The sequence below is a fragment of the Coffea eugenioides genome, chromosome 2, assembly GCF_003713205.1.
Source record: "Coffea eugenioides isolate CCC68of chromosome 2, Ceug_1.0, whole genome shotgun sequence".
Taxonomy (NCBI): Eukaryota; Viridiplantae; Streptophyta; class Magnoliopsida; order Gentianales; family Rubiaceae; genus Coffea; species Coffea eugenioides.
Window position 1 is genome coordinate 75,531,739 of NC_040036.1, and position 133,950 is coordinate 75,665,688.

General features: G+C 36.0%; 11 protein-coding genes across 27 annotated transcripts; 5 read left to right on the top strand and 6 right to left on the bottom strand.

The window, feature by feature from the left end:
• Positions 1 to 12,054: 12,054 nt before the first annotated feature.
• LOC113762615 (PX domain-containing protein kinase-like protein) lies at positions 12,055 to 12,931 on the bottom strand. The gene is made up of 2 exons (XM_027306148.1): positions 12,774 to 12,931; positions 12,055 to 12,647 (listed from the first exon to the last, which is right to left on the bottom strand). The coding sequence occupies exon 2, from the start codon at positions 12,644 to 12,646 to the stop codon at positions 12,209 to 12,211; it is 438 nt and encodes a 145-aa protein (XP_027161949.1). The 5' UTR covers position 12,647; positions 12,774 to 12,931; the 3' UTR covers positions 12,055 to 12,208.
• A 1,005-nt stretch (positions 12,932 to 13,936) lies between these two features.
• LOC113764183 (inactive glucose-6-phosphate 1-dehydrogenase 4, chloroplastic) lies at positions 13,937 to 21,493 on the bottom strand. Of its 2 annotated transcripts, none has more exons than XM_027308266.1 (12): positions 21,314 to 21,493; positions 19,894 to 19,966; positions 18,971 to 19,329; positions 18,094 to 18,188; positions 17,073 to 17,187; positions 16,756 to 16,961; positions 16,566 to 16,674; positions 16,440 to 16,480; positions 16,169 to 16,289; positions 15,565 to 15,764; positions 14,672 to 14,872; positions 13,937 to 14,550 (listed from the first exon to the last, which is right to left on the bottom strand). In XM_027308266.1, exons 1-12 carry the CDS (start codon positions 21,437 to 21,439, stop codon positions 14,313 to 14,315), a joined length of 1,884 nt encoding a protein of 627 aa, XP_027164067.1. In that variant the 5' UTR covers positions 21,440 to 21,493; the 3' UTR covers positions 13,937 to 14,312. The 2 variants fall into 2 exon arrangements, with proteins under 2 accessions (XP_027164067.1, XP_027164068.1); XM_027308267.1 differs by having other exon boundaries at positions 18,971 to 19,336.
• A 3,940-nt stretch (positions 21,494 to 25,433) lies between these two features.
• Positions 25,434 to 31,124, top strand: LOC113760759 (pyrrolidone-carboxylate peptidase). Of its 5 annotated transcripts, none has more exons than XM_027303469.1 (6): positions 25,434 to 25,536; positions 26,308 to 26,647; positions 27,794 to 27,898; positions 27,985 to 28,032; positions 29,291 to 29,509; positions 30,787 to 31,124. In XM_027303469.1, the coding sequence occupies exons 2-6, from the start codon at positions 26,381 to 26,383 to the stop codon at positions 30,877 to 30,879; spliced, it is 732 nt and encodes a 243-aa protein (XP_027159270.1). In that variant the 5' UTR covers positions 25,434 to 25,536; positions 26,308 to 26,380; the 3' UTR covers positions 30,880 to 31,124. The 5 variants fall into 5 exon arrangements, with proteins under 5 accessions (XP_027159270.1, XP_027159275.1, XP_027159273.1 ...); XM_027303474.1 differs by lacking the exon at positions 30,787 to 31,124 and adding an exon at positions 29,704 to 29,967; XM_027303471.1 differs by lacking the exon at positions 25,434 to 25,536 and adding an exon at positions 25,574 to 25,661.
• A 7,113-nt stretch (positions 31,125 to 38,237) lies between these two features.
• LOC113763363 (polygalacturonase At1g48100-like) lies at positions 38,238 to 41,063 on the bottom strand. Its single transcript, XM_027307136.1, has 6 exons — positions 40,300 to 41,063; positions 40,040 to 40,207; positions 39,911 to 39,955; positions 39,583 to 39,790; positions 39,389 to 39,470; positions 38,238 to 38,938 (listed from the first exon to the last, which is right to left on the bottom strand). Exons 1-6 carry the CDS (start codon positions 40,678 to 40,680, stop codon positions 38,434 to 38,436), a joined length of 1,389 nt encoding a protein of 462 aa, XP_027162937.1. The 5' UTR covers positions 40,681 to 41,063; the 3' UTR covers positions 38,238 to 38,433.
• Positions 40,822 to 51,424, top strand: LOC113760282 (ABC transporter G family member 40-like). The gene is made up of 11 exons (XM_027302834.1): positions 40,822 to 40,884; positions 45,623 to 46,159; positions 47,452 to 47,659; positions 47,758 to 47,911; positions 48,194 to 48,682; positions 48,811 to 49,091; positions 49,246 to 49,478; positions 49,627 to 49,767; positions 49,931 to 50,059; positions 50,278 to 50,452; positions 50,766 to 51,424. The coding sequence occupies exons 1-11, from the start codon at positions 40,822 to 40,824 to the stop codon at positions 51,422 to 51,424; spliced, it is 3,069 nt and encodes a 1,022-aa protein (XP_027158635.1).
• LOC113758819 (zinc finger CCCH domain-containing protein 3) lies at positions 45,391 to 57,288 on the bottom strand. Of its 9 annotated transcripts, none has more exons than XM_027301568.1 (5): positions 57,159 to 57,288; positions 56,956 to 57,026; positions 56,629 to 56,701; positions 55,152 to 55,256; positions 45,391 to 45,929 (listed from the first exon to the last, which is right to left on the bottom strand). In XM_027301568.1, the coding sequence occupies exons 1-4, from the start codon at positions 57,286 to 57,288 to the stop codon at positions 55,162 to 55,164; spliced, it is 369 nt and encodes a 122-aa protein (XP_027157369.1). In that variant the 3' UTR covers positions 45,391 to 45,929; positions 55,152 to 55,161. The 9 variants fall into 9 exon arrangements, with proteins under 9 accessions (XP_027157369.1, XP_027157354.1, XP_027157365.1 ...); XM_027301553.1 differs by having other exon boundaries at positions 55,152 to 55,261; XM_027301564.1 differs by lacking the exon at positions 45,391 to 45,929 and adding an exon at positions 53,676 to 53,931 and having other exon boundaries at positions 55,152 to 55,261; positions 56,956 to 57,023.
• LOC113760284 (ABC transporter G family member 37-like) lies at positions 51,618 to 53,390 on the top strand. Its single transcript, XM_027302840.1, has one exon. It carries the CDS (start codon positions 51,618 to 51,620, stop codon positions 53,388 to 53,390), a length of 1,773 nt encoding a protein of 590 aa, XP_027158641.1.
• Positions 57,289 to 59,308: 2,020 nt separating the features above from the next.
• LOC113760285 (F-box protein At3g07870-like) lies at positions 59,309 to 60,628 on the bottom strand. Its single transcript, XM_027302841.1, has one exon. It carries the CDS (start codon positions 60,626 to 60,628, stop codon positions 59,309 to 59,311), a length of 1,320 nt encoding a protein of 439 aa, XP_027158642.1.
• A 4,616-nt stretch (positions 60,629 to 65,244) lies between these two features.
• LOC113761099 (FACT complex subunit SPT16-like) lies at positions 65,245 to 69,765 on the bottom strand. The gene is made up of 3 exons (XM_027303937.1): positions 69,584 to 69,765; positions 69,441 to 69,490; positions 65,245 to 68,838 (listed from the first exon to the last, which is right to left on the bottom strand). Exon 3 carries the CDS (start codon positions 68,766 to 68,768, stop codon positions 65,544 to 65,546), a length of 3,225 nt encoding a protein of 1,074 aa, XP_027159738.1. The 5' UTR covers positions 68,769 to 68,838; positions 69,441 to 69,490; positions 69,584 to 69,765; the 3' UTR covers positions 65,245 to 65,543.
• A 12,911-nt stretch (positions 69,766 to 82,676) lies between these two features.
• Positions 82,677 to 88,842, top strand: LOC113763840 (putative RNA polymerase II subunit B1 CTD phosphatase RPAP2 homolog). Of its 3 annotated transcripts, XR_003467404.1 has the most exons (8): positions 82,677 to 82,861; positions 83,314 to 83,942; positions 84,104 to 85,060; positions 85,168 to 85,361; positions 85,467 to 85,730; positions 87,253 to 87,411; positions 88,112 to 88,349; positions 88,507 to 88,842. XR_003467404.1 is itself a non-coding variant. In XM_027307800.1 (7 exons), the coding sequence occupies exons 2-7, from the start codon at positions 83,351 to 83,353 to the stop codon at positions 88,214 to 88,216; spliced, it is 2,271 nt and encodes a 756-aa protein (XP_027163601.1). In that variant the 5' UTR covers positions 82,677 to 82,861; positions 83,314 to 83,350; the 3' UTR covers positions 88,217 to 88,842. The 3 variants fall into 3 exon arrangements, 2 of the variants coding, with proteins under 2 accessions (XP_027163601.1, XP_027163602.1); XM_027307800.1 differs by having other exon boundaries at positions 88,112 to 88,842; XM_027307801.1 differs by lacking the exons at positions 88,112 to 88,349; positions 88,507 to 88,842 and having other exon boundaries at positions 87,248 to 87,404.
• A 3,642-nt stretch (positions 88,843 to 92,484) lies between these two features.
• On the top strand, positions 92,485 to 99,117 carry LOC113763838 (shaggy-related protein kinase alpha). 2 transcript variants are annotated; one of them, XM_027307797.1, is made up of 13 exons: positions 92,485 to 92,698; positions 94,007 to 94,160; positions 94,287 to 94,379; positions 94,977 to 95,036; positions 95,160 to 95,432; positions 96,698 to 96,772; positions 97,493 to 97,549; positions 97,651 to 97,791; positions 97,888 to 97,938; positions 98,142 to 98,237; positions 98,318 to 98,401; positions 98,512 to 98,614; positions 98,702 to 99,117. In XM_027307797.1, exons 2-13 carry the CDS (start codon positions 94,047 to 94,049, stop codon positions 98,782 to 98,784), a joined length of 1,230 nt encoding a protein of 409 aa, XP_027163598.1. In that variant the 5' UTR covers positions 92,485 to 92,698; positions 94,007 to 94,046; the 3' UTR covers positions 98,785 to 99,117. The 2 variants fall into 2 exon arrangements, with proteins under 2 accessions (XP_027163598.1, XP_027163599.1); XM_027307798.1 differs by having other exon boundaries at positions 94,029 to 94,160.
• The last annotated feature ends 34,833 nt before the right edge of the window (positions 99,118 to 133,950 follow it).

The following is a 133,950-nucleotide window of genomic DNA, read 5'->3' on the forward strand; positions in this document are numbered from 1 at the left end:
ATTACCTTGAAATTTAATATAATGTATTAAGTGAGACGATGTTAGAACTTTTGGATAAAGAAATATTTACAAAAAGCGATTTTCCTTTTTTTTTTTTACACCCACTTGTCACTTAGAAGTTATAGAGTTGTCAAGGCTATCATAGTCTTTTCATAACACCAAAAGAGGTAAGTGTAAATTTTCAAAAACTTCAATAGAGATTTATGAAATTTTCCCTTGTTAATATCATGCATATTTTCAGTTTTTGAAAATCACAAAATAAGAGTCATTCTTTAAAAGTCAATGCAATATTTCATTAATTTTTTCACTTTGTCATTTAAAAAAAAATAGCCTTTTCCATCTACTTATATATTTCTCACACTTTTAAATTATAAATATAAGGATAATAATGTAAAACTATCCAAATCCAACTCATCCAAATATAATAATCAATAAGTATATGTTCCCTTAAAAAATTATTTTCCTAAAAAACGACTCAATTTATGAGATGGAGGGCAAAAAGTATAATAAGCACACCATTTTAGAATAAAGAGTGAGCAAGGAGGCCGACTCTAATTGTGGATGTCAGCGATTAATTCTAAAGTTCCAAGATGAGAAATTCTATTCAGGTACGGAAGTACCTTTTCCTAGTTCAAACCTTGCTAGCAGGGAATGTTTTTGGGACGTAACTAACTACTGAGACGGACGACACAATGTCCAAAAAGCTGGCTCTTTAGTTAGTGGAATTTCGATCCTGCCGTGTGATTTATGAAAAATAAAAAAGTGATTAAAAAGAAAAAAAGTATATTAAAAAATATATTTGTAATATAAACAAATAATTTCTATTCAAATGCAACGGTCAAATATTTTCGTCTACTTTTCCTTCAAGAAGTTGATTAAAGATGAGCAGCAATTAGTGCTCAATGAATCCACAGTTGCTAAGGTCACAAATTTTTTTTTGTTCATAAAAATTTGGCGCATTGATCTGATTACTCAATCAAGACTTCTTGCTTAACCAACTTGATCTTTGGGTGCAGCTCTTCACTAAAGGAAACAAAGCAGAAAACTAAAGTGAAGCCCTGATGCAAGGAGCAGAAACTTACGGGTTTTTGAGTTTTTAACCCCTAACCATTTAGTTGATTGGTTGATCAAGTCGAAGGATCAACTATGAAGGTTTACCAACCTGAAGAAGGGGTTTGGTGGGGGGGGGGGGAGGGAGGGTGGGATCTACTATGAAGGCTTACCAACCTGAAGAAGGATATTCTTGCTTTCTCCTGTTTGGATTATTTTGAAAATAAAATTGATTAATAAATAGGTTTCTTTTTTTTTTTTGTCAAAATGATAACATTTGTATTGATTTAAACTTGATAATACAAGAGCACTTTACAAAAGGAGCTCATTGCTCTCATAATCTATTCTTGCTAGATCTTTAATCCAGCCAGGGAAACATGATTCCCAATATACATCATTAACTAGCTTCAAGGCAAACTTTGCTAGCCTATGACACACTTCATTCCCTTCCCTATGTATAAAAGAGAAGTTGCATTGCTCAAAAAACTCCCTCAGTTGTTGTATGTCCTCCAGTATCACAGCACAGTTGCTGTTGTTGCATGAGACGGTTAAGATACAGTCTATCACATTCTTGCAGTCTGATTGTACTTCGATTCTTCTCCAGCCTACTGCCTTTCCCAATTGCATTGCAGCTCTAATTGCTGCAGCTTCCTCAATTTCTGGTTCCCCCAACTTCTCCTCCATTATGGCCCAAGCTTTCAGCACCTCTCCTTTCCAGTTTCTAGCCACTATTCCTTTACCAGTTCTGATCGATTGTGTTGAGATTGCAGCATCAGTATTAATCTTGTTCACACCTTCCATTGGAGGTTTCCATCGTCTATCATACTGATTTGGAGTTGCTTCAACAATGCCAGCTCTACTTTCTAGTTCCACAGCTTCCTTGAATTCTATCCACTCTTGTTGAGCTTTCCTTACCACTGAAATTTCCTCCCCTTTTGCGTTGTTGAAGACAATCTGGTTCCTTGCCTTCCATATTTGCCAGAGGAGATTAATTGTTAATTCTATATGCTCCTTGCCATTGACTCTTTGAGAAGCTTCTAAGATTCCTTCCCACCATCTCCAAAAGCAAGCCTGCAGATCTATTAATCCATCCCAGTTGATTGGACTGATTTTCCAGATTCTCTTTGCATATTCACAATCAAAGAACAGATGCTCTATAGTTTCAATTCCCTCCCCACAGCTTTTGCAAATGTTGTTCCCCATCCCTGTTCTGCCGTGCACCAAGTCATTGACTGGAAGACAGTTGTGTAGACATTTCCACATAAAATGTTTCAGTTTGTGTTTGACATTTGTTCCCCACAACTTCTTCCACATACTTTCCTTCCTGTTATGGCTACTTGTCTTCTCCTTGAGCTGCATTGTTTTAGTTGCCTGTGCCTCCATTTCCTTTGCTAAAGTATACCCTGACCTCACTGTATATTCCCCATTCTTTGAGTAATGCCAGATGATCCTGTCTCTCCTTTGGTACATACTGAGTGGTATCCTTACAATCATTTGGGCCGTCTCTCTGCTGAAAACTTGATTTATTAGCTCCTTATCCCATTGCCCTTGTTTAATCAGGTCTTTGACATATTGGATGCTTCCCAATGCTGGTCTATCATGTTCCATTCTACCATCTCTTGAAACAGGTATCCATCTGTCTTGCCACACCTTGATTGTACTTCCATCCCCAACTTGTTTTCTTATTCCATTTTTCAAAAGGAATCTGGCGCTCAGAAGACTCTTCCATAGGTATGATGCTGAAGTAGGGGCATGCTTCATCCAGTCAGATTCTCTTTTCATATATTTAGCTCTCATAACTCTACTAACAAACCTGTTAGGCATAACAATGATTCTCCAGAGTTGTTTTGCTAGCAAAGCTGTGTTGAAAATTTCCAGATCTCGAAAGCCTAGACCACCCTTTCCTTTAACCTCAGTAAGTGCCTTCCAATTCGTCCAGTGTATTTTTCTTTGATGCTCGTCTGCCCCCCACCAAAACCGTGCCATTTGTTTACTAATGTCTCTACACATTCCTTTTGGAATTCTAAAGCATGACATTGTGTAATTTGGGAGTGCCATTATCACTGATTTCAGCAATACTTCCTTTCCAGCAAGACTCAGTAGATTTCTTTTCCAGCTTTGTATTCTCTGTGTTACACTTGCTTTTACTTCCCCAAAAACCTGATTCTTTGACCTCCCTATCACCATAGGAAGACCAAGATACTTCCCACTGAATGCTTCTCTTAGATTTCCAAGTATACTGCATACATCCTGTCGGGTATCCAAATCAGTGTTCCTACTGTAGTAGATAGCAGACTTGTCCAAGTTGATTAGCTGTCCAGACGCTCTTGCATATTTGTTCAGTAGCTCTTGAACCTTCCAAGCTTCCTGGTTTGTGGCTTTGCAGCAGAGCAAGGCATCATCTGCAAAAAAGAGATGTGTAATGGGGGGGCACTTTCTTCCCACTTGGATTCCTGTCCACATTTTACTTGCTGCAGCTTTGTTTATCAAGTTTGAGAGTGCCTCCGCCACAAATAAAAAAAGGTAGGGGGATAATGGGTCTCCCTGTCTTAAGCCCCGCTTAGGTTGGACATATCCTACTTTTTCTCCATTAAGATTAAAAGAATAGGAGACAGTAGAGAGGCAATTCATAATCCATCTAACCCAAATGGGGCAGAATCCCATTTTTAGCATTATTCTTCCCAAAAATTGCCATTCCACTCTGTCATAAGCTTTAGACATGTCAAGCTTGATAGCCATAAAGCCTATTCTACCTGTTCTTTTATGTTTTAGGAAATGCATAACCTCGTGAGCTAGGAAAACATTATCTAGGATCTGTCTGCCTGGCACAAAGGCAGATTGAGATTCAGAAATGCACTTAGACAGGATCTTTTTCAGCCTATTTGCCAGGATTTTGGAAACAATTTTAAAAAGGACATTGCAAAGACTGATTGGCCTGTAGTGATTAATATTAGTAGGAGCAGACACTTTTGGGATCAGAGTAATCAGGGTTTCATTGACTGCCTTCAGCATATACCCACTGTGAAAAAAACTCTTAATAGCACTTACTACATCCAAATTTATGATATGCCAATATTTCTGGAAAAAAAGAGGTGACATACCATCAGGACCTGGCGCTTTATTTGGATGCATAGAAAATACAGCAGCTTTGACTTCCTTTTCCTCCACAGGTTTGATCAAATTTTCATTCATCTGCTGAGAAATTGTATGGGGGACACCATCGAGAACCTCTTCAATGTTAACCGGTTGTGATGTATTGAAGATGTTGCTGTAATGATTACCAATCTCATCCACCAGTTCTTCCTTTGTTTCACACCAGCTTCCATTCTCTTTTTGCAAGGATGAAATCCTATTCTGTCTCCTTCGTATCCCCACAGAGGCGTGAAAAAAGGCAGTGTTTTTATCTCCAGCTCTACTTTCTAGTTCCACAGCTTCCTTGAATTCTATCCACTCTTGTTGAGCTTTCCTTACCACTGAAATTTCCTCCCCTTTTGCGTTGTTGAAGACAATCTGGTTCCTTGCCTTCCATATTTGCCAGAGGAGATTAATTGTTAATTCTATATGCTCCTTGCCATTGACTCTTTGAGAAGCTTCTAAGATTCCTTCCCACCATCTCCAAAAGCAAGCCTGCAGATCTATTAATCCATCCCAGTTGATTGGACTGATTTTCCAGATTCTCTTTGCATATTCACAATCAAAGAACAGATGCTCTATAGTTTCAATTCCCTCCCCACAGCTTTTGCAAATGTTGTTCCCCATCCCTGTTCTGCCGTGCACCAAGTCATTGACTGGAAGACAGTTGTGTAGACATTTCCACATAAAATGTTTCAGTTTGTGTTTGACATTTGTTCCCCACAACTTCTTCCACATACTTTCCTTCCTGTTATGGCTACTTGTCTTCTCCTTGAGCTGCATTGTTTTAGTTGCCTGTGCCTCCATTTCCTTTGCTAAAGTATACCCTGACCTCACTGTATATTCCCCATTCTTTGAGTAATGCCAGATGATCCTGTCTCTCCTTTGGTACATACTGAGTGGTATCCTTACAATCATTTGGGCCGTCTCTCTGCTGAAAACTTGATTTATTAGCTCCTTATCCCATTGCCCTTGTTTAATCAGGTCTTTGACATATTGGATGCTTCCCAATGCTGGTCTATCATGTTCCATTCTACCATCTCTTGAAACAGGTATCCATCTGTCTTGCCACACCTTGATTGTACTTCCATCCCCAACTTGTTTTCTTATTCCATTTTTCAAAAGGAATCTGGCGCTCAGAAGACTCTTCCATAGGTATGATGCTGAAGTAGGGGCATGCTTCATCCAGTCAGATTCTCTTTTCATATATTTAGCTCTCATAACTCTACTAACAAACCTGTTAGGCATAACAATGATTCTCCAGAGTTGTTTTGCTAGCAAAGCTGTGTTGAAAATTTCCAGATCTCGAAAGCCTAGACCACCCTTTCCTTTAACCTCAGTAAGTGCCTTCCAATTCGTCCAGTGTATTTTTCTTTGATGCTCGTCTGCCCCCCACCAAAACCGTGCCATTTGTTTACTAATGTCTCTACACATTCCTTTTGGAATTCTAAAGCATGACATTGTGTAATTTGGGAGTGCCATTATCACTGATTTCAGCAATACTTCCTTTCCAGCAAGACTCAGTAGATTTCTTTTCCAGCTTTGTATTCTCTGTGTTACACTTGCTTTTACTTCCCCAAAAACCTGATTCTTTGACCTCCCTATCACCATAGGAAGACCAAGATACTTCCCACTGAATGCTTCTCTTAGATTTCCAAGTATACTGCATACATCCTGTCGGGTATCCAAATCAGTGTTCCTACTGTAGTAGATAGCAGACTTGTCCAAGTTGATTAGCTGTCCAGACGCTCTTGCATATTTGTTCAGTAGCTCTTGAACCTTCCAAGCTTCCTGGTTTGTGGCTTTGCAGCAGAGCAAGGCATCATCTGCAAAAAAGAGATGTGTAATGGGGGGGCACTTTCTTCCCACTTGGATTCCTGTCCACATTTTACTTGCTGCAGCTTTGTTTATCAAGTTTGAGAGTGCCTCCGCCACAAATAAAAAAAGGTAGGGGGATAATGGGTCTCCCTGTCTTAAGCCCCGCTTAGGTTGGACATATCCTACTTTTTCTCCATTAAGATTAAAAGAATAGGAGACAGTAGAGAGGCAATTCATAATCCATCTAACCCAAATGGGGCAGAATCCCATTTTTAGCATTATTCTTCCCAAAAATTGCCATTCCACTCTGTCATAAGCTTTAGACATGTCAAGCTTGATAGCCATAAAGCCTATTCTACCTGTTCTTTTATGTTTTAGGAAATGCATAACCTCGTGAGCTAGGAAAACATTATCTAGGATCTGTCTGCCTGGCACAAAGGCAGATTGAGATTCAGAAATGCACTTAGACAGGATCTTTTTCAGCCTATTTGCCAGGATTTTGGAAACAATTTTAAAAAGGACATTGCAAAGACTGATTGGCCTGTAGTGATTAATATTAGTAGGAGCAGACACTTTTGGGATCAGAGTAATCAGGGTTTCATTGACTGCCTTCAGCATATACCCACTGTGAAAAAAACTCTTAATAGCACTTACTACATCCAAATTTATGATATGCCAATATTTCTGGAAAAAAAGAGGTGACATACCATCAGGACCTGGCGCTTTATTTGGATGCATAGAAAATACAGCAGCTTTGACTTCCTTTTCCTCCACAGGTTTGATCAAATTTTCATTCATCTGCTGAGAAATTGTATGGGGGACACCATCGAGAACCTCTTCAATGTTAACCGGTTGTGATGTATTGAAGATGTTGCTGTAATGATTACCAATCTCATCCACCAGTTCTTCCTTTGTTTCACACCAGCTTCCATTCTCTTTTTGCAAGGATGAAATCCTATTCTGTCTCCTTCGTATCCCCACAGAGGCGTGAAAAAAGGCAGTGTTTTTATCTCCAGCTCTACTTTCTAGTTCCACAGCTTCCTTGAATTCTATCCACTCTTGTTGAGCTTTCCTTACCACTGAAATTTCCTCCCCTTTTGCGTTGTTGAAGACAATCTGGTTCCTTGCCTTCCATATTTGCCAGAGGAGATTAATTGTTAATTCTATATGCTCCTTGCCATTGACTCTTTGAGAAGCTTCTAAGATTCCTTCCCACCATCTCCAAAAGCAAGCCTGCAGATCTATTAATCCATCCCAGTTGATTGGACTGATTTTCCAGATTCTCTTTGCATATTCACAATCAAAGAACAGATGCTCTATAGTTTCAATTCCCTCCCCACAGCTTTTGCAAATGTTGTTCCCCATCCCTGTTCTGCCGTGCACCAAGTCATTGACTGGAAGACAGTTGTGTAGACATTTCCACATAAAATGTTTCAGTTTGTGTTTGACATTTGTTCCCCACAACTTCTTCCACATACTTTCCTTCCTGTTATGGCTACTTGTCTTCTCCTTGAGCTGCATTGTTTTAGTTGCCTGTGCCTCCATTTCCTTTGCTAAAGTATACCCTGACCTCACTGTATATTCCCCATTCTTTGAGTAATGCCAGATGATCCTGTCTCTCCTTTGGTACATACTGAGTGGTATCCTTACAATCATTTGGGCCGTCTCTCTGCTGAAAACTTGATTTATTAGCTCCTTATCCCATTGCCCTTGTTTAATCAGGTCTTTGACATATTGGATGCTTCCCAATGCTGGTCTATCATGTTCCATTCTACCATCTCTTGAAACAGGTATCCATCTGTCTTGCCACACCTTGATTGTACTTCCATCCCCAACTTGTTTTCTTATTCCATTTTTCAAAAGGAATCTGGCGCTCAGAAGACTCTTCCATAGGTATGATGCTGAAGTAGGGGCATGCTTCATCCAGTCAGATTCTCTTTTCATATATTTAGCTCTCATAACTCTACTAACAAACCTGTTAGGCATAACAATGATTCTCCAGAGTTGTTTTGCTAGCAAAGCTGTGTTGAAAATTTCCAGATCTCGAAAGCCTAGACCACCCTTTCCTTTAACCTCAGTAAGTGCCTTCCAATTCGTCCAGTGTATTTTTCTTTGATGCTCGTCTGCCCCCCACCAAAACCGTGCCATTTGTTTACTAATGTCTCTACACATTCCTTTTGGAATTCTAAAGCATGACATTGTGTAATTTGGGAGTGCCATTATCACTGATTTCAGCAATACTTCCTTTCCAGCAAGACTCAGTAGATTTCTTTTCCAGCTTTGTATTCTCTGTGTTACACTTGCTTTTACTTCCCCAAAAACCTGATTCTTTGACCTCCCTATCACCATAGGAAGACCAAGATACTTCCCACTGAATGCTTCTCTTAGATTTCCAAGTATACTGCATACATCCTGTCGGGTATCCAAATCAGTGTTCCTACTGTAGTAGATAGCAGACTTGTCCAAGTTGATTAGCTGTCCAGACGCTCTTGCATATTTGTTCAGTAGCTCTTGAACCTTCCAAGCTTCCTGGTTTGTGGCTTTGCAGCAGAGCAAGGCATCATCTGCAAAAAAGAGATGTGTAATGGGGGGGCACTTTCTTCCCACTTGGATTCCTGTCCACATTTTACTTGCTGCAGCTTTGTTTATCAAGTTTGAGAGTGCCTCCGCCACAAATAAAAAAAGGTAGGGGGATAATGGGTCTCCCTGTCTTAAGCCCCGCTTAGGTTGGACATATCCTACTTTTTCTCCATTAAGATTAAAAGAATAGGAGACAGTAGAGAGGCAATTCATAATCCATCTAACCCAAATGGGGCAGAATCCCATTTTTAGCATTATTCTTCCCAAAAATTGCCATTCCACTCTGTCATAAGCTTTAGACATGTCAAGCTTGATAGCCATAAAGCCTATTCTACCTGTTCTTTTATGTTTTAGGAAATGCATAACCTCGTGAGCTAGGAAAACATTATCTAGGATCTGTCTGCCTGGCACAAAGGCAGATTGAGATTCAGAAATGCACTTAGACAGGATCTTTTTCAGCCTATTTGCCAGGATTTTGGAAACAATTTTAAAAAGGACATTGCAAAGACTGATTGGCCTGTAGTGATTAATATTAGTAGGAGCAGACACTTTTGGGATCAGAGTAATCAGGGTTTCATTGACTGCCTTCAGCATATACCCACTGTGAAAAAAACTCTTAATAGCACTTACTACATCCAAATTTATGATATGCCAATATTTCTGGAAAAAAAGAGGTGACATACCATCAGGACCTGGCGCTTTATTTGGATGCATAGAAAATACAGCAGCTTTGACTTCCTTTTCCTCCACAGGTTTGATCAAATTTTCATTCATCTGCTGAGAAATTGTATGGGGGACACCATCGAGAACCTCTTCAATGTTAACCGGTTGTGATGTATTGAAGATGTTGCTGTAATGATTACCAATCTCATCCACCAGTTCTTCCTTTGTTTCACACCAGCTTCCATTCTCTTTTTGCAAGGATGAAATCCTATTCTGTCTCCTTCGTATCCCCACAGAGGCGTGAAAAAAGGCAGTGTTTTTATCTCCATGCTTTAACCATTTGTTTCTTGCCTTTTGAGCCCAGTAGATTTCCTCATCCCTATATGCTTTGCCCAACTTGCATTTCAGTTCATCTATAGTGTCCCTTCTTTGACCAACTTCCATCTGCTTGGCTTCCTCAATTTGTTTTTTCAGCCTTTGTATTACCTCTCCTGAGTTGTTCCTTTTCTTCCTACTCCATTCCATCAATGCCAATCTGCATGCTTTGATCTTTCTTGTCACTTTAAAAAACCTGGATCCTTGTTGTTGTTCCTTCCAAGCAGTCGAAATCACAGTATTAGTTTCCTCCTCAAAGGTCCATCTCTGGTCAAAGTAAAATCTCCTCTTGTAATTCTTCTCAACAGGTTCAGTATCCATTAGAACAATACAGTGATCAGATGCTTCCTTATGCAAATGTGTACATTTTGCATTCTTGAAATGTTGGATCCATCCTTGGTTTGCTAGGCATCGATCAAGTCTTTGCTTGACCAGCCCACCTCCCTCCCATTGATTAGACCAAGTCCATGGCACACCTTCAAACCCAAGGTCTATCAGTGCATTGCTATCTATAAACTCTCTAAAATCTTTGAAACTGCTCTCAGGTCTACTTCTCCCACCCCATTTCTCCTCATTTGACAGAATATCATTTAAATCACCAGCCATCATCCATTGCTCTCCCCACTTTCCTTTTTCTTGGTTGATAATTCTCCACTGTTCCCTCCTTATTCTGTCATCAGTGCTTGCATACACACCAATGAACCACCAACTGAACTGTTTGTCCTTTTCCTCAATCTTAGCTTCAATGTAAAAACCCCCACTATTGACATACACCACATCCAACTCACTATTCCACATTAACGTTAGACCCCCGGCCTTGCCCAAAGCATCAACAACAAAGCACTTCTCATAGTTTATTCTTTTCCTAACCTTTTCCATGACCTTTTTTTGGTTTTTGGTTTCACAGAGAAAAATTAAATTAGGAGAGTGGAGATTGATTATCTCCTTCAGCTGGGGAACTGCCAAGGGGCCTCCTGCACCTCGGCAGTTCCACACCGCCACCTTCATTTAGACTGTGGAGGCAATAAGGGAATAGCCTCCAATTTCCCCGTCTGGTCACAGGTGTGCAGTTCTATCTTAATTAGGTTTCTTAATTATCCTTTTTTTAACTATTTTCTTTTGCGATTAACTTTTATACATTTTCAGTGTATAGATTTTTTTTTTTTTTTTTGCACAAGCAAGCGTAGATAAAAGACATATTATGACTGTTCAAATTTTAAATTCACTTTTTGTTCATGTGTCATATATCTATACTTGTTTAATGTAAACAAATATTTGCACTGATAGCGTATAAAATATTAATCAATTTTTTTTAAAAATTTTTTACATATATCACATAATTATTCTTAAAAAATTTCAAATAATCTTCACTCCAAACAAAATGATTTGCTTTTCAAGCAGGCCCCAGCTCTACACCTACTATTCTATATCGTTTTCAAGCCGGCCCACTTCTTACTGAAGCAAGAGTCACCAGCTGAAACTAGTAGTAGTTGAACTTATTCGGTGAACATACCGAAAAAGAAGTTGAATGGACCCAACTTCGTTAAACAATAGCAACCCCTCAATTGGTGCACCATGGCCTCCTAAAGGCCACAAAAGAAAGATCAAGGAGGTTTTTCCAATGGGGGATTTTTTTTTTTTTTGGGTGGTTTCTACACATTTCTACACAAGTCTGTGAATTAACACACCAAATATTTAGCCAATAACATTTGTAGATAATAGTACAACAATACATAAAACTATGTATGGTGTACCAGTGTGTGCATTTTTTTAAGTTATTGGTGTGTTTGGATCATGAGTTCTTAACATGTTACATTATAGAAAAATGCTACGTTCTTTTTTGGTACGGTATTCAAGATTTTAATCCATTTACATCTTATCACATCATTTTATTGATTCAAAATCTTAAAATAATTTAAAAGTTGATAATTTTTATTTTATATCAAACAGCAGTGAATTTGATTTCATCGGCGGCAGAGTACCCCTAACGGAACTATAGAACTCTCCTATATTATAAGCACTCCAAAAAAAGGAAAGCATATTGACTATTAATGTTTTAAATTTACTAGTCATATTTCAAATAACCCGTGTTCTAAAATTACCACTCATAATGTATTCGAAGAAGAAATTTATCCTTTCACATTAAAAAAAAAAAACTTAATCCACTTCTTATTCAGTGCCCTAGGCCTAGGGAAACTAAATAGACAAGCCTTTTACACATCACTTTAATACGTAAATGCTTTCAGAACTGAATCCATGCTAAGGTGCAAGAAGCATTAAACAAGTCATGGCAAGTGTCTCAAAGGTCAGTAGCATGTCCTGTCAGTTTCGGGTGAGAATTAATGCACATTTATTCATTCACGAAGCTTCTGATGACTTCTTAATTCACACAACTCAAAAAGAAAGGAAGAAAAAAAAATCGATGGAGCTAAAGTATGCATGAATTCTCTATCCATGTTAATATGAAAACCTAAGTGTAGTATTAAAATTTGTTCTACACCTCAAAAACTTCTAACTAATGCCATAGGTACTGTACCTACTGCACATTAATCAAAATTATTTCCTACTATTACCATTTAATCAAAATGTGCTACAAAGAAAGATTGAGGTCCAAGTCATGATGGTGTTCACCTCCAGCTTTATGATCATCTTGATCTTGAGCTACATCAGCTTCTTTCCTTGAATTTGAAGGGCCTGCTTCTTCTTGGTTTATAATCATACCAGGAGGCGGAGGAGGAGGCGGAGGAGGAGGAGGAGTGCATAACTCCTTCTGAGCTGGTTGATCTTCCATGAAATCTCCGGGCTGGAATGTGGGGTTCCAAACTGCACTGGGCTTGTTCTGATCATGATTAGCCCTTTTCTTCTGATCTTCCTCTAACCTTAACCTATCTGCATTGCTCATAACCATCCTTTCCCTGATATCTCGAGTACTTCTGATTAAAGCAAAGAACGTCTCCATCTTCTCTTCTTCATTATCTTCTTCTGCTTCTGCATCATCCATCTTTCTCTTCTTCCTCTCCCCATCCATACTGCAAAATAACAAGGCTGGAGATAATAAGGGCCTGGCTAGCAGCTTGTTTGGGAATTGAGAATGATGGATAGTGGCCTGAATAGCACTAGTAAAGATAGATATGATTTGGGTGATTGACTTCAACCTGGTCTGTCCAAGTGACCTGCTATGATTTGTATTGCTTTGGTCTTCGCATAGTTATAAAGAAATCAATTGTCTCTATAACTTTAACACCACAAAACCAACAATTTATTTTGAGATGGGGCACCAGTTCATCTTGGTCAAAAAATATCACGATGTCTCTTGTCAGTACTTTAATTTGTAGGTCATGATCAGAGCCACTTCCACTGATTTATAGCATCTGCACTGAAGAACAAAAATCTGATTCTTATCACATTTCACTTCTAAGGTGTCGTCGTGATGAGTGACATATTGCAGATAAGCGTCATTTCTTACGTCAGATGGTGAACGTAATGCTTTGGCCCAACCATTATTCAGTAGCATGATCAATGATGGCCACCCATAATGGTGACGTTAGATATTCTGATATCGGTGATGATGCCCAATTGCTGGCGGCTTCTTTGTACGATTTTTTTTTGTTGGGGTGGAATGTTTCTAGGTAAGCGCGTTCCCTACTCCACAATGTCACCCTCTATATTTTCCACACGGTTTTTGCCCGTACCTCCTCTGAAAGTTTGAATGTGGTTCAATCCACCCACCCTCTGAAAAAGGATGCCCACCACTTCAAGAAATCTACTCAGATTTGATTCCCATCCCATCCCTTCCCTCGAACTGGAAAACTTTCGATAAAAATCCTATGTCGATTTGGAGCAAGTATTAAGCATGTCCAGTAGTTATTTCAAAACAAATAAAAAAGTATCACGTGAGTATATAAAAACCCTCCTCAGTAATTCACATGTCAAGTGGAGTCTACTACTGGATATGCTAAATTGAATCAAGTATAACCCTTGTATATTTACGTACGACTCTTTTATTGATCTCGGAACAACTATTAGACCTGTCAAGTAGTTGCTCTTACCAACATAAAATTTTTATCCCTTCTTTCTACGACGATGGAATGGGAGAAATGGAAGAAACCTGCAATAACTATCGAGCAACCTGCCTTGGACCTTTGTAATCGTTTGGAGAAATTCTAGTCAAGCCCTCCCATAAGCAGTCTTTTATCAAATAGTTAGGAGTCCAATATTGTGCCCCCTGCGGTTCTAAGATGTCCTTGGTGCATTCTTTCATCCGTAGAGAATGATGGCTTTTGGAATGGTTTAACAAAATTTTACGCAAAAATTAATGAGCTAAGAATAGGGTTGTAAATAGAAGAAACGCTACATCAAATTGGCCCTCACCAAGCTGATTATGAGGCTGCAGATGGGGCAAATGTTACATCAGACTGGCCCTTAACGAGCAAAATACAAGTTTGAGATGCAACAAATCTGCTGCTAAATGCTCAAACCTTTGTAGTAACCACAACACGCGGACTTAATCACCAAAACATGACCAGAGGTTTAAAACCCTTATTCTTTTACCAGGCCCACAGATGTGGAAGTAAGGTCAATGACTAATGTACTCGTAAAGGAGGCCACACGCTCATAGAAATAGATCTGTCAAGGGCAAACACTGGCAGGCAGGACCATTTCCAAGATGGACCCTTTGCCGTGTGAAGACTTTATTAGTCATCTACCCACTGAACCCTATGTTTTGCCCAAAGATAGATTGTTTTATCTGGACCCCTACTACCCATCTCGTACAGCTCCAATGGAATATTATTCTTGCCCATCTCCTGCAATACTGGGGATAAAATGTTCCATGCAGCTGAAACCTCATCGCTTCTCATGAATAGATGGTTGTCTCCATCTATGACATCGTGGAGAAGCTGCTCATATGAATCAGGCACCTCAACATTATACCTGACATTTCAAGAAAATGTCAGGTATTATGAAGCATTAGGAAGAAGGTAATCTTCAGCATCATAGCACAAGATTGCACACGAAAACAAAAAGGCTACTGGAAGGAAAGTAAATGGCATACTTGTCCTTGTAAAGCAAATTCAGCTCTGAGGCATCCAATTCCATGCCCAATCCTGGGACCTTATTGTTGACTCTGACTAGGATTGCCTCATCAGGAGCATCACGTAAAATTAGCTCGTTTGTGGCAAGATCATTATTCCGTGCAGTATTCTTGAGGTAAAGATTTCCTGGGACATGACGGAAGTGTATGCGTATTTCGACCCTGCACCGCAGAAATAAGAGAAGAAGTTCTCCAAGTCAATAACATGTCTAAGCCAAAGTCGAGATACGAAGGAAAGAAGTATGGTCAAATAGAGACACAAAATTTTAGAATGAGAGCATGAGGAAGGTGATGCCAGTCCTGCACAATAACCAGAACTAGAATCTATGCTACCATTGAAGCTCGATAATCCAAAATACAACCAGAAAAGGTGAAAGTTGAAACAGATGGAGCTTTATGAACTTCTGAAAAGATGCGTAAATGCACCATTCAATTCAACTACCCTCCACCGCTATCAAATATGCAAGTGTATTGCTGGCCGATGTATGGATTACAATGCAGCATTCTTCTTCCTGTAAATGCTTCATTCTTTAACAGAGCATCGAGAATGTGCATCAGGTTGAACATTGGTCAAAAGCAGGTTTCACAAAAATGTCCATGTCCAGTGTACCCTTGTAATTGGTCATTGAGACACAAATTAAAGTTTGAAGAAATTGAAACCAGTACAGAAGCTGAGAGAAGTAGCTCATTTCTAATCAAAGCAGTTCTAAACACCAAGTAAAATCCAGATTCCAGGTTAGAGGGAAATTCTCCTGAATTTTTATTAAAAATCACCATATTTCTCACTTATGCAATTAAATTGTTGAACAACTTCATGAAATTAAAACCTCAATGATGAAAGAAAAGTACACCACCTATTTTTTCCAAGACCCCTGCCAGCTTTAATCAGAAAAGGAACCCCATCCCAACGTGCATTGTCAATGTACAGAGCAGCAGCGAAGTATGTAGGAGCCAGATTTAGACTGTCAGCAGAATTGCCTACAGAAACAGATTTGCACCGTCCAATAATAACGTCACTAGGTTCCAGTTTCTTGATTGATCTCAAAACCTTGACCTACAAAAAGCAAAAATTTGGACTTTGAGGAGATGCACACTTTCACTCAATGTACAAAGTTTAACCTCATTGCTCATATCCATCCAAAAACTAATCTAAGTTCTAAACCACACTTGACAAAATTGAAAGGTACTGATCCATTGTGCTGTCTTTCAATTCAAAATCATAATAGTAGCTCCCAGTAGATACATCAAAAAGCAGATTCAAACTATTTGTCTCAAAGAAACAGCAAAAACAAAAACTAAATCAGTACCCTGAAACCATTTAAACGATTCAAAAAACTTCACTGTAATATGTTTAAAATTTTAGCGGAAGTAAGGTGTTACCCTCAGATAGATTAGTAATTTTTGCACAGGAAAAAGGTATCACAAATATATATATATATATATATAAAAGTCACATGCCTTCTCATTGCGAACATCTTCACCATCAAGGGTTATAGGTGGTTCCATAGCAAGCAAAGCAATTGTCTGGAGTATGTGACTATGTACTACATCACCTATAATCCCATTCTCGTCCAAATATCTGATAGAAAAAGTCAAAAGTTAAAGGTACTTTCAAGAATTATAAATTAGGTAATAAACACCAGTCATAAGACAATGAAATACGTTCAGCTGCTTATATATACATATATATATATATGTATATATGTATGTATGTATGTATGTAGTCGACCTTGATTGTGCATGTGTAGCCAAGTCATCCGACCAAACAACCTACAAAACTTAGTTAACAGAAGTGAAGACGGGAATAATACTTAAAGCCACATTTTCAACTCAATGAATTAGCTAGTAATATTACCTGAATGTTGTCAATGTAATTTCGGTTCCATAGTGGCATAAAAACTAGATTAGAAAACCTTAACACTGCTAGATTTTCAATGGTATTCCTTCCCAAAAGATGATCAATCCTGAAAATATGGGAACAGATCAATGGTAAATACTTGATAAATAAATATGAATCTGATCTTATGCAATTTTAACAGTTGCACCTGTATAATTGCTTTTCCTCAAATTTTGAATGAATGGACTGAGTGAACTGATCAGAAGACAGCAGATCCAAACCAAAGGGTTTTTCAATTATAATACGGCTCCATCCTTTTTGTGTTTGAGCATGTTCAGAGAGAGAAAATGCAACATCAAGGAGTGCTTCTTGGGGGACTGACAGGTAAAACATTCTGTTTGCTTCAAATTGTCCCTGAGGTAGGCCAGCTGTTAGCGAATTAGAAATCAACAAAATCCAAAATAATTTCAAGCGAAAGGATGTCAATCCTACACATAACAGTTCCAATAGATTGACACTATTTACCTCAACTTGTTCCATTCGAGCTGTGAGCTTCAACATTCCTTCTCTATTGTCATATCCTCCATCAACAAAGTATGTTCGTCTAAGGAAAGCATCTATTTTGTCTTCACAACCTTGTCTGCAGATGTTATTCAACTCGGTGATATACACGTGTATATTCTATACATGAATACATATTCATCATCTGTTTAGTAAATTAAGGAGTGACAAAACTCTACAACTTCCACAAAGTAATTTATCATTTGAAAGTTCAACTCATTTAGAGCTTTTGGACTTCTGCATAGAAAGACAGATGTGAGAGAGAACTGAATCAATTCCAAGTTTTAATTGGCAGTCTAACTCAAGGTGAAGCTAAGGTGATCAACATATTTTGAGGATGCAGAAGTCCTTTTTCCTTCATTGCACTGTCTCTGTGTCACAAACTAAAAGAAACACATTTTGCGCATTTATTGTATAAATGAAAGTCAAGTTCATTTCACATCACTTGGCCAGTTTTCTGCGGAAGTGAGGCTTTCAGTTTTAATGGAACCATATACTACATTGCTAATCCAAGGTCAATTCTACGAGACATTATACCAGGGAATCCAACACACAAGTAGAAACCTAAAAAGTTTTCACTTACTCATAATTGCCCCTTTTTTGGATGTTAGTAGTGTCAAATTCCATGCCATGAAGAAAGTTGAAGGACATTGAAATTCCATGTTCTCAAGGTACAGGGGTGAATTGTGTCAAGAAGATGAGAAGACAGGATAAAGCAAGGATACTATCTTGCGAAATGGTCAATATCATTATGAACTCTATTATAGTTTGAGATAGAGTCGTCTTCTTATGAAAAGAGTTTTCCATGAAACCAAGAATAGAAGTTTTTCTGTGTTATTAATTGCTCATAAGTTACAAAAGTAAAAGGGAATCTAGACTTTGCAGCTACTGAATTCCCAAAAATGGTTATCTCAAAAAGATACTGAAGTTAGAAAGAAAAGGCCAAAATGTCTTTTCTAATTAATAAGGAAACTGAGGAGCATACTGATGATCGATGCGACAAGCTAAAGTTGATGCTATTATGGATCTCAGATCCTCATCTGTTAAAGTTTTCCTTGAATACCCAAATACAGCAACATTCTGCAACCATAAGAAGGCGAGTCAGACTAGATAATTCTGCTGAAAAAGAATATTAAAAAAAAATTCACAATCAGGGATACTATTGGGAAGATGCTCATATTTCATCTTGCCAAAAAACAAAAACATGTTGCCTCGAATCTTTCCCTCCAAAGATCTTGCATGCATTTAATCCATGAAATTTGAAATTTCTTGTGATTTCTAATTTTGATTCTTATTCTTAACAAGTGGGGAGGGAAGCATAAGATGGTAGGAGCACTCTCTACAAAGGGAGTGAGTAGTTGTCATCATACAATTCAAATTATAGATATCTAAAGCTATCAAATGGTTATGTAGTGTTTTCTCTCCAACTACCCTATAAAATGCCTCTGAACACTATTCAAACTAACAGCACCCGATATGCAGTTGACTCACGTGTTTGGGTTGACTTCAGGGTATCAAACAAAAACACAAATACCACCAAAGTTAACCCAAGTACAAGGCAAAAAGAGAGAGTCAAAATAATAAGACGACGAATGGAATGGAAGCCCCCCTTCCCCTTCCTCCATCCCCAAAAAATGAAAAAAAAACTGTTTCTTTTATATGTATTTGGATTACAATAGCCAATAGGTGCAAGTGATGATCCACGAAGCACCCAACTCTTTCATACATTTAGTGAAAAGACCAGCAAAAGCATTTTACAGAAAAGGTTTAAAGAATAAAAAAAATAATACTAATAATAATTCATGAACTAAAAGACTAAGCTACAGTAATCCAAAACAAAGCAGAAGTCGTCTGTGCCATACCTCTGGAAGGTTACCACTGTAATAAAGAGCAAATAATGCGGGAAATATTTTTCTCCTCGCCAGTTCACCAGTAGCACCAATGACAGCAATGCTAAGAAATGGTGACCGACCAACTTCAGGGGTATAGCTCTGCAGCAAAGATGCTGGCGATTTCGTAGCATTTAATGTTTTTAATGAAATATTGAAATGAGAAGTTGGTTCAGAACTTTCTTCCTCTTGCGAACTTGCTTTTGCCTTGGCACCAGTGGAAGATAAAGATTCTGAGGAAGCATTCATTCCAGATCTAAATGGAAGCGCAAAATTTGATACTGGAACTGCTTCAGGACACAGACTTGTTCTCCCCAAACCTTCCTTAGAATCTGTGTGCTTCATCAATTGAAGCTATTATTTGTGAGGCCTAAATTATTATAAAAATAGCTCCTACATAGCTCGAGAAGAAATTAAACTTTTCTATTTGTTCTTTTCTTCTTTTATTATTATTTTTTTTTTTGTTGTTGATGGGGGGGTGGGGAAGAGGGGGGATGGGGTAAAAATTGGAGTGGTTGGATACAAACAAATAGATAGTTAACCAGGAAAAAAGATCCACGATATCTACAAATAACCTTACTGTGCCAATATGTACAATTTGGACTTCTTTTCTAGGTAGAGTTAGCAAACTTTTCAATATTCATTTGTATTTTAGATTCTAAATCTGAAAATTTAGTTAGTCAAATGCATAAAATTTATGTGACAAATGCCAACCAGATGGTAAGGCACTGCAGTGAAATCTTGGCCTGTAAACAATGAATCTGTATCTGAATAGTCATTAGATTGATCTTTGCCTTGCAACTGTAGAATTTTCAACACATTCTGCTGTTCACAGTTTCTGTCGGTTCGAAAATTGAAAATTTCAAGTATTCAAAGCTTCAAGTGACAAAACTTACTGCAGAACTTTTTAGCCCTTCCATGAGCCATCAGACGGCTGGATGCTGTAAGGGATACATGATTAGCTCCAACCTAAAAATAATACACATGTATTGCGTTAGTTCTTCACAAGTTTAATGTTCATCAGATCATTGATCGATTGAATTTTAACACGTATATGCTCTACTGGAGCGGTTCCAACCAAATACAGTACTCCCTTGCATGCTATGACAAAAGGCCAACAACTGACTCGTACATGAAAATAGACAATCACCTAAAGTAGTCAAAGTATTTGTCAAAGCTGGCTTTGATTAAGCCTTATTATTCTCCAGCAGGTGCAAACTTATAATTTTACATCAAATAGTTGTCGCTACCCTCAGCCATCAAAATTTCAAATCATGCCGACAAACAAACAAAAATTACAATAAAAAGCAAAGACAGTCCCTTCTTGAGCTGAATACCTTCATTAGCAATGTCAAAATAAGAAACCCCAAAATCTTCAGTGATATATTTCATGGTATTTCATAAAATAAATGGGACAACTGAAACTACAGAACATCAAAAGAAGCATCACAAAACCACATGGTGGATGGGATTAACATAAGATATCATAAATCTGAAAAATACTAGACTAACTTAGCATATCACGTTCACCTTCATACAGACTTTCCAAGATAAAATCCACCCAAGAATATTCAAATATTGCAGACGGGAGCCACATGTATCTCACCGCCACAGATGCCAAGCCTTTGCTCGTACAAGGACAATGAACATGATCCCAACAGAAAGGCAGACACTGTACTCTATCCCATTCTAAGCCAGGCAATCTATTGCTAGTTCCTCCTCATGCAATGTACAAAATTGAACCATGAAGTAATCCCAATTCCATTTACTATGTAAAGCTTAGTTTCTCTTCTTGTTCTTGTTCTTTCTTGATCCCTAGGGAGGAAGGCGGAGGACTTCCACTAGTCGAACTCCTTAGCTCCAGCAATATTGAGCAGGCATCCAACCATAGCGCTACCAGCACGATACAATTCACGTCTGGTATTTCAAATGTAAAGATTGCTACTTTATTCAAAATTATTACATTCATGCAAACTCTGCTGAGTAAAACATCCAGTATACAGTTCAAGTTTGACGAATCAGCTCAGAAATTTTCAAAAAAAAAAAAAACCTCCACTGACTCATCAGGAGAAACCAAGAAAAGCAACATAATTTATGGACCATAATAGAATTTACTTCCGATAAAAAAAAATTTAAAAAAAAAGTACACTGAGAACTATAAAATGATTCAGTACCCAGGTGTTGAATAATTAAATAAGCTAACTCAGGAAAATGATCAGAAGAATAGATAAAAGCCCATTTTATCAAACGTAAATTAAAAGAGCTCTGATGGGTCAGCAAGAAATATAACGTAAACAAAATTTGACGGCACTTAACAGAGAAGGAAGAACTCCGAAATGGGGTGGCCGAAGAAACAGCCATCTTCCGATGAATGTGCCGGCCGCCGGAGGTCTCCAGAGAAGGCAGTGATAGTTTCTGGGATGAAAGTGATGCCATCGACATTTTTTTCACTATGATTGGATTCCTCAAACTTTGAGAGCTTCAGTTCTTCGATACATTCGAAGAATCAAACAAGAAAGTGAATAAACCCCTGAGACTGACAACGCACGAGGTTTATGCCCTTCGAATGAAAAATTTGCGATCCGGTCCTTATACTTTTCTTTTCATGCTCGGTGTTGAAGTTTATTTTGGTGTCAAAGTTTGGCCCTTGACATTTCAAAATATTGGAAATTAGGATTCCGTTTCAATGCACTGACACTATAATGATTTTTTTACACTAACATTTATGAATATATATCGCATGTGCATGATTTAAATTCATATTATATAACATAATCTAAATTTATTAATATAAAAAAAATTACATATTGACGTTGAAAGTGTGTAAAAAATTTACTTTTTTGTTTTTTGATGCGTTTTGATCTAAGCAGAAACCATGGAAAGGTTTATGCATTCAATTTTTGTGATGCAAACATTGCTTAATCCGTTAGATAGTAGACAGATTAATTTATGAAATTTATCAAGTGTGTTAATGAAACATGTTAACAAGATGAACAAAGTAGTAGCTTAAGATTTTTTTTTTTTTTTTTGTTTCACTAAAGTAAGACCAAAATCATCTTTCTTGTCAAACATAATTGCATCTATATAATGAGCACCACTATTGATTATACTAATTCTATTCCCTTGCTATAAAAGATTATAATAGTTCTATCATTCCCTTCCTTTTTTGCTTCTTTTTTTCTCCTTTGGACTTTTTGTCTTCTTGGCTCGATGCCTCCCCACCACCGCTAACTTTACCTGACCACCACCAATCAAAACTTCTTCTTTTGTGCTTCGTTTTGCAATTATCAATCAAAAATCCATGTCTGCAATAAAAGATTTGGCACATGGTGTCTTTTTATTTTTCGTTGTTCTGAAATTGGCAAATGGAACTTTAATTAAACAATCCAAAAACAAATCCCAAAATGAAATGGTGAATTCCATCCCAATCCTTTGAAATCTGTTTGCAAGCACAACTCCAATCCACCTATGGCCACCAGCATTCTTGCCATTAAACATCAGTTTTGCTTTTCACAAGGAGAAGAGGGAGGTTGGGTTGCCTGCTGAGAGGGACGATTTGATAGTGAAAGAGGAATTTAGCGGAGGAGGAGGAGGAGGGGGCTTGGGAGCTTTGATCTCGGCGAGGTAGACGGACCCGATGTCGCCGGAGCCAAGGCAGTGAAGGAAGCAGAGGTCGGAGAGGGAGAGGGTGGAGGAAGGGGAAGTGAGTTGGAAGCGAGTTATTCACTGTTGGAAATGAGCTGAGGGTTTTGAGTGATTCCTCCCAATTTAGTCAGGAATCATGAATTGGGCATGATTCTAATATTTCAATTGCCATTAGTTCCCCTCAAACCAAGCGGCCCCTTAGTTCCCAGGTCAAGTATCACTGCCTCGAGTCCAAGTGTCGAGCGTCTTTAAACCATAATTATTAAATCCGACCCGGTCCGACGGTTCAACCGGTCAAACCTCAAACCTCAAGCATAAAACCTAAGCACACTCACCGCTAGCCCAATAGCTCACTTGGTGCTTATTCACTCCTTCTATATTATATATTAGATTTTTATTCTTATTTTATTTCTTCAAAACAAAATTTGTTTGGAATCTTTTAATAAAATTTTATTATTCCCTAAATTCTATAAATTATGAAATGGATTTAAAAAATAACATATTACACAATTCATTTTAAAAACAAATATTATTCTTAATAACCTTTTGCACTTAAAATTCGTAAATAAAGTAGATAATTACTCTTAGATAAATTTTTATACTTGAAGTTTGGTAGATTACTAATTAAATTTAGGTTTTGTTAATTCTTATAAGAATTAATGATTCTATAATAAATTGGACTAATTGAGTATTTACTATAACATAGTTTATTATAGTTTTAACCATATCAAAAATTATAAAACATAATATTTAAATATATGTAGTGACCCACCGGTTGGACCACTTACCCATTGGTTGAACCAGTAACCTGTTGACCCACCTCTTTCACCGGGTTCCTCCCCGGGTCGGGTTTAATAACTATGCTTTAAACCTTCTAACGTTTTTAGGGGTAATTTTTTTTGGGTCAATTCCAAAATCCCCCTTCCAAACTTTCAATTTCATCACTCTGCTCCCTAAATGTTCAATTGCATCATTATCTATCTGTGGTGTTTTAATTTTCCCAATCGAGTGTAATCAACAAATAAGTTTCAATTCCTCTCTCATTTGGTCACATGACATGCATATTTTATCGACAGATATTTCATGCTTAAATTTGATCCAAAAAATACATTGCATAAAAACTTTTTATGCGCACAACTCTTATATATAAAGTGAGACACGTGAAAGTTCTATGTACATTGAGAGGTTTTGACCTAGTGGTTAAATTTGAGACCCCAAGATTTAAAGTTCTTGGATTCAAATCCTCCTTTTCCCTTCTCGTTTTTTAATTTCATCCCTGTTTTGTTAAAAAAAATTAAAAAAAAGAGAATTCTATGTGCTAAAGTCAATTATAAATTTGTATTTTTAGAACAAAATAAAATTTTTAAGGATTATTTAGTCTTTTCATTGATGACATGCACACTAATCAACTAATGTCATATAAATGAAAAGATGGATTATAAGAACTAATATGCTGATTCTATTTGACTGAGAAATTTTAATGCCACCAGGAAAATTGATCAATTGAACATTTAGAGGGTAAAGTGATGAAATTGTATGGGGTTTTCTTGTATTAACATCTTTGTTTTTTCTATATTGGGATGTGTGGGGAATTATTTGCTAGGATTGGGGTAGGGTGGGGTAGGCAGTGGATAGCCTTTGTTTTGTTGGGACTAAAAAATCAAAAAGACATTATTGAAAAGTCCATCATATCATTTCTTATAGGCTAAAGCACAATAATTACGTACAAATACTTAATTGCAGGGATAATTTCAGAAACCTCTCTTAAAGTGTCTAACAATTTCACAAGTCTTCCTGAGATTTGTAAAAGTATACAAACCTCCCCTGAGATTAAGATTTTGGTAACAAAATTAGTCCAAATCATAAAAAAGAATAATATTAAAAATACTTTAAAAAGAGAGATGAAACTCTTATTGCATAAATATCCCTTATGCATGTATATAAGTTGTATTAGTAAAAGAATGAAAATAATTAAAAATTAAAAATAATTAATACACACATTTCACCATTCAAAAAGTTTACATTTAATATATTAGACAATACAAATATATAATAAAACTACATTAATGATCACAAGATTCAGCAAAACAAACCAATCATATCTCTTAACATGAGATTTGTATAATTCTTGTGATTTTGAACAGAAAAAAGTTTCGAATTTTGTCTTTTTTTCCCCTCATTTTTTTTTTACTTTCACGAAATTAGTTTACAAGTATCATGGTTTTAAAAGTTTCAAATTTTTTTTTTCATGAACAACTTTCTTTGCTCCTGTATTTTTTCCTTCTACCAAAACCTCTCTTCTTACACTGCATACAATTGATTTTTGATCATTGTCAAGTTCTATCAATCACAAAATAACATAATTTGATATATCCATTGGTATTATTTTGTAATTGCAAGTCACCATTCATCATTAAAGAAATTTTCAACAGTTACTTCCATTAGTTAGTTACTAATATTTAATTAGTATTCTAATTATTCAACCGTTAGATATTACTTTCTAATAAGACATAATGTACTAGCGTATATGAGTAATTTTTCTCCATGTAATATGAGTAACTAGGCCCACAATTCTGTCAAGGGAGGTAAGTATAATTTTACAAACCTTAGGAGAGGCTAATGAGATTATTAGAAACCTCAGGGGAGGTTTCTAGAATTATCCCTTAATTGTATTGTATGTATTCTCCATGTTGTGTTATTTTTCTATGATGAAAACGACCTGCCACTACTACGTTCTTAATGTATGTTTTTATTTAATCTAATCAATCAAATAATTAAAAGGTGTCAAACACTTTAGTCTTACAGCCATTATTACTACTGACTACTTAATAGCTTTGTGTAGATAAGAGTGGTGGTTGAGCCATTTCTTCTTTTGGCTCCCTTGATTCCCTCAGGTGAGCATAAAGCTCTCATCTTTATACTATTTGCTTTGTTCCTTTTCTTGATTGCTGCATACTATCAAGTCCTTTATCTTCTTCTTTCTTTCTGGTGAAATTTCTGGGTCTTGATGATCCGTGTGGTATGTGATGATCAATTGCTTTATCTTCTATGTTTGAGTTGAATTTCGTCTGGGTTTGTGTGTTACCGTTGATTCTTGGTAAGCTCGACTCATTCAGTCATGAACTTTAGTATCTGTATGGTGAACTAGTCATAATTGGACTTTTGGAGGGGTTTTAGCTTTCTTGATGGGGTTTTGTTAGATTTTGGATCAATATTTGGGCTTTATTTGATCTTATCATGAATTCTGAAAAGTAGGATTTTCCATACTCATTCCGAACTTATCAGCTTTGTAATTTTCAAGTATGCATCTTTTATGGGACTGATTCATATGCTTCTGATTTTGGTGTTTTAATTCGTTTTGGAGCTTTATCGGTTTATTCAACCGACAATTGTCAGCATAGTTGTCATTTGGAAAAGCTCGATTTTGGATGTAGTATCATGATTATGTCAACGGGTCACTGATGGCTTGGCCCTTATGATTTAAATCCTTTATCATGTTCATTTAGATGACACTTTTTTTTATCAATAAAACATATTTAATGGATACATTGATATGAGAAGTGGAGGATTAAATTTCAAATTCAATTTATAAAAGAACAATTGTAGATAAAGAAGATGTTTTCTTTGTAATTATAAATTGATTGCTTCCTTTGTGTTTGATGCAGGGATCTAGATATCTGTTTTTATCGTTGGATGCTTTAACAGTGTAAAGCTTCATACCGTAAGGCTTGTTGATTGATGGGGTCTGAAGGGCCTCCTGCTGTAACCATCCATGTGACTGGTTTTAAAAAATTTCATGGAGTTGCGGAGAATCCTACTGAGACAATTGTCAGTAATCTAAAAGAGTATGTGAAAAAAAGGGGTTTGCCCAAAGGGGTAATCCTTGGCAGTTGCAGTATTCTTGAGACTGCAGGACAGGGAGCAGTTGTTCCTTTATATCAGACACTGCAATCTGTTATCAGCACAGCTGAGAACGAGTCATCCACTCCTGGTAGAGTTATTTGGGTATGTTTGTTGCATTTGTTTTTCTCTTCATCTGCTTCTTTTCGTGCTACCATTAATGAAGAAAGCAAAGTATTGATTGATTGCTCACTTATACATGTATTAGCCAAACTTTGACATCTAATGACTCTCTTAAGGCCAGTATTTTTGACATTCTAAATTATTCCCTTGTTGAGTAAGACATTGGGAAAATGTGAATTTGGACTTTTGCTGGATTGCATGTTGAGTATGGCATTGACTGGTAACTGGTCTGTCATATTTGATACAAGTGTGCGCGCTTGTAATTCCTGATAAGTACTGGTTTTTCAAAATGTACCTTTCCTCTCAGTTTAGAAAGGCTCCTTTCAGTAGATATCAGGATCAAAATAAACTTCAGCATTGGTATTTGACTCTTTAAGTACCTTGACTAAGACATTCTAAAATTATGTGATGGATGCCTTCACGGCATTTATTAATTTGCATTTTTTGCTAGAAAAATCGAGCCTTTAACTGCAGTTACTAGTGACTAGTTGAATGTTAATTAAATGAGAGTTGATTGTTGAAAGTCCACAGAAGCATGTGCATCAGGCTGAAATCAGAGTTCTCAATTGGACATGATTCACTTAACTGCTGGTTGGACTTGTTGAAACATCCTTCAGGCATTTCAGCTTTAACTCTTGGTTGGGTATTACAAAGATGACTGTGAATGTGATCAAAAATTGAATAGTGGACTTACTTTCTGACACCTATCTATACTCTTTTATGAACAAGTGCTCAGACTGTCCACCTATAATATTAAACTATGGTTATTGGATGGCAAAGTATTTAACTTTAAACCAAAGTAATGCCTTTTTTCTGCTTCCGTGCTTCCAGTGTTAGATGTACAACCTGTATTGCAAAGAAGCCAACCTTCTATTATGTTTTAAAAGAAAATTACTAATAAGGAACTTTGCATGGTGAGTGGTCATTGGAAAGTGCAACGCGATCAGAACACAAATAAAATTCTAGAATTATCAGAGAGTGATTGTTATTAACTTGTTATGGTTGTGATTTGAATGTCTGCACCATGACTCTAGTGTAATCACATAGGATTGTTTAATGGGTTTAAACAGTTAAATTTCCTGAATTCATATAGTAACTTTTCCAATTATCTTGATTCTGAGTCCTTAGGTCCATTTCGGAGTTAATAGTGGTGCAACAAAGTTTGCAATAGAGAATCAAGCAGTCAATGAAGCTACATTTCGCTGCCCTGATGAGATGGGGTGGAAGCCTCAGGTCTGTTGTTGCGTTGATCACTTTCTCATTTTAAGTATCTATTTCCATTTCTGACTTAGTTAGTGCTTTAACATCTGTCATTTCAGAAAGTCCCTATTATCCCAGCAGATGGTGGAATTTCAAGAGCACGAGAGGTATAGTGGTTTTATGGCTTCCTTTCGCAGCTCCAGAAGAAACTTCTGTATCTTGCTTCAAGTTTTTTGTTCAGATAAGTTGACAACATGTGGTGGTGTGAAAAAATGAATAGAGGTGCCACTAAGCTGACTATAATTCTTAACAGTGAACGGTGGCCTATCTAGAACATGTTATAATTTCATCTACTCTTGCATCCTCGGCATGCTCTTTCACCTGCTTGTTGGATCACTCTTTTCCTTGGATGTTATCCCTGTATTTCTTTTTCATCTCATTTCTGTTACCTCCATTTTGCATGGTTCATTTTGTTCCTTTTTGGATCTCTCTTTTAACTGGAAAGGCTTTTCAAGTATAGAGTTAATGGGTATGAAAATTGCTGAAGTTTCTGATATAGGTTTCTTTAGAACTGTATTTGGTTTGCCAACTGTATTATGAAAAGGGTGAAACTGAGATGATTAACTTCTGCACTTACAAATCATGGTTTTTGTTTGTGGGCATGATTCTGGATTCAAAGACACAAGTTTGTTGATTTAACTCAATATGTTTTGTTCCTGGAGTCTGTGGGGGAGGGTTTGGGGGAAGGAGAAGACTTGGGCTGTTTAGTAAGATGGAAATCGAGCAGGATTATAATGCACAACCTTTTTATGTCATGCAATTAAATTGATTTTTAGTCCTTTTCTTTTCTTCTTGTGTACATTTTTACCCAAAAATACCTAATTCCAGAGAAATCAGTAACTACATTAAAGGTTGAAATCGGTGGTTGACCTTCAGATTCTAACTGCTATGTTTTTAGATGCCATATATCCTATGCAAATGAAAGAACTGACCAAAGGAACATGCACTTCCTGGCCGCCTAATACTAGAATAAGAGATTAACACTGTGCAGTTGAAACTTACATCAGGATAAACCTTTCCTTTGTCAACCTTGATGAAGCTGTGTCACCTATAGTCTGTTTACCGTCTCAATTTAAGTGAATACGTAATTTTAGAAGAAATCAATGCCTTTCTATAGATTTTCCCAGAGTAAAGGGAGACACTACTATTTCAAACAGATGTATCTATATTTCGGTAGCTCTTCAGAACTCTCTAATTTTTTAAATCTTATCTCTGTAGTTACTCTTAGTATTCCTTAGCCTAGCTTCTGTTTTTCTCAGTACTTTTATTTGTTATGTTGTAGCATAATTCATTGCATCTTCTGGAGCTTGTATGATGAACTGGGGAACTGATTATTGGTATATGTTTGATTTTTTGTGCATCTAGACTTCTCTTCCTGTTGAAGAGATCACAAAGGCATTGGCAAAGATGGGCTATGAAGTGATGACCTCTGATGATGCTGGCCGATTTGTGTGCAACTATGTATACTATCATTCCTTGCGTTTCGCAGAGCAGAATGGAATCAAATCTCTATTTGTACATGTGCCTCTCTTCTTTACTATAGATGAGGAGACACAAATGCAATTTGCTGCTTCCTTATTGGAGGTACTTGCCTCTTTATCTTAGACTATCACATTCTTGTCTCTCTTTTCATCTCGATCTGGTGGCATATTTGCCTCGTCGTGGTGGTCGTGCATGTGACGATGGATGCAGATATCTCTGTGTCAAGCTTCAATAAACTTTTGATTGTATGTGGAATGGAAATGCGATTTTTGCTGATGAATGATATCATATATCAGGGGTTGTGTTACGATATTTGAGAAGCACAATGGCTTTTGAATATTGAAGCAATGGTTCATGTTGATTTGGTGTATCTGATTGCAGCTTTTCAAGTTTCCTTTACTGAACGCCACAAATTTTCTCCTCCTGCTCATAAAATTTCTTTGCAGATGGAGACAAGACTCTTTAATTCAGGTTTTACTATTACTGTGTTTCTAAATGCTGTATTTGTTTGATCCAATTTCCAGTAAAATCCAGGTTTGAAGTTTACACATTTCTTAGTTTGTGATAAGTGGTACACCATTTCCCTACTTTCCTCTCTTTCATTAAACTTGAGACGGAGGCCTTCATCCGTTCTCCATTAGGAGCGTTTTTTGGGTAAGTAAGAATTTATTAGTACCCAAGAATCAAAATAACATAGTACGAGATATGTTTCAAGTCAACAGCTTTAACTTGCACAACTCACATTTGACGCTAATCTCACAACAGTTTGAGATGCTTTGTGTATCGACTACAAATGTAGCAGCAGCAACTAACGATCAAACACTTTGCAGCCATCTATTAGTATCCGTCTTCTTGACTTTCTTGAAGGAGAACAATCTGCATCTGATCACCTCAAAGATCTCTTCTTGAATAACTTTTGTATCCTTGCATTGATTCCTGAATTGCCTTGCATTCCTTTCTTTTTTCCAAATGCAGTAAACAACAGATGCTAGCAAAACTCTTCCTCGGGTTTTGGCATGAGATTTGCCTTTGAAGTTAATTCCAACCCATTCAATCAAATTGCTCCAATTGGTTTGAGGCCATTGGACAGCACATTTGGATTTGACGAAACTCCAAATACTATTAGTCACAGAGCAATCAAAAAACAAATGACTGTAGTGTCGTATGCACCCAGAGGCAGGAAACCCCATCACCTCCAAATTTTTGCTACTAGACATATATGTATATATATATAACCACATTAATTAGTTTTTGGATGACTATAGGAAATCTCAACTGAATAATTAAATGAATGCACAAATTTTTGTCACTCGATGATATGTATTATTATACAGTACCATAAACAAATTAAAGAGAATTGGTGTTTCAACTTGTTCCAGGTTGCAGGACGGCCATTTTTTGGTCAACGGCATCTTTCATGCCCCCTCCCCTGGTGGGTGTCACCAAATGGTCGCTGCTTCAATAGCATATGACGGACGCATTTGTGTTAGTTTGGACTCGTTGGCCAAGAGCTAGCCAATAACCACAAATTGGAATGTTGTGAGATGCTTCACCTTTTTTTTCTGATTGCACTCCTATGTCTAGTCAATAAATGAGGCAGGAAACCCCATCACCTCCAAGATTTGGAACAAGAAACTCCACTTTACAGTGTCATATGCTTTATGCAAATCGACTTTAATGGTACACCGTGGACTCGTTGTATCCTTGTGGTAGTTTCTCAGTAGTTCTTGTGCAAGTAATACATTGCCAACAATTTTCCTCCCTGGAACAAAAGCAGATTGTGAGGGACTAACTAGTTGAGGCAAAATCTCTTTGATTCTATTTGCAATAATCTTTGTAATACACTTATACGAAGTGTTACAACAAGAGATCGACCTATAGTTAGATAAAAAGGAAGGGTTCTGGACCTGAGGACCCAAAGTCATGATTGTAGAGTTAATTTCCTTCAAGAGTTTACAATCTCTAAAGAAAGAGATCATAGTTTTTGTTACCTCTTCGCCAATAATAGGCCAAACCTGCTTGAAAAACTTAGCATTGAAACCATCAGCCTTCCTATTAGCAATAGAGAACAAATTATGCAGAATTTCTTCAGCAGCAACCTCCCGCATCAAGTAGCTTTGTTGGTCTTGGTTGGGGACTTTAGCAACAAAAGGAGAAAAATCAACAGGAGCTTCATCAATATGTGATTGTGGTGGGTCGAGCAATTGCCGAAAGTGGGATATGACTTCCCTTTTCAACTCATCATAATCTTCTACTCGTGTCCCATCTTTCCTGGTAATTGACATTATTCTATTACACCGATTTCTTTGGTTAACCATTTTGAAGAAAAAACTCATATTTTGATCTCCAAGATTCAGCCATGAAGCTCGAGATTTTTGCTTGTAGAAGTTCTCTTCATCTTGACCGAGGTCTCTATACTTCTTTACCAACAAATTTTCTTTGGAAAGCAATTCTTCGTCCCTGAGATGGTTATCAATTTGACTTTGAATGGCCTTCAGATCATTTTTTGCCTCTAACACTTTCATAGATAAGTCCCATATTCCTTTTTGTTGAATTTCTTCTACTCCTGCTTCGTCATTTTCAATTTCTGACAGATACTAAACATGGGAGTCCCTCGAACATCAATATTCCATGTTCTTGCTACTAAAGGCATAAACTTCTCATTTTCAGTCCAAAAATCAAGAGAATTTAAAGGGTTTCTTGACTCTTCGCATTTTTGGAAGGATTTTCACAAGAATTTTAGCATGATCAGAGATACCTTTAGGTAAAAAACTAGCATTAGAGAAGGGAAAAATGCCTGAACCAACTCTCATTAACTAATACTCTATCAATTTACCTGTAAATAATATTCTCATCTTGCCAGTTATTACACCATGTGAACTGCATCCCTGTGTAGTTCAAATCCTCTAACTCAGCGTCAATACAACAGTCATTAAAATCATTCATGTACTGTGGCCAATCATTGGAGCCCCCGCATCCTTCATATCCAAACCTGATAGCATTGAAATCTCCAGCTATTATCCATCGAGTGGAGTGCATCAGGCTAGCAAAGTCTACTAGGTCCTTCCAAAACTCTTTCCTGTTTGTGGAGTCATTGTCTCCATGGACAAAAGATATAATGTACCTGAAGTCTAATATTATTCATTGAGTTAATCTTACAATGCATGACTTGGTCCGAGGAGCCAATACAAAAGACATTCAAAAAGTTTGGGTTCCAACACACCCAAATTCTACCAAGAGAAGACCAGTTGTAGTTATAAAGAAATCTCCAAGAGGGAGCAATTGCAGTTGAGATTTTATCTTTTTTCACAGCTTTCACTTTTGTTTCCAAAACAGCTCCCAACTTAATATTATTATCTACCAAAGAAGACCTGACTTCCTTTTGCATGATAGATTTGTTCAATCCTCTAACATTCCAGCATCCAGTATACAGAGACAAAAAGTTGGGATAAGATTTAATATTGATTACCCTTTGCAGGGGATGTCCCCTGCACCATCTTCTGACAAATGCTTGTTCTTCTTCTTCTTTTTCTTTCCATTTCTCTTCTTGAAGTTAGCTATGATCTCATTCAAAATTAGCACAAGAAGTTTCAAGTTCCTCGATAACTTCCGCATCAACAGCATTTAACTCCACAAAGGAATTGTAATGTGAAGAATCCTTGGGCTGGTTTTGTTGTGGTGCAAGTGCAACCATTCAAAATTCCATCTTGAACAATCTAGATGTTTGTTTCATCAACTCAAACAAACATGGGAATTAAGGGCAAGGGGTGCCATTTGTGAGCCCTCTTGACTTCTCAGCGTGTGTCCTAATGGTAATACACCATTAATCAGGCCAACTAAGCAAAGATTGGTTCTAGCAGTGAAGGAGTGTGTCGGGGCAAGACCAACACTAACCATAATCTCCACATCGACCATATGTCTATCAATAAAAAGCACAGAAAATAAGTTATCCAAGTCCTAACTCATCAAAGATTTGTGGATCCCTCGTCCAAAATACGAACATTTTTTAAAATCTTTTAGTTCATGTATTTTCACTTTTTGCTTCACACCTAATTTGATGTAATAATATACACTGTCAGCGTGTGAAAAATTAATCCTAACAACATAATCAGCCTTATGTCTGTTAATTTGCAAACCGGAAGGTTGATAAGTATTGCCAGTATTGGTAACGTGATGATACTATTCTTCTTCTTTTTCTTTTATCCAAGAAAAAAAATTAGTTTAAATTCATAAGCTCAGAATATCATCTCCTTCATAAAATCACATTTTGATGTTCCTATCGGCTAAACTGAGTCTTGGAGACAGATATGAGAATTTTTTTTCAAAAAAAAAATAAAATCTTGTGAGGTATTTTACGCAAGTGCAAGATTGACTTGCGCTGGAAAGCTTGAAAACCCAATCCTATTGCCGTTTGAAATTTGAGCCCATCTTGAGGACTGATCTGGGCTTTATTTGGAGCGGGAGTTCTGTTGAGTTTGGAAAAGGAACCATAGACCATATCCGTTATGGAAAATAACGTCTAATTACCTAGATGCTGCCCACTGCAGCCTGATTTGTACACCAACATATTTTTAGTTTCTTATACACTATCACTGTACAGATTTTTTGTTTTATACTAGCAGGTTTAGATCATTACTACATGATATGAATTTAAATTTTAAATTCAAATCATGCACATGTGGTATGTATCTGTAGCTACAAGTATAAAAAAAAAGGTTATTATCTTTTAGTCACTTTACCCACTTAACGTTATCTTTTAGTTGAAATGCTTAACTGCTAATCATTATGACAATCTTGTCTCTTCGACTTTCTAATCATTATGCTAATCCTTTCTTAACATATTCAATGCATAAAATGCAGTCAAGTTTTTCATAAATTTTCTTTTTCCATGTGACGTAAAAACCACTAATGTGCTAATCAACAACTAGTAACAAAGTACGTATAAAGGCTTGATACCACATTTGCAGGTTGATTAAAATTGATTGTCTCTAGGCAGTAGAATAATTAGGATAAATTTTGCATATATATACACGATTACATTTACCACAGCTCATATTATAATGTAATTAATTATTGGAGAAACAACAAAATATAAATTAGATTGTCACCCGTGTAGATTATAGTAGCTACTAATTGTCGTGTAACACCTGTCTTAACATTGCAAATGGTATGCTAAATAAAAAGAAGCAGCTTTATCTCAAGACTGCAAGTCATATTTGGGCTCTCATTGTTGTGCTATTCCAATCATGCAAGCCCCTTTCTCCTAATAGCAACAAAATGTTGTACTCCAAAAAGCCTAAAACATATTACAACAAATAAATAATATTTTTGACACTGACAGTGTATTTATAGTATAAACTACTTAAAATTATATATATATAACACATACATTAACGAGTATAGACGCATGTCACATGCATAAAATATGAATTTCAGAACAAAATTAAAACTACATGATATATATATCTATCTAAATATGCTAGTATATATAATGTTGGTGTGAGAAATACCCATCTTTCAGCTAAGCACAAAATAGAGTTATGGTGCATATCTCTTTAAGAACTTGATGCAAAATTCCTCGTTCTCACATCTCTTATTACTTCCCTGCAATGTTGTCGTGCTCCTCCATAGAAGGGCACAAATCCAACCGCTTTAAATCATCTGTCCCAGATTTTGTCTCTGTTCCATCTTTGTTTAAATGACATGTGTATTATACTATTGGACTTATCCCCAATAAAATTTAAGAGTTATTATTGCTGAACTTATTCACAATAGAATTTTAAAACTTATTAATCAATACACGTAGCAGTTGAACAAAGACGGAACCAACGGGATAAAGATGAAATTCGAGACAGTCGATTTCAAAACGCAAATCCAACAATCTTGTTGGAATACCAGCACATAGTAGTGTTGTGATTTGTCCATGAAATTCAACTGCATGGGAGTGCGTGCGAATGGTGGAGATCTGGGCATGGATATGTGCTTGTGCTCGTGCACCGGCCGTCAACTTTGGAGAGCATGCTTCCTCCTCCTCCATTGCCCTTTTGAACTTCGGAATGTTGTGCTAATCATACAACACTAGGAGAAAACAGCCGCCCCTCCACTTGCAGTTTCTACTATGAAATATATGGACTTAATCTGTATTTTTTTTTGTTTTTATTCCACGATTCTTTTCATTTTTTGGTCAATTTTAGAACATGTTGAAGAAATTTTATTCTCTTCTCCCACAATTTTTCTTTAGTTTCTTTGGAATACAATAATTCCAGATGTTAAATGGATTTAATCTATCATTAGGGCTGTAGGTGTCAACGCAAAATTGAAATAATTACATAGCAGGACCACCATTAGCTAATACGTGTATGGGGATGGTCAGTTGATGAGAAGTCAAATACGCAGAGAGAAATCTCTATTATAGTGTTTTAGGGATGAAAATCAAGTAAATAGGGTGTGAAAAAAAAAGTTAATAGGGTTTGTTCTAGGAGCTTTTTTTTTTTTAAACGAAGCTAATAGTTAAGAATATTAGAAGAAGCCCCGAAAAATGCAAACCAATTTGTGTCTGTTTATTTGAGCACCTTAAGTACAATAGATTAGGTACGTACTATTTGAGATTTGTGGTCAAGGAAACAATTTATGCTAACTTAATTAACGACTACTTTGTCCTGTCTGTTAATAAAACACAGGTGATTAACCCCTTGATTATCTTTGTAACAGGAAATTTTTTAGTCAACTCCAAGAAAAGAAAAATAAGCCGTAGTCTGATTTCAGGGGGAAAAAATTTGGAGGAAATAACCAAAAACAAAATGAAAGAAAAGTTGGACCCAAATAGGCAGCATTCTTAGCAAATAGCAGTAACTAGGTATTGAGTTGTTCCACTTGATTTACTCATTATTGGGTGAAGATCCTCTCCTTTCTATTGGATTTCTCTCCGTTGATCTTTTTTTTTTTTTTTTTTGACGACTGGGGGTATCCTGGTCAATTGACCAGATTAATCCCCCCAGGCTGGAAGAGCCCGCCCCAAGGATTCCAGCGCGGTACGGAGAGAGAGTCGAACACGGGACCTTACTCCTGAAGAGGAGGCTACTGGACCGGTCGCACTAACCCGGGGGTGGATTTCTCTCCATTGATCTATCCATTCATTTATATCTAAATCATTGTCGTTTTGTAAATCAGCCAATTGTGCCATTATTATTATTATTATTTTGATCTCTAGATCAACATACTAAAAAATGATATAATTTTTTGAGAACATTTCAACATTCAACTTAGACGAAACATTTAAAAGGTGAAAATGGATCAAAATTGTAAATAATATTCGTAATGATTAATCAGAGAGTAAAACCTAATCAATTTAATACAAAATTTGATGTATAACTAGCATAAGTGATGAAATAGACTATGAACGATATTGATCTTTGAAAATAATTTTTAAATTAACTTTATTCGAGCGTAATGATGAGAAATTCTCTCCAACTCAATAGAGAGGAGCCTAGTCCTAACATTGTGCAGATCCTTTTTGCCCATCTGCATGCGTAAAGAGAGGAGAATATATATGCAGTTTTTGCTCTTAAGAAATTTGCAATTGCTTAGTCTATTTTTGGCAAACCTTTTGATGCAATTATGATTTGCTTGGCCAAAAGTAAAAGCCAATGGCTACCTTGTATTCGAAGTCAGAAGAGTTACTACAGCATCAACAAAACCCATCATGACGCTTCCACTACAACAAGAACAATTCAATTGTAGAGATGTCTGAATCATGATGTATATACCTATCTAGTTTTATTTCTTGGAGAATGCCAATGGTTCAACTTGACTTTTGTCTCTCAAATTTTAGCTATTTCTAGCGTAATTGAGTCCAGCAAGGTTCAGTTTTTCTTCTTTTGTTCTTTATTTTCTTTCCATTTTATGGAATTTCAAATTAGTCAGCTCTATCTTGAATCATGCAGCAGAAACCTGACAGAGACCTAGAAGAAACCTTCGATGCTTTGTTAAAAATATTCTGTAACTTCTTTCTTCTTGAAACTCTTATAAAGCTGCTTTAACCAGTCATCTATATCTTGGATGTCAATGATGCTACCTTTGTTTTTAATTTTTAAAGGCAAAATGATCTTCTTTATTTCAACACAAATTCAGCAGCTATAAAACAAGAGAAGTAGAAAGTTTCTGTATTATATATTCTAAAAACATCCTGTTAACAAAACCTCAGGAGTTTAATATTAATTATAATTGACGTGCCAATTTTATTCTTTTCCAACTATGGCTTATGTGAAAACCCTTTCCTCTTTTTTGGGTTTGATGAATATCTATGCAATACTTAAAACTGACAGCTAACTGTTGTCTATCTTAAACATTCTTCTACCTTTTCTACTTCAATTTTTTTTAAACCAATACGTACTACCTATCTGGTTTACAAATTGGGTAGACCACGCAGATCAATCCATATTTTCATATCATTTGGCAGAGTAAATGTAAATTAGTTTTGAATATAAATTGTAATTATACTGTCTACAATTCAGTAGAACCTTAAACATAAGTAGCCATGTCTAGAAAGTTGTGGGACTAAAGTAAACACATACTATTTTTATAAGGCCATGTATGCAAGAATATTCTTTTTATCCATTGGTGTTGAAGTTTGGAAGCAGCATTATGCCATTATCTATTCTCTATAGAGGCAACAAAATGAATAACTGATCCATACCGTGAATTCAGTTTATATATTCTTTGAAATGAAAATTGGTTTGGAATCCTCATGATTCTTATCTTTGTTTGTAATTAAAAGCTAAGTCTACGATTATCATTGCCAAATACAAAACCAAGTTGGCGGAAGTTTGACTTACAGACAAAGTTTGTATACTTTTGTATTTCGAACTTTCTTCTTCTTCTTCTTTTTTCAGGGATAAATCAGAAGATTCAGAATTCATTTAAGTTCTAAAAGTCTATAGACTATAACTCCAGTGATACGTAAATCTATGCATGCTTATTTGACATGCACTAATGACTAGAACTATACATTGATTATTGATTAATGATCAGCACACAAGTACATCATTTGGTGGCATGGAGTCAGGAGGGTATCCTTCCAACAAGCAGAAAACTGGTGGAATTGTAAGAGTTTTAAGGCATCCATAAGCATTCCAGCAATAGGGATCCAATATATTCTGTCCCTGAGCAGGAAACAATTCAACATCTGAAAGCGTGAGATTTGTACATGGCACAGAATCACTGCAGGCTAATCGCATTGGTGGGCTTCTCACATCATAAGTCCCTTTAATGTTTGTGTACAATATGTCAGAAACGTATACTGCTGAAGTCTGATTCTGGCAGCCCTTTGTCTCGCAGTAGTATTGGTCTATGATGATGGGATTTCGAACTGTGTCCATAACAATGTTGTTGAAAGTCACCTTTGATACTGATCCAAATCCACCTTGCCATGTTTTGATTCTCACACCATTAGCTGAGTGCTTGATCAATGAGTCTGTCACTGTTATATTTGACACACATGCTTTGGTGTTCTGTTTGCCAAGGCTGCCAATGCTGTAACAAGATAAAACATGAGGTTGAGGATATCTTAAAGAAAAGGCTAAACTCCTTTTTTTTTTCCTTTTAAGGGGCGATGGGGGATAATGGGTAGCTTTAGTGCTCCATTTTCCATCAGCATTCTTGAAAATGGAGAGCCTTTGATATTTGTTATACATCTTTTAGTGTCACGACAGCAGTCCAAATCTCAACTCGATTGCTAGTTGCTGGAATGAGCCCGGTAAGCGGGCATGACTTGTTTTGACTAGATTTCAATTCGTTAGCTGGGCAATTATGCTTATGCTTAATGGCCACTTCCAAGGAATCTTGCAATTTTAGGGTCTCGCACTTTTGGTGGTTGTGGTGATAGTTTCACACTTAATTTGGAGGTTTTGGAAATGGAAATAAACTTTGTTTCTGCCTTAGTTTAGTACAAAAGAAGAGACACAGAGATTGCAGGGCAGATACCTTATTCCATGACTGGGACCACATGTTATGTTCCTTATGTCTACATTATGACAACCAGCTCCAATTGATACACAGTCATCACCTATGCAAAAAGGCAAAACTATAAAGAGTGATGCAATAGACTTGAAACCTTAAAAGGAGCCTATGAAGAAAGAAAGAAAGGAGCTTTTGAGAGGCTAAAATATTACTAGTACCGTTGTAAATTATTGTGTTATGTATCCTGACATCACTTGTGTTCTCTATGTGAATACCATCAGTGTTGGGACTAAGAGAAGGCGATTTTATGTAGAGTGAATAAACATTGACATCTTGGCAGCCATCAAAACGGAAATGGAATTGAGGGCTGTCTCTAACTCTTAGCCCTTGTACTGTCAAATTGGAGCTCATAAAAAACCTTATAGCCTGCAGCAAGTACAGCAATTCATCAGGATTACTTCAGAAGGAATTATATATATAAATATATATATAGAACTGCAACAACAAAATATAGTAGTCATGTTGTGCATAGGATTTAGGACTTACAACCGGGCTGTCACAAGGACCATGTGAAGTGGTTCCATTTACTCCCTGTGACATTAGTACAATAAGGTTTAAGTCCTAACAAAAGGGTAAAAGGGCTTTAACAATAATACTACAACAAAAAAGATATACTTTGTGAGGTTTGCAGGGAAGATTCCACCAGTTTTCTCCTCTCCCATCTATTAGTCCACCACCTTGCATTGTCATTCCGCTGACTCTGTAGAAGACTAGCCATTGTCGCTTACTGTAATTCTTTGGCCATGAATCAGGTCCATCTGGTGGCATAATAGTTCCTTCAATCTGTATACAGTTAGACATGAAAAGAAATCATCAACGTGTGTTCAATCATTAGTTCAACACATATATACCCCTTCTAGTGAATGCAACGTTACCTGGAAAACTAGTCCACTTTTGCAAGGACCTGTGAAGATGGTAGACTGTATCATGAAGGAATAGCGACTGGGAACTAAAAGAATGCCCGAGTCAGTATGGCAAGCATCATCCCAGGCCATTTTGAACGCTTGTGTGTCATCAGTGACACCGTCACCTACTGCCCCATAAGATAAAACATTGAAAATTGCTGCAGAATCTGCAGGACTCGGGGAATGAGCCTCAGGTGCAGGAGAAGGAGGTAGTGAAATTTGAGACAGAACACGAAAATGTGGTTCTTGTGGCTCTTGGAAGAAGTTACTAAGAAGCCTGCTCTCAGCTTGGAAAGCTGAAAAACAGAAGAAAATACAGAAAAACAGCAGGAAAACCTTATTAAATTCCATAATAAGTGTAGCTTGTATCCAAAAACAGAGGATTCTTTTTATACAAAAACGACACAGTGGTACACAAAAAGAATTTGACTACTTGCAGCTTAGCATGCACTCGGCACTCCCTGGTAGCTACAGAAATGTCTCTATTGAGTAATGGGTAGGTTGTGGAGATGGAGCATGCTTTTGATATTCAGAGAATGGAACTCAAGATCAGAGGTAGTTTTGTCACTATCAATAGCTCAAGATCATAGGTTCCCAGGGTGAAGGCTCCCACGTTTTCAGGAAGTCTAAAGAAGCCACCAACAGAACTAAGTTGTTTCCGTGACCACTGCCCACTAAGGCCACTATTGCTTCAACTTGGCTGATCTCTTCAGTTTTTACAAGTAAACTGTATATGTTAGCTAAGAATGTTGCAGAATCCATCAGCTGAATGAAATCAGATTTATACTACATTGGAACTGTAACAAACTGTTAGTGGAAGCTACCTTTTTTCAGGGTCGGTATATGCAGTTATGCACCTCTCATTTTTTTAATCTTAGCAAAACCGACCAATTCCATCTAGAGAATGGCATTTCAGTTGAGGATATGTGGAGAGTGCATTGGTGGATTCTGAAGAAGAAAAAAAGGGTGTGTGCTGCATTTGTTGGTTTATCAGAAAGTAATCATTGTTGTATAAAATCTATTAAGATATCCTCATCAACTGCTGAATGCATGCCCTCCCATTGCTTCCACTTTCCCTGGTCCCCAAAGTATTCATCTTTTTAAGGGTGGCCTGGCATTCTATTAAAAAAAGATGGTACCTCTATAACTGCACTGCACTTTCATTTCAGAAGATTACTGGCTTGGGTTTTTGGTTAGTTGATTAGATAACTTGGTATTTCCTCGTGCGAAGAGTACTTTCAGAGCAAAATCTGACTTGTGCCTTTAGCATTTTAAGAAGTTTTAATTGAAAACTATGAACTAATGTTGAAAATACATCATTAACATGTCACGGAAATAATAGATACATCAGATCAAGGAAAATTACAAATATTAGGTTCTTTGCACTGGTGACTGTGATTTTCGAGTATTGCATCCTACGCATGTAGATAATTAACTCGACATTTCATTTCTATTTAAGTTGTAACTAATTAATTACGATCGAAAGAAAAATTACATCAAACTATACAGAGAATTGCCCTTTTCAATCGAATCTTAATCTCGTCCTGATGCAAATCCAACTAATCAAGAGTTACTGGATTAACCAAATCTTAAATCGAAGTTTTTTTTTATCTTTTTATTTTATTTTATACATATTGGGTTAATTAGAAGCTAATTTATGACTTTGAGGATAAAAGCTACAGATGGAGGATTTATCACACATCTGTCAGAAGATTACTTGTTTAATATTGCAACGTCATCCAATCTCAGCCGATTGTCTAATTCTTGATGCATTGATTACCCGATTAAATAACAGTTACCACAACTAAACAGATGATATTAATTCTAAACTAGAAAGTAGAAAAAGAACCAAAAGTATAAATTCTCACGTCCAATATAAAAATCTTGCAAAGGACCAAAATAAAGTATAAACCATGTAAACTGGACTATTCTTCATTCATTTTTTCTTTCTTTTAATTTTTCATATCTTGTATCCTCCAATCACACCTTGACATCGGAAATGGAGTCTTTACCAATATCATCCAGAAGCAAAATTTTTGTTCTTCCTATTTGGCTTGTTCTGCTTGCAGACAAGCAGTTGTTGTTGTTGTTGTTTTATTACACTTGGTACCATGTAACCGGGGCAGGGAATTGATTAAAGGTGGAGATGAAATTGTTTTTTCATAGATGGAGAATGGATTGCTATATCTTAATCTCTTGTTTAGGCTTCTTTAATGGAATCTTTTTTGGCTTGGCTGAGGAAGTGCTTCTACTTTGGCCTGTAGTGGCACTTGCTTCCAAGCCAGCAAATATTCCTAGACATTCTTAATTAGCTGTAACAATAGAATAAAATAATCTATCAGTTGAAGTGAAATAATTGTTTATTTTATTGAGTTGGTCTTCAGTAGGATTGCAAATGAGTCGAGTTACGTCGAATTTTGGTCTAATCGCGTCGAGTCTGGACTCAATTTTACTGAGTTCAAACTCGACTCAATTTTTTTTGCTTTTTCGATTTTAGGTTGGCAGATAAAATTTAATGTAAACAATTTAGTGACTTGCATATGCGAATATATAGATGAAAATAGCAAAGTTTGGTTCAATTCCTTTCTTCTTCTTCTTCAACCTTTTTTTGGACGACAAAACTGCAGAACGGCCAAGTGACTAGACAATTTCCGGTTACATCCCTTTTAAGCTTGGCTAGACCAGGATTTTCTGTCATTTGACTGACTCGCCAAAGACAAAGATTACGAGTTTTTAAGTTATAACTAACCAATTACATCAGTAAGGCCTAACCAAAAAATGACGAATACAAAGGGTCAAGCATCCTGCAGAAAAGTAATAATTTAAATTTAATATGTTAATTAGTAATTGTATCAAACTTCAATCATTTCATTAAAATCATACAAAATCTTTAAAAAAAAAAAAAAAAAAACTACTATTCAGCTTGACTCAGATCTTTCATATCTAATAAATGTCAATATTTCGCGAGAAAGTATTTTCTGTCAGAAAGTTAAAGCATAGTCTGCAGCCCTGCTTAGAAAATAGAACAACTTGAGTTAAAAATAGTATGTAATTGTGACAAAATAAACAACAAACCCAAGACTAAGCAGTTTGATTAAATTCTACAATCACTGTCACTATAGGTATTTTGATTACAATCCGTAGAGCGGTTAATAACTTTACACCAATGGGTTTTAGTAATAAAGATTAGTGAAACCCTACTCTTAGTAGTTAATCATAAAACTCATAGAAAGGATGTATCTATAAAACTCATTAATCGACTATGATTGACCTTAAACATGTTAGAACATTTTCAAACATTGAAAATTTGGACAGAATCCTAAAAGCAGCTTTCTGCGTTTCGTTTGCAACATTTTAGGTTTCAACAGAGATACAACTCCAAACATATTTCTAACGATTATTAGCTGTTCAGAAGACGTGAAACCTTATTTATATGGATCAATTTGGGGTCTTTTGGCTGCAAACTCTAGAAAATTATTGCTCATTCTCTTCTTTGTTCTTGGAAGTAGTAACAAAGATTTGCAACCAAGCTTCATCTTATTCTAGAGGATATTCGTCCTTGATTTTTTCACTTTATAGTGGACAAATAAAGGTTTAAGGAAATTGATCTGTAATCACGATTTGAAACATTTTTCTTAGTTAGTCTTGTTGTAGTTGTAGCCATTTTATAGTATTCTCTTTGTTGTTCTAACAAAACAAACATCTCAAAAAAAAAACTTATTCCTTGCTTTGAAACTCACTTACTAAACGCTGGAGAGAAGAGACTTAACCCAAAAAAAAAAAAAACTCACTTTCTAAACACCTCCTAAATAGCACTGTGGCTTCTAATATATTGATAAATTAGTAGACTTTATTGGTTTAATGCTAAACTTTTACTGCAATGACATGGTCATCGCCGGCCTTATTTTATGATGCATGTTCAGTGATCCATTTTTGGGTCAATATAGCAAGGAAGGATATACCACAAGGATGAGGAAACAAAACAAAGATCATGCATGCATGTTAGTGATGATATCCATCACCTCACCAAAAGCAGGCCACCGTTTATTAGTAACAAGCAGCAAAGAATTGTGACTTGTGAGGACTTGATTTGTCCACAACTTATCAGTAGCAATTAGCAATTAGTACTATAAAAGAAACGAGATTAGTAAATGCAAGAGCAATTGTATTGTTCAGTTGACGATCCAATTGTGTTTAATTTTAATGTCGACGGAAGGGATTGATAGTAGGATATCCTTCATTGATGAACGACAAAATTTGCAAAGGACTAATTTAATTTTGCACTCTCGAACCTTATCACTTTTTTTCACTTGACACTCGCACTGCGCGAACTTTGTCACTTTTTTCACTTCGCACTCCAAACTTCAATTTGGACCACTTTGCATTCTAAACTCTAAATTTTTAACATTTTACATCCTAAACTCTCAAGATGTCTGATTTAAATCCAATCAATGACAATGTTACCAAAATTAACGAGATACACGGCGATGCAGATTAATAATACTGTATCGATGTGTTGTAACTATGAACTCTTAGTTTCTTTCGACTATTTTAACACATTGCCATTAATTTTTATGATCCGAATCACTAACATTGTTAGTCCAAATTAACGAGATAAAAAACATTATACCATATAATTCAAACTAGAAATCGCAGAAGTCCCGGATCCCACGATAATGATGGCAAAAACAGGGTAGAACCACTATTACAACTTTAAAACTATCATTCACCCCTAAAATTCTTATGTTATTGAAAAAAAAAAAAAACACTAAATAGGAGAGCCCTTTGACGCAATAAATTACCATTCTTGCACAAGTTTGTTTCACTTCCTAAACTAACCCCTACAAGTACCAAAGAGAGTTTATTTTAATTAAGCAAAATAACAAAAACTGGTTTTAGAAAGTTGAGGGCATGGGGGTCACTGTAATTTCACTAACCAAAGTAGAAAATCTCTTGGACGGTTCATGATCCTAAGATTAAAACCACTTAAGTTAACTAATTAACATGACATGAGTAAACACATAATTTAATTAGACAAAGACTTGTCATCTTATCAATAAATAAATAAACACAGACTTGTATCTCTTTATCATTAAACCTCTTGTATCCATTTGGCAATTATCCCGCAACTTACAATACCATCTGCCGAATCAAATTGCTCATCAGCTGAATGCTCCTAACCGAGACAATTTCTTTATGTCCCAAGTCCAAAAGATTAAAAAAAGGAAATGAAGTAACCATTCTTCACTACCTTTAAATGCAACTTGTTACTCACTTTCTTGTATCAACATAGGCCAATGCTGCAACATTTCTAAAAACTGAAGTTCTTGATCGTATTCTTTCCAACAAAAGAATGCCTCAGAACTCACCAAATTCTTCTCCAAAATCTAGATGGTCTCCAATAGGTGACACATCAATTGAAGAAACATACTCTTCAAGACCATCTTCAGTTTGCAGAACTTCAGTTGTAAGTGACAAAACAATAAACTTCACAAGTGAGTATAACTTTGAGACACCAAGAACCATCTTACAAACGCCAATCTACCCTGGAAACTCCACACCGGATATAAGGCAAACGATACAGAATGCATCTCCTGGAACTGCAAAAAGTATCGCGTTTAACATGTATCAGAGCTTGAAGCAGCATGGATTGAGAGATGAAATTGGTAGAGCATTCACGAGAGACAGGTCAGAGAATGAAGAGATCAGGTCAGCTGAGGAAGACAGCAGGAGGGGTGAAGAGCTCTTGGGGATGGAATACATATTGAGAGATGGATTTGTCAGTTATCTTCGAGATGTGGCGAAGATTACTCCTCCCATTCCTCAAGAGGTAACTTAATTAAACTATGCTTTTTCATCAGTAAGTTTTACCAACGGTCATTGCTTTTAATGCAGATATGAGGCTGGTTTTAGATGTTGATGATACCTCCTAAGATTCTTCATCAAATAAAATTAAACACAGAAAATGCTTGTCCACAATGCATGCAGTATATTTTGATTATTAGTGCAAGGAGGTAACAGAAATTTACTGTAAAAGGATATCCAAACTGCATGAAAAATGCCGCAATTGCAGGAAGATAAGTGCACAGAAAGGACCAAGGGTTACTTTCCACCATTAGCGACTGGATTTATCTTTTGTACGCTATCATTGTAAAAACTTATTTACACAAGGAGTTCTAGATTAGTTGCGTGCTAAAATTTCAGGACACTTACTAGATAAAATTTCCTATACATGATACTCCAGGATTATTTCTATTCTCAGTGTAAGAAGGATTGTTAAATCCAAAGAGACTATTTTTAGTTCTTGCTAACATATCTAGGATAAAAAGAAAAAAAATAGAAATGCAAAAAACCATCCTTGGCAAAGAATTGTAAGTGTTCGGACCCAGTATTTCCTTTCTCATGATGTTGGGATTTGTTAAGTACGTAAAGGGGATGTAATAATGCAAAACTCATACAAAATTTTAAAAAACCCTTGGGAATCTCTGTTCTGGCTAGGCCGGAGTACTGCAATTTGTCTCTTTATATTTCTGACTTTTGAGTCTTGACTGTGATAGCTTATATCCAGACAGTAAAAGTCCGAATTGGGATGGTCAATTTTCTAGATCAATTTAAAATTGAATGCCTGCATCAAGAAATCATAGTAATTATATGAAATGCATACGTCGTTAGTAATTTTATAAAGTAGTATAATATTTATATTAAATCAAATGTCTGCATCAAGTATCCAATAAAGATGCATGTTGAAAGCCTCTGCTTTTGTTCGAAAATCAGAAATACTTCCATATGATTTCAGGACATAACAATGACTTCAGATGTCTAAGTCATCATTCAAGATATCGAACACTCAACAAATTTCCAATTCTTGATTGCTTATGGGCCAAAGGTAAACTCGTTAGCATAAAATGATTTTGAAAAACCAATACAGGATTCGTTGTCCTTTTGTCACGATGATATCAATCTATGCATTTAGGAAGCCTGCAACTAGCTGGAAACCGTTTGTCTATCCTAATCAAGGATCTATGTACACTATCTTGTCGTGGAAGAGAGAGAGAACCAAAGTATTACTTCCTATATTCACCTGAATTTCTAATGGTAAGAGTGGAAGAATTCACATTGCAGGTAATCAGATTTTCCGGCATAAGCTATGCAAAGAAGTTTGAGATACCCAGCAACAAATACGAAACATTTGGAAATAAAGTGGTGGGATGGTTTACAGGGCCCTTTAAGAAAATATTCCAGTGTAAGAATTCTACCTGGATTGATATTTTGAAGGGGGTAGATGGTTATATCATGCCTGGTTCAATGACCCTTCTACTTGGGCCTCCAGGTATGAACAGTATCCATCTGCACAATTTTCGGAAAGGTGACAACCATCAAATCTGCAATTTTCTGCACGAGTATTGAACCATGATTCCAATGCTGCAGGTTGTGGCAAGAGCACTCTTTTAGAAATACTTGCTGGAAGAGCTAAAGGAGACAAGAATTCTCACCTGCAAGGAGTGGTTATGTACAACGATAAATATGCATCTGAGGTTCATCTAAGCAGACTTGTTGCCTATGTCAGTGGCCAGCTCAACAAGTATGCAGCTTCCCTACTTACCAGCATGACAATTTCTAGCCAAACAAAGAAAGCTTTCACTAGAATATATTTGAAACTCATGGAACCCTATTTGTTATTAGTTCATGAACTTTGAAAAGTTTTATTTCCAGAAGAAGGATTCAATTCTGCAGGTTATCTAATATTTGCTGATATCAAGGACTAAAAGAAGCCAATCACTTTTTTTCTGTGTTGCAGTCACCTTTCATAAGTTTCATAAACCTTCTTTTGATATTTACCGCTTTTTCTGCCCTAAATCTGCAGACATATTCCATTTTTATCTGTTCGAGAGACACTAGAGTTTGCAAGGGATTGCAGCCAAACACTTCGTCCAGAGAACTTCACTCCTCAAATGAGAAAATTCTTTGCCCATGCACTTGTAGAGGGACAAGATCCATTCTTAGAGTACATATTGGAGATTCTGAACTTGAAGAACATTGAACACAAACTTACTGGAGAAGCAATTTCAGATACTGATCGCCAGAAGCTCACAACAGCGGAATTAGCATTGGGGACTTATGCTGTCATGCTTTATGACCAGCCACTTTCAGGGTCTGATCTTGCAGCCACTTATGACCTGGCGGACACAATAAGAACAGTATGCAGAATTCAACAATCTTCTGCGATCATGTCACTAACGCACTTATCACAAGAAATATTTGATCTCTTCGACAGAATCATACTTCTAGGCGATGGTCATGTGGTGTTCCAAGGACCTCGACAAGATGCAGTTCCCTATTTCAATAAACTTGGGTCAGTAATAATAAAAATGCATAATTCCAAAAAGTCCTAAACTATCTTAAGAGTGTGGTACTTTTGATTTCTGGAGGTGCAATCCTAGTGATATAACTCAATATGAGCTATTTTGGTGGAATGTGCAGATATGAGAAGCCATTGCATGTGGAATCAGCTGAGTTCCTGGAAGATATAGTGGCAGGATATGGTTCCCGATATATAGCACCAGAAGCGACTCCTTTGTCAATAGATCAGTTGGTTGGGAACTATAGGAATTCGGATCACTACAAAGACATTATAAGAATTGTCACCAAGGACAAAGTGAAGCACACTTACTGGATCGAGACTGAGCCCGGGCTTGGCCTGTCTCTGAAAACACCATCCACGTACAGTTCCTTGGTTGATGCCAAGCCAAGAAAGTTGACAGGTACGTCTGCCCATCAAACCTCATAGTAATGCTCCAATACACAGGATTCTATGCACCATCTCCACTGATTACAAACTTCGAAATTATAGAATAAGAAAAAAATTGTGCTTTAGCTATTAATAGTCAACGTAAGCAAAACCATGCTTGGCTGCAGAATTGGTAGTTAGCAAGATTTCTAGCAAAGTTGGTCAGTCAGGAGGAATTGAGAGCACAGGCAGAGTTCAAATTGGAGATATCGTTACAGCATTGTCTGTAAACGGTGAAGAATCGACATATCTGGCATTGGGGCCACAAAGACACCAGCATGAGCATGCCTCTCATGCATATTCTACATTGAAGAAGGCTGTGGGGCATATACGTATTCAAGTGGAACGTTATGAGACAAAGGTACAGATTCTCTTCGAAAAAAAAAAACTAACTAGAAAAAGGAGACTACAAGGACTTTCGTTTAATATTGTGACAAGCAAGCACCTTCAATAGAGCTAAAAAGAAGATGCTAGTTCCAAAATAACTGAAATAACTTTTGCTGGTATAGGAGGAAAGTTATCAACCCCAATGGGAGAAATCCCAAACGCCATTTACACAAACATGGTTGAAATCTACAAAAACACTCATCGGCAGGCAAATTAAGATCACCAAACGCCTCCAAATTTTACTCATGTTAAGGCTATTCCAGGTAAGTATCAAATCTTGGTATTAATCCTAATTAAATATATTGGAAATAGCTGAACAATGTCACAGTCAATTTTTTGTAATACCCTCTTGGATACAAATAATGTCGATTCTGTTCATCTGAAGTTTATGCCAACTCTACCTAACAAAGACTGCTGCTATTGCAGGCAATGATACTTGGCTTGTTTACTGGGACTCTGTTCTACAAGCTCGGAGGGCAATATGACCAACAGAAAATGAACTCTGTGAGGGCCTTGGGGTTTGTGTCGACAATGAGCATAATGCTCATAAACTTGGTACAGCTCCCACTTTATTTGCTCCAACGGCCTATCTTTTATAAGCATCAAGCACAGAAATTCTTTCGAGCTTCCTCATATGTTGTGGCCCATTCCATAGTCAACATCCCGCAAACTCTAATAGAAGTAAACAACTAAATGACTTCCTTTTGCAGAAATATAATAAGAGAAATCTGTAGTGCGAGACTGATAGATCTTATGACTACTGTATTTTGCAGGCAGCATCTTATACATTCTCCATGTATTTTCTGGTCGGGCTATCATTTTCAGGGAAGGGAACAGCTTTGGTTGAATATCTGCTTCTCTTATTCCTGGTGGCATACTTTGGTTCATCAGTTTTTTTCTTTCTAAGTGCCGTATCTTCAATTCCAGAGACTGGGAATGCTTTAGCAGGTACAGAAACTCCTTGCAAAAGCACTTAAAATCACTTTTTCTCCCACATATCATGTCATGATTCATCTTGGGCATGACAAGATTAGTGACAGGGTAAAAGACAATATAGTTAGTAAAAGTTTAGTTAAAAATAATTTATCTACCCAACACATGACAGTCCTAAAATCCTACATTTTCCATGTGTAGTCACAATCACTTGATTAACAAGTTACAGGTCAAATTATAGGTTTGTCCTCCAAAGACGGAAAGTTTTTCTCCCCACCTCTCTCTATCTCTCTGCTACAAATAACATTCATCATTTAATATCTTGCAGGTCTTCTGGTCTCAATCTTCATCTTATTCAGTGGCTTTGTAATCTACCCATCCAATATTCCTACCTACTGGAAATGGCTAACATATATAAATCCAATCCGCTGGGCCAATATTTCATATTGCCGATCCCAGTTCCAGTATTATGATGATCCATGCTCCAACTATAAAGGTCAATTTCCTTTCTGTGATCAATTCCCATCAAATACAGTTGGGAAGGCCTATTTGCTTTATTATGAGCTTTTAAATGACAACTTTGGACCATGGTTTCCATATGCTGTCCTAATAGGATGGACAGCAGTTATGACCATATTAGCATTATGTGGTTTGAAAACCCTAGAGTTCAAAGGATTAAACCAGTCGCTGCCACATCTCAAGAGGAGTTCTGTGGTAAGCAACTTTAGGAAAGACAAAGCGAGAGAATTGTCATCAAGTGGCAGTGCAAGTGACCAAGACTTATATCCCACCATGGACACCAGACCAAATATACTGCCACCTGGTGTTAAAGTGACAGATGACCGTGGAGTTGAGAGATGGATTGAGGATATTGCCATTGATATGGAGAGAAGAGAATTGGGAATTCCAGTAGAGCCTGTGTCCTTCATGTTTGAAGATCTATCTTTCACAAGGTATCTTAACAAACTAAACTTCTGGCTAGCATGACGATGATTCCTAACTACTCAAAAATGATATACATTGCTTTGTAAGGGAATAAGAATCAGTTTAAATTAAATAAGGCTTGGTCCAGCCATAGCATCTTTCATTTATGTATTTATTTTTCACAGTGCTGATACTCATTTAACCGTCCAAACATACTTGTGGGAAAAAAAAATCATATACCAGGTTTGACATAGAAATGAAGAAAAAGATATTGGTTTTCAACCGCATCACAGGCTATGCGAATCCTCAAAACATGCTAGCTCTATTAGGTGGTTCACAAGAAAGCAAGTCCACACTCCTGAAATGCTTGGCAGGGAGGATACCTTCAAGTCCCTACCTCCAAGGTGACCTGCGGGCAAATGATGTCATACCTGGAGAAACTTTCTTCAGACTAATAGGCTATGTTGAGATGGTTGACGCACACCAGCCGTATCTCTCTGTCCGTGAATCTCTTCAATTCAGTGCAGCACTTAGACTAAACAGAGAAATAGACACCAGAAGCCGTCATATCCATGTTGAGTTAGTTCTGGATCAACTTGGTTTATTGCCTTACTCTAACCAACTTGTTGGTTCACTTCGTGATGCTACAGGGAGAACATTTGAGATAGCCAAGAAGATGACAATTGGAGTAGAGCTTGCCGCAAACCCAAGTATTCTTTTCCTGGAGGAGCCAATATATGGACTAGATAGTGCAGGGATCTCGAGTATCCTCGCCATTCTTTCGGGATTGTCAGCTTCTGGTCTGAATATAATTGCAACCCTCACACACGCAACTGTTCGATCACTTTCTTTCTTTGATCAAGCTCTAATTCTAACAAGAGAAGGAGAACAAGCCTATTTTGGCCCAATCGGACCAAACTGTGAGGATTTGCTAAATTATTTTTCACCGATCCCAAGCTCCCCCAGAAAGCTAACTGGAGAAAGTCCCATTAGCTTGGTAATGGGATATTTAGGACAAGGCATTAAAAGTAGGGGAACTCCATCCATAAACTTTGCAGACAAGTATAGAGCTAGCTCCCTGCATAAGCAGGTGAATGAAGAGATTGCCGCAATAAAGAATCTACGCAAAGTTAGAGTACCCAAAAAGACTGCCCCAGCCTACCCAGCTCCATATTCACGCCAAGCAGGTCAGGTGCTCTTGAGAACACAAAGGTTCTTATGGAGAAACGTGCAATACACATATGGCAGGCTTACGGGGTGCATCATGATAGGTTTCTTAATGGGCTCCCTATACTATCAGATCAAATACTCGGACCTATATGGTGTGACATCAAGATCACTCTACATATACATGCAAGTTATCCTAATTGGAGTAATCGCCGCAAACAACGTAATCCCACAGATTGGTACGGACAGACTCGTTTATTTGAGGGAGAAAAGGGCAGGAATGTATCTGCCAATATTCTATCCGTTATCGTGGGCAGTGGGTGAGATTCCATACTTGTTCATCGTAACGCTTGCAATGGTAGGTATTGGAAATGGCTTGGCAGGAATTGGAACAAGATCAGTACCAGAATTCCTAGAATATTGGCTTGTGCTCTGTGTATTCACTTTGTGTGTCACGTACTTTGGTATGATGGTGACTTTCCTAGCCCCACTGCCGATATTTGCAGCATTTCTGGTTTCAATCCTAACTTCACTCTGGGTGTCAGCTTCTGGAGTAGTTGTCGTGCTGTCGAACATTAAGTTCTACCGTTGGATGTACTGGACCAACCCTTTTCAATATGCAATGAATGCATTGACTTCAATCAGTTTTTACTGCAACCCGAAGACGTGTGCATCAGATTGCAGCTGCAAAAGGCTCCCAGATGGCTCCTATGTGTGGGATCGGTTGGCAAACTCGCGAGCGCTAAGCCACACAAGGATAAATACGGACATACTCATCTTATCAGCCATGGGCGTTCTGTTTGCCAGCCTAGCCTTGCTCTTCTTTTCCATGTTGAGACACAACAAAAATCCTTCTGAATAGAGTTACATTTCAAACCCCATTCATCTCAGAAGGCATTGAGCTGGTTCACTAAAATCCCAAAGAGACTTGATATGCAATTAATCGAGTTAATCATAAGCTTAGTAGGACTTAATTGTTGGTGGTGTCAATTGTTAAGCTTGGCAGTCGAGTCAAGTTTGAGCTGTCATAAGGATCTTTAGTCCACGAATCATGAGCAGGCAAGAATGAGAAACTTGTCTGCAGGTGTTTTGGTAATAGTTGTAGAACACATTTATTGCGTTAAAGCAAAAATAAACGAACCTTTGGTGCCGTACATCTATCTACGGTTTTCATTTGCAGATATCATAATCACTTCTTATTGCACCTTGATTCTCTCCAACGAGTCAGTCAGACATTGATTTGAAATAAGTGTATCCTTCATTTAAAAAAAAAAAAAAAAAAAAGTGTATCCTAATACACATATACAGGTTCTCTTGCAAAATTTTTTCTTCCTTCGTCTGTCCTCCGTTCTCAGCCCCCTCTTTATCATGTATGTAAGCGGTGGCAGCTATGAGTCTTGAACCTGAGTATAACAGCATGACGAAGTATCCTACACTTGCAAATACTTTAAAAATAATAATAATAACAAAATACCGACCAAGTATGTTTTGATTGGGTATCTTATAAGCTTTGATATTTACAAATCATGGAGTACTATCTTGCAGAGTTTAGTGATAGGCTCCAGAAATACAAATCAAGACCTGACTGTATTCTTTTCCGGTGCTATTGTAGTTAGGAAAAACATTTGCAGGCGGTAAAGAAGAACTCTCTTTTATCCTAAACCAGATTACAAAATATGAGTGACCCATTTTTCAGTACTATAATAAGATAAGTTGTAACATCAACTGAGTGAAATAATATGAAGAAACTGATTTGTGGTGTGCAATTCCTAACATGCAAGACTTGAAAGTGAAGGAATTTTAAATCTCTAAGCTATGCATAGGCGGCTCCTAGCCGTCATCGAAAGTTAGGATCAGTGTTTTCAACAAAGCCTACTATCAATAACTTCCAAACCAATAAAGCTTGTTAACATCTCAAGAACATCCCATGTCATAAGATTGTGTACATGTTAAAATTGTGTGAATTGTTACTAAAAAGGTTACTAACTTATCTTTGAAAGTCAAAGATCGAACAACTACAGATTTCAATTTGGCACTTGAGGTGCTTAATTAGCCTCAGGTACACGTACAAATAAAGAAAACAACAGATCCTCACCTGTATCCATGCTTCAAGCAAAGATATGTAATCATTTTCTGGATCCAGACCCACTGAAATCAGATATTTTTACTCCAATCTATTATATAAGTTGTTGATCTTGAAGTTCCCTAAGTTAATGATTAAAAAGGGAAAAATTTGTTCCACTCCATATGCAACCCATTTATAGTCTATATCAAAAGCCCACAAATGATGCTACAACAACGCCTAGGAAATATTAAAGCCATATATTTTTAGCCCTCAATAAGAAAAACATCGTAGAATTATTAATGCCGCCACATATTCATAGAAAAATGACAAATTAGAGCTCAAATGAGTCTTGGTGAAAATTCCAGAATGAAATAACATGTGGAAAGGTTAACTCAAAGCAATTCTTCATCATTCAAGAGCTATGAGGTGCTAGAACTAAAACATTAAGGAAATGTGCAACCCTTGTCCTTTGATCCATATAACCACAAAAACATATCCAAATAAAAGCTAATAGCAAAAAAGACATGGAAACTGATGCATAAAGTATGAGGTAAATACCTATCCCCAATCAATAAAGGGTAAAGGAGGATATCCAGCTTCTGGAGGAGGCATCAAGGATGGAGGTAGGTTGCCCCATGAAATATGCACATTCTGACTGGATATCTGACCTATTTCAACCACGAAGATAACAAGATTAGATGGAAACAAGTTAAGAAAGAATATGTTTAATATTCCTTCTAATACGGAGAGTAGGGCAAAAAGGGGAAAAGAGGAACTGGTCAATGTGCCTTTAAAAGGATTTGATGGAATTATTTCCAAGATTATTTTGTAATCAACCATTATCAATGAAATTTATTGCTAAATGTAAAACCAATGGGGGAAAAAGCAGTATCAGATATTCTTCAACCACAAGTTTGTGAAGTCTATCGGTAGGAATAACTATTCATAATCACCCCTTCTCCCTCCTCTTCCCCCAATAGACTCTCCTTTAATTAACAAAAAAGAAAAACTTTGAATACTACAGTAAAACAATGAGTTTGATTAAGTAGCTCTATATGGTTCCGCCTTTAAAAGGCATGTAGACCAGCGGACAGAGTACCTCCCCATGGACCCCTCTTGCCAACAAGCAAAATGGCCTAGCAAACTAAAGCCTTTCCTGCATCATGATGGACTACACCTAAAATGGTGGCTATCCAAGTTGTGTCATCTTTGTTCTCTGTGCTCAAATTATGAAAATAAGCTGTAGTATGGTAGTAATTGTAGTTATAAGGAGGTGATACAGAGAACATAGGATCGATGGCATAGGCATCTTCAGTTTCAGCTATAACTATAAATCTACCAAAAACCTGATTTCAGTTTCAGCTATTGCTATAAATCTACCAAAAACCTGATTAGTAACTTCATAAAACACATGTTAGAAGAGGTAAAACCTAATGTTACCCTTCATTTTTTTTAATAAAAAAAAAAAGCATCATCTATGCGGATTGGTCCTCAGAGTTTGGATGGGCTGTTTCAAGTCTGGTCTTAGGATTCCATACAAGCAAAGTCTCAAGCCTTTTGACAAGATTTCTGATGACTAACGGTTAAATGAATGGACAAGATCCCAATTCATGCCTCCTAAATCTCATAGCTGCTATCTTTGAAACAGTTATCATCTCCTTGTATTCACAAACATACTGTTAAACTGGGCTCATATTGAAGCTTTCTAATGACTGATGTATTAGTATAGCACATAAATTGACAAATGACTTCATAGTTTACATCCATCATAGGACTTGTATCCCTCTACCCCAATTGACCAGAGTGCTTTCAAAACGAGTTCTGCTACCCCTCTTTGGTTATTGCTAATCCATTTGATCAGGTGTATATTTGCTTTAAGGTATCTAGTACGTGTTTGGTCCAATTATTGCCTTAAGGTTGAGTCTGCACAGAAGAAAATATCCCGATCCAACAATAGAAGGAAAGTAAGCAAGAAAGACTGCATGCAAGATTAAAATATAATAACACAACCAGATCATTGAGACAAAAGAGGCACCTGGCAGCACTTGATCATTCGGATTTTGTTTCGGATGATAGTACTTACAAGAATCCCCATATTGGCATGAGCCCTGAGAACATCAAAAGTTTAGAATATTAATCAAATATAATTCTCCAACAATTCAACAGATGTCATGCCATACAAATACAAATTCCTACAATTTAGTCGCTATCAATAAAAAGCAAACAAGAAATTCAAATCATTTAACTCAAAAAAAAAAAAAGTACATGAGGAGTGCATTTCCCTTGTTTGTTAATTGACAAGTAAAAGTGCTATAGGCTAAATGTCCAGTAATAAAGTTGTTCAAGTAAAATTTGTCTTTACCGTTCGGACGAATCGATTGCAAACACCTTGTTTTCCCAAGGCCCCTGGAGCAGGAATCTGATTTGCATCTGCTAACAGAAATAATAACATTTGCAAAACAATAAAAATACAAACAATTATAGAATCAACTTAGGGATTAAAGCAAGCTGAAAAAATAAAGAAAGGAAATGTAAATAAGTAGGGAAGGAAGAAAGGGAACTAACAGCGCAAGGAGTCGTACCAGAGAGCCTTGGCCCTCTGGTGATGGACGCCTTGGAGGTGGCGCTTCCGGGCTGCGGCGGTGTCTTGGAATTCTTTGTCGCAGTAATCGCAGTAATACTTCCCCAACGGCATTTTTTAACTGAGTGTGTTTGACTGTTTGACACTTTTATCTACTATCTTGTAAGATTTGGGACGATACAACTGTTCATGTTTTTTCATTGTTAATTAATGACTACTTAAAATGATTCACCCCCATAATTTCTTCACACAAATGGCAGTTAAGGTGTAGTTAATTATTGAGGTCATCAAAGTCATGGGGTGGAATGTGTTATAATTATGGGTGTCAACGGGTTGGATTCGGACCGGAATTAAAAATTTCGAATTCAAATCCAACTCATATATCCGACGGATCTTGATTTTAGAGTTCTGGAACTGGATCCAACAGGTCTAGGTCGGAAAGGTTCAAATTTAATTATTTTAAAATTAAATTTAAAACCAATCACAAATCCAATTTTCAAACTTAAACAAATCAAATTACAAAATTAAATCACAAATAACTCGCAATAATTAATTCAAAACTAATTACGAATCAATTTACAAAGTCATTACTAAATTGTTAATTTGATAAAAGAATGTATTTAAAAATATTTATATTTTATAATTATTAATATATTGTTCGGATTTAGGTCGGATACGGGTCGAAATCCTATATTCCATATCCGACCCCTTTTTTGTTAGAGTAAATGAGTCCGAATTCGAATTCGGGTATCGAAATTATTTTTCAACCTAAATTCAAAAAAATTTATCGGATCCGAGTCAGGTCCGAGTCCAAACCCGACTCGCTGACACCCCTAGTTATAATACATTACATATTTGGAGATTATTGTCGTAATTGCTTGAAGCAGAAAAAAGGAAAAGTTGATGATGGTTATGGACTCATCATGGTCTCTGCTTTTTATTTTGAAAGATCTTCTTCATCAAATATCAGAGGCGCACGTAAAAGAAAGACCACAAAAATTGTGTTGTAAAGGGCACAAGGAGTTTGAGAATACAAGAAGGCTTTTGCTTGTTTCAAATTTAGTTATTTTATTCTCGACCAAATACAAATAGGGTGAACATATTTTTCCAAGTGTTCAGTTTCACCGTATTTTTTGTATTTGTATGCACTTGCACATTTCATGAGGCGAATAGATTTATCTTATTTGTAGTATCAAGAACTCCCAAGCGCGATGCGCACAGATCCTAAGCCGATCATTGACTATGACACCAAAATGTTTTTACTTGTTTTCCTACAGTACCATACTACTACTACATCTACATATAAACCATCGAGCTCTGGTTGAATGAGCACCAAAAAGGGGACTAAATTCCTCTTTCGATCGTAGATCGGAGGTTAGAAACTCATCTGTAATAAAAAAAAAATTCAAAAAAAGTGTCAGAATATTCCTTTAATCAAGTCGAATTTGTATGCCTACTAACCCCGAATTCAGTCTTTTTAAACCCCCCCTTCTCTTCTTATAGAATAAAACAGATTAAATTATAGATCCTATAGGATAAGATGGATTAAATTATAGAAATGTTATCCTTGTAGAATAAGATAGATTAAATTATAAAAATGTTATCCCTTTTTATAGAAGGAGATAGATTAAGTTATAGAACCTATAAAATAAAATAGATTAAGTTGTAGAAATGTTATCCCTATAGAATAAAATATATTAAGTTATAAAAATGTTATCCCTGTAACCAGAAAAAAAAAAAAAAAAAAAACTAAGACTACATGTACTACTATTATCATTATAAACTTTCCCTTCGGTAGAATAAGCTAAATTAGATTATAAAAATGATAGTTGGAGAAAAAAACTAAAATTACATATACTACTATTATCATTATAAACTTTCCCTCCCCTCTTTCTGTAAAATAAAATAAATTAAGTTATAAAAATATCATCGTAGCCGGAAAAAAATACTAAAACTACATATACTACTATTATCATCATAAACTTCTAGCATTTTATAAACCAATGTCTGGGCGGCCTCACGTTTTGCGTGAGACCCCATTCGGCCATTCAACTAGCACAAGTATAAATTAATACTACCAAACTGGAAGATATAGAAAACTCTTAAAAGAAGGATCCAATAAGCGAATGAGTAATCAATCCTGCGGGAGAGCAGCTCGATGTAGGGGCACCAGGCTTTTCGTATAATGAATGCAACGATGCTCATAAGAAGTGGGTGGTCTTCCAAGTTTCTTAAAGGTATTCTGGTCAAGATGATAAAGAACCAAGCCTCTTTCACCACAATCCAGCCACAATTCTCCATTCTGAAAGTGCACAACCTCTAATCTCCGGCTGAAGCTGTAACATTCCGATTCCAGAGGTCGAGGACCACCATATAGGTTTGGCCGAAGACACCATTTTCTAACCCAAGCCCAGCTCGCGTAGTCCTCGAGCAACCATATATCAATGACGGTATAACCCCGATACACATTACAGAAGGATAGATGTTCATCCACCACTAAAAGCCGCATATTTCTGTGATTCACTCTGGAGTTGCACTCGCCACCAGGATGAGGCAAGGTAGAGAAATCCTCGGTATCCATCCCAAAAATTGTTATTCCACTGGTGCAAGGTGGGATATCTTCCTCAGCGTCAGCAATACGGCCGCAACTTGTGATCCAATGAAGAGCTCCATTGCAGATTGCAGGTGGGGTATCATACTGAGGGGGAGAACCTGAAGGTGGGCTTTTTATCTTTCTCCAACTCCTTCCTCCGAGGCTGTAGATAAAGAACTGGAAACCAATACACAGGTAAAGAATCTTAAGTTCGTTTGCCGATGGATCGTAAAAGAAGGCACAGGAAGCACCTTCATTAGGACCATCTAGAACCAGTAGTTCTTGTGTTAAAGGGTTGAATACATAATAACGCCAGCGAGCAAAGGCATCCCTGAACAAAAGCAGTCCATGACATGAATCAAGAACTTCGGTGTCACCTTGACTCATCTTTATTTCAGGCCTAAGCCGCAATTTTTTTATTTTGTTCCTGCGGTTGCTTGCTTGATCCAAAATGTAGAAAGCCAATTTTCCAGTTCCCCTCCAATCCGTTAGATCCGTGGCTTGCACAAAAATGAGTGGAGCAGACCTATCCAGGTGCAATATGATAAAATAATCTGAGGAAGTCAATGATCTCCAGCGCCTGCACACCCTTCGACAGTCTGCGACGCGATCTGCAGGAAGTCTAAGCAGGATGTCTATCACGACATCGTCAGGAAGCTGTGCAACAACGTTATCACTGCCACGAAACGATAATGCGCTAATTATCCTTCTCAAAACAAGGGCAATGCATGCGAAGCACCACCGACCACCGGAGAACCACGTTTGAGGCGGCCAACCAATCAACAATGTCCAGTCCTTAAAAAAATACTCGAGTATAAATAATAGCAAGAAGAAATTAATATCGACATGCCGGAACAACATGGAGATAATACGACGGGGAGGGGATTGAGATGAACATTGTAGTCTAAAATCAAGATTCCAGAGACCCAAAAAAAAAAAAAAGTGGAGGAATTCAACCTGGTAGTTGAATTTGCACAAATTATCCCACTCAAGGAGTCGGATCGGAGTCTGAGTTTGAGCATGAGGAGAGAACCTAACCTCAGATGCCAATAACTTTACTGAATTAGCCTCGATGCAGGATAGATTTAGTTCTATTTAATAACTCTCCAACTTCCATTTGTGCTCAATCTTAAATAATGCTACATTCGGGTTAAAGCAAAGCAAGTTCGCTCTAAAATTGGTTTAATTGACTTAAAAATCACAATATCTTCTTGACTTCTCATGCTAGAATATGAGATGACCAACATTGAGGAGAAGTAAGTGAACGCATATCCTAATAAGTGACTTGGAATGAAATACACAAGAGTGAGCCAATCAATTTACTTCAACATTCATTCCTCTGGACTCGTAATCGAAACCTTTACCAGTATTCGACATAACATGGTAGCATGCATCGATATTCGACAAAACATCGTTATTTGGCCTTGAAATCCTTCCCCTCACCTAGGCGAGCCGGTCGTGTACGCCATCGGCCAAACAGCCAACCTATATGACTATACCCACATCATAAATACATTCTGTAACTAATTTTTTTATAAGTTTCCGACCACTTATAGTAGTAACACACACATACACAAAAAAGCTATATATATTTTCTATCCAAACATGCGACAAAGTGTTTTTTCAAAACAATGTTTCAAATAATTTTCTATCCAAACACACTCACTTGAAGTTTATTTTTGTTTAAATTCGTACAGAATAAATGCAGTTAACGTGATTTTTTTGATAGAATAACGCTCCAAATTGACAAAGACTTTGCATTATATGCACATACGCTCTTTTTTCCACCAAGAAAACTCCAAAGACTTTGCTACATCCTGAAACAGATTTGATCTATGAAAAGAAAAAGGCTGAGGTAAATGACATAACACAGAAAGCCATGGTAGAAGATTTTTGGAGATCAAAACAAGTTATATTTCGTTTACCTTCATCCCAAGCAACAATCAGCACGTTCCAAATATGGCGTTTACATGTGCAGAAGATATTTTTCAATCCAAAACAAGTTCTTTTTTTCTGATCGGAGGGAGTCGTACGGGCCATCCGTGCTGGGTTTAAGGGATGCTGAAAAGAGTAGGAAAATAAAAGGGTTATTGGAGAGAGAGGAAACGAAAAAGCGAGGAATCGGCTTTATTTATTTATATTTTTTGTGGGTGAGAAGAAATTTGTTGTAGAGGAAACTCCTAGTCCTCGAAGGACTGGATTGCTTTGTGACTTTAAGAGGAAATAGTATGGCAAAAGAATACCTTTTGGAGTTAACTTGGAAGTGGTTTTCAGACCACAGTTAGGATTAGGATTATGCTTCGTTTTCAAGGTACTTGGGTCTTGTTGAAGATATGTAGAAAGATTTGATAATATAAATATTAGGAAAGATTTGATTATAGTATCATATATTAATTAGGTATTATATGATTATAGTGTCATATATTAATTAGGTAATAGTATGATTATAGTATCATATGATTATAGTATCCACTTGTGTATATATATATTTGTATATTGTGTAGTCCAAAGTGAGATGAAGAAAAGTATTTTTTCTCTCCATTTTTCTTAGTTTACAGGTCTGATTTCCTAGAAAATTTTACAGAGGCTGTGTTTGATAATTTGATTCAGCACTAAAACTTAATGAATTGAGACTTTAATATGTTCAAATATGTTTGATAATAAAAAATAGAATATCTTAATTAATTAATCAACTTTGCATTATGTAGATAAAATTTATTTAAAACAACAACTGATAAACGATTCACTTATTACTTAATGCAGAATATGCTTAAATATTCAAATTTTAGTACGTAACAATTTAATTAAATTAATGGATTCGTATTTCAAATTTCGGCTTTCAATTTTATCAAACACACGTACAGTTATGTTATATATATATATATATATATATGAACTAGATTTTAGTGCTTGATGGTCTGTATTTTCTTTTTTAAATACATTCAGCAAGAATTTTACACAATGCTTACTTTATCACTGGTAGCTGTGCTTGGGACCCTTGGTAACTGATTCAGCTATTAACAGTTGTAGGGATGCTGCTATATCAAATTCAATATCGTTGTCCATTGAAGACTTTGATGATTTACTTGCTGCATTAACTATGGTGAACTTGATTTCAGGATTTTCATGATTTACCTGCCACATTCACTTCACGATATGTTTTCCGGTGGTTTAATTCGAAGCATGATCATGATGACACAATCTATCATTTACCATTCTCTTGCAGGGATTTTGCTTTTGTTAGGCGAAAAACAAAAAAAATAGAAACAACAATAGTTGCTTATTTGATGTGTCCAGATGGGAGCTAGTTTCATATTGGATAATGGAATCCAAAACCCTCCTTAATTAAAGCTTCATCATTCAATCATAAACCATGAAAAGGAGGCCGATGGTGACAAGCAAGTTCCGTGAAGAATTCATGATCATCACACAAGAAGCTTCATAATCCAGCTCCGTGTTCCTTCTACCAACAATTTTTCAGCCTTCCCACATACTATAGCAGTCTTGAGAGACGGATAAGGGGCCGGTACAATTTGGCCTCTTGTGCAATCGAAAAGGTTATTGTACTTTTTTCAGAAGGTGTTATATGTTTAAAATCATTGTTGTATTAAATTATTGAGTTGATCTACAAGAACAAAAATTATATGTACAACAAAGATATGTAAGCATACGCCAAATCAAGTGAAATGTACAATAACTGCACCATTGTACGAAAATCCCAATTGTATTGGTTTCTTCTCCCTTGAAAGACATATATGGTCGTACCCAAAAAGTGGGAGTGGCACAGTCCCCTTCGTGCAACCGTTGGACTTTGGTCCAATGGTTGAGAAGAGTCTCTTGAAGCGCTCCCGAGGTTCAAATCCCGCCTAATGCATTGCAAGGAAGCACAAAGGAAGAGTCCAGTAATGCACTTATCTAATTTGGTGGTTCACACCCCAACCCCTTTCAAAGCCTAGTTGGACTTCCCCCTCCCCCATGGTATAGAAGTAGTGTAGATTGTTACCGATAGACCACAAAAAAATTCAGTCCCCTTCATACCCTGGAATAACTTTGAGAAATTGCACATTCACAGGCAGGATTATTAAAGCTACATATCACCCCCGTGACAATTGCACATTGAGGAAACAGATAAATTTGCATGTTTGACCAGAAAGTTGCAGCAGTAGGCTAGCTTCACATGTTCAGCTTGAAAACTCATTTCCTCTAGGCTGTTGCCGAAGATTCCTGCAGAATAAGCTCAACATATGTGCAATAAAATGATAACCATGTAGTGTGGTTCCAAGTGAAGGTACATGGATATCTGATTATGAAGTCAAATCCACTGAATAAAGCAAATTGGTGCTCCTGAAAGATCTTCAAGCACATGGATTGATGTTTGCCAACTATAAATTCTATCTACAGTACCTTTAGCTCTGCCACTTACATGATAACCAAATTAACCAAAATCAATTAACTGTCCAACATACTACAAATTTCTCCATAGATTTCATCCACTACTTTGCACCCCGTCTGAAAGAAAAATAAAAAACAAAAACAACATCCACCAACTGCATCACTTTGGAGCAAATTAACTAGGATAAAGCATCAGCAGAAGATAAATGTATCAAATTCCCTTCTCATAGAAGAGTTAATTCGGCACACCTAAAGCGAAAGACAGTTCACTAACAAATTAGTGAGGCAACACTGTTCAACAAGTAAAAGAGCAGAATTCCCTAGTTAAATATGGACTTCAAACCTAACAATTTTGCTACCCTAAAGAACAAAATCTTCAGAATATTCAAGTTTCAATGTACCTGTGTGAAGCTTCAGCACATGCAAAACTATTCTATAAGGATCTTCTTCAGGAATACAAAATCATTAAATAGGTGACTTGAACAAGAGAATTCGGCATCTCAATTATTCTAGCATATACAAGGAACAAAGCAAATCATTGCTTGAAGAAGCAATTTATGAACCAGCAAATGTCTCATTGTGCATGCCAATTAATTGTTCTGTTCCCACATGGGCCAGTGTACACTGTAACTGTTTTTTTGCACATCAATGTGCTTAGTCATTCTCTCCTTGCACTTAAAAGATGATTCCTTGATGTAGAAAATTAATGCGTTTACAGCCATCTTACTTGTTAGATTAACCAATTCGCTTTTCCTTTTTGCTCTCTCTCTCTCTCTCTCTCTCTCTCTAAGCTACACTAGCCTACTTTTTTCACTATACATTATTCTCAACATCAATAAACACAAGCAATATCACATATGTATAAAAATTGAAGCATAAGCATTGTGCTAATTTTCTGTACACAGTTATATTTAAATCCTAGCCATTTACAAATTTATTGTGCTCCAGCCAAGAAATAGTAAATTTCTCCTTACGAAAATCTTTACAGGTCATTTGATAGGGTCAGTCAATTTCACATATTATTGCAGATGAAGCACGAGTTTAAACTAAAAACTCACTAGCAAAACCTGCCAGCCGGAGCAAAATGAAAAAAGAAAACCCAGAGAATAAAGTCAGATAACAACTGCCAAAGTTAACTAGTTAGACAGTGCTATTGATCCGGAAGCTCCCCATTCCAATTAAACAACTATCCTCTTAAACGGTAAACTTGACTGTGTCAACAAACAAGACAGAGAAAGAAATCCACCACCTATTTTACATATGTTCGTAAAATTGCTTGGACTACATCCAGTAAACAGATATGTTTTATGTTACCTTCTGGGTTTGACAATCTAACTTGAAGCAAAATAAAAAAGAAAAAACCTTAGGCAATTCATATTATTCTTTACCTAAACCTGGCCCGCTTGGTAAGGCTGCCGCCAGAATTTCTTCTCTCAGGTGCCCGGGCTTTTCCAAAAGCCTTCATTTTTCTTCTCTTTCTGTCCTCCTCGCTATCCGATTCATGTCCTTTCTCCCTATCTGCATTGCTTGCTTCCCTTTCCAACTCTTCCCAAGTTTTTCCCTCATCTTCTTCAGAATCTTCATCAGAATCATCTTCTTCATCGTCCTCAGATTCCACAAGTGACTCGCTGTCATCACCCTCCTCTTCTGAAACTGAGTCAGACTGTGCATCTGAAGGGACATATCCTTGATCCGATTCCTCTGAGTTCTCAGAGTCTGAATCACTAGCCTCCATGTTCAGAAATTCCCATCCACCATCCTCGATAAACTTTTCAGGGTCATCTGTAATTGTCTTCAATATTGGGCGCCAGTTCAGATTTAGCCTGCTCTCATAGTACTTAAGATCTGTGGTATCAAGCCATTCCTTTATACCATCAAGTGCCGTAGAAGGAATAGAATCAATCCGCATAACATCTTTCTTGAAATCCTTGAATACAATAGTCATATCAAAATTCTTCTGTCCAAGACCAACTCTCTCCAAATTAACTATCTCAATCTCGCTGAGAGTAACTACCACAAAGGGTGTCTCTATGAGCTCAACCAGACAGCTTGAAGTGGGAACAATAAAAGCAGATGCTTTGTGGGGTACCCCATGGAAGCCAAGCTCTCGCAAGGGCTGATCAAACTCCAAATCAAGGGCTTTAAATTGAGACTGCCCCCAGAGGTCATTTACTCTATTTACAAAGTTCTGGAAATCCAAGTTAATCTTGTTCCTCCTATCCCTCTCCCGTTGTTCTTCCTCAATTTCATCAGGGTCATATGCAGATCTCTTCCCACCTCCAATCGTCTGCACCACATCCATTACTTCAACATAGAATTGGACATCTTTTGTCTTCTTATTTCCCACCATTATGTGATTGTGCAGATGAAAGTGCAGGAGGGTGATCATTTCCTTCTCTGCTGGTTGGAAGAATGCGTGCTTGATGTTTGCATACATAATATCAACTCTCTCGTCGGGCCTTGAAGTTGAATACCGAAGTCCATTTGTATGTGCTTCAAGTGTCCCAGTTAGCTTTCTTCCACGACCGCCAAATACTGGACGAATCCACAGGTCAGTCAACTTCATGGGCTTAAATTTGGATCCAGCAAGTTGAAGTTTCTCTTGAGTGACTAAAGTTGCTCTCTCAGCTTTTTCTGATTCGCGGGACGCAACCTGCCTGCGAAGGGTTTTAATTTGTTGCACTACTTCACTAATGTGCCTTGGATCCTTGGAGCGAAATGAAACTTCCTTAACATATATAGAACCTTGAAACTTCATTGTGTTTGAATCATGAGGGTTGAAAGGAGTTCCAGGTACATTAAAGATTATGCGAATGTAGCAGGAACGATTTGTATCTTGCTGGCTAGACACACTCTTCACATGACCAACATGGAAAGGAACCACGGTTCCATGAATAGGCAAGAGGATGGCCTCATTCCTCTGGTCAACCTGGATCATAAAATCTTTAGGAGGAGGCAGATCATTGACATTCTTATATGCAATCAATTCACTAGAAGGCTTTCCAGAGCCACGGTTATCTGCAACTCCAGATCCAGTACCAGCAAGCCTCCTAGCAGTCTCCTCATTCTTTTGACGGGCCAGTTCAGCTTGGTGTTGCCTCCTTAGTTCCTCCTTTGACATCTCGTGGTTCACCGACCTCAGTGTTGCCTTAGATGGGAGTACCTCAGCATTGCCAGTTTTAGCCTTCATCTTTGGCTGCTCTTCTTGTTCATCTTCATCTTCATCCTCATTGAATGAGTATGCCACATCATTCACAGCTTTAGAACTCAGTGAAGTAAGCACCTCTGGGGCATTTTGACTGACAATAACCGTGTCAGAAAGCAAAAGAGAGAATTTTTGAGTTTTTGGGTTTTTCGTCTCTGTTTGTAGATTCTGAAAACCAAGAGATACATTAAAAACCATGCCTGCTTTCAAAATTTTCTCATTCTTGCCATTAAGATTATGACCTGACTCGCGAAATTCAAGGCCAATTCCAGTTCCTGCAGATTTTGTCAGGCTTGGAGCTAATTCTGCTGCCTCCTTTTCAACTACTGCAACAGCTACTTGGTATGCATCACCAGCCTTGCTTCCAGGTTTCAAAGCAGCGATTGCCGCACCCTGTGCCTTAACAAGGACTGCATAAGCTTTTTTCTGAACTGGATTAGCATCAATTAAAAAAGTCCGAGCAACATTTGAGCAGTAGCTGTTATAACGAGCACCAATGGCACAAATGATTACACTGGTAGAATCATAGTAAAGATTACTATCATTGCTAGCTGCACTTGGCTTAAGATCAAACTCTCCCCCACTCTGAAATATAGGCGGGTAACAGATATCAACATTTTCAGCTTTAAGCTTTACCTTAATCTTTGCAGGTTCCAATATAACCTTTTCTGTGTCATCCATCAATGAGGAATGAGAAACTTTCTTTTCTTCATCAATTACTTTTTCCAACCTTGGGACCACAAAATGCTTCATAACTGATGAAGTCAGGTAAGCAGCTTTTTTCACATTTGTGATCTCAGCTTCATCTTTAATTGCAAATAGGTCTGAGAAGCCATTAGTTATATCACAAAGCTGAAAATTTGCACTCTTCAATTTCTGATCCCAGGTTTCCAATAGATTTCCTTCAGGGGCCTCTCTCGCAATGTGCCCAACCACAGGAGTATCACCACCATCCAATCTTGATTGGGCATGCACAGCACGAAATATCTTATCCATCAATGCAGTCCCATCATCATTTTTGGCCTTCACATGGATCACAACTTCTACCCCCATAACATCCTTAGCAGATCTTTTCACAACTTCCAGCAAAGACGCCTTCTTCTGGCTACACAAGAAATGGATCTGCTTCTTCATAAACACCATGATTGTATCTGGAAACTCATATCCGACTAACCAAACATTCAGGGCTGATGATTTCAGGTACCTCAGATCCTCTGAAGGTGGAGGAGTCGCTATAGCAAGAACTTCAGAAGCACCCCATAAATCATTGTTATATTCAGTCCAATGAGAGTACAGCATCTTTAACCGCTTACTGAAATTCTCCAGATTAATTGCATATGAAGTGGACCCTCCAGGAGCCTTGCTATTATTGCTTTTAGCATTGCCATTACGACGATCCGCCATTAAAAGGGTTTTAACTTATAAGCCTCAGGTCCTCAAACAACAAAACAAGTTATTCAACAATTCGGATCACCTGTAACCATTAAAAACAGGAAAACCATTACTCTGTAATCTGCTCACCCCTCTTTTTCTACATTTTCATTTAAACTTTGCCAAAGCAAAAGAGAGAGCACCAAGAAGTAGCCACATCAGCTTTTTCCTTTCTATCAATTATATCGATGAACAATTAATCTCTCCCACAATAACATTGTAGAAAATGTTTTAAACAAGCACATTTAAATTCAAGCAGTAACCTCCATTCAAATTTTAAGTCTAGTCTCCTCATTTCCAGCAGAGGCATGCATCTAAACTTGCTCGTGTGAAGATTTGTTTACACCGTCTCTGTGGCGTAGCAAAAGTTAAACCTTGCAACCATATGTACAAGTACAAAAGTTTCAGATTTAGCTCAAATTGAGAAACTGAAAGAGAACTGGACCGATCATTTTCAGCTTTAAAATCATCAAGAATTGCTATTGACTTAAGCGCTGCCTATAAGTTAATTTAGCTTTCATTTTAAAAACAATCACCAATTGAGCTGGTTTCCATTCATTTCTTTTCCTCCCATAATTCATCAGAACACCATAAAATCGAGGAGCTCAATTAAGGAAACAAAAGGTAGAGTCTGATTAAACTCACACTGGGATTGGTCTGATATGAGAAATGAAGATTGCCGATCCTTGATTCACCTATTAGAAGAACTCAGAAAGTTTTAGCTGATCAAATAACTCCAAAATCGAAGAAACAAAGAAAAGAACCAGTATAATTTCAGAAAAGCTTACCGATTGAGGCTTTTACCCGATGATGGATCCATTATCTTTGCCAAGATCAGAACAGATAACCCACATCGTGATGTTGAAGTATGTTAATTTGGGTAGGTAACATAGTAGGATTGATTTATTAAAGACTAACCAAGGGAAGTCAATGGATGATTCAATGATTTTTTTTTTTTTTTGGGTATTGATTGAAATGAAGAAACGTTGTATATAAGTGTTTTAAAAGAAAAGGAGGAGGAGGGGAGGGGGGGGAGGGGGGGAAGAAAGAGAAGGATGGGAGGACTGGGAGATAGATTATTTGCGGCATATGGGATATTTATGGGTATTTTGTAAGCCAAGCCCAGTGGGTGGTAAAGAAATCGGGTTTATGTAGCCAAACCACGAACCAAACTATTTAATTCTCAGTCTATATTGTTCTTGAGGCAATTTCAGTTTCAGAAATCATCATTATAGATTCGTTCTTTATTATGATTTTAAATCTCAATATTGTAGTAATTAGGATGAATTCATGTCATTTGCATTGTATATTTGGTAAGTAAAAGATTATTTCTACATTAAATTTCAAGTATTATTCAAATCAATTTCATCGCAGCTGTAAATCTCGGATTGAATCCTACTGTAAATCAAATGAACAAGAAAAAAATTATCAAGTAAATTAATATTTGAGTCACAAATTAAAAAAAAAGGTATGTGTGTGTGTGATGATGATGTTTTAAGATATTCTTCCTCTACTATTAATATAATTTACTAGAAATAAAATATACACAGAAGAATGTTGATTTTCATGAAGACACAATGGACCAATTGATATCTACTAACTTTGAATATAACAAATATGAGCAAAGACTCATCCGTTCTATATTTTAAAAAAAAAAGTATACTAAAAATTAATCTATTCCTTATCATGGATTATGTACAAAGTATAAGAACTAATCTTGGGCCTGTTTGGAACCTGAGTTTTTTGAGAGTTTATCTAAAACTTTACTGTAGTGCATTGTAGAAGTTTTTGAAAATTTTTTATAGAAGTTTCTGTAAGGTGAAAATTTTTTTTTTCCTTTTCTCTTTTTCTTTCTTTTTCTCTTTCTCTTTCTTTTTCTTTTTCTTTCTTTCCTTTTTCTTTTCTTTCCTCTCTTCTTCTTCTTCTTCTTCCTTCCCCCTCCCCTTCCCCATTACCTCTGCCTCCCATCTCCAGTACCTCCGCCAGCACACCTCTCTCTTTTTTTTTTTTCTTTTCTCCTCTCCCCCTCCCTCTCCCTCCCCCGCTACCCCTTTCCTCCCCTCTCCCCGCCACCCTCCCACTCCCTTCCCCGTTTCTCCCTCCTTGGGCCGCCACCCCTCCCACTCCCTCCCTCGCCCACCATCTCTTTCCTACCCTCTGCCCTTCCCTCTCTCCACCGCCACCCTCTCTGCCCCTTCCCGCTTCTCACCTTCCCTCTGCCCCTTTCTTTTTTTCACATTTTCCCTCTCCCTCTCCTTCCGTCTCATCTCCTTGCTCTTGTCGGCAGATGAAGCAGCGAAATGAAATTTTTTTTTTTGGGCAATTTTCCTTCTCCCCCCTCCTCCCCTTCCCCCGCCACCCTCACCCTCTCCCGTGCGATCTGGTCTAGCGACCAGATTGGCTAGAGGGGAAGGGGAAGGGTGGTGGGGGAGGAGTGGGAGAGACGCAGAGAGAAAAAAAAAGACAGAGGGGAGGATGGCAGGGGAGGAAGAGGGGGAGAGGGAAAAAGGGCAAAAAAAAAAATCGGCACCGGAAGAGGTGATCGGCGCCGGAACCGGCGGCAGAGGTGGTGCCCGGCGACGAAGATGGTTGTGGGTTGGGGTGGGGGAGGAAGAAGAAGAAGAAAAGGGAAAGGGAATTTTTTTTTTTTTGTGTTTTGGATATTTTAAGTGTGTAGGTAAAAAATTTTGAGAAGTTTTTTGGGGTTCCTGTAGTAAAAGTTGTTAAAAAACTAGTAAGTAAAAAACTTATCCAAAAACCTGGCTTCCAAACAGGCCCCTTATGAATTACATGATTATAATCGTTACTTACTAAATAACAAAAATAGCAGCACATACGAAACAACAATCGTAGCTAAGTGATCAAGGACTCAGGTACATTTTGCTTAGAACATGGTCCACAATTCCATATTAATTGGAATACCGTTGAAACAAAATTATATATTAATTCTTATAACTAAGGTGCAGTTTGTGAGAAGTTAATTATATTCGTGGGCTTAACCGGTCTCTAAAATTTGGTCTTAGACTAACTTAAGTTTTCCGGGCTCTCTAGTCCATCAAACCTAAAACCAATTGTGAGCCATGGTATAGTACTAAAATCTAAAACCACTATATATATATATATATATATATCTGTAATCAAAATTTCTCTCGTCTTCAATTCAAATTTGGCCACGAAAACTACTGGATATTGTCTCCTCTGCGTCGGAGCTATCTTCTTCTTCCCCGAGGCATCACCATTTTTTGGTTCTTGACCAATCATTAGTCATCAAGCATAATCAGAAGTTCAGAATTCCGCCGAACTACTTTCTTCTCTTCCACTAGCCGGTACAATGTACAATTTGGTGGCTTTGAGTGTGCGTGCGCGTGCTCATCGTCGTTTAATAGTTTAAAATTTTAGGAGCTCTTCAGAAGGCTTAGTATGTAAGGTCACATTTTGATTTCATAGTAGATGACCACGTCAAACCATTTGTTATATGAATTTTCACTTGTAAACCCTAGCTCCTTTAGAAGGATTAAATTTTTTTTAATGAACGCTAGAAAAAGGCCTAATTTTGGGGATTCTTTATGTTTTTGCCTTTATAATAGAAGCATGCATTTAAGTTGGATATATGATTCTCGTGGCTGGTTTAATCTTCGTTTATCAGTACTTAAAAGAACATTTAAGTTGTCTGGTCAATGATTTTATGCAAATACTTTTGAAATTTCGATTTTTTGACATGAGAATTTGATTTTTGCATGCAAATGTTGGATACACTGAGCATAATTTGTTGCCATTAATTCACAGGTGCATAGGTTTACAGTTTCTCTAAGAGCTACTAGTTATGGCATAGGATCATGTAGTTGCAGTGAAAGATGCCATTAATGAATCATCTCAATTTGTTTTGTCAGTGACATTTTGGCCAAAAAGAAGAAAAATAAGAAGAACAAGAAAACATAAGAAGAAATAGAAGAAGGATACAATTCAAAAGGATGAAGTTGAGCAGCTTGGTACAACTGATAAGCAACCTAGGCCTGCCCAAGGATCATATGACAATTCTGGTCATGTTGTGATTCAAATGTATCATGTTTAGGGAGATCTTCTGCCATTATTGGATGACCTTGAAGATAGATGCAAAGACCTTTTTGAGCAGCTTGGTATGACTAATGAGCAACCTAGGCCTGCCTAAGGATCAGATGGCAATTCTGGTCATCTTGTGGTTCAAATGTACCATGTTCAGAGAGATCTTCTCCACTATTGGATGACCATGAAAATAGATGCAAAGATCTTTTTGATAAGGATGAAAAGTTATAGAAACCTAAGGCCTGTTTGGAAGTGAGTTTTTTGGCCAAGTTTTTTAGCTACAAATTTTTTAACAACTTTAGCTACAGGAACCCAAAAAAACTTATCAAATTTTTTAACCTACACATTTCAAAATATCTAATACACAAAAAACTTCTATCTTTCTTCTTCTTTCTCCCCCACCCCATCCACCATACCTTCATCGCCGGCCACCATCTCCGGCGCCGTTTCCGGCGCCGGCTTTCCCAAATTTTTTTTTCCTTCCTTTCTCCCTCCCTCTCTCCTTCCCTCCCCTCTCCCCCTTTCCTCCCTGGCCAAACTCCCCCGACCTATGCAGTAGCAGCAGTTACTTACCTCCTACTCTGATTTTTCTTTCTCCCTCCAGTCACGCCAACGCTACGACTGACGGGAGAACAGGGGAACAGGAAGGGGGTGGCGGGAAACGGGAAACGGGAAGGGGAACAGGGGAGAGGGTGGCGGGGCAGAGGAGGTGGCAGGGGGAGAAGGTGACAGGGCAGCGGGGGAAGGCGAAGGGGCAGGACAGAGGGGCTAGCGGGGCAGCGGGGGAAGGGCTGGCGGGGAGGCGGGAGAGGAGGAGGGAGTGGCGGGGCAGAGGGAGTGGCGTGCAGAGGGGAGGGGGAAGGGCAGAGAGGCTGGCGGGGGGAGGGAGTGGCGGGGCAGAGGGAGTGGCGTGCAGAGGGAGGGGAAAGGCAGAGAGGCTGGCGGGGGAAATGCAGAGGAGACGACAAGGGGAAAGGGAGGGTGGCGGGAGGGGGAAGAAGAAGAAGAATAAGAAGAAGAAAGAGAGGAAAGAAAATAAAAAGGAAAAAAAGAAAAAAAAAAGAAAAGGAAAAAAAAATTCACCTTACAAAAACATTTACAAAATTTTTTATCTTACAAAAACTTCTACAAAAAAGTTTTTCACCTTACAAAAACTTCTAAATTTTTTCAAAAACTTCTACAGTGCACTACAGTAAAGTTTTAGACAAAATCCAAAAAACTCAAGTTCCAAACAGGCCCCTAGTTTATGTGACCAAACCACGTACCAAACTATTTAATTCTCGAGTCTATATTGTTCTTAAGGCAATTTCAATTTTAGAAATCATTATTATAGATTCATTCTTTATTATGATTTTAAATCTCAATATAGTAGTAGTTAGGATGAATTCATGTCATTTGCATTGTATATTTGGAAAGTAAAAGATCATTTCCACATTAAATTTCAAGTGTTATTCAAGTCAATTCCATCGCAGCTGTAAATCTCGGATTGAATCCTACTGTAAATTAAAAGAACAAGAAAAAAATTATCGAGTAAATAGATATTTGAGTCACAAATTAAAAAATAAAGGTATGTGTGTGTGTAATGATGATGTTTTAAGATATTCTTCATCTGCTATTAATATATTTTACTAGAAATAAAATATACATAGAAGAATGTTGATTTTCATGAAGACACAATGAACCAATTGATACCACTTGTCACGGGTTGCTTGTTTTTCTATAATCCAACATACCGTGTTGCACTAGCAAACGTTCAAAATTTAAGTTATGAAAGGTTGGCTAGTTCAGCCTGAATGCTAAACGTGCGGAAGCGTAAAAGTTATAGACAAAAGTAGAAAGTAATGGAGGTAAAGGAAAGTTTCTTTATTGCACCTGAGAACTTTGGTACAAAGGTTGTCATAAATGGAAAGAGCTTGCCCTATTTATAGGCAAATCAAGAAACTATACACAACTCTAAAGAATTTTACAAAACGTACACCTAAGATTGGTCTATAAAAGTCTCTACACTAATCTACTATTATCTACAAGGCTCTAGGCCATTCTACAAGACTCTTAAATAGCCTAGAACGTTTCGTAAGCTTCTAACATATACTATATGCTTCCAGCATCATATTGTGTAGTTTCCATGCCTTAGTCAAACCAACAAGGGTTGACACTTAGAAGGGGAAATAAGGTGTGGGTCTACTACCAGTATTAGTTTTTCTGTCAGGACTACTATGTACAGTGTGCATGGTTTGGCCAACCGGGCATGGTCGCATGCGGTTGCGCGCGGACAATGTGCGATCCATGCCATCCTTCCCCATTCGAACAAGGCATCGACCCTATGTCTTAACTAGCCTCATATGCTCATATGAGGTCTTCAAATTGTCACAATTTTTTGGTCGATTCCCAACTAATCTCCGCATCGGGTAGCTCATGTCAATGCACCAAGTACTCCTTTGATGGTACGCAATTTCTGTGTCCAATGGTACGGTCGGCCATGATCTTCTCCACAATCTTGTCGTGCTCATCCCTCATACCTGCAGGTGCTCTTGCTGACACGTTCATTGACGGATCGTGCGGATTTTGATAAAACTGTGAGGATCCGAATTTTTTCTTGCTTTTAATTCTATTTTTTGGCTTATTTAATTATTTATTCACCCGTTTTCTCCGAATAATTTATTTCAACCATTTTAAAATCATTTACATGGAATACTGTCCCACTTATATTTTAAAACGTCCCGTTAGTAAATTTAATTTTTCGGAGGCTCGTTTATTAAGAAATAGTGAATACATGTTTTTCGAGACAATATTTGAATCGAGAGTGCAATAATTCTAGCGAATTAAGAATGAGTAATAATAGACTAAGAAAAGTTAATTGATGGATTAGAGGTGAGTGAGTTAAAAATTTAAACTTATACCGCGAATGCGTTGAAAGATTCCCGAAAGTCGCGCCTGTACAAACTAATTGGAGATTTGAGAAATTAATATTTGTGAGGACTCAAATTTTTATTTCAAAAATAGTTATTTTTAGGATTATTTACCCTAGTATTAGTGAGTTATATTATCGTTACAAGAATTTCTTTTGAGTTTCGTTTTATCGCGCGCGAATCGGAAGTTCGCTTATTTCGCGTCAAAACGGTTAAGTGGAGATTTAAGAAACTAATACTAGACTACTAAGAGTGAATAATTATAATGTTAAAGGAAGTACATTAGAGGTTTAATGCACAAGTGAAACAAACCCGAGAGAAAATGGATACGAAACGAGCGCGCGTAAGTACTATTCATAGTTGACTTTTGCACAAAATTTTAACCACAAAACACTTAAACTTCCAAGGGAAGCTTTATTCATCAGCCACACTCTCTCTCCTCACCTCCATACCCGACCAAACCAGCCAAGGAAGAAGAAGAGAAAGCTCTTCATCATTCTTGCTTCATTCTTGCACAATTTCACTCCAAAATCTTCACTCAACTTCCTTATCACCTAGAGATTAACTTAAGCTTGGTGGAAGACTTCATCTTGGCGGTTTTCTTGAAGCTTTTGTGATCAAAATTTCTGATTCTTCAAGGGTTCAAGAGGTATACACCTCAACTCATCCAATCTTTCATTTCTTGGCTTTAATGAGTTTCATTCTTGGTTTGAAGCTTGTAGCTTCCTTGTTGTTGTTATTATTTGGATTGAATTGGTTGAAGTGGGCTCTATAAACTTCCACCTTGGTTATATAAGGACTGCCATGACGTTAAAATGGGTGTTAGTGTGTTTGTGATGAGTGTTAAGGTTAGAAATTGAAAGAAAGATCGAAGGAAATTGTGTAGGAATGCTGGCCGAATCTGTCCTATTTTTGCCGTGCCTTTATTTCAAATTTTTGATACTCAAATTACTGTGAAACTGATGTATATATGTTGTATATGGTGTGTAGAAAGTTTCTACCAAAAATCATTTGAATTGGTTGAGCAAAATTTGAAGTTTCGAAATGTAAAGAAATCTGGAAATGTGTTCTGGCAGCTTGAACAGTGTCTCTTTGATCGAACATATCTCTTTGAACAGATGTCGAAATCGAGTGCCGTTTGTGGCATTTGAAACTAGACAATTGTAGCTTTTCAACGGTATAAAATTCACCTTCTAATTCGAAATGAGTGAGCTGTAGTGATTCGGCAAAATTGCTGTCTTGTTCTGGTAGTCTATCCTAGAGAAAGGTAGAAGCTACACTTTGTGGTTCTATTTGCCCTCACTTATGAACTGATTTTGAAAATGACTTGTTCTGATAAAATGTAGAGTTTTGAGTCTATTTTCTAACGCCACTAACTATTCTCAATTCCAAGTTGTATAGAGCAACATATGATTCAATTTCCAAACTGCAACAAAACTGAAAAATCCTTCTTTTTGCTGGCCGACTAGTTTAGTTGTTTGTGAAATGTTTTATTTTGAAATTTTGATGTTAACCAACTATAAATTGCTTATGAAATTTTTCTTGGACCTTGGTTTCACAAATGAACCAAAATGGGACTGATTTCATGGTGCAAAGTGTTTGAAAAGGAAAAGAAAGCAAGAAGACATATTTGCTTTGGGAATTTCTTGGACTTTGGTAGTTTTGTTAACTACCTTCCCGTACGAGTTTTTACGTGAAATTTGATAGAGGAGTAGTCTTCCTATGGAAGTCGAATTGTACCGAATTTGGTGATATTCTAAGACCATTTCGATACCCAAATGATGTGCCAAAGTTGTTCTTCAAATCTGAAAAATTTACTGAACTGTCTTAAATTTTGGCCAACTTGAGCTGCTATATTTTGGCACTCAAAACTCCGAATTTAGTTTCGTTTGTTGTGTTTGAAACCTTGATTGAAATTCTCATTGTGTTACAAATTTCAGAAACTAGTTCACTTTTTGTGAATTTTGCCGAATTTCCAAAGTTTGCCGAAAAACAAGACTAAAATTGTCTTGTATGCTTATATCAGCCACTTTGAGCTGAAATTTGAATGTCTTTCGTTTAGGATCTTGTAAAAGTGTCTTCTAGAAACTTTTAGTACTTTGAACTAAGATTTTAACGGTATAAATTTTTCCAATTTTGGACCTATTGAGTGCAAGTTCTGATTTTTCTAAGTTGACGTGCAAAAACTGAAATTTTCCGATTCGATGGGAAATGAGTTTTTGGAAACTCTTTCCTATCCTTTGATATTGATTGACTGTTTTAAAGTTGATTTCATGAAGGAAATCAGTTTTTCTTGTGTTATTATACCCCACTTTTAAGTCTTGATTTACGAGTAATTAAGACTCTTTTTCATGATATTTTCTTAGTATTGTACAAGTATACAATCTTCCTTGTTAACAAGGAGTTTATAAGTGATAGTGTGTGATAATAAATTATTATTTGCTCCGCCGCTCAAGAGGACCTTCAAAAGGAACTCGAAGCGGACACCGAAAAGTTGTTTGAGGACTTACTCTCTATTTTGATTGGTGAGTGTCAAGTGCATGACTTGTTGCAATAATGTGAATTGCACCTTATGGTTTGAATGATTGATAATTGTTGAGTCGAGTGTGTACTTTATCGCACTCGTACTCCTTTAACTGATTGAAATAATGAATTGTTCATGACTGAACTGTAATTGATTGACTGAACTGAAATTGATTGACTGAATGTCGTTGGAGTGAATCTCCTCGACCCATAACTGAATTGAATTAAACTGTGGGGACGCCCAAATCTCAATTGGCCGACCTTGCGACTCGAGCCAGCAAGGGCTTGGTCGAGGAGTTTGGTGAACCATGAGATAACTGTAAGATTGATCTATTGAGAGATCTTACTTGGCCTACTCGCGTAGTAGTGTCTTTTATTGAAGTGTGGGCCCGGTGCGGTATATGGTGGACAGAACTGTGACGTAAATGGAGTTCTACGGACGTAAATGCCGATCCAATTGACGGAGTGTTATCGCGGGAAGGTATTCGATCGAGATTTGACGAAGCAAGTGGAATTTAGCTCCTGAGAGCTCCTGTATCCTCATTGAATGTGTTTAATTGAAAGTCGTGAACTGCCTGAATGTTACAGCTTTAATTCTTGTTTAAATGCCCTTGCTACTTGAACTATATGTTTTGCATGTTTTCTTGGCCTCACGAGCATCCACTCACCCCGTTAGATTTGTTTTTCTTAACAGGAGCTGAACTGGAAGGGATTATGGAAAAACCTATTTGATGGCTCTTTTGCCTAAAATTTTGGAATGTATTTGTTTAGACATCCTTTTAGGAAGTTGTATATTTTGGAAAGTGAATGTATTTTGAACTTGTGGTGTAAGATTGGATATTTATATATAGAAGCGACTCCTCTTTCTTACTTCGTCTTGTCTTATTAGTTAGGGTAAAATACACTAAACCCCTTTGTAGTTTGAGTTATTGTCATAAAAACTGCTCATTGTTTAAAAACACACATTGAACCTCCTTACACTATGGACTAATCTGGAATTTGGATGAAAAAGATCCAAATTAACGGAGAGTAAGTCACACTCGCCTAATACGTGAGTAAAATTGATCACGTTGATTTTTCTGCATAAAAACTGATTTCTTCTTCCAATTATACCCTCCTTCTTTTCTTTCTTTTTTTCACTTTCTTTTGCTTTCCTTCTCCCAAAATCAAAAGGTTGCTTTTTATTCTTTTTCCTTTTCTTTCGTTTCATCTCATTCCTTCTCCCGCAATCAAAACAGAGACAGCAGATGCACAAAAACACCAACCCCCTCACAACCACGACCACTGTGACCATTCTTTCTCCTTCTTATATTTATCTTCTGTTGCAGCATCAGGGGATTCTTAAGAAAGTTCATGTCAAACTTTGGCTTCTTCTCCAATAGAAATCTCCTTACAGCAACACCTTTAATCTCTTAAGTAATTACCCTTAACCCATTCTTTGGTAACAAGATTTGATGCCATCACCATTGCCATCGTAGTCACCAATTGATACATAAGGCGGGCAGAAATCCAGATGGATTTGAGATATGAATCAAGGCAGCCTCACAATTTTTCTTTTAATCCATGCAAATATCTGACTTTTTGTGTGTAATTGGTGTCATATAACCATTTTACTGGTTCAAAGGACTGCTTTTATATAGTAATTTGTTGGTTTTGCTTTGTTTTTTGACTGAAATTTATAGTTTTGCCTATCACTGTTCATGCCTATGTTTGTTACTCTTTGCTTGTTTTTGGTCAAATATGATTCATAATCATGATCTACGCTGAAATTGGATTTGAGGGTGTAATTTTTGTTAAATTCCACCACTGGTGGTAGCTACTAGCGGCGCTGCTTCTACTATCGCTGCCGCAAGATCTGTAAATGATAATAATAGACAAGGAAGAAGAGAAATTTTGAAAATTTTCACCTTGACTCATAAAGTCTGTTTGTAAACCCACAAAGACGATGATGGATGTGGCGACAGCGGTAGCAAAATAATGAAAGCTGCTTTATCGCCGGAGAAGATGAAGAATGTTTTGAAATTTTAGTTTGGCCCCTTAATTTTTTCCTTAGACAATTCAAGATTCATGAATTTAGATGAAATCTGAGACCCAATGGTGCTGAAGATGATGATGAAGGTAATGACCACGAGAATTATAGTGACGGTGACGATGTCGATGATGGCAAGGTGACAATTGCTGGACTGAAGAAAGGAAGAAAATGAGAAGAAAATGGAAGGGAAAGGAAAACAGAAAAAGGAAAAAAAAAAGAACAAAAAGAAAGGCGATGGGTTCTGAAATCTGAACATCATCTGGTTGGAGAAGACAACAAATTTTTAGAATTTGTTGAATTAACCCCTGAATTTTACTTTTTTCTTAAATGAAGCAAGAAAGTTTTTAAAATTTTAAGTAAAACCCGAACTAACTTTTGGTATAGTTTGAAAACAAGGTTAATATAGGAATTTTATATTATTTCGTCAAATTGGATGATTTCCGTCCGTTGGCCAAATTAATCCAAACCATGAGGGGGCTCTTTGGGAGTTTTTAAACAATGAGGAGGTTTTATGACAATAACCCAAACCACAAGGGGGTTTAGTGTATTCTATCCTATTAGTTATTATGGTATTAAGTTTGAACGGGAATTGTACTGAGTCCTGACAAGAGTTGGGCAGGCGTCTCGCCGATACCCTTTGGTTCGCCTTAGGGAGAAGGGGGGATGTCACAAAAACGGCTTGAGTAGGCTGATATGAAAGATCGGATGGAGTTAGGACAAGGTCTTGGGCAACTCCACCTTGTACACTACGTTGCCAATCTTCTTAAGCATAGTAAACGCCCTCTCATATTAACGCATAGGACCGTTGTGCACTCCGCGGATACGTCCGTATTAATAAAGTTTCATATCTGCTAACTGTCAACATTACAAGCATGAGCAAAGACTATGCCTATCAACGGGTCGGGTCTGGGCTAGAATTCATTATTCCGGACCCGGACCCGGCATACCAAATCGGATCCGGATTCAACCCGTTTACCCGACGGGTCTTCTACTTTATGTTTCGGTTCCGGATCCGGATCCGACGGGTCTCAGATTCGGGTTCGAGTTTACCAGAAAAAAATTATGAAAATTTACAATTTCTAATAAAAATGAGAAGAAATATATTTATACACTAATTTCTAACTAATACAAAAAAAAAATCAAATAAGAAAATAAATCAAATTGACTTTACTCAAATACATCGCCCTAATCAAATTATATTGATAAATATACATATTTTAAATTATTAATCCATTTATATCCGGATCCGGGTCTAATACGGGTCGGAATACTATATTCCGTATCCGACCCATTTTTTTATTTGACAAAACGGATCCGAATCCGGGTTTGGATAACGGAATTAAATCCCTACCTATACCAGCAATAATTTCACGAATCCGGGCTGGGTCCGGGTCGTTGACAGGCCTAGCAAAGACTCATCAATTCTATATAAAAAATGCACCATCACACTGAAAATTAATCTATTTCTCATCATGGAATGTACTTAAAGTATAAGAACTAATTATATAAATTACTCCTTCCGTCCCATTGAAAGTGTCATGTTTACCAGTTTGGTCTGTCCCAAATATTTGTCACTTGCCAAAAATGGATATGAACTTATCAATAATTTTCAATACTTACCCCTATCTCACTTGACTAAAAAGTACCCAGAAAGTCTTCTACCAAGACTTGCAACTTTGTTGTTCAATTGATTGATATGGACACACCAACCATTTTGAAATGATTGTCTTCCCGTGTCTTCACACTCTAATTCAAACTAGAATAAGTCATGTGAACCAATAAATATGTGGACCTCGCTGTCATGTTTTGTCCATCCATTATCCACCTTTTTGTGTTCAAATGAAGGGTAAGATGGACAGTGCGGATGAATTCTTCAAAAGTTAGACACTATTGATAATAAGTTAGAGTCTCGAAAAGTGACAAACTTTTTGGGACGGAGGGTGTACATGATTATAATCCTTACTTAATAAATAAAAAGAAAAAACAATCACATATGAAACAACAATAGTAGCAAAGCGATTAAGGACTCAGTTATATTTTGCTTAGAACATGGTCCATCATTCCATTATTGGAATATCGTTGAAACAAAATTACCATTAATTCTTGCAACTAAGGAGCACTCCGTGAAAAGTTATCTATATTCGTGGGCTGAACTGGTTTCTAAAATTTGATCTTGGGCTAGGTCTAAGTTTTCATCGAAGCCCAAAAGCCAACCTCCCTAAATTTTCTAAGTTTTTTGGGCTCTCTGGTCCATCAAACCCAAAAACCAATTGCGAGCCGACATTGGTTAAGTACTAAGATCTAAAACCGACCTCCCTCATTCGCTGTATGTCAGTAATAAATAATAATCAGAAGTCCCCTCTTGTCTTCAATTCAAATTTGGCAGCCGGAAACAACTGGGTATTGTCTTCTCTTCGCCGGAGCTATCTTCTTCTTCCCCAAGGCATAACCATTCTTTTTTGGTTCTTAACCAATCGTCAGTCATCAAGCATAATCAGAAGTTCAGAATTCCACCGGACTGCTTTTCTTCTCTTCCACTGGTCAGTACAATGCACAATTTGGTGGCTTTGTGTGTGGGTGTGTGTGCTCGTCGTCGTTTAATAGTTTAGAAATATAGGAGCTCTTTGGAATAACAGTTTTGATTTCATAGTAGATGATCATGTCAAACCATTTTTCATATGAATTTTCACTTGTAAACCCTAGCTCCTTTAGAAAGATTAATTTTTTTTTCAAATAAACGCTAGGAAAGGCCTAATTTGGGGATATTCTTTATGTTTGTGCCTTTATAATAGAATGATGCATTTAAGTTGGATATATGATGCTCGTGGCTGGTTTAATCTTCGTTCATCTGTACTTAAAAAGAACATTTAAATTGTCTGGTCAATGATTTTATGCAAATACTTTTGAAGTTGCGATTTTTTGATATGAGAATTTGATTTTTGCGTGCGGACGTTGGATACCTTGAGCTTAATTTGTCACCATTAATTCACAGGTACATAGGTTTTCGGTTTCTCTAAGAGCTATTAGTTATGGCAAAGGATCATGTAATTGCAGTAAAAGATGCTGTTCACAGGCTTCAACTTTCTCTTCTAGAAGGCATTCAGGATGAGAACAAATTATTTGCAGCTGGTTCAGTGATGTCACAAAGTGACTATCAAGATGTGGTTACAGAGAGATCCATAACTAATTTGTGTGGTTACCCTCTCTGTGGCAATTCTTTGCCTTTGGAAAGGCCAAGAAAAGGCAGATATCGGATTTCACTCAAGGAACATAAAGTTTATGATCTTCATGAAACGTACATGTACTGCTCCACAAATTGTGTGGTGAATAGTCGGGCTTTTGTAGCTAGTCTGCAGGAGGAGAGATCTTCAACTTTAAACCCGGTGAAACTGAACGAAATTTTGAGGCTATTTGAGGGATTAAGTTTGGAAGAGTCCAGTGGTGGTTTTGGAAAGAACAGCGATTTAGAGTTGTCAAAGTTGAGGATTCAAGAAATGACTGACACAGGGTCTGGGGAAGTGTCTCTTGAGGAGTGGATTGGACCTTCAAATGCTATTGAAGGCTATGTTCCTCTGAAAGACTCTTGCTCCAACATCCAACAGGCAAGAAACCTTGAAAAAGGTAAAAGATGCAGGCATTCAACGTATCATAATATTAATCTTTTCAAGGATTTAGCCAATAAACTAAATTCATACTACTGTTGCTTTGTCTTTTCTGGGATTATCCTCTTGTAGATCAGTCTATGCTAATTGATTGATATGAGCTGTAAATGCTCATTGCAGGGTGTAAGTCTGAGCATGCTCATATCCAGCAGATAAAAGACAATTTTTTTAATGACGTGGACTTCACAAGTACTTTAATTATTCAAGATGAGTATAGTATGTCGAAATCTCCAGATCCGGCAAGGAGTATCTCTGGTCATAAAACTGATAAGCAGAAAGGAAAAATGAAGCACAAAGACATGAAAGATGATGAATCCACCGAATTAGAAGGGCGAGTTGTTTCTGAGGGAAATAAAATTGAAAAGAAAAATTTGGATAAGGCACCAAGGAAACCTGCCATTAAAGACAATCTAGGAGACAGTCTAGGTGACTTATCAAATGATATCGATGAGAAGCTTGTCATTTCAGACTCGTTTTCTGGTCCTGGCCGGAATGATCTAAATAAGAACATGAGTGAAGCAGCTTCAGAATTTCAAGCTGAAAAGGCATCTAGTTCTACTGCCAACATGCTAAAGCCTTCTTTAAAATCAACAAAGGGAAAGAGGGGAACTCGTTCTGTCACTTGGGCTGATGAGAAAGTTGATGGTAATGGCAGCAAAAGCCTTTGTGACTTATCAAATGATATCGATGAGAAGCTTGTCATTTCAGACTCGTTTTCTGGTCCTGGCGGGAATGATCTAAATAAGAACACGAGTGAAGCAGCTTCAGAATTTCAAGCTGAAAAGGCATCTAGTTCTACTGCCAACATGCTAAAGCCTTCTTTAAAATCAACAAAGGGAAAGGGGGGAACTCGTTCTGTCACTTGGGCTGATGAGAAAGTTGATGGTAATGGCAGCAAAAGCCTTTGTGAGTTTCGAGAATTAGAGGACACAAAAAATATTTTCAGCCAACCTGGTTCTGCAGTTATGGAAGTAAATGAGGATCCATATAGGTTTGCATCAGCTGAAGTGTGTGCAAGAGCGCTCAGCGAAGCAGCAGAGGCTGTTGTATCTGGAGATGCTGATACTTCTGATGCAGGTAAAGGGATATTGCTTACTTGTCTAGTCTAAGAATACAGTCAAGTTTAGATAGTTGAGTACGTTTATAAATGAAATTGTGTTCTATTGCATTTCATTATGTAACAGTGGCTGAAGCTGGAATTATTCTATTACCTCCTCATCCAGAAGTGCATGGAACTGAAGCTCAAGTGGAAGTTGATATGCCTGATTCCGAAACAAATGTTTTAAAATGGCCAATGAAATCAGGCTTATCAAACTCTGATCTGTTGGACCCCAATGATTCTTGGTATGATACGCCACCAGAGGGGTTCAGTTTGAATGTAAGTTTGTCTTTTGAGTCATTGCTTTCTCTTTTTTTTTTTGTCATTTTTCTTCACATGCATGAATTTGTTAAGTTAAAAAATCTAAAATTTAATTTCTCCCAGTTATCGCCATTTGCAACAATGTTTATGGCACTATTTGGATGGATATCATCGTCTTCCTTGGCCTATATATATGGACATGATGAAAGCCTTCATGAAGATTATCTGTATATCAATGGGAGGGAGTACCCCCGCAAGATTTTTTCCACTGATGGTCGCTCTCTTGAAATTAAGCAAGCTCTGGCTGGCTGTCTTGCTCGGGCTTTACCAGCGCTTGTTGCCGATCTCCAGCTTCCAATGCCACTATCTACTCTGGAGAAAGAAATGGTAATGATTTAGATTTTGTTACCCATTTCTTCTTCTTCTTCTTTTTTAAGGGGGGGTTGGGTGGAGGGGTGGTTGAAGAGAATTGATGCTCCTTGTTTTCCTTAATATTGGAGTCTATGGAAAATATGCTACAATTGTTGCAACAACTTTAGCCCTAGAAGCTCTGACACCAGTCCTCCTTTTGTATGACCCTTCTCATGTTAAGAAAAGGAAACAGACACTTTTTTCCCTTTGTTTATTTTGGCACCCAGGGTGGTTTTTTTTTTTTTTTTTTTTGTGTTGTGGGGGCAGAATGGAAAAAAAGCAGCGCTCTATTTAGAGCCAGTGATTGCTTTTTTCGCACTTAAAGCCACATTGTTGGATTCTTTATGCAACTGGCTGTCTCTTCTAACTGTAAGTCATTCACTGTTGTTTTCTCAGTGAATATCTTTGTGTTAGTTAGACAATCAGAGAACTACAAATCAGTTCTTCTTCATCCTTACTGTGAAACTTTGCATTCATGTCGATAAAGTCCACTTCTGTATGACCATTTTGCGTGCTTCATGAATCCATAAGGCATCTATAGCTGTTGGGTCTGAGAAAGGAGAGATGTGCAGCTAGAGGATGTATTATATAAGATTACCTTGACTCTGGAGTTACAATGGAGCAACTTCATTTTAGAATCTTAGCTGAAGCTCATTCTTTTTCCTTGTGTTAATTGTTGTCTAAACCGTTTTAAAATGTTTTCTGGCTTGACCTTTTGTAAAGAAAACTTGTTTCTATTATCTCCCAAGGTTTTACAGTCGTAGGATTTTGCAAATAAAAGTGAAAACATAGTATGAATGAGGATCTTTTTTTCTGGGTACATAAGTTATAGGAACTGCATGGTTTAGAGGAATTCAGGTGTTGGTTTTAGATGAGCACGTCCTCATTTTTTTCTTAAGGTTTTGATGACTTGAAACAGAAGTTATGCGTCTCTTTTAGGGCTATGCACTTCACTCGCTTCGCACTTCTAGCTGCAGTTTTGCAGGAATGAAATCACAAAATGCAGGAAGCCTCTGTGTGCAATTTGCTTTCTTCTCATCAGACATTGGGTTTTAGACTGATCTTATTCACTCTGCCTATTGGAGGTTAAATAATTAATTTCTATCTAGTCTTTTCGTAATGACCACAATATTATGCATATATTCTCATCGAAGTTTGGGCAATGAATTAATCTAATTATGTCAGAATCTGAAACTTCTTTTATGATGATGGGCTTTTTACTGAGAGAGCTGAACTAAGGTGGCATTAATGTGTTTTTTCCTGTGTTGCTTGACTAGCTGTCTTGCTTTCTTTGGACTGGACCATACTCAGGGCAAGAAAGGAACCAGGCATTATTGTACTTTTTGTTTCCATTCATTTTAATTAAATTGAAGATTGAAAAAGAACCAAGTGTGGGACCTTTTTGTCTTTTGATTTTGTTCTTCCTTTTTAGTAAACTGCTGCTCTTTTGTGTGTGTGTGTGTGTGTGTATACATTATTTATTTATTTATTAGTGCAGGACCATCTACTTGATACAATGTCTTTTATGGATCCACTTCCACCATTCAGGATGAAGCAGTGGCAACTGCTTGTTCTCTTGCTTCTTGATGCTTTATCAGTTTATAGGATTCCTGCACTGACTCCTTACATGACTGGTAGAAGAATTCTGCTTCCAAAGGTGAGATATTTGCATCATATGGTTTTTCTGGTTTTTGACGTGGCACAGATTTATTTTGCTTTCTCACATTTGCGTGCTTATCCTTGTTTCAGCTAATCTGTCAGATAAACAGATTATCTTCTAAATTATGTGCAAGACCCTCATGAAAAGTTTTGGGAGCGAAACATTTTTTTTAAGAATATGTTAAGGAGATGACAACAAAATGCTTGTTTTTCTGGGTAGTCTATGTCTTGTAGCTTTTAAGCCTTGCTTATTGTAAAATGGATCCGTATTGGTTTCTGTTATTGGGGAATATGTCCTTTTAAGCAGTCAAATATTAACATTTACACTTTGTACAAAATTTGGTTAAACTGTGCAGACGAGGAGGTAATTATGCTAAGGAAACAGTGGATGAAATTTTTCTGCTTAAAGTGACACCACCATCATGTCTAGGATATTCTGTTCCTGAAGTCCACTGTTTATCGTTTCCTGAATGGGTATATGGTTGTATATCAAGTCCACTTGTTTTTTTTTTTTTAAATCTCTTTTGCAACCTTGAATGTGGTGTATGATGGATTTACTAGCATCTTGGATCTGTAATTTTGTCAAAATGCTCCAAGACCTCTCTTCGAAGCAATTTTGGAATGAGCAACTTTTGGCGGTTCAACATTGCAAGATTCAGAGCTTGTAACTCATAAAAAGTTGTTTGTTATGGTCATAGGTGCTGCAAGGGGCGCAAATAAGTGCAGAAGAATACGAGATTATGAAGGACCTGATTATTCCACTTGGCAGAGTTCCTCAATTTGCAATGCAGTGCGGCGCTTAAATTGTGACTAAATAGCTTCCCTCAACTCCGTCGCCCATTTTGCTCGTCGGGATTCTCTAATGGGGTTGCTGCTGGAAATTTAATGTTCGTACACTTCTTTTTGGTTCCTCCGAGTTGAAATTCCTCTGTCTAGGTAAGATAACCTTACCAGCCCCTCCTTTCCTCCGGATCCCTGAGGCGTCAATTTGAATTGTGAACGAACCTCTTCAATGAGAGACGACAAAAGAAATGGGTGGATTTAAGCTGTTTGAGTTTCCACTTAAAAATCATCCTGTATTGTGTAATTGCAGATGGCACAAGCTTAGCCATGGCGATGACATTAACTAGCGTCAGTGGTCAGCAAAAAGTAACAGATGAAGGAATAATTAGCAGGAGGGTTCCGAAATTACTCCCTTTGAGAAACCCATATTTTGGCTTGTCCTCAGTTCATGTATATATATATATCTTTGCTGGGCTCTAAACTTTTGGTGTAAAAAATTTAAAATCAGTCCCGCAGCCCCAAATTGGGTATTTGTTTTTCAATTTATATTCAATTACAGACATTTTTTAGTTTCATGTCCTGGAGTCTTAGCCCAGCAGTTGACAATGTAAAGGATATGATATTGAATTCTCTGTTCCTTTTTTTTTTTTTTTCTTTTTTGATCCGATCAGTATTTCTCATACTTTATGTACTCGTATTATAAGACTAAAATAGTACATAATTAAATAAACTTAAAAAAGCACTATCATCATTGTCCCCCCAGATTTATCGTTGAATGTTGACAAAGGGCTTCATTCATGGGCCCCTAGCATGGCTTTAAAAGATGCCCTGCGAGCTGTGAAAGTTACCTTTGATCTGCTCAAGCCTAAATTACAAGTTGAATGATGATAGTTTAGTAGTAACTAAAAATGAATGTCACAATGCGTTTTCTAAATTTGTGTCAAAGTCACGTATGTGTACTTTTATACTGAACATTTATCACTTGGACTTTTGAAGTATGTCGTTTTTGAAAATTGTTGCTAGTAAATTGAAAACTTCTAAATAATTCTTGAAAGGAAACTTCCTTTGAAGTCAACTGGTACCGCATAGATATTGAAATGATACCGGTTTGGATTGCGAGTTTTTTAGGTGGGTGCGTGTATAAAATTTTACTGTAACTTATTGTAGAAATTATATAAAAATTTGTGTGTGTTTGAATAGAGTATTATTTGAAATAATTAATGTAGCACTTTTTTGTGATGTAATGTATGTGAGATAAAAAATTAGGTGAGAATATAAAAAGGTGGATTGAGAAATAAATTTATGTGTGAAATATTTTTTTTTTTTGAGTATTATTTGTTTTTGTTTTTGCTTTCCTTTCTTCTTGATCTTCACAATAGACAAAAGGAAAACCAAATGAGACATCGCTAAAAAGCCTTGCAAAGTTTTATCAGCTAAAATCAAGATGCTGTAGGAGCACAATGAACACTTTTTTTTTTTTTTCTTCTCTCAGAATTCCAAACTTTTTTCTCCTTTTTTTTTTTTAATCTCTTGTCCAAACTGGGCCCGGAGAGAAGGCAAAAGTTTTGGCTGTGCCCATTTTGAACAATTCCTGACGCCTTAAGATTAATTAATAAAAAAATAGTAATGGGACGAGTTGCCTACCGGCGGCGTGAAGCTGCTGATTTAGGTGATGCATTGAAAACGCTAATAATTGAAGACTGGTAAATTAAATAATAATGGGACCATTTGTTTAACGGATGAAGTCTGTTTGACCATGTAATCATGTCATTTTGTGCCTGTCCAATGTTGCAAACATGACAGGCAGCGTTGTTTTAGTTTGTACAGTTCTTAATTATTCAATTGCTCATTTCCAAATTACTAGTCAATAATTTCCTTTTTTTCCTAAGGGAAGTAAACCAAATCAAAACATGTAAAGCTAGACTAATTGCTACAAGTCAAGTCAAATATGGGGTACGAACTTTGGCAGACTTGTTATACTGGGGAAAAATGTGGGATCTCTGCTTGTTAAATTATGGGTCCAATCAAAGCAAGTTGGATATATATCACTCTAGATTTTTTTTTTTTTAATAAGTGAGAGGATTTGGATTCAGAACTTCCTACTTATAATTCTCCTTACTTTACCACCTAACTTAATTTTCTTAATTTTCCTATCGGGTTAGACTTCAGAACTTAAGCAAATTATATATGTACTAAAAACAAAATGAAAAAGATTTGAGTAAACTGTATACCAACCACTTTTAAATGACAGCATTTTTTACCCATCAAATTTTCATTGTTCCAAAAATCTCAAAATATTTTCTTAAGTTCAAACCAAAAATTACATACTAACCTGATTCTAAATTCATTCAGGATGTTCAACAGTGAACAAAACCTAACTTTATGTACAAAATGTATATCACAATAATGACAACTAGGTAATCATTTTCCAAGTACATCCAAATGAGAAGTCAATTTGGAAATATTAATGTAATTTTTAATTGCAAAAGAACGAAAAGAAACCTTTTTGTTTATTGTAGACAACAAACATTAATAACAAAATGTAAATTTGGTAAAGCAAGTTCCATATGAGAAAAAACACAAAAAGAAAAGAATTAAAAAAGTGCCCTCCTAGTATTTCAAAAAAAAAAAAAAAAGGAAAAGAAAAAAAACTATCTCCTATTCATAGAAGTGCCGGAAATCATTGGACTCATCTAAATCTAATCTCCCCAAACACATAATAGATTCTGGATTTATCCATCATGCTTCATCTTGTTATTCATTTTTTCTAATCAATTTTTCTAATATGTGTTCACTGAAATAATGATGAGTTTCTTTAACAAGTACCCATTAAATACTCATTAATATACCTATATTTCTTCTAATCTATTGTATATAAATATATTTATATATGTACACATTTAAATAATCAGACATTAGCAAAAATCTAAGTCTGAAAGTACATATTAATTAGCTCCCAATGGACACCGACCCTTTTTACTAAGTATTTCTTTAATGGAGATCAAGTATGCAACTATTATTGATTACCGAAGCCGGTTTTTGAACGGTCAAAAGTCAAAACCACAACTGCCTACACAACTTAGGTTAACGGCGCTGATTTGCAACCTTTAACTTTTTTTTTTAAACTTAGATTAACGGCCCTAATTTGTTACCTTTAACTTTCTCCAACTTAGATTAACGGTCCTAATTTGCTACCTTTAACTTCCCTTTAAAAAAAAAAAAAATTCTTTTTTTCCTTTATTTCATGAAGTTATTTCTATACAGAAAAAAAAGAGGGTTCAAGTTTGTTTTTAGGTGTTATTAATTCCTTTATGCAACTAAATGGGGCAGTTGCTTATTTCTGGTTACTTTCAAATAGAAAATTATAAAATACTTTCTAGGGTGCTTTGCCAACCCCCCAGCACCCCCTCAAAGAAAAAAAGAAAAAAAGAAAAGCTTTTTGAAGTTTAATGGCAAAACTACTCTTTTAGTTTTCAATTATTTTTACCAAAAAATAACCTTTTCTTTGAAATTTTAAGAAGAAATAGTGAGCAAAGACATCCCGTGGATAGAAATTAACACACTGATAACTAATAAGTGTTCTAATAAAATTGAAAACCAGGGCCTTGTTTGGATTGCGATTTTTTGTCGGAAAATTATGTCGTTTTTCGTGATCACATTTCCCTATTACCTTTTTCCCTCACATACATCAAATCGCTACAGTAATTTTTCTATAAAAAATCATGAAAAATACAATCCAAACACAACCTAAAATTTGGCCATAAAAATTAATTACTTCAGCACTTTCTGTAGTATAATATATGTGAAGCAGTAAAAAGAATGGTCGGAGCACAAAATTTTTAATCCAATTTACAACAAAAAACGTGGTACACAAAAAAGAAAAAAAAAAGAAAACATGTAATTGTGACTTTTTTTTAATCTATTGTTGCAATATTACAGAATTTTCTATTGGAGGAAATAGGAAAATTTTAGGTAGAAAGTTATTGGTAAAACGTGGTCATACTTTTAGTACTATTTCGCTATCAACAAATGGAATAATGTGAATATGTTTATTGACTTTTTATTGCTTTGAATTTGGATTTATGCCACAATCACAATCATTTCATATTCCTATTCAAATAGTAAAAACAACCCAAATACTCCAATTTATAGTGGCCAAGCTTTGACTGTCCGTCAAGCCCTTCCCCCAGTATTCGACACCCTCAAAAAATATAAAAAAAAGAAAATAAATAGTTCCCCCCCCTAAAAAATAAAAATCATAACACCTGTCTTCTCTTCTCTCTCTTTCTCTCTCCTGCTTTGCCGTTTCTTTCTGTCTCTCTCTGCATCAAGCTCTCTCTCTCTCTTCGCTCTTTCTCTCTCTAAACTATAATTACCATTGTACATTTATTTTTCTGGTGTGTGTTGTGTGGGGGTGATGGTGTTATCTTCACCTCAATTGATCACAACGCCCCACCGATTATGAAGATCGGTGATATCTTACCATCCTTTTAATTTTGTCGGTAAATTCCTTGTTTCTCCGATTTTATGCATCAAATTTGTGGTTGTTTTGGGCCTTTTTTTTTAAAAAAATTTTTGTGTGCTTTTGTCCTGCTGATAATTTTGGATGCTCATGACTAGAAGTTAATTTAGATGCGGATCTACAGATTATAGGCGTTTCAGGTTTTAGCAAATAGATAAGTTTCCTTTTTGTCCCTTTTTTTAAACCTGATTTTTGTACTGTGGATTTATCTGGATTTGGTGAGTTAGCTCGTTAGATCTTGGTAGATTTTGCTTTCTAATTTGTTTTTGGAAAAGTTATTAACGTGAACATTTTCCCAAAAAAATGACCTTTAATTTTTGGTAATTATGACTTGTATGCTTTCGTTATTTTTGTGTATTCTTTCTTTGTATTTTTTCTTAGGCTGCTTTTCTCGTGTCTTCTGGATGAGTTAAATGAACTAGTATACCTGAACTATTTTTTAGATTTTGCTTTTAGTTATTTGTAAGTAATTCAGCTAAAGATTCGAAATTATATGCCTTATGTATTTTCAGCTGGCTAGAATATTTCAGAGCTCAGAGCTTAGAGAGAAATTTTTTTTTGTTATCTTGTTCTCTTTTCAGTTTAAGAAGTGATTTTTGGTCCACCAATTGTTTTGAGGAAAGCTGATTTCCTTGTGCTGGTACAACTGTGGAACCAACCCACCAGGGTACACAGGGGTTTAGATTTTTTTTTCCTTCATTTTTTATTGAAGGAGGGTTCTGTATTGTACTTTTTGGTGAGAAAGTACAAATTTTACTAGGATATAGCTACAATTTATAGTTTTAAGAAAGAAGGAACAATTTCTAAACTTTTGGTTCACTTAAATTGAATTTCCTTGCAATCATATGAGAATGGTATAATTGACAGTTGAACTTAAATAGCACAAACTATTGTGAGCATTTATATTTAGGAATGACAGGTAACAAAAAGGTATCCACTTTTAACTGTAAACGAAGAAATAAACCTGTGAGAAGCCTATGTACAACAGTTGTTGGTTATGGTGTAGAAATTGCATTTTATTCTGTCACCAGGGATTTCAAACATGAAGATTTTATGCTTTAATTTCTGAGGATGCTTCTGGTGAAGTTTGGATTTGGGATTTGTGTGCACATAATTAGTTTGAATTGCTAACATGTCATATATTTGACTCAATTTCTTTGCTTGTACTATTTAAGTTGTTATATAGCCTGAGTTAAATGATTAAGTGGAGAAATTGGTGAAAGAAAGACATGAACACCTATGCAAACGGGTTTAATGTTCAAGCATTTCTTATTGCAAATTTGGACAGGTTAATGATTTCTGATATACAGTGAAAAAGAATTTAGCAAATGGCATCTGTGGGAGTAGCACCTACTTCCGGTTTGAGGGAATCTAGTGCCCATGTTGTTGGTGTTGATAGGTTACCTGAAGAAATGAATGACATGAAAATCAGGGATGATAAGGTACATGTCTCAACTATATGAAATTTCTGCTTCTTCTGGGGTAGCATTTACGTCTCTTTGATGGCTTTATAGTTCTTTGTGTGGGCATTTTTTCAAAATTGTGATTTACTTATCTGGTTTTGGTAGGAAATGGAAGCTACCATTGTCGATGGTAATGGGACTGAGACAGGCCATATAATAGTGACAACCATTGGTGGTCGCAATGGCCAGCCAAAGCAGGTAGCATTCATTGTCTCTTACTTTTGTGTGTCTCTGTTTCTAAGATTTTGTTGCACATGACAAGTTTGTCTTTTCTCCAAATCAAGTAGTTATTTGCATCTTCAGCCTTTTGTTTCTTGTGAAAACTAATAGATGACTAGTCATAGAACAGGAACTGTTTGACAGCAGATTTATGGGTTTTTTTTTTTTTTTTAAAGATTATCCCTGACTTCCTACTTATAATCCCTCCCACCTTACCACCCAACCCTCACCACACCCCCTGAGGTGGCTAATATATGAGTTGGATGGTTCTGAAATTATCCAATATTGTGTGTATGGACTTGTTAGTATGAATGAGCTACTGTTACTACACATATAAAGGAAGAGAAAATAGAATGTAATGTGCTCTATTTTATGAAAGTTTATTGTAAGAAATGAGTTTTCACTATCTAGTGCATTATTGCAAGAATAGCTGTTGGCTAGATATACTAACAAAATGGGGAATAATACGCAAAAAAAAAACTTATGTTTTGTTTTCTTCCTCCTGTTTTTGTCGGGCAGTACAGACACTGAATCTTACCTGAATTTATAACTTACAATGTGTTCTGGTGTTTTCAGACCATAAGTTACATGGCAGAGCGTGTTGTTGGGCATGGATCTTTTGGAGTAGTATTCCAGGTAAGACGTGTCAATTGCTGCCTGAGTTTGGTTGGAGATGGGGATATAGTGCCACTGTACTTCCTTTTTCCCTTTAAATATGTAGACCACCTGTTTTCTTGCTAAATTTCAAAAATTTTCCAGGCAAAATGTTTAGAGACAGGTGAGACTGTTGCTATAAAGAAGGTTCTTCAAGACAAGAGATACAAGAACCGAGAGTTGCAAACCATGCGCCTACTTGACCACCCAAATGTTGTGTCTTTGAAGCACTGCTTTTTTTCAACTACAGAAAAGGATGAATTATATCTCAATTTGGTGCTTGAGTATGTCCCAGAAACTGTTCATCGTGTTATCAAGCACTACAATAAGTTGAACCAAAGGATGCCCCTGATATATGTGAAGTTGTATACATATCAGGTAGTTTTCCAGTTATTGATTCTGTAAGTCATTCATATGTCCTATTTGAACTGTTTGTTAGACTTTTTAAGTGTTTGCAAGTTCATGCATGTACCCAATTTGGTGTACTTATGTGATCGTATAGTAGCTTAATTCAACATACTTGTTTTGTCATTGTATAAATATTTTTATATGATGTACTGATGTGCATCGATAGTACCAGCTTCCCCAGATTGCGTCAGCATGGCAAAGTGCTGGTCCAAATTTTTCCAGTTTGAGATGTTAGTAGTGAAATTCTCGATAGATTTTGATGTGAATAACATGGTCTGACCATGATTTTGTCATCTAGTGTTGCTCTCTCATGGTAGGAAACTGCAAAATCCATGTTAACTATGTGTATAGGAGGTTTTTAATATTTTAAGGGTCACCTACACACTCAGAGGCATGTATCGTCAAGGCAAGTTATGACACAGAGTATACATAAGGTACTTGCTACAAAAGTTTGCTGCTGTTGGAAAACATGAAAGAAACATTAAGGGTCACCTAGAGGCATGTATCGTCAAGGCAAGTTATGACACAGAGTCTACATAAGGTGCTGGCTACGAAAGTTTGCTGCTGTTGGAAAACATGAAAGAAACATATAGCAAGTTATTCATAAATTTGGTGTACTTGTGTCAACACAGACTAACTCAATTCCACATATTTGTTTTGTCATTGAATAAATAGTTATACATGATGTACATGAATGTACCAGCTTCCTCAGATTGCATCTGCATGGCAAAGTGCTGTGCCAAGTTTTTGCAGTTTGAGATGTCAGATGGATTTTGCGTTTTGATGTGAGCAGAATGGTGTCTGCCATGATTTTGTTGTATTCTGACTTTCTTTATGGCAGGAGGGAAACAGCAAATTCCATGTTAAATATGTTTTGAGGAGCCCTTTTAAAAAAAAAAAAAAAAAATTTTTTTTAAGGGTCATCTACACACTCGGATGCATGTATTATCAAGTTATGACTCTTGAGTATGCGTAAGGTGCTGGCTATGCTAGTTCATTGTTGTTGGAAAACATGAAAGAAAAATTTAACAAATGATTAATTAATATCAGTAGGAGCTGCGCTCTTAGCAGTTCAGGGTTCTCTTGCTTCTCCTTTGCTTGTGTAACTTCATTTGTTGCGGAAAATCGTTTTCCAATAATTGGTTTATTGTCAAGTTTTCAGCACAACTCATTGCCTGAGAGTTTGGTTTGAAAATTCTGTATTGTCTAGAGAATCACATCCTACTGTGCTGCAGATTTTCAGGGCCCTGTCTTACATCCATCGTAGTATTGGAGTGTGTCATCGGGATATCAAGCCGCAAAATCTCCTGGTATGATATCATGTCAACCATTTGCTTACGCGTTTCCATGGTGGTACTTTAAAAGCACCACTGTTGCATTTTGCTTTCAACTGGTTTGTTGTTTGATTTTTGTCCTTCTAGAAACTATCGCAATTTTTTCGTCATTGTCATTTACACATTCTTTTTTTTCTTAATTATCCTTACCTGTTCCAGCAGACTGGAACAATGTCTTAAAGGTCCAGTAAATTGTGAAGTGCTAGTGTGTTAAAACTTTTCTTTTGGTTTTGTTCCCATCTATTTTGGGGGTTTCTGGGGTAATGGGTTGGTGTATTTTGTTGTTCTTGTTCTTTGTTTTTTATCTTTAAATTGTTATAGAAGGGAGGGATGGCAAGGAAGAAGCAGGAAATGAGAATCGAGTCCTTGTACTCAAGATGAGGAGACAAGATCCTTAATCAGTGGGCTTGATTCTTGGGATTATTAAGGTTTTATTTTGGTAAAGACACTGCCATAATATTGTTTTATGTTCATCTGAATTGTAACTGCATTCAAGTACAGAAATGTTTTATCAAATTTTCTTGAATTACTACTGGTTATTCAATATCTAAATGATTTTTATTGATGAAATTGTTTTGTTTGTTCAATACATATGATGTTGCCTCGATTATCAAGTTCAAGGTCTCATTCATATTTGAATGTACCTTTAGAGATAGAATTTTGCTTTGTGGCTGAGATTATTATTTCTTATCACAGGTGAATCCTCATACTCATCAGGTTAAATTATGCGATTTTGGAAGTGCTAAAGTTTTGGTATGCTTTGGTGTTCCTTCTGTACATCTGCACTCAATGGTGTTCTGATCACTCCGTGCTTTTCTTTGATGCTTGATGTTTTTCACTCCTGAATGTGGCAGGTAAAAGGGGAGCCGAATATTTCTTACATTTGCTCTAGGTATTACCGAGCACCTGAGCTTATATTCGGGGCAACTGAGTATACGACTGCCATTGACATTTGGTCTGCTGGCTGTGTCCTTGCTGAACTACTACTTGGACAGGTAGAATGTGGTTTTCTTTGTGCATTTGTTCCTTTGACCTTTGACCTTTGTTTATCATGTAGATTCTAACATGTGTGGTTTCTGATTTGCTTTCAGCCTTTGTTTCCTGGTGAGAGTGGAGTGGACCAACTTGTTGAGATCATTAAGGTACCATTTTCTGTCGATCTTTTCCTTGCTTTGACATTTGGTGGTTGCAGTTCTATTTGCAGTAATACTGTTGACTTCTTGTTTATCCTAGCTAAAATAAATTGGTTTGGATGAGCATCATGTGGGAGATGCTCATTTTGGTTGCCCTGTTTGGTAGGCTTTCAGGTTATTTCATATCCTTGTAATAAAGCTGACATTTTCAGGTTTTGGGTACTCCGACAAGGGAGGAAATCAAATGCATGAATCCCAACTACACTGAATTCAAATTTCCACAGATTAAGGCTCATCCATGGCACAAGGTAATTTTTGAGTTCCAGCAAAAAACCTTGAGTTGTTTTTTTTATGATTCAGCTCTTTTATTGTTTCCCTTGAATGGCAGATATTCCATAAGCGTATGCCCCCTGAAGCTGTTGATCTGGTTTCGAGACTCCTTCAGTACTCTCCTAATTTACGATGCTCAGCTGTGAGTTTGTGCAATTTGTCTCTTGAACCTTTTCTCGTCCCTCTAATTGAAACTTATATTTCTTGTGGAGGAGGCTTGATCTGCAATGTCTGGATTTGATTTTAATGCAGCTGGATGCCTTGACCCATCCTTTCTTTGATGAATTACGTGATCCATCCAGCCGCTTGCCCAATGGACGTTTTCTTCCTCCATTATTCAACTTTAAGCCTCATGGTATGAAACTTCTTGACAGGCTCATGGAATTTCTCGCCTTTTAATGTGAATTCCAACTAAATTTGTTGAATTTTTTCTTGCTATCAGAGTTGAAGGGTGTCCCGGTGGAGACTCTTGTCAAACTGATCCCAGAGCATGCTAGGAAGCAGTGCCCCTTTCTTGCACTGTGAATGAGTAAAGGTTGACAAGAAACCATTTCATATGGAAGTTGTGGTTTCAATTAATCGAAAATCTATTGTGTCTTCTTCTTCTATATCCCCTTGTTTCTTTCCGGTTGTATCTCGCTGTATTGTAAGAGCAGTTTTAGGCATATGCTATCAAATCAGACGACCAAAACTAACTTGGGTACCATGTTTAGCTGTCCTCTTGTTGTCAGCCAGCATATTGTAACATTATGTTGATAAACATAATCAACTATTTGAACCATGATGTGTTGTTGGTGTTCAATGTAATCTGTCGGAGTGATCAATGATTTAATATGCTATGGTCGAGAAGCTTTTGTACTCCTTCATGATGGATGCGCGTACATCCATATAAAGTTAGGGATGTTGTCAGCTTGTGACCTTGCATGCGGAGTAACAAGTCGTAAGAGCACAAATACAAATCGGTTATTCTTTTTTTGTCAGTAATGATACATTTGTATAACGTACTCTATCCTAATCTAGGGGTAGGGGGAGTCTAAGGATGTTGCAATTTCTAATTAGCGAACCAAGTATAAGCCTGTCAATATTATAGGAAAGTGGCACTCGCAATTGGTGGATCTTTTGCACCAAATTGGGACAGGATGAAAAAGCAGAGGGGTTGGCTTTTTGGATGGAGCATAGATCTTTTCAGTTTAATTATTTCCATGACCATAACAATTGTCATCAAAACATTAATAGTATTCTGGCTGTTACTAGTTTTCTCTGACAAAAATTAGAACTACTTGTTATGCTAGGTTAGCAATCTACTACAATTTGATTAGATTTGATTCGATTCATTCTATCATTAGAAAAAAAATTCAGCCCTTAGGCTTTAGCCATAATATCCTTCTGACAAATGTGCTTCCATTGTCCTTGCTAACCATTATAAAAATAGAAAAATTGATGTAAGCTGGAACATCTCGATGAAAGATGACAGGTAATTGAAGGAACGCATAAGATTTAGAATCATCATCATAAAAATTGAAAAACTAATATAGTTTGGGATATCTCGATGAAAGATCGCAGGTAGCGCTAACCATTGTAAAAATATAAAAACAAATATAATCGGGAACGCCTTGATGAAAGATCACAGGTTGCTAGCTGAAGGAGCACAAAGGATTCTACAGACACTTATCACGTACTGAGTAATAGTTTCTGTTACAAGCAAAACAATAATAATGCTGAGATGCAAAACGAGCCCATTTGACAGTAGTAGTATTAAGGAGGATATCTAGAATGGAAAGCCATCATATCTAGAAATTTTGAAGCATAAAAATGAGAAATTTTTTTTTTAAAATTTAAAAGAAAAGGTACAATCTGCGAACCAAACTCTTTGACAAGTCAGAGAATATGATTTCATATTAAATCACAAGGACTCTTTTAAACCAATTAAATTTGAAGAGATATTCCGACAGAAAAAAAAAAAAAAAAAGGACTCTTTTAAACATAGAGATCATGTCTGTAGCTATACGAGTCATAAAAATTTCATTCAACGAGTGCTGTCAAGTATCTAGCAGAAGCCTACATTAAGACCCTAGATTCGGATGTCATTAACAAGATGATTGAGGGATAATTATGTAATTCGAATACTGGCGCCTTATATTAGCAATAGAATTCTAAATTTGAATATGAAACATAATTCACTTTGGACTAAAGTCATGTAAATTTTACTTTCTATAAATAAAATAAGAAACGCCTAGAAATAGAATGTATGAAATAGAATAGAATTTCGAAAGAATTACATAAATGTTAATTTTCAAAAGAAAAATAAATCCCAAAAAAAGAAAGCCATATATGAAGTTAGCTTTTTTATTGTCCTGTTCATTTATCATCTATCACCCATGAGTAATGTAAAATAAAGAATTAAAAAAAAATAAAAGAAAGCTTGATTTGATTCTACAACATCACTGCGCAAGTTAACATCTGATGGCTTCATTTAAAAAAAATAAAAATAAAAAGAAGATAAAATTAGATTTAGATTGAGGTGATGTTAATATTTATTCTATGTAACTTCAAACAGAAAATCCAAAACAAAATTAGACCTGGGCTGAAGTTAATACTTATTACTGGAATTTTCGGTAGATAAATTATTAATAAATTGTTTGAGAGTGGAGACTGTTGAATGGATACCAATAACTCTTCTTACGTCTAAAAATTGTTTGGATAGGATAGATTGGAAAATTTTTTTTTTTCTTAAAATTCAAAAGTTACATTTTTCAATCATCTTTTTATCTTACATACAACACATTAAAAAAGTAGTATAATGCCAATTTTTTTTATAGACTTGTAGAATAAGTACGTACATTGCACAAATATTTAATTGATTTTTTGTTTTTGTTTTTGTTTTAGTACACTCGCGGGAAGCTGTTTAAAAAGCTTAGTATGAAATTAGTATCCTTGTACATTGCACAAATAGCAGATAAAAACAATTTATATCTTTCAAATTAGGTTAATCAAACATTAATTGCTTCATAATTGGAACAGTAATATGCTTCAATACTTCTCATGTAAAAGTTAATTGTACCAGCACTCAAAAAAGTTTGCATGTCTTCCCAGGAAGCCCAACTTAATTTAAAACTCAATCCCTTCCTTGAGATAGTTCAAAAAAATTGGATCAATTCAATTAAGGATTTATTCTTAATTCATTTTGTTAGCTGATAGCTAACACACTACTCCGATGCAATGCAACACCTTCAAAAGGCTTCGGTTGCTCCTTAAAGCATAACACTACTATAAAGCACAACACTACTATAAGACTGCTTGTTTGATGAAATTGAAATTTGAAATATGATGCATAAACTTGAAAGTTTGAACTGAAATTTTAACATTTGAACCTATTCTACATTAAATTATACATGAATAGCTTACCACTTATTTCTTGAAGTAAGTCTTGTCTAAATAATTTAAAGTTACTTAATTAATTAAGATGCTTTATTTTTTTATTATCAAATACAAACATATTAAAGTTTGAATCGATTAAATTTAAGCGCTGAATTGAATTATCAAATAAGACTTTAGTCTACCTATCTTAATCACCAGTCTTTATATTTATTGCTAAATCCTTTTTATTTGAAATATCTTTTTGATTTGGTGTATAATTTTCATGATTACCTCATGAAGCTCAGGGAATGAGTTTGTTGTCCTTTGTACAAGTGCTTAATATCTTTTTCTCTTCTTCTTATTATCTTGGTTTTCATGCTTTTGCAGCACTGTTAATAGATAGCACTACTTTTCTAGGCGTAGTCTAAGTTGATAGTTTGTATATCAGGTTTATCACTCCAGCTTTGTTGAAGAGGATGGGATTTCATTTTAACACCATGTTTTATATCACTCCAGCTCATCAATCTCTTCTATATTACAAACTAATAATGTCCATCTTTTGATTCTAGAAATGCACGCATTCTCTCTTTGTTGATCATAATGTCTTGTTCAAGTGCATGATAGCTTCATTGGAATGTTTAATTTGTTCCATTATGTTGCTGGAAATGGCATAATCGATGATTATGCAATAGTTGATTGATGGCAAATATTTCAGGGATTCTAAGGTTGGTTTGCTTTCATTTTTAGCAAGCTAAGAACATAATGTGTGTGGAAGTCTGAGTATACTTGTTTTGGGTTATTTGCTGTTCTGGGCCTTCCATGTTGTGTTGCCTTTTATAAGTTATTATCGCCTAGAGGTGATTATCTAATACTATATGACATGAAGTGCAATGAATCCTATGATGATTCATCCGGCTAATTACTCAGAATATTATTGACAAAAAAAATTGGAAGAATGGGAATCTGACAATGGTCCTGTACAGATCTATTGCTGCCGGGCTGACAGCGAAGTCCAAATTTAAAAAAAAAAAATATGAACAGAAGCTGCTGGGCAGCCCGGCAGCACATCAAACTAGAGGATGCACAATTTTTCTTGGAGGCTAACCAAAGAGCTAGGATTTAATAGGCTAAAGTAAATATGTTAAGTATTGAGCATCTAAACGAAATATTGTAAAACATGCTAAAGAATTGTCATAGGCGTGCCAACTCTTGTTCTTCATTTTTGTATTGTAGGTGATAGATGAAACAAATGTTTCTAGATGATATCCTGCCTCTGGTTCTCAATTTGACATGACGTGTGGATGGAGATAAAAATTGCCTTAAGTTAGTCTGGACGAAAACTTAATATAAATATCAGCCTACTAATTTTCGAGCTGTGATTTGTGGTTGCTACTATTGTAACATGCGGTCCTATATATAACATGTTTTTAAATTATCATTTCCTATACATGTTTTTAAATTTCGAATATTTCAATATGAGGATTTAACGTTATTTAATCTTAACTTATTTGAATGCTTATTGTTATTTTTAAATTTCACCATTTCATCATTTCACGCTATCAAACTTTTCTTCTTTTCTATTTTTTGCCTTTTGTTTTATATTGCCATCCAAAATTTGAATTTATAAAATAATAGTGTAATTTAAAAATTACTTTTTTTGTTTAACAACCTACTATCATGTTTACTTCTACCTCTATTATTATACTTAATCACTATCATTGAATAATTTATTGGTATATTTTATTTGGATAAATATCAATTTTCTTTGCATTTTAAAAAAATAAAATTGTTAATGTTTAGCTTTTTCTATAACGATGATATTAATGTTTTGGTTTGGTTCATTTGTCATGTTATCTAGCTCCTACAGGCGGATTAATTCGCTCAATTGGTCCACACAAAATATTAGACAACACTGCAGAATCTTTGAAACTGAAGTGAAGTCTTTTACAACAGAAATGAATAAAAAACTTGAGCCGGATGATGTCGTTGTGGACCGATCTGCTATACCACATTCGTCAGCATTCACGCTCGCTACAAATTTTTGTGCATCCAAAATTGTTATTTTTTTGTCATTTTGGCTATTACAGTCCTTATTGGGTTGATAATGCCAACGGTGGCATTCACTGGGTGCTGCGATGGTATGAAGAAAATCAATTTCTTTTGTGTTTTTTGTTTTCCTTGTTTACATTGACTTATCTTTTTGATCTTCTATTTCTATTTGCAGATAAGTTGAAGGTTATTTTGCAAAAACTATTCACGATATTTTGTAAGGTACTGTATAGGTTTTATTTTTACTTTTTGTTGCTGTCGCATGACTCATTTTTTACTGCTCCAATTTCTATAACTAGTATTACTAATTTTGGCATCTCTTTTAGGGGATCATGAACTCACATGGGAACTTCACCATTGGATGATCTCTTTTGCTTCAATAGGTAACATAAAACATATCTGTTTACTGAATATAGTCTAAGCAAGTTTACAAACATATAGGCTAGGATGTTGGTGAAAGTATAGCTAGCTCCAAACCTAAAGGTGATTTTTTTTTGGTAAGAATCATTTTCAAAGAAGCACCAGACCCCAGAGGTATTGGTGGCTTTGCCTTTGACATTTCCACTTCATACGAACTAAATTTCACTTCACCTTCATTCTCCAATCTCATTTGCTTAAGTTTTGCTAGTCGTATAACATGTTGTTCATTTTTTTAAAAAAAATTTGACTTCTGTTGCCGGGCTGACACAGCCCGACAGCTCTTATTCATATATTTTGTTTCAAATTTGGATTTTGCTGCTGGGCTGACATAGCCCGACAGCTCCTGTTCATATATATATTTTTAAAATTTGATTTTATACACGACCATTGTCAGAACCTCATTCTTCCGATTTTTTTTGGCCAATATTATGAGTAATTAGCCGCTTCATCCCTTGTACAATGTGTTTCATAGTACTACTGTAAATTGCTCTTTGACAATAGTTTAAATATGTTGCAGCTTTGCGCTATCGCCATTCGCGTGCTTGAATATCTCTCCGGAGCATCAATTGGCTTTATTCAGTGCCTTCACTTGGAATTGTTATCATTTTGTTGCATATACGAGAATAAGGGTGGCTGTGCTGCCAAATATTGTGAACAATACGTGTAATGAAATTTGTGAATAGATTTAATGCACAGCAGGCTGCTAGACAATTTTGTGGCTCTCTGATGGTGTTCAATGACACATCTTCACTATTTGTTTTTCAAAATACAAAAATTCTATCTTTGAGGACTATTCTCCAATTCTGCTTTTTCCCATTTTTGCTCACCTGCTTAAAGAAGAGTGCATTGAAGTATGGTAAGCTGATATAAGGTATTCTGATAAAGACAAAGTTAAAATCCAAAAAAGTACAGAAATAAATAAATAAATAAATAAATAAATATATATATATATGAAGGAGACTATTAGAAACAAAAAGGAAAAATTAATTGTAAACTAATCCAAGAAAGCCACAAATGGCAGTTGAAACACTCATAAGAAATTTGTATAAATAATATCTATCTATTAAAAAAAGGCTGATGAATTTGTAAAACAAATTTTATCATGAAACACAAATTCTTGATACAACTAAGTCAATTTGTCGTTAGAAATCCTACTCCAAGAGTCTATAGTTTTATATCAATGAAATATGGAAAAAACTAATTTTTCAAATTAAAAACTAAAACAAGGACACTCCCTAAATATTACAAAATGCAGTTTCAACATGCTTTCTAAATTGGATTTTTGAAAACTATAACTAAGGGTATACTTAGTGTTGCTGAATTTGCACCAACTATTTTTCACTCTTGATGCACTAAAAATCTTAATAAACTGTACCAACTATGTATTTTGTTGGAATTTCAACGATATGGACCATTTTAGATGAAGTTTCACTAATTTAAAACTTTATCTATTTGATGGAGCTTGAGCAAAAATACATCATCGAACTCATACAGTGTAGTATTTTAAAAATTTTACTGCTTAAAGGGAGCCTAAATTTATCCCCAAAAAAAGGCTAAAACTGGTTATTTTGACACAAATTATTAATAAATTTGTTCTTCAATTCTTATATTATATGGACTATAACATTTTCAAGCACACACAACCCCATTTCCATCAATATTCCCTTCAGATATCAAATTTTGAATACATATGTCATGATTCGATAGATAGGGATAATTTCAGAAACCTCTCCTAAGGTTTTTGACTATTTGACTTAGTTCCCTTGAAATTTTAAAAATTATACTTACCTCACTTGATTTGACACTTTGGTAACCAAACCTTAAAATAAGGTAAAAAATATAACTATTACCCTAAAATGCCCCTATCTTATAAAGTTCAATTAATTCTTCTAAATAGTTGTAAAGTAATTTGACACAATTATAGGAAAAAAAAGGAGTCTCAAGTTTTTCACACCAATATTTGTTATTTAATAATCAACTATAACAATAAATCTTTTGCTATGATAAGCTATTTTTTTTATAGTGCTTTATTGGGAATATAGATTCTTTTTAAGATAAAGAGGAAAGTGTTACCTTGTGTTTTTAAGTTTATGGACTATTTTTTTAAATAAAAATTCATTGACTAGTTTAGTGATGGAACCACCATAGTTTGGTAGTGATTTTGGACCATTTGTTTTTAATTATTGTTGATTTTGATACAAAAAAAAAGTTACAAAAAATTGGATGATATTAAAAATCATAAAAAAAGTTACTAGTTTATCTGGATAAATATTAGCGACAACATTAATAGTTCTTCTATACTTCTAATGAAATGTAAGAGAAATGAATAAGGAAAAAGGAAAAAGATTATAAAATCCATCTTTTGTATAAACAAGGCAGCAAGAGAGTTTTATTAAAATATTAAGGTTAGTATTGTCATTTGAAATGGGTAAGGGAGGTAGGTGTTATTTTTGAAACTTTAAGGGAGCCACGTGAAATTATCAAAAACCTCAGGGGAGGTTTCTGAAATTATCCCCGATAGATAACAAAAACCATAAAAGTCAATCACAATAAGTATTTGTAATCCAAAATAATAGCATATGTAAAAATGCATCATGCTTTACTTAAAAAAAACTAAGAATTACAAAAAAAAACCCTAAACAAATAGTTACATTGTGATCTTAAGAGAGAAAGCATGCATACCTGAAAAAGACGAAACCTGTGAGAGTTTGCTTCCAATCTCTCAAGCACTTGACAAATTGTTGTATTAAGCACCTTTTTTCTTCAAACCAATGATGTTTTGCTATCATAAAAACCAACCAACAGCAATAAATTAAAGCCAACAGTAAGACTTAACATGTTTAAAAAGTCCCTCTCTAAATATTTTCAGAGTTTTACCAAGTTGTCAAATTGTCATTTTGGATGCTGTGGTAAGGGAGACCACCCAACTTTCTAAAATAACTCTACCATTGACTTCTTTCATTTTCTTTTTTTTTTTTGGCCTGTCAATATAGTTTCAGTGCACCATGAGAACACCTATGCCAACAGCAATCTGCATCCAAGTTAGAAGAGAGAGAGAGAGAGAGAGAGCAATGCAACATAAATAAACAACAACAAACCAAAAGTAGAGAACCATCATATCACCATAATCTTTTAAGATACAAGATCAAAATATTGTTACAATATAAAATTATTGGTTACACTATCATTCTTTAGAGCATATGCTTTAGATTTCACGTGACAATCACATACCAGGAACCAAAAAATGACAACCATAAATCAGAATCGCAAAAGTTTGATCAAGTAGAGAGGAATAAATTGTCTCCAAATCACAAAAGATAGAAGCACAAAGTGAAAAAAAATCAAAACTAAGGTACATATTTAACTGAATCTGAATCCACTAACTTTTTTGTTGTGACTATCATAATTGTTTTGTTGCTTTATAGGCTGTACTCTTCATGATATTTGGCATGTAGTAGTAGTAAAATTTCTGTTAAAATTCGCAGTTCTTTGGCTCATATTAAATGTGAAATATGACCACATAAATTAAAAGAAAATAAAAAATTAGATTCAATAATTCAAGCCTTACTTGTAGCAGATTAAAACACCTAAAACCTCCGATTTCAAACAAGTCTAACGTCAGCAAAGGTACAAAAGAATAGAAAAAGCAAGAAAAAAAAAAGAAAAAATGGAGAACAAAAAACAGAAATGTCTTTTGCCTTTTTAGTAGTGATTTTATAGCTATGTAAATGGTGACAAAACATATAAAATAAGCAAAAGCAAAGCCAATAAAAACATGTTAAGGCTGTTTAAATGAAAATGTAGAAAAAGAGGGGATTTCTCAGAATACGTCTAAAGCAACAATCAACAAAAAAGGAAAACGTTAACGCTTTCTCACAAGTAAAAGATTATAGATGTTTGAGACAAATTTTGTGGCGTAACTAATTACATTTTTGGCAAAATGAAATCTATCTATTACATGGCCTAACTAAATACATTTATTGGGCACCTATCTATTATAATTTAACATTTAAATGCCCCTCAAATAATCATCAAAAATTAAATAAAATAAATGAAAACTTGAAATGAATAAAATGAGTAAATAAAAGAAAAAGCACTCAAAACATCAATCGCATAAAAAAACACATAGTAGCACATAAAAGGACTTAAAACAATAATAGAAGGTACCTCCATTGAAGTAGTTGTTAAATGAGGTAGAATTTGCCTTATTTATACTCCAAAATCAACAAAATGATTAAGACACCAATTTTATTAATAATTTTAAAAAAAAGTAATCATATAGCAAATTATTTTTAAGAAATACAAATAAACAAAAAATTTCTAAAAAATTTACTAATTAAATGCATTCAAATGAAGGATGATTAACAATTAAAAGAGATGAACAATTGTAATTATGAAATCAAAACCATTAGAGACTCAATTGCAAAAATTTGAAAAGTTTTTAGGGTCAAATTATAATTATTAAAACATTGGGGTCAAAATTGAATAGAAGATAAAGTTTAGGGACCAAGGTGACATTAAATTAAGGATCTAATTGAAAGGAATTCAAAATTTTAGGCCAAAAATGAAATTATTTAAAAGATTAGGGATTGGATTGCAAATTTCATTTATGGTTTTGAAAGAAAATGAACCTTGGGCCGCCTTTAAATGGTTTCTTGGGCCGAGAATCCTCTTCGATCCAGAGAAAAACCGAAGAAAAGAGTGGGCAAGCCCCTTTGTTTTTAAACCAAACCCAACAAAAAATAAATCGGGCTTAAGCTTCAAAGCCCACACGTGAACCCAACTACAAATCAAGTCTTGGCCCAACAACACAAAGAAAATAGCCCAAAAGGTTTGAGGAAGATCAAACATACCAACAAAATCAGAAAAAAAAGATTCGAAAATAGCCAACAAAATCAATCCGCCAGAAACTGGAAAAATTCCGGCCAAAGAGGCTGGAATCTCGCAGGAACTCCCATTTTCAAGCTTTTAAACCTGTATTTTTAGATATACACGAAACTCATACCATTGTGAACTCAAAATAACTCCAAACATAGTTTAGAAACCAAATAATCATAAAAAATATAGATCCAAATTTCTTGAACATAAACTTTCATAAACACACCCAAATATCTGGTATTAATGTTGAATTGAACAAGGAGAAGTTGGGGAAATACCTAATGAAGCTTTGTGAGCAGATTAGAGCTAAAAAAAAATGCGGATAGAAGAAGTTTGACGAAGCTTCAAACTTGCTCCAGGGCAGCCAAATCAATGATTTCGGGGCCGAATTTGAGAGCTTTCTAGATTTTTTTGTGAAAAGCTTTCTGAATGAAACTTGCTCTCCCAAATTCCTATTTTGTGTTGAAATCAACAGCTTCTCAAATGAAGCTATATCGAAGGAAAAAATTCTGTTGGAACCAGGCTAAAAAGTCAGCCTTTTCTGAAAATTTTTGCGGCAAAAATTTCTTTTTCTTCTTTGTTTCCCTCTTTTCCTTCTCTCTCTTTTTCCTGCCGTTTTTTCTCACTCCTTCGCACCCTCAAGCTAAGTTCCTTGCTATTTAAACGAAACAAAACACATTGAACCTAAGAACAAGGGCTTGCATGAAGCCAAGTTTCTTGTTCATTGGATCCATTTTTCCAGCTGTCTTTGATAGATTTTTGAGGTGATGAGGTGGCTTTTGTACTGGTAAGCTTGGAGAAAAAGAAAAGAAAGAAAAATCGAATCCAAAAATGTATCAAAATCTAGTTGCATTGTACTGGTTCCTTGCTGCAATTTTGTAGTAGGAACAAGCCGCGCGCGTGCAACAAATTTTTTTTTTAACTGCATTTTCTCATTTTTGTTCTTTTTCCTTCTTTTCCCTTCTTTGACTTTCCTACAAAACAATCAAATAAAATCAAATGAGATAAAATGATTTCTTAGAAAAATAAAAATAAAATAAAAATAATAAAATAATTTATCAAAATTTTGGTGTCTACTTAAATGAAAATGTAGAAAAAGAGGGGGATTTCTCAGAATATGTCTAAAGCAACAATCAACAAAAAAGGAAAACGTTAAAGCTTTCTCACAAGTAAAAGATTATAGATGTTTGAGACAAATTTCGTGGCGTAGCTCGTCTGAATGCTTCAAATTAGAAAGAAAAAAAACAACCAATAAAACTAACAAAATCGTAGGAGATTGTGGTGATGCATAAATTACTATGGGTAATGATGAAAAGCAAAGGAAATTTGCAGAAAAATCTTACCTAGTAGAGACTTCCTTATCAGATCTGTAAACAGAAAATAGATTTTAACAAATTTTTATTTGAGAAAGATAGAGTAGAGTTTGGAAGCAAACTCGGTTGCAATTTTTGGGATGATGTATGAAATGATAGATTGTGTCATCATGATCATGCTTCGAATTAATTAAACCACTGGAAAACATATCCTGAAGTGAATGGAGCAGGTAATCATGAAAATCCTGAAATCAAGTTCAGGATAGTTAATGCAGCAAGTAAATCATCAAAGTCTTCAGTGGACAACGATATTGAATTCGATGTAGCAGCATCCCTACAACTGTTAATAGCTGAATCAGTTACCAAGGGTCCCAAGCACAGCCACCAGTGATAAAGTAAGCATTGTGTCAAATTCTTGCTGAATGTATTTAAAGAAAGAAAATACAGACCATCAAGCACTAAAATCTAGTTCCAAAATATATATATATATATATATATATATATAACCTAACTATACGTGTGTTTGATAAAACTGAAGTTCGAAATCTGAAATATGAATCCTTTAATTTACTAAATTGTTACGTACTAAAATTTTAACATTTGAGCATATGCTGCATTAAGTAATAAGTGAATTGCTTATTAGTAATTGCTTTGAGTAAATTTTACCGAAATAATGCAAAGTTGATTAATTAATTAGGATATTCTATTTTTGATTATCAAACATATTTGAACATATTAAAGTCTCAATTCATTAAATTCAAGTGCTGAATCGAATTATCAAACACGGTCGTAAAATTTTCTAGGAAATCAGACCCAAGTAGGGATGTGCAAAATCGAAAAATTCCGATTTACCGACCGAATTCGAATTGAATTCGGAATTTCGAATTCGGTAATTCGGTAATTCGGAATGGAAGTAGGAATATCCGATTTCGAATTGGTCGAATTCAGGTTGAATTCGGTAATGAGATTTTTCAAATCGGAAATACCGATTTCGAATTCACAATTCGAAATTGAAATCGAAATCGAAATTGAAATTCGGAATTCCTATTTTGATTTCAAATCTATTTTTCATATAGATATATATATAATATAATATTTATATTATAATAATAATTTTTATATTCATGAATTCAGTGTAATTGGAATTCCTATTTCGATTTCAATTTCGTTTTCACACATATATATATAATATTTTTATATATATATGTAATATAATATTTATATAATAATAATAATAATTTTTATATTCATGAATTCGGTGAAATCGGAATTTACTGAATTCCGAATTGAATTCAAAACGAATTCGAATTCGGAATTGGTGGATTCGAAATCGAAATCGGTCGAAAATTCTTATACCAAAATTCCGAAAAATTTCGATTTCAAAGTTCCGAATTACCGATTTCAATTTCGATTCACGCCCCTAGACCCAAGTACCTTGAAAACCAAGCATAATCCTAATCCTAACTGTGGTCTGAAAACCACTTCCAAGTTAACTCCAAAAGGTATTCTTTTGCCATACTCTTTCCTCTTAAATTCACAAAGCAATCCAGGGCTTCGAGGACTAGGAGTTTGCTCTACAACAAATTTCTTGTCACCCACAAATAATATAAATAAATGAAGCAGATTCCTCGCTTTTTCGTTTCCTCTCTCTCCAATACCCCTTTTATTTTCCTACTCTTTTCCGCATCCCTTAAACCCAGCACGCATGGCCCGTACGACTCCCTCCGATAAAAAAAAAAGAAGAACTTGTTTTGGATTGAAAAATATCTTCTGCACAAGTAAACGCCGCATTTGTAATGTGCTGATTGTTGTTTGGGATGAAGGTAAACGAAATATAACTTGTTTTGATCTCCAAAAATCTTTTAGTATGGCTTTCTGTGTTATGTCATTTATCTCAGCCTTTTTTTTTTTTCCATAGATCAAATCTGTATCAGGATATAGCAAAGTATTTGGAGTTTTCTTGGTGGAAAAAAGACCATATGTGCAAGTAATGCAAAGTCTTTGTCAATTTGGAACGTTATTCTATAAAAAATATCACGTTAACTGCATTTATTCTATACGAATTTAAACAAAAATAAACCCAGGTACTATTTCAAGTGAGTGTGTTTGGAATTTTGGATAGAAAATTATTTGGAAGGTATATTGTTTTGAAAAAACACTCTGTCGTTTTTTTTTTTTTGGTAATGTCATATATATATATATATAGCTTTTTTTTTTTGTATGTGTGTGTTACTATAAGTGGTCGGAAATCTATAAAAAAAGAATAAAAAATTAGTTGAAGAATGTATTTATCATGCAGCAATGTAAACTTTGCAAGAAATTTGATGTTTATTAGCTAGGCCAGAACTCTTGTGGCTTAAATGGTTACAGAATTACATGTTTTTTTGGTCTAGCGAACTTTGTGTTATGTTTGTTGTACAATTTCAGCAAATTCAACTACTAGGTTGAATTCCTCCACTGTTTTTTTTTTTTTTTTGGGTCTCTGGAATCTTGATTTTAGACTACAATGTTCATCTCAATCCCCTCCCCGTCGTATTATCTCCATGTTGTTCCGGCATGTCGATATTAATTTCTTCTTGCTATTATTTATACTCGAGTATTTTATAAGGACTGGACATTGTTGATTGGTTGGCCGCCTCAAACGTGGTTCTCCGGTGGTGCTTCGCATGCATTGCCCTTGTTTTGAGAAGGATAATTAGCGCATTATCATTTTTTGGCAGTGATAACGTTGTTGCACAGCTTCCTGACGATGTCGTGATGGACATCCTGCTTAGACTTCCTGCAGATCGTGTCGCAGACTGTCGAAGGGTGTGCAGGCGCTGGAGATCATTGACTTCCTCAGATTATTTTATCAAATTGCACCTGGATAGGTCTGCTCCACTCATTTTTGTGCAAGCCACGGATCTAACGGATTGGAGGGGAACTGGAAAATTGGCTTTCTACATTTTGGATCAAGCAAGCAACCACAGGAACAAAATAAAAAAATTGCGGCTTAGGCCTGAAATAAAGATGAGTCGAGGTGACAGCGAAGTTGTTGATTCATGTCATGGACTGCTTTTGTTCAGGGATGCCTTTGCTCGCTGGCGTTATTATGTATTCAACCCTTTAACACAAGAACTATTGGTTCTAGATGGTCCTAATGAAGGTCGTTCACGTGCCTTCTTTTACGATCCATCGGCAAACGAACTTAAGATTCTTTACCTGTGTATTGGTTTCCAGTTCTTTATCTACAGCCTCGGAGGAAGGAGTTGGAGAAAGATAAAAAGCCCACCTTCAGGTTCTCCCCCTCAATATGATACCCCACCTGCAATCTGCAATGGAGCTCTTCATTGGATCACAAGTTGCGGCCGTGCTGCTGAGGAAGATATCCCACCTTGCACCAGTGGAATAACAATTTTTGGGATGGATACCGAAGATTTCTCTACCTTGCCTCATCCTGGTGACGAGTGCAACTCCAGAGTGAATCACAGAAATATGCGGCTTTTAGTGGTGGATGAACATCTATCCTTCTGTACTGTGTATCGGGGTTATACCGTCATTGATATATGGTTGCTAGAGGACTACGCGAGCTGGGCTTGGGTTAGAAAATGGTGTCTTCGGCCAAACCTAGATGGTCCTCGACCTCTGGAATCGGAATGTTACAGCTTCAGCCGGAGATTAGAGGTAGTGCACTTTCAGAATGGAGAATTGTGGCTGGATTGTGGTGAAAGAGGCTTGAAATTCTTTATCATCTTGACCAGAATACCTTTAAGAAAACTTGGAAGACCACCCAACTTCTTATGAGCATCGTTGCATTCCTTATACGAAAAGCCTGGTGCCCCTACATCGAGCTGCTCTCCCGCAGGATTGATTACTCAGTCGCTTATTGGATCCTTCTTTTAAGAGTTTTCTATATCTTCCAGTTTGGTAGTATTAATTTATACTTGTGCTAGTTGAATGGGTTCTCACGCAAAACGTGAGGCCGCCCAGACATAGGTTTATAAAATGCTAGAAGTTTACGATGGTAATAGTAGTACATGTAGTTTTAGTATTTATTTTTTTTCCGGCTACCATGATATTTTTATAATCTAATATATCTTACTCTACAGGATTCTACAAAAAAGGGAAAGTTTATAATGATAATAATCTATCTTATTCTCCAGGATTCTACAAAAAGGGAAAGTTTATAATGATAATAGTAGTATATGTAGTTTTAGTTTTTTTTTTCCGGCTACGATAATATTTTTATAACATAATCTATTTTATTTTACAGAAATAGGGGAGCGAAAGTTTATAATGATAATAGTAGTATATCTAGTTTTAGGTTTTTTTTTTCCAACTACGATAACATTTTTATAATCTAATTTATCTTATTCTATAGGAAGGGAAAGTTTATAACAATAATAGTAGTACATGTAGTTTTAGTTTTTTTCTTCTGGCTATAAGGATAATATTTTTATAACTTAATCTATCTTATTCTATAGGAATAACATTTCTATAACTTAATCTATTTTATTCTATAGGTTCTATAACTTAATCTATTTCCTTCTATAGGAAGAGACAATATTTTTATAACTTAATCTATCTTATTTTATAGGAAGATGGGGGAGGGTTTAAAGAGACTATATTAGGAGCTAGTAGGCATACAGATCTGACTAGATTAAAAGAGTACTCTGACACTTTTTTTTTGAATTTTTTTCTCACTACAAATGAGTTTCGACCCGCCGATCTATGATTCAAAGAGGGACTTAGTCCCCTTTTTGGCGCTCATTGAACCAAAGCTCAATGGTTTATATGTAGATGTAATAGGACTGTAGGAGAACAAGTAAGTACCCGTTTGGTTGCCACTTCGGAATGGCAATGATAATCGCTATCAAAACCTCTTCAATCGAAATAGGTTTATGTTATTCCTTTTCAGGTGTTTGGTTTAGGAAAAGCAATGGGAATGATTATTGATTTTGTTGTTTGGTTTATTCACAGTCATCAATGGAAATGCAAGCCGAATTCAACAACTATTTTCCATGAGTAAATAAAAATTTTATTCTCCAAATCCCTCTTATAAACAATAAATAAAAGTATGGAAACTCATTTACCCATAAACTACCAGCTCTTTCATTTACTAACTTGCAGCTCTTTATCAAGTTTGACAGTTTCTTTGTGGTGGACCCTGTGGGAAACTCGGATGGACTGGCAGTTTTTTGGAAAAAAAGATTTATATGTCAAAAAAGTGTTTTTTACCAGTTTTACCATCGAACCCCTGATTTTTGACAATGATTTGAACCAGGATTGGTGGTGTGTTTGCATTTATGCTAGCAATAATGACCAAATTAGAAGAGCCCAGTGGAATTCAGTGAGTAGGAGAAAGCTTTTATTGGGGAATAGCTGGATCATTATGGGAGATATGAACAAAATTTCTTCAAACAGGGAAAAATGGGGTGGTAGAGTAAGATCTGAAAATACTTTCAAAGATTTCAAAACTTTATAAACAACAATGATTTGTTTGATTTGGACTTTGAAGCGAACCCTTGGACTTGGAGTAATAGACGGAATGGGGATGGGGAAATCAAAGAAAGACTTGACAGAGTTCTCTGCACTAGGAGTTGGCTGGATAACCATGATAGAGCTAAATGCTATCACATAGAAAAAGAAGCTTCTAACCATTGCATTCTTATATTGGATACTAACCGCATCAAGAAAAAACAGAGGAACAGATTCATGTTTGATAAAAAGTGGCTGTTGTATATAAGGATGGCAACGGGGCGGGGTTGGGGCGGGCCTACAAATTCCCGCTGCCCCGTCCTCGGTCCCTCGTCCCCCGCTTCCCCCGCCCCGCCCCGCTTTCCTCACGGGTGCCCCCGCCGGACTAATAAAAATTTGTTATATAATTTTATTATAGTTAAGTTTTAGCAAATAATTAAGTACTAAAATATCAACACATCACCAAATTATTATTCATTGTAATTTCACAATTGAAACTTATAAAAACAATCAAACAAAAGCTATTGGAATACAATCCAACATGATGAAATAAATACAACTAAAGTAGTCAAGTTTTCACTTTTGATACAAATACAATCACTAATTCATTATTGTGCTTGTGCTTTTTTTTGAGAAAAAATGTTATTTGTATTAAGTATAATTAGGGATTTAGTATAAATGTATTAGTAAATTTAGTATAACCAATTAATAATTTGTATTAGTACACATATATAATTATTAGTGTAATTGATAATATCAATTATATTACATATACTAATATACATTATATAACACATATAACTAATAATATCATTATCATAAGTTTGTAACTAATTAAATTATATATTATATATATAATTATATACATATATATTTTATCTATTTATTTTTTAAAGCGGGTGGCGGGGCGGGGGAGAAAAAAATTCCTCCCGCCCCACCCCCAGCCCCATTAGCCTCCCGCAGGGGGGGTGGCCGTGCCATCCTAAGTTGTATAAAGAGGTGGGGGATGTTGTTAAAAAAGGCTTGGACTAACAATCAGCAAGGGTCTAGATTCTTTAAGAGTCCATTGTAAGATAAAAAACTGCGGAATTGCCCTTCTTAGAAGGAAGAGGGGAAGCCTTAATAGCAATGCTGGAAAACTTATCAAACAGATTAAAGAACAATAAAAACTGTAAAAGAAGGAAACATGGAGGGAAAGAACATCAAATTGACTGGTTTGCAGAAAAGGCTAGCAGAAGCTTATAAAGTTGAGAAGCTGTATTGGAGTAAAAAATCTAGAGTCAACTGGCTGAGAGAGGGGGATAAAAACACAGTTAATTCCAGGCTTGTGTAGCCAGCAAAAGAAAGAGGAACAGAATCGCCAAGTTAAGGAACAGTAAGGGAGAATGATGCTGCAATAAGGAAGAGGTCACCAATGAAATCATAAATTATTTTCAGCAGTTATTCACTTCTGATCAGCCCAATGACTTCAATAGCATCCTCCAGGGAATTCCACAGACAATATCTAATGAGATGAACTCCCAGCTCATCAGGCCTGCCACAGAATTGGAAATCAGGACAACACTCTTTTCTATGGATCCAAATAAAGCTCCTGGACCAGATGGTATGTCCCCTTTGTTCTTTCAGAAATTTTGGAATATCATAAAATATGAGTTGGTCGCTGCCATTAAAAGTTTTTCTCATTCTAGCAACTTGCTAAAGGCTGTTAATGAGACACTTATATGCCTGGTTCCAAAAATTGATACCCCTACTCTAGTAGCTCATTTTAGACCCATTAGCCTATGTAATGTACTGTATAAATCATGTTCTAGGTTGATAGAACAGGTTTAAATCATAGCCAAAATTCTGGTGAATAGGTTTAAACATGTTCTAGGTTGCTGCATTAGCCCAAACCAATCTGCCTTTGTACCTAGTAGACAGATCTTAGATAATGTCCTTATTGCCCATGAATACATTCACTTTTTAAATCACAAAAGATCTGGTAGGGATGGGTATATGGCAGTAAAGCTGGATATGTCTAAAGCTTATGATAGGGTAGAATAGGTCTACTTGGCTAGATGGGTCTCTGCCCTTAGTGGATAAAATGGATCATGAATTGCATTTCTTCTGAATCTTCTTATGCTGTTAATATTAATGGTGAGAAAAAGGGTTTTATCAGACCCCCTGTCTGTTTCTTATTTGGGCAGAAGGCTTATCTAATTTGTTAAAGCAAGCTGCCAGGCGGGGTCTAATATCAGAAGTAAAAGTTGCTAACAAAAGTCCCAGTCTATCTCATTTATTTTTTGCAGATCACTCACTAATTTTCTGTAAGGCAAATGGGAGGGAAACTGAGCAAATCATGAGAACACTGGAGACATATGCAAAATCCACAAGGCAAATGGTTCGCCATCGCGGGTCGCGGTCGCGTCGCGGTCTCGGTTGTTCCACATCCATCGCGGCATATCGGTTGAATATCGGGTGATACGCACATTATAGCACATGAAAGTTTTCAAAAATTTTGAAAAAATTACTAAAATTAGAAAATATAAAAAAAGGCACAATTTAAAAAAATATTCGAGTCGACTCCGAGTTAACTAGGATATATCAGCCGATATCATGCATCACGGATTCGAATCGGCCAATATCGGCCGAGTCAGAGTGAATCGTCGCGAATATGGTAATATCCGGGGTTTGAGGATCGGCATCATACCGGTCCCCTCCGTTCCGATTACGACTCAGCTGATACGTATCAGTATCGGCCGATATTGCGAACCATGATCCAGAAAAATCTTCAATTTTGTTTAGCAAGAACGTGACAAATGAGAAGAGGCAGGAAGTACTCTCAGTGATGCAGCACATGAAGGAAGCCAAGCAGAGTAAATATTTGGGACTCCGAATGGTGATTGGGAGATCAAAAAGGCAAGTCTTTGATTATGTCAGGGAAAGAGTCATAAGTAGAATCACCAATTGGAAAGAAAAACTGTTGAGTCAAGTTGGCAAGGAAGTTCTTCTCGAATCAGTAGTGCTTCCTCTTCCCGCTTATATAATGTCTTCCTGAAAGCTGCCTAAAATGCTTTGTAAAGATATATGTAGGGAAGTGGCAAATTTTTGGTGGGGCCAAAGTGGAGATGACAGAAAAATATATTGGATAAAATGGGGAAGGCTGACAGAAGTAAAAACCAGAGGTGGTCTTGGTTTCTGGGATTTAGAAGAATTCAATGAGGCACTACTAGCAAAGCAGCTATGGAGAATACTGACAAGACCCAATTTACTGGTGAGTAAGATACTAAAAGGGATATACTTCAAGGGGAAACAATATGGGAAACGAATCTAAAGAATGGGGGTTCATGGTGCTGGAGGAGAATTTTAAGTGCAAAAGAACTACTGCAGAACGGTATAAGGAAGAGAGTAGGTGATGGCAAAACTATTGATATTTGGAAGGACAAGTGGCTAGAAGATTCAACTGATAGAAATATAAGTAATGGACACACCCATGACACAGAGTTTCAATGGGTAAGTGAGTTAATCAGGAATGGAGAATGGGATGAAGATACTCTTGGCAGAATCTTTGATGAGGAGGATAGAAAGAGCATTAAAAAGATTCCAATCAGTCTATTTGAATCAAAGGATAGACTATACTCGTCAGGAACAAGCTCAGGAGAATATACTGTCAAATCTGGATATGCTTTAGCAAAAAAAGCTAAGAGAGGAAGGAAACCAAAAGAAAAAAGATGAAGGATCAAGTAGCAGAAACCAGGGGACCACAAAAAGCTGGAAGTTCATTTGGAACTTGAATGTAAAGCATAAGATAAAGCAATTTATTTGGAAATGGCTACAAGGAATCCTGCCCGTAAATGAAGTCATTAAGTCACGGAGTGGCAAAAGAGATCATTTAGGTAGATGCTGTGGAGAAAGCCAAGAAACATTGGAGCATATGTTGTTCTTGTGCAAAAATGCACAACAGATTTGGAAAACAAGCCCAATTCGGTGGGATGGACTTGACACGTATAGGGGTAATTTCTGGCTATGGTGGGAAAGCTTATTGGAGGCTACTAAAAGGGATGAAAGGATAATACACATTGAAGCCACGGTATATATACTCTGGCGTAGCTGGAAGGCCAGAAATGAGATAAATTTCAAACACAAAATTCTAAACCTAGTTCAAGTCATCCAGAAAGCAATGTCAGAATGGCTGGAGTACCAAAAAGCATTGGAGGAAGAACAAAGACAGGAAGATGAAGAACAACAGAGAGCAGAACAGAAGGCTAGGTGGACAGCTCCAAAAGGGGAGTGCATAAAAATCAACACAGATGCTGCATTAGAACAGAAAGAAAATAGAGCAAGTTGGGGGATAATCGCATGTGATAAGGATGGCAAACTGGTTGGCTCATAGGCGTGCCTCTCAAAAATATGCTGAGAAGCAAAAGTGGAGGAAGCATTAGCACTAAGAGCAGCAATGGTTCGGGCAAGGAATGAGGGTTGGAGAAATGAGGAATTTGAGACAGATTGCAAAGTAGTGGTTGACAAACTTAGAGAGGGAACTGAGGAAGATGCTCAAATTTCCACCATCATAAAGGTTATTAAGCGACAACGGTTAACTTTTGATAAGTGTTGTTTCTCCTTTACTAAAAGAGAGAACAACCATGTTAGTCATAGTTTAGCAAAATTTGCTGTCAACTTGAAATTTGAGACTGTTTGGAAGACTGACTTCCCAGCTTGGCTGACTGATGCAGTACAAGCTGATATTGAAAAGCAGTTGCTCTAAGTTGTATATTTGATTATTATTAATCAGTGAAATGTTGCTGCTTTTGAAAAAAAAATATCAATGCCAATATCTTCAATCCATCTCTCTACTCCACGGTCATCTGCCACTTCAACACCACGTGGCAGTATATTTGGTCTGGTGTCTATGGTGGGATATAAGTCTTGCTCACTTGCACTGCCACTTGATGACAATTCTGTGTCTGTCTTTTCTAAAGTTGCTTACAGCAGTACTCCTCTTGAGATGTGGCAGGGACTGGTTTGATCCTTTGAACTCTAGCGTTTTCAAACTACATAATGCTAACATGGTCATAACTCTGCACAATTCACCTAAGTTTTTACCAAGCCTAGTATGTTGAGGTTCCTCACTGCCTTGAACTGAAAACAACCTCTAAACGGACCTTGGAATAGCATGCTTTATTAAATCTGTAGAATTTATTGAAGCTGAGTCCCAAATTTGAAATACCAGTTTTATTTTATCCATTAATTCCAGCACAATACTACTTATCTACAATAAGTCATTGACAATACTCAAAATTTGTACAAACCCACAGATAAATACCAAGTAACTCACCTAAATTACATAGAATCCAAAAAGATGTGATATTTAGTACCTCATGTCACCATTTGGACATTCAAGTTAAATCCTAAAGTGCAATTTCCTTGTCTACAAGTCCTCTAATTGCTTGTAAAAGGACCAAGCTCTACACAACACCAGCGAACTTATAATCAAACTTAGTATGTTCTAAAAACTCTGTCTTAAGCCTTGTAGAATGGTAAAAAAACAATTTCCAAATGAACAGTGCAGCAATATGCTATTTTGTGATTCTTTAAAATTTCTAAAACTTTAACTTTCAGTTTCTAATTGACCTATTTTTCTTTTCTCCAGAAGACTACTTATGTACCATAAAATTCCTTGACAGTATTCCAGATTATGAATTCAAATAGATTCCAACTCACTCACCTAGACCAATTAGAGTCCAACAAAATGGTGGAATCCAACAAGATGCGCCATACACTTTGTTTGACCTGTCGCCTATATGAATACTCAAATTAAACGCTTAAGCAAATATCATTGCATATTTGTCCTATACTTGCCAACTAAGGAATAAACTCTGCATGGTTCACCTAACTTCTTACTAAGCCTACTAAGTTCTGGTTACCATTTGCCTAAAACCTTGTTAAAAAAAAGACATCTCCCAAATAGACCTTGGTACGATATGCTTTCTTGTAATCTCTGGAACTTTTGGAAGCCAAGTTTCATATTCGAAATGCCATAATTATTTTCTCCATTTATTTCACCCCTGTACTACTTATCAACCATAAAATCATTGCCAGTACTCAAAACTTGTAACCTACACACATGTATATCCCAAGAAACTTGGATAGAATCCCTAAAGATGCAATACATAGTTCCTCAGTCACCATCCAGACGTTCAATTTAAATCCTGCAGTGTAATGTCCTCGTATATCAGTTCTCTAATTGCCTGCAAAGGTTCCAAACTCTGCACAACACTAGCAAACTTCTAACTAAACTTAGTCGTAAGAAAACTCTGCACTAAGTTCTATTCGATCATTGCCTTATCTTTGTAAAATGGTAAGAAAACTCTGCACTAAGTTCTATTTCGATCATTGCCTTAATCGTTGTAACAACACTAGCAAACTTCTAACCAAACTTACTATGTTCTATTTAATCATTGCCTTAAGCCCTGTAAAATGGTAAGGGGAAAAACAAACCCTCCAAATGACCTTTTTCTTGCAATTCTTGGGATTTCAGAAACCGAAGGTTGAGTTTCTAATTGACCTTTCGTTCTCCTGTACAGTACTTATCTGAAATCCATTGACAATATTCCAGATATTTAACAAGCCCAAATACATTCCAAGGGACTCACCAAGATTAATGAGAGTCCAACAAAATCTCCGAATCCAATGAGATGTGCATATGCTTTTTTCAACTGGTGGCCCATTAGAATATTCAAATCAAATGCTAAAGTGCAAAGTCGTTAAATGAGAGTCCAATATTTGCATGCAAAGTACAAAGCTCTGCACAATTCACCTAACTTCTTACTAAGCCTAGTATGTACTGGTACTCTTTTGCTTAAACCTTGTAGAATCGCCAAAACCAACCTCTAATGGACCTTGTTACAATATGCTTTCTTGTAAATCTCTATAACTTCTAGAAGCTGAGACTCAGATTTGAATACCATCATCGTTTTCTCCACTAATTTCACCACAAAATTACTTACCTACCATAATATCATTGACAACACTCAAAAATTAGTAACAAGCCCACAGATAAATCCCAAGTAACTCATCTAAATTAGATAGAATAAAAAAGATGCAATACTTAGTTCCTTGTGTCACCATCGGGATGTTCAATTTAAATCCCAAGTAACTCATCTGTAAAGGAACCAAACTCGGCACAAAACCAACAAATTTCTAAGCATAGTTTAGTATATTCTGGTAACTCTCTGCCATAAGCCTTGTATAATGGTGAAAATACATCCTCCAAATGAACCTTCCTGCAAAATAATTGTTGGGATTGCTAGAACCTAAGTTTTAGTTTCTAATTGACCTATTTTCTTTTCTCCGGAACAGAACTTATCCACCATAAAATTCATTAACAACATTGAAGGTTTTTAATAAACCCAAAAAAAATTCCAAGTAACCCACCTAGATTAATTAGAGTCCAACAAAATCTCAACATAAAAGAAAACATGCATGTACTATTTTCAGACCCTCGTCCATTTCAATACTCAAATCAAACGCTAAAGTGCAACATCACTGCATGAAAATTCTATAAATGCCCGCAAAGGACAGAAGTCTGCACAATTCACCTAACTTCTTACTAAACCTAGTATGTCTGGCTACTTTTGCCTTAAACCTTGAAGAATGGTCAAAATCAACCTCTAATGGACCTTGATGGAATATGTTTTCTTCTAAATCTCTGAAATTGCTAGAAGTTGAGTCTCAGATCCCCTATACCGTTTTAACTTGCTCTGTTTATTTCACCCCAGTACTACTTATTTACCACAAAATCATTGACAATGCTCAAAATTTGTAAAAGAAAAACCCACAGATAAATCCCAAGTAATTCACCTAAGTTAGACAGAATCCAAGAAGATGCAATACATACTTGTGTACAAGTCCTCAGATTGCCTACTAAGGAACCAAACTTTGCACAGCATCAACAAACTTCTAAACAAACTTAGTATTATTTGGTTAATCATTGCCTTAAGCCTTGTAGAATGGTTAAAAAAAAACTCCAAATGAACCTTGCTGACTTGCAATTCTTGGGATTTCTTAAATCTAACTTTCTGTTCTAAATGCCTTTTTTCTTTTCTCCATTTGTTTGACCAGAACACAGCTCATTTATCATAAAATTAATTGGCAATATTCCAAATATTCAACAACCCACAATTAAACTCTTAAGTAACCTACCTATACTAATTAGAATCTAACAACATGCAGATATACTTTGTTCCTTCTTTCATCATTTGAGTATCCAATTGATACCCTGAAGCGCAATGTCCTTACCTATGAATCCTATATTTGCATGCAAAGGGTAAAACTCTACAAATCTACCTAACTTCTTAGTAACCTAGTATATTCTGAGTATTCTTTGCTTGAAACCTTGTAGAATAGTCACAAACATCCTCCACTTGAACGTAAGTGCAATATGCTTTCTTGCAAATGTCTGGAATTTCTAAAACCTGAGTTTCAGTTTCTAAATAAAATTTATTTCTTCTCCATTTATTTGACCACAACACCACAAAACTGTAACAAACCCACAGATATATTCCAAGTAACTCATCTAGAAAAGACAAAATCCATAAAAATCTCAGAAATCCAAAATGATGCTCTACTTAGTTCCTTGTGTCATATTCAACTTAAACACTAAACTACAACATCCTCATTTAAGAGGTGTTCAAAGGCCTGTCTAGTTGACCAATGAAGTCCTTCCAAGAATTGGAACACATGAGCAAACTCTTTAGACCCGAACAATATAAAAAAAAAAATATTGCATTGTTGATTCTTAAAACTGAAACTTTGGTTCTAATGAAAACCTTTGTCTGTATCCATGACATCATCATTTCTAGAGAAGTCAAATGCGCACCTATCTCCTCTTTTCTGGAAATTAAAATCCAGCATTTTTAGGCCCTCACTACCCTAGGCATTACCCATTTCATTCCAAAAAGTTCATTCGTCTCTGGCAACAATCTACAGCCATTTCTAAATCAGAATTAAAATTTTCTAGTGTGATTCATTCTATTGGGTTTCAATCTTTACTGATAAGCAGCATAGTTCAAAAATATAAACTGACGCAAGTACTGATTGTGCAGTTAGCTTTCATATTTCAGTCTCAAAATGTATAAAATCATTAAAAATATTAGCCAAAGATTTTAATGTAGGCAACAAAGCAATTTTTCACTAAAGAATTCTGGCTGCTAATAGTGTAATTGAAAGACTCAAAGCTCCATATGGTACCATCTATCCCTTTTGACTTACAAAAAAAGAACCCATTCCCTATCTAATAGAAAGGTATATGAGTAGCTGAAATAAGCCATATAGGGCAAACGGCACGTAATTTAAACCATAAGGTGTTTTGAGTCCAGCAACTACACTATCTGAGGCCAAAATGTTTAGTAAATAATTACATGCAGCCTACTTTAAATGCTTCGATAAATACTTGTATTGAATTTAATCATTTTGACACTGAAATATGAAACAAAGTGCACAATCGGTCCATGAGATCAGTTTATGTTTTTGAACTATGCCACAAAACATTAAAGGCTGAAACCCAACAAAGATAACAAAAAATCAAACTAGACAATTTGAAATCTGATTGGAAGATGGCTGTAGATTGTTGACATAGACTAATGAAATTACTGGAATTAAGTGGGTGATATCTATAGTAGTGAGGGCCTAACTAAAAAATTACTGGATTTCAATTTCCAGAAAAAAGGAGATAGGCATGCATAATTGGCTCCTCTCACACTTAAGAGGGTGCAATGGATAGTAATAACATGAAGGGCTTTCTTTTTTTTTTTTGTCAAAAAATGAAGGGCTTTCAATAGAGCCAAAATTTAAATTTGAAGAATCAAGAATGCAAATTTGAGTTTGATGTTGTTTTCATCTTAGGAGTTCATTCTTACATGTTTAGAGGATTGGAGGGACCTCATAGGTCAACCAGTAGCTTTTGTATACCGCATTGTGAATTCTTGGCCTACTGATATGGATATGAAATCTTTGTAGGGGTACAAAAGTGCTTGTGATACACTATTCTATTCCATTGTATCTCTAGGAAATACTCATAGGTTTACAAGAAGATGAGCCATAAATGGGAAAATGGGATATCACCTACTAAATAGTGGGGGCTTTACCTAAGACATGAAACCAAAAGACAGGGCCTTGAGAAGAGTAATTAGTCCATCAAAAAATTTGAAGAAAATTGAAGAGGAAAATCAGACTAGAACACAAATCATGATGGATAGAAAGGCCTACCCCTCTGGGTTGTCAGGAACCAAAAATTTCTTCCTCGAGATATGACATTCAGAAGCTATGTCAAAGAAAGTACAACAATGTCCAAAAGTCCAAATGAACAGCATAGAGAATCGCTAAGTCATATCGAAGCATCAGTTATACCATGATACTTTTTGCCTCCAATGTATCGTTTGAATGTGAGTTTATAGGAATTCTAAGAAATAAGAACTCCAATAGGAGAAAACAGATCATGCAGGTATTTGAAAGTCGAAATTAAAGAACTTACCAGTAATAACTGTTCATCCTATTTACCAGCAAATGAATGATAAATTAACTATGTCCATTTTAAGAGATCTGGAAGTTTCTTTTTTTCTTTTTAAATGATTTCAGCATAATCAGAAAGATACATGGATATCCAGAATAATAGGTAAAATAAAATACACTCCAAACCTACAAGAAAAGTTCAAAAATCATGTCCTCCAAGGAGTATATCTTTCTATTTCAGTTTCTAACATGTATTTATTGACCATGGACAATTGAATATGAGAAGGAAAAGCAGGACAGAAAACAAAACCATAAGAAGCCCTATTCCTACCTTGAAGTAGAAGACAACCATGCATATGCAACTAGAATATGAAATTGCACTTTTCAGCAAGAGGGTATACCTAGATTAACTCCTATTTAAGTATGAAGAACAAATGGGTAGCAGATGAACAGAAATCAAAGTATAATAGTCAAGAAAGCAAGGATTCCAAAAAAAGAAAAAAGAAAAGGGAAAGGAAAGGAAACAAGTTTGTCAAAATAATTTCGTGCAAGGAAAAAGTAAGAGCAAATGGAGAAATTAGCAACAAAGCTAGAATCTGTGAATCATCTGAAAGGAAACCTGGAGGGAAAAGAGAGGCCTATTCATTTAAGAAAGGCAGTAGGATTTTCATTCAGGAGTTCCTCATTGACTAAAGAAGGAAGATAGAAACAAGTAGAGATACTGTTGGCTGGCAAACATATTCTTTTTACCCAACAATTGGGTAAAACCAAAAGCACAACCAAAATATACTTTTTACCCAACAATTGGGTAGATGGTATACAGTGAAACCAATAGTGGCTCATGCGTGTTGTCACAAGGGAAAGTTCAAAGCCTAAATGAAAGACAGCAATAGTTTTGTTGCCAGTTAACAACTAAAGAAATTATTAGCAATCCATTATAAGTTTTTAGCTACTCAAACAAATCTTTTTCTTTTTTTTTTTTTAGAATCCCCATATAAGCACCAAGATCAGTTAAATATCAAATGCAATATGACAGAAAGTAATACCATCACTCACAAGACAAATTACTACTGAACATGCTTGGGCAGCATTATTATAATCTAGCTACATGTCTTTTAGCAAATGTACTAAGCATAACAAAAGACAGCTGATGCAAAAATAAAGCAAGAAAAGACAAATTGTACAATTCAACAGTGAGAACAGACCATGCAACAGAAAATCTAAAGTTTTCATACTTCAATCTAAAAATGACTAGAGTTAGTAAAACTAATCAAAGTGTTAAAAGTAAGCAATAAGTATTAAGTTAACTTTTCGGCCCTGGATAGTCTAGTTGCAAGACTCAAAAGCTCCGTTTTGTTTAAAAATATATCTTCTACCCTTTTGCAGCTTATGAAAAAAAGTACCCATTAACCCATCAAATGGATAGACTTGCGAATAGATAAAATAAGCCATGAAGGGCAGATGGTATAGTATTTAAACCATCGGAGCTTTGTGATTCGAGCACCTCCACTATCTGGGGCAATAAAATCTAGTCAATCTTTTACTAGTTGCCAGCACTAGATTCTTTAAATATTTACTGGCTTTTGTTAATTGCCTTGATATTATAAATACAGAAAAATACATTAACAAGCAGTCTACAAGCTCAATTTATGTTTCTGAATTATGCCGTTTATCATGAGATATCAAAACCCAAATGAGAGAATAAAGAACCACCATAAGGAACTCCATATGACTACCCTTCAAGCATGAAACAACCATGGAGAAATAATTGCTAACTAATTTCGTTTTATTTTCTCTTGTTTTAAATTTCAAATTGCACCAACATAACATAAAAGATTATGGTAATCTTGCTTAAACCAGAACCAAAATAGAGAGGTAGACAGAACACTCTAAGACCTTCAGTTTCTAACATGTAAAAAGTAGACACAATAATTATGAGTGTTCAAACAAATTAATCTACACCATCAATACTAAAAAGCAAAATTCAATATAACTAGGTCTAACCCAGTGAAAGCAAAGACATGAATCGGACAAATTCACTGATAATTTGCCATTAGGTGAAACTTGAACGCCAAATAATGGATATGTCTCTTATATGCATAGCAAGAAAGCACGGAATTTGAAGAATTACATCTCCAGGGAAAGGAAACAAAAAAAAGGAAAAGAGAAATAATACTTGCCTGAAATCGTTTCTCCTCAAAAAGCTTTCTTCATAGCTCCAGAAAACAGCTAACTCTTGACAGAATCAAGCCAAAGAAAAAAAAAGCAACTCTTTTCCCAAGAAACAAATACGTCCCCAATTTTCTGATTTTTCTCCTCCCTTCCCCTCTCCCGCTCTCTCTATCTCTCTTGAATTTTTGGAAAGTAAGAATACAAATGTGAGCATATATATAGAGTGTCTGCTGATTGCCGGGAAACGGCTAGTTTTGGCTCGCAAGTGTGACCCGAGTTCCAACGGTCAATTCGAATGGGTCGGTTGGAAAGCGCAAATTTGGAAACCAAATATGGGAAGGATTAGTCATCACAATTTGGTAACTTGGGTTGAGTTACTCGTAATTCGTTTTTTCACACTCATTAATTATGGACAATGATATATTTTGAATTTGATTTGTCTAATTGGTACTTGAGTACACATTCTGGGCCTCAGATTATATTTCCCTAATATATATATATATATATATATATATATATATATATATATATCAGTGTGTTTGGATAGGAGATCGTTTGCACAAATTATTTAGAATAACACGATAGTATTTTTTTTTTTGTAATATAATGTATGTAAGATAAAAAAGTGATTGAAAATATAAAAAATTGTTTGATATTTTTCTCTATGATGCGACTCAAATGATATTTGAAAAAAAAATCTACATTACTAGTATGATGAAGAATTGTTATGAAATAATTAAATAATTGTAAATGTCTATCACATTTATCTTGTCTTCTAGATGATGACAAACCTTTTCGAAGTGATAAAACTATCACGAATTTTGAGGTACTAAACCTAGCACGATTTTCGATAAAACTATTATGACTTTCAAGGTGATCACTATCTTGAAGAAATTAGTTGATGTACCAAAGTACTAGAAAACTGAAATTTCATAAGAATTGCTCTTCTTTTTCACTTTCCTCTTTTCTGAGTTCATCAATTTTTTTAATTTTTTTAGCATAGTACCCATAATATAAACAGCACAAATCCACCACTATATTAGTATTAGTTTTATAATATGTTATCATCACGAATCTTTACTTTTGAGTAAAAGTGAAACATAAATCTCTACCTCGAGCGAAGGTGAAACATGAGTCTCTATTTCGAATAATTGTTGAACACATATTTCTATTCTTAAACTCTCTTTGAGGTAAGTTTTTTCTTTACAAATTTATTTCAATTTCTTATGACTAATCTTTGAATAATTGCAAAGTACAAGTACCTACTACTGAATAATCACTAAGTATAAACATATACTTTTTTGTATCTTTGAAGTAATATTTCTTTTTTCAATTCTACTCATTTATTTTATTATTGAAAGAATTATTTACTATAGATACTGGATGTCAAAATACATCCTGATGCAATAAGTTTTAAAGATACTATTATAAAAAAATCAATTATGCTTGAGGATCCACTTTTCCTTGAAATAATTAAAAGAAAAAGATTCAACCGCATGAAAATGATTGTTCTTTCAAAAGGTTGGTATGATAAATTTACCTATGGCTGCAAGAATATAAATCTACAATACCATGTTGCCCTTGAACTAAATTGTCCTTACTAACCTTATTTTCTCAACCAAATTCTATATATATACATAACTTTATCAATTGGGCTTTGCGAATAAGGGTTTCAATAAGTCCAAACTTAACCCAAAGAAAAATTTTATTCAAAACTCTTGAATGGGTTGGATTTTATTCAATTTAACCTTAATTTAGCTAAAATTTGGCTCATTATTTAATTAAATTTAGATTCAAAAACTATGTTAAAACCCATTTTTAACGGTTTGAATGCGCGGAGTTTGAATGAATGCAAATTTTTATATATCAAAACCCTTGATTTACTTTATAATTCAAAAGTTTCAAATTATTTTATTTTAATAAAAGTTATAAATTATTAAAACGATCATACAAATTAAGGGGTATTTAAGTTATTAAAATAGTAATCATATCTCATCCAATCTCCAACCAAATGAAGGATAGAATTATTTCCTAATATATCATATCCAACCTAAACCAACCAAAAACTAGATAATTTGGATTATTAATCCTAAGATGACTCAACCCAAGATTAATAATCCGAGAATGAGTCATCCCATCTCATCCAATCCGTGAATCAAACGAACTCGGAAGGTGTATGATGATTGATTTAATTTATGATAGTAATAATAGAATTTTCTTCTTGAAGAAGAAATAGATGCTAAATAATTGGGATCAAAGGATTATGTTGATGATATTTATCACATAAGAATTATAGTAACAATGATACGTGTCATTAATAGTGCTATTACGCACACTATATTTAAAAATAAAAGGTACTTTTCGTATTGGAGTCCATGAGTAGTAGTGCTAAATTGATTGAAAATTCCGGAAAAGTCACTATCATATTTCTCCTTTGGAGGAGAAAAATTTGTCATAAATAAAGCATTACTTTCTATGTTAGCCATTTCCAGTAGGTAAGAATATTGAATGGGTAGATTACAAAGCCACTGAATAAGAGGAAGATTGAGACCAAAGATCTGCAAGATATTAAATGATGAATGTTATTTGTAGTGGAGAGATAGAGAGAGGTGGGGAGAAAATTTTTCCGTCCTTGGAGAACAAACCTATAATTTGATCTGTAATTTGTTAATCAAGTGATTGTGACTACACATGGAAAATGTAGGATTTTAGGACCGCCATTTGTTGGGTAGATAACTTTTGTTTAACTAAACATCTATTGTCTATATTGCCTTTTACCCTGTCACTAATCTTGTCGTGCCCACGACGAATTATGATATGATATGTGGGAGAAAAAGTGATTTTAAGTGCTTTTGCTAAAGCATTCCCAATCTCTGGAATTGAAGATATGGCACTTATAAAAATAACTGATGAACCAAAGTATGGCACCAGGAATAAGAGAAGCAGATACTCAACCAAAGCTGCTCCCCTCCCTGAAAATGATAGCCCGACCAGAAAATACATGGAGAATGTATAAGATGCTGCCTGCAAAATACAGTAGTCATGAGATCTATCAGTCTCGCACTATAGATTTCTCTTTTTATATTTCTGCAAAAGGAAGTCATTTAGTTGTTTACTTCCATTAGAGTTTGCGGGATGTTGACTATGGAATGGGCCACAACATATGAGGAAGCTTGATAGAATTTCTGTGCTCGATGCTTGTAAAAGATAGGCCTTTGGAGCATATAAAGTGGGAGCTGTACCAAGTTTATGAGCATTATGCTCATGGTCGACACAAACCCAAGGCCCTGACAGAGTTCATTTTCTGTTGGTCATATTGCCTTCCGAGCTTGCATAACAGAGTCCCAGTAAACAAGCCAAGTATGATTGCCTGCAATAGCAGCAGTCTTTGATAGGTAGAGTTGGCATAAACTTCAGATGATCAGAATCTACATTATTTGTAACTAAGAGGGCATTACAAAAAATTGACTGTGACATTGTTCAGCTATTTCCAATATATTTAATTTGGACTAATACCAAGATTTGATACTTACCTGGAATAGCCTTAACATGAGTAAAATTTGGAGGCGTTTGGTGATCTTAATTTGCCTGCCGATGAGTGTTTTTGTAGATTTCAACCATGTTTGTGTAAATGGCGTTTGAGATTTCTCCCATTGGGGTTGATAACTTTCCTGCTATATCACCAAAAGTTATTTCAGTTATTTTGGAACTAGCATCTTCTTTTTAGCTCAATTGAAGGTGCTTGCTTGTCACAATATTAAACGAAAGTCCTTGTAGTCTCCTTTTTCTAGTTTTTTTTTTTTTCTTTTAAGAGAATCTGTACCTTTGTCTCATAACGTTCCACTTGAATACGTATATGCCCCGCAGCCTTCTTCAATGTAGAGTATGCATGAGAGGCATGCTCATGCTGGTGTCTTTGTGGCCCCAATGCCAGATATGTCGATTCTTCACCGTTTACAGACAATGCTGTAACGATATCTCCAATTTGAACTCTGCCTGTGCTCTCAATTCCTCCTGACTGACCAACTTCGCTAGAAATCTTGCTAGCTACCAATTCTGCAACCAAGCATGGTTTTGCTTACGTTGACTATTAATAGCTAAAGCACAATTTTTTTCTTATTCTATAACTTCGAAGTTTGTAATCAGTGGAGATGGTGCATAGAATCCTGTGTATTGGAGCATTGCTATCAGGTTTGATGGGCAGACGTACCTGTCAACTTTCTTGGCTTGGCATCAACCAAGGAGCTGTACATGGATGGTGTTTTCAGAGACAGGCCAAGCCCGGGCTCAGTTTCGATCCAGTAAGTGTGCTTCACTCTGTCCCCGGTGACAATTCTTATAATGTCTTTGTAGTGATCCTAATTCCTATAGTTCCCAATTAACTGATCTATTGACAAAGGAGTCGCTTCCGGTGCTATATACCAGGAACCATATCCAGCCACTATATGTTCCAGGAACTCAGCTGATTCCACATGCAATGGCTTCTCATATCTGCACATTCCACCAAAATAGCTCATAATGAGTTATATCACTAGGATTGCACCTCCAGAAATCAAAAAGTACCACACTCACTATAACATAGTGTTGGACTTTTTGGAATTATGCATTTTTGTTATTACTGACCCACGTTTATTGAAATAGGGAACTGCATCTTGTCGAGGTCCTTGGAACACCACATGACCACCACCTAGAAGTATGATTCTGTCGAAGAGAACAAATACTTCTTGTGATAAGTGCGTTAGTGACATGATCGCAGAAGATTGTTGAATTCTGCATACTTCTTATTGTGTCCACCAGGTCATAAGTAGCTGCAAGATCAGACCCTGAAAGTGGCTGGGTCATGAAGCATGGCAGCACAAGTCCCCAGTGCTAATTCCGCTGTTGTGTGCTTCTGGCGATCAGTATCTGAAATTGCTTCTCCAGTAAGTTTGTGTTCAATGTTCTTCAAGTTCAGAATCTCCAATATATACTCTAAGAATGAATCTTATCCCTCTACAAGTGCATGTGCAAAGAATTTTCTCATTTGAGGAGTGAAGTTCTCTGGAAGAAGTTTTTGACTGCACTCCCTTGCAAACTCTAGTGTCTCTCGAACAGATAAAAATGGAATATGTCTGCAGATTTGGGATATATAGTAGAAATCTTATAAAAAAAACATATATACACTTTGTTTAAAAACAAAGATCCACAATTGAAAAAAAAAAAAAAAAAAAAACCGGGTCAATTGAGAAATCGGATGGATATTTGATTGAACCATCGAATCAACCGGGTTATTCAGGTTTGATTGGGTCAATTTCTTGTCCAACCAAACTAGAGACCTAGCCTGATCTAATGCATAGATCATCGGCCTGATTGATTCAACCATCGGATCGAATTGGGTTTAATAATTATGATTTATGATCAATATATGAAGTTTTAAGGAAGGCTTGAGATTCCATTATCCAATATGAAACTAGCCACCATTTGGACAAATCAAATATGTAAACTATCTATAATGAATAGGGTTTCTACTGTTCTAACCAAAGCAAAATTGCACTGCAAGTGATTGGTAATTGACAGA

Excerpts from the sequence above, each read along its gene's own strand:
- LOC113760285 (XM_027302841.1), bottom strand. The coding sequence starts at position 60,628 with ATGTTGTTCCGGCATGTCGATATTAATTTCTTCTTGCTATTATTTATA.
- LOC113764183 (XM_027308266.1), bottom strand. The coding sequence starts at position 21,439 with ATGTCGATGGCATCACTTTCATCCCAGAAACTATCACTGCCTTCTCTG. Across the intron at positions 19,330-19,893 it reads AAGGGCTAAAAAGTTCTGCA|ATTCTAAGGAAGGTTTGGGG; the intron begins GTAAGTTTTGTC and ends TGAAGCACACAG. Across the intron at positions 16,962-17,072 it reads CTCGAATGGAACAAGTTGAG|GGACAATTTGAAGCAAACAG; the intron begins GTAAATAGTGTC and ends GGCCTACCTCAG.
- LOC113758819 (XM_027301553.1), bottom strand. The coding sequence starts at position 57,288 with ATGCCGTTGGGGAAGTATTACTGCGATTACTGCGACAAAGAATTCCAA. Across the intron at positions 57,027-57,158 it reads CTGGTACGACTCCTTGCGCT|CAGATGCAAATCAGATTCCT; the intron begins GTTAGTTCCCTT and ends TATTTCTGTTAG. Across the intron at positions 56,702-56,955 it reads GCAATCGATTCGTCCGAACG|GGCTCATGCCAATATGGGGA; the intron begins GTAAAGACAAAT and ends TGATGTTCTCAG.
- LOC113760282 (XM_027302834.1), top strand. The coding sequence starts at position 40,822 with ATGGGTAGGTTGTGGAGATGGAGCATGCTTTTGATATTCAGAGAATGG. Across the intron at positions 46,160-47,451 it reads CTCCTCCCATTCCTCAAGAG|GTAATCAGATTTTCCGGCAT; the intron begins GTAACTTAATTA and ends TTCACATTGCAG. Across the intron at positions 49,092-49,245 it reads CAAGCCAAGAAAGTTGACAG|AATTGGTAGTTAGCAAGATT; the intron begins GTACGTCTGCCC and ends GCTTGGCTGCAG.
- LOC113763363 (XM_027307136.1), bottom strand. The coding sequence starts at position 40,680 with ATGGAATTTAATAAGGTTTTCCTGCTGTTTTTCTGTATTTTCTTCTGT. Across the intron at positions 39,791-39,910 it reads GTCCTTGTGACAGCCCGGTT|GCTATAAGGTTTTTTATGAG; the intron begins GTAAGTCCTAAA and ends TACTTGCTGCAG. Across the intron at positions 39,471-39,582 it reads TAACACAATAATTTACAACG|GTGATGACTGTGTATCAATT; the intron begins GTACTAGTAATA and ends CTTTTTGCATAG.
- LOC113762615 (XM_027306148.1), bottom strand. The coding sequence starts at position 12,646 with ATGGATGGGGAGAGGAAGAAGAGAAAGATGGATGATGCAGAAGCAGAA.
- LOC113763838 (XM_027307797.1), top strand. The coding sequence starts at position 94,047 with ATGGCATCTGTGGGAGTAGCACCTACTTCCGGTTTGAGGGAATCTAGT. Across the intron at positions 94,161-94,286 it reads TGAAAATCAGGGATGATAAG|GAAATGGAAGCTACCATTGT; the intron begins GTACATGTCTCA and ends TGGTTTTGGTAG. Across the intron at positions 98,402-98,511 it reads CTAATTTACGATGCTCAGCT|CTGGATGCCTTGACCCATCC; the intron begins GTGAGTTTGTGC and ends ATTTTAATGCAG.
- LOC113760284 (XM_027302840.1), top strand. The coding sequence starts at position 51,618 with ATGAAGAAAAAGATATTGGTTTTCAACCGCATCACAGGCTATGCGAAT.
- LOC113760759 (XM_027303469.1), top strand. The coding sequence starts at position 26,381 with ATGGGGTCTGAAGGGCCTCCTGCTGTAACCATCCATGTGACTGGTTTT. Across the intron at positions 27,899-27,984 it reads AGATGGGGTGGAAGCCTCAG|AAAGTCCCTATTATCCCAGC; the intron begins GTCTGTTGTTGC and ends CTGTCATTTCAG. Across the intron at positions 28,033-29,290 it reads GAATTTCAAGAGCACGAGAG|ACTTCTCTTCCTGTTGAAGA; the intron begins GTATAGTGGTTT and ends TTGTGCATCTAG.
- LOC113763840 (XM_027307800.1), top strand. The coding sequence starts at position 83,351 with ATGGCAAAGGATCATGTAATTGCAGTAAAAGATGCTGTTCACAGGCTT. Across the intron at positions 83,943-84,103 it reads GGCAAGAAACCTTGAAAAAG|GGTGTAAGTCTGAGCATGCT; the intron begins GTAAAAGATGCA and ends TGCTCATTGCAG. Across the intron at positions 85,731-87,252 it reads CTACTCTGGAGAAAGAAATG|GACCATCTACTTGATACAAT; the intron begins GTAATGATTTAG and ends TTATTAGTGCAG.
- LOC113761099 (XM_027303937.1), bottom strand. The coding sequence starts at position 68,768 with ATGGCGGATCGTCGTAATGGCAATGCTAAAAGCAATAATAGCAAGGCT.